Below are 125142 nucleotides of genomic sequence, written 5' to 3'. Positions count from 1 at the left end.
CTGTGGTTTGTAATATTCGAGATACCCTTGTCTTTCCAAACTGATGACTTACGCCCCTTCAACATAGCTAGGAATGAACGACTAATTGAAATGACCCAAGGCCTTCATCTACAACCTCTATGCTCTAGCAACAAGTCTTTAATTTTTCTCCTAAAAATCTAGAAAGCTTTTATTGATATCCCCAACTTTTACTTATTACACCCAACTAAAAATAAAGAAAATTAATGAATGATTGAGAATAAGTACGAGTTCAGGTGCCAATAGAAGTTCTCTCATTATTTTTTTGGGTGGAGGCTTTTTTGGACTCTCACTCCTCGAGAAGTGCAAAATTGAGTTGAGGTGCCAATAGAAGTTCTCTCATTGTTTTTTGGAGTGGAGGCTTTTTTGGACTCTCAATCCTCGAGACGTGCAAAATCTTGGATAAGCCAATTGATCTGTGATCCTCTGATTCTACTCACTGGACCATTGATCTCCCAACCTTCTCCTTGGACGTTGTCGACGAGATAACCTCTTGATTCTTTAAAGGTTTAAGGAAAAATGATGAGATCCCAATGTGGTAGCTGTCAAATGACCTTCGAAGATTAACTCAATAAAATATATGAAAAGTACAAGAAAATAATGGTGGTTGGAAATGAAAAAGATGATGCATAGTGAGTTGCAGAGTGGTTTCCTGTAAGTGCAAATATATGATTTTTCTGAACCCCCATCAATCTTTAAGAGGAGGTTTTATGGTTCCAAGTTTGGGATAGGTGTTACCACACAGTTGGTCCAGGTGTATTGTCAAATAGTATGTGAGATGGTTATGGGGTTGCTGACTCTATCTTCAGATTTCGCACCCACGCCTCATTAATGTTAATACTCAAGTGTGATTAAAATTGTATCAATACATTAATTGTTAAGTTGATTTGATTTCATTGTTTGAATGTTAGTGGGTCAAAGAATTTCATTAACAATGTTATTCTGATAAGTACCTGCGGATATCGTATTTAATGTGAAGATTTGGCACATGATCGGACCTTGGCCTACATAAATTCTTTGTCTTATTATACCCAAGTTTTCCTTCCAAGCTAATAAAATTTCATTATGAAACTCTCTTGATTGATTAGACTTACGGGCATCCTAGCTTTGCTCTTTGTTCTAGTTCCGATGTTTTGACTTATAGGCTAACTATACGTTCTTTGAGTATAATAATTGAGTCAGTTGATGCAATACTACTCGACTCACGACAACCTTTAACTTTGGCTAGTTGATGTTTTGATGTTTAAACTAGGCCCGTTGAATTAGAAAGGATGCATGCCATTTTTTCATAGAGTGACAAAAATGGTGTAGACACCCCATTTTTGCACTCACCTGATTAATCAATTCATCAACCTGATCGCCACGGTTTCTAATGATGGATGATTATTCAAATACTTTATTTGTTACTAGATGTGTTTCAGAAATCCAGATGAGGTATCTCGAACTGACAAAACTGTAAAAACCACGCTACGCTAGGAAAATATGACCCCAGAAACATAGAAATCATCATCTTGCAGAAAAAAAGAAGTTTTATGATAAAAATCACTAAAAATGATCAAATTACTAAAATACCCCTAACCTTAAAATATTCCTAGAGCCTACGTTACGCTTAGAAAAACTCATTCAAACACATAAAATAACAAATCAAAACCAAATAAATCATTTCGTCATTTTCACAGAATTTGACAAAATTACGAAAATGCCCCTCATGAAGTTCACGACCATTTCATACAAAAATTTTCATAAATGACAAGAATCAACATTCCCATTGAATTCCTTATGAAAAAATGATTCCAAAACATCCTGGAACATTGAAAAATGACTTAAAATGCAAAAAATCCTCTTCGAGGGTAAAACGGTAATTTTACAATTTTAATAATTAAAATTTTTAAAATTAATAAATAAACCATTAAATAATGTAAAGTGAAACATTAATAAAATTAATTTAAAATTAATTTATTCAAGGACCCCTCCATTTGGGGGCCCAAAGAATTAAAGATATGATAAAAGGGGTTTCTACAAAAATTAAAGTCAATCAAGTAAGACTAAAGTAAAGATATTAAAGGTCAACCAAGAAAGACTAAAGTCAAAGTTTAAAGTCAATCTCATAAGACTAAAGTCAAAACCCTAAATCAAAACTATAATCTAAATTAATCAAGTCAATCTCATAAGACTAAAGTCAAAACCCTAATTAAAACCCTAAAGACTAAGTCAATCTCATAAGACCAAAGTCAAAACCCTAATTAAAACCCTAAAAGAAACCCTAATCAAACCCTAATTCTTATAAAAACTTTATAAATAGGAGCCTCCACACCCTATTTTCGTATCAAAGGAAAAATTCTAAGAGAAGTAGGTTAAAAAGCTTCCTTAGCCTCCCACAAATCCTAATTTTGAAATCCCAACTCCTTACCTAACACCTATACTTCGATTTTAGCCTGAAAAACACCTAGAAGTCCTTCAAAAACACACCAAAGTCGATAATAAAATTCGAAGAATCTAGATCTAAGGAAGAGATACATTGCCTCGAAGATCTGAAATCAGATCTGGAGACAGAACGAAGTAAGGAGTACGGTACAAGGAGCAGTTTTACCAAATCTGAGGAAATAAAATCGTTGCGTTCGAAGGTAAAATCTCTTTTATTTTTTCTATCTAGATTTTTGTTAACAATGTAGTCCTATTTGGGATAAGTAGAAATCGGCATTGGTGGAGCGGGGTTGGTGCCTAACACTTTCCAACCCCATAACGTGATCCCCGGATTTAATTTTTCTTTAGTAAATTAGTTTATTTATCCGTTTAGAGTCAGTATTCGGTTCCTAGACCGTAATAACTAGGTGGCGACTCCCAACCTCAAAGGTCAAAAGTGGATCCGCGCACCCCGCCGATCGAGGGCGCTTTCAAATGGGCTCCAAAATTTCCCCCTTTTTGGTACCGTGGCAAGTCAAAGTGGCGAAAACCAACATCGCTAGGTCTTTTCAACCAATTATATGGATTTCGCAGTCCATGCCTTAGTTCTTCGAGATGTGTGTCCTTACGCCTATTAGTCTTCTTTTATTTTCGTCGATTGCAGTTAGTTTTTACTTATCGTTTCTTCTTTTCGTAGTATTATTCTCTATTTTTAAAATGGGCATAATAATGACTATTACACATGCCCAACCCCTATTGGCTTCGATTTTTGTGAGCCGTCTAGGATTTTTCGTATCTTGTCAAATGCTTCTTTATTTATTAGCCTTTAATGTCACCTTAAATGGCTCTGTTTAGGGCGATGATGGGAAGTATTTCATCATTTTGATTTTTCCTCTTTATTTATAAGGCTATTGCTTCGTGTTTCTTCTCCATTTTTGCCTTCTTCCTCTTCTTTTTTTAGTGGACATCCCTCTTCTGTTTTGATGGTCGAGAAGATATATATACCCTATTTTTGACCCCTAATAATGAGTTTTAGGGAAGAAAATGATATCCATGCTGGCATTGGTGTTATGTTTTGTGGGGAGCTTTCCTTGAGTCGTTGTTTTAAAGAGGATTCCACACTGGTCTTTTGAGGTCAGTTTAGGGCTAGAAAAGCGATTGAGAGTTCCTTTGAGGGAATTTTGGTTTGACTCATGAGGTCAAATTTGGTTTGACTCATGAAGTCGTCTATGTATTTGAGAGGTTTTCATCTTTTGCGGAAGCATTCACAGTCTTCACTAGCATGCTTGATAGTTGTGATGAGGATGTTTACCAGGACGGGACCATCTAGGTTGACATCTATCATTTCAATGATTTCCTCAGTTAGAAGACATTCTCGTCGACCTAGTCATTGATTTTGTCATGACAAATGCTCCTCCTACCCAGGGTATGCCTTGTGTAAAATGCAGTACGAGTTTAATAAATAAAAACTATTCTTTTTGTATCTCACTTTCTTGGTTTTTAAGTGGTCCCGAGCGTTGGAACATATTGATTTTCTTGTTTTTTTTTTTTTTGTTGCTAGTATATCCTTAGTTTTATTTTGTACAAACGGTATTCTATCAAGTCTTTGTTTGGGTGCATAGGTCCTGACTAGTTATCTTTGATACAACTTTATTCAGATTTGTATGTTTCTGATGTGTGTGAACTGAAACAATTTAGGAATGCTCAGTTCCTTTTGTTTGCATGTCTTTGAGACAAGCTTGGTATTGATGAAATAGATTTCTTACTTAGATACATGAGTGCTTTAAGAGCAAGCTTGGTATTTAATGTTACTCGTATTTTCCCTTCTAGATACGCGAGTGTCTTAGTGATGAGCTCGGTATTATTATTACTCAAATTTTCTTTCTAGATGCGCGAGTTTCTTAGTGACGAGCTTGGTATTAATGTTACTCGAGTTTTCCTTCCTAGATACAAGAGTTCTTAGTGACGAACTCGGTATTAATGTTACAATATTTCACTTGTAAACACGTTTGTCTGAGTTCAAAAATGTACTTGGTGGTGTTACCCTTAATTCTTATATCTCTCATTTTGTCAGATTTGGTACATATATTGATTTCCACAATGTCTCTTGGGGGTGTAGTACAAAAGTATCTATTACTGATTGTAGACACCCCATTTTTGCACTTGCCTGATTAATCAACTCGTCAACTTGATCGCAACGATTCCCAATGATGGATATTTATTCCAATACTTTATTTTGTTACTAGATATGTTTCGAAAATCTGAATGAGGTATCTCGAATTGACAAAACTGTAGAAACCACGCTATGCTAGGAAAGTATGACCCTAGAAACATAGAAATCATCATTTTTCAGACAAAAAGAAGCTTCACGATAAAAATCACTAAAAAATGACTAAATTACCAAAATATCCCTAAACTTAAAATATCCTTGGAGCTTACGTTACTCTTAGGAAAATCCCTTCAAACACATAAAATAATAAATCAAAACCAAATAAATCATTTCGCCAATTTTCATAAAATTTGATAAAATTACGAAAATACCCCTCATGAAGTTCACGACCATTTCACACAAAAAATTTCATAAATAACACACACCAATATTTCCTTTGAATTCCTTATGAAAAATCGATTCCAAAATATCCTAGAACATAAAAAATTGACTTAAAATACAAAAATCCTCTCCGAGGGCAAAACGGTAATTTCATAATTTTTATAATTAAAATTTTTGAAATTAATAAATAAAATATTAAATAATTAAAGTGAAACATTAATAAAATTAATTTAAAATTTTAAACTAAAAAAATCGATCAATCAGGATCTCAGGCAAAATTGTTGAGGGTTGCCAAGATATTTCTTCAAGGACCCCTCCATTTGGGGAGTCCAAATAATTAAAGATATAATAGAGGGGGGTTCTCCAAAAAATTAAAATCAATTAAGCAAGACTAAAGTCAAGGTATTAAAGTCAATCAAGTTAGACTAAAGTCAAAATTAAAATCAATTAAGTAAGACTAAAGTCAATATATTAAAAGTCAACCAAGTAAGACTAAAGTCAAAATCTTAAAGTCAATCAAATAAGACCAAAAGTCAAAATCCTAATAGAGTTCTAATTAAATAATAACTCTATTTAATAGAATTCTAACTAAAATATAACTCTACCTAAAATAATTCTAATTAAAATACAACTCTATCAAAAGCAATTCTAATTAAAATATAATTCTAACTAAAAGAATTATAATCAAACACTAATTCTATCTAAATCAACCCTTAAAAAAATTTATAAATAGGGGTCATCACACCTTGTTTTCGTATCAAATCATAAACCCTAAGAGAAGTAAGTCAAAAAGCCTCTCTAACCTCTCATAAACCCTAATTTTGAAGCCCTAACTCATTACCTAACGCCCCTACCTTAACTTTAGCTGAAAAAACACCTAGAAGCCCTTTAAAAACATCCAAAAATCTATAAACAAATCCGAAGAATCCAGATCTAAGAAAGAGAGTCCTTGCCTCGGAGCTCAGAGATCAGATCCGGAGATAAAACAAAGCAAGGAATACTAAACGAGGAGCTCTTCTATGAGAACTGAGGGGAACAAAATCGTTGCGTTCGAACAAGGTGAGTATTTTATTTTTTTATTATTATTTAGGTCTTATTAGCAATGTAGTTTTATTTGAGAATTAGTAGAAATTGACGTTTGCCAGGCGGGGTTCGTGCCTAACCGTAACGTGATCCTCGGACCTGTATTTTTCTTTCATAGATTAGTTTATTTACCTTTTAGAGTCAAAGTTCAGTTCCTAGACCGTAATAACTAACTGGCGACTCCCAAACCTCAAAGGTCAAAAGTGAATTCGCGCACCCCGCGGATCGAGGGCGCTTTCAGTGGCGACTCCACTGGGGACTTTTTGAGGATTAGACTTGAAAAACCCCAAGTATGGGAGCATTGCTAAAATTACATAGAATGTTTATTTATGTATTTTGTTGGTTTATTTATTTATTATTTTATTTGCATCTTTGTGTTCGATTCGATTATTGAGCATGTGTTTCGATTTTGAATATTCGATATCTCGGCATATTATTTTTATCGTTCAATCAAGCATTACTTTTGCGGTTCAATTGAGAGTTGTTTAGGGTGATCCTAAAAAAATGCAAAATTTCAAAGGATTGGTGTTAAAAATGGATTAATGATTGTGGAAGCAGGGGAGATCACCGATTTTTATTTTTTATTTTTAATTAGGCATGTGTTATTTTATCCATTGACCAAATAAAAAAAAAGAAGAAGAAAAGAGATTTATTTTAAGAGTACTATAAGCAAACAACGCCTACTATTGATTTTAAATCGATTTTAGGGTGGGGTGCCCCAAGTAGAAATCCGTTTTCAATAAACAAGCCCTCAATGCTTTAATGAGGTGGGTGGTGTGCTATTAGAAGTTTTATTTTTTTTTCTTTTTTCATCGTCTTCTCCAATGGAAACAACAAGAAAGAGAGAGACGTCTCTCTCTCTTTCTCTTTCTCTCTCTCTCTCTCATTGGATTCGAAGCGCTCTGGTAGTCTGGTTGGTTTTTTCTAGGCTTGGGGTTTTGTGGTGGATCCAATAAGTTTCTGAAAATCTTCGTAAGAAATGGCGGATGAAGCAATCAGAACGACGTTTATGGAGATTCAAGGTCACATGATAAAGATCACAGCAAAGTTGAAACAGGTGCAGAACCAAATGCGAAATAAATGGGCTGGGAAGAAACGGGCTTTCCTAACTTTGGAAGAGCTCCGACACATATCAGAGGATACAAATACATACGAATCTATTGGGAAAACGTTTGTTTTGGAGCCCAAATTTGTCTTGGTGGAAGAGCAGGAGAAGAAGCTTAAGGATAGTGAGACTGCCATTGCCTCATTGCAGACATCCAAAGAGTATTTAGAGAAGTAGATGACCGAGGTGGAGAATAACCTGAGAGAGCTCTTACAGCAAGACCCAAGCCTCACACGTCAGATAATGTCGATGACCGTGATGTAAACCTTTACTTTCCCTATCGATGTGATATCTCTCTTTTTTTTTCTTCTTTTTAGTTCAAAATTATGAGTTTTATCCATGATTATGTGCATTCCATCAACGAAAATTTCAAATTTTTGTTAAAACAATCCCTGTTGAAAGAGGATAATTTCCGTAATATATATAGTTAAAAATCCACCACTCTCTTTTAATCAACCATGGTATGTGGTTAATACATCATATCATCAAAGCCTTATTTATCCCAAATATTTGGGTTGATTTGATGATAAGAAATCTTGGTCGGCACTATTCATTTAGTGTGGTCTCTCGCCGTTAAGATTTATTAAAAATTGCTTATTGTCAGTGTTACTGTCCAATGGGAGGTGACATCTTGTGACCATTAGAGCTGGTCTTCTAGTCTCCACATTGTTGTCTCACCTAGACCATCCATTAATCTGACAGTTACAAATGCTTGTTGATCGCTCTAAAGTAAGTCTTCGGATTATATGATCAAATATTCCAGGAACATGAGCAGTTTTTGGTGGTATGACCGACGAGTTTATGCCACGCAACGGGCAGAAAGACCTGGTGTCTTTGTAGTATAGTAGGATAAGTTTTATTTGTTTCTTTCTAAAAGTGCTTAACATAAATATTTTACAAAAAAAAGTGGACTTGCTTTGGTAGTCAGTTTATACATTTATTGGAAGTTGATTTGAGAATCCAGTTTCAAAAAAAAAAAAGAGGATTTTTCTTGTGCCTCAATGATTAATCGATGGTTGATATTATTTTGTGTTATTTTGATTGATTGATCACCTTGGTCCTTTGTTTGCAGTATCTTGATTGATTGCTTGTATGATATGCATGCCTTAATTTTGATTTTGATTGCTTTGGATATTTATGCTTTACAATCATATTTTTTTTAATATTCATATGTTAATGGTTTGATCTATGGATCCGTTTGTTTGAAAAGGCCCCGGGCACACCCCACCCTGTTTTGCACACACCACATGCATGTTTACTGTTTTGCACGCTTGCATGTCCTAATCTAGCTAACGTGACACTAGTGCATGGTCCAGTCTCTTCGGAGATGCGACGTCATTCATGAAAACCACAACTCCAGTCATGTACCTTAGGGTATATTAAACTAGGGCATCAGTACCGTCTGATCAGGTGACTCTGAAAGGTATATCGATGCACCCTGGCTGGAGCGACCTGAGCCTTTAACCTATTGTAAGCCGCACAGTCACATGTCCCGATTGCCAACATGGTACTAGTATGTGGTCGGTCCCCTCGTGGGATGCCAAACCATTTATGAAAGCTACAACTCTTGAATCGTACCCGTAGGTATATTAAAGATAATCCAAATACATTAATTACACTTTTTGGTCAAAATCGGTGCTTAAACGAAATCCTGTCCAATTGTACCCTACTGTACCAGGGGGATAGACTACGTCTATTCTAGACAAGAGGTATTTAAGTGGGCCATTACCCAGCATCGTGCACCACCTCTCAACTGGGGATCAAACTGACTGTTTTTTACTTTAAAGAAGTGAGTTGGAGTTTTAGATTATCACTTATGCGGTATATCAAACCAAGTCACCACGTACCGTCTGATTGAGTACGCTCCAGAAGTATATAGGTACACTTAGGCAAGGGTGACCAGATAAATTGTATTACACGTAGTAAACTTAAAGTCTAGAAGCTTTCCTGTAGGTCACGACCTGAACTGACTATGGGTGTTCCCGGGTTGCTTAATTTAATCCAACCAACAGGTAAGTGGGTGAACTGATCCAGACTGTTCAAACTAAACCCACTATATCGATCCGACCCAATCGGTGAAGTGTACCGATCAATTTGAACCAATTAAACCAGTTGGCCTAATTGACAAATGGATCAAACTGATCAATACCAAATTAGTTGGACTAATTGGTTTCACTTTTAAAGATCCATACCACTTTATATAAAAAATATATTCAATCTTAGGGTGAAATTATTTTGTCTGATCAAAGGCTCAATCCCAATCAGGAGTAGACCCATTTCTAATATTTCTCACCTTCTTAGTCACTACAGACTTATAGTGTATTTGGATTTAATATTTTTCACCGAACTTGGGTTAATTTCAAAATTTTAATTATGTGGTTAAGAGTCAAACCTTCAGAATGAATGGTTAATCTTAGGGGCCCCTAAACATTCTAAACCCTCATCTGTGTCATTTTGGGTCCGTTAAAAGAGTCGTCTAGTCAAAGTACCAATGTCAAGTCCAAGTAGTTCATCCACCCAGATGGTTCTTCTCTCTTTGTAGATAATTGTCCCTGAGTTTTCTTTGAGTTTCAATATAATTTTCGTCAGTATTTAAATCTAGTTAGTTGTTTCAGTTACGTTAGTCTTTCTTCAACTTTCAAGTTTTATTCGAGCTTGTCAGTCTATGTTTTGTAATTTCAATAAAATATAAAAGCTTCTGATTATCATGCGTGTAATAATGATTTGAGCATAATATCTAATATGGGGATTGACTTAGAACTCACTAATCAAACTCGATAAATATTTGAATTAAAGAGTACACTCAAAAAATGCAAATGGGTACTACATTTTCCTTAGAAGAACATGAGAAGAATAATAAATTTACTTGAGAAATTCAACAACGTTCCTGCATGGTCTCGTGAGAATATATGAATAGATTGCACCAAAATAGATCAAATCCTAAAGTTGAGGGTGAACTTCAAAATCAAATATTATCAAGAATGATGTAGTTGAAACCATCAACAAAGGTGTTAAGATCTGCAAGAAGGGATTCATCATGTTTTTCACTTAAGAAAGAAGAGTTCTCATTCGCGAAATAACATAAGATTTTTTTTGAAGTTTGAAAAGGATTGAACGAGTCAACGTCAAATACAAAGAAGTCAATCATACTCAACTTTGTAAAAAAAAAACTGAAGATTTCTCTTTATCAGAAAAAGACTGAAGATTATTCATTCTTAGAAGAAGATTGAAGATTACTCATTCTCAAAAGAATACCTTACTCGATAAAGCAATCAAGACATCGAGTTCCTAAAACCTTGATCAAATCGAGTAGTATTTCACAAAAAGAGGCCTTCTTTGGTCGAACTATTTTCCTATCTTACCAAGAAAAAGATAACCTTCTTTAACCTCTCGCAGCCTTTAAAAAAAAATCAATAGCCTCTTTTTTCTTAATCACACCAACCAACCTCGGGAGGGAAGTCTGAGTATGAACTACGTTTTGACCTGATCCCAAAAGAAAAAGAAATATTTGGGGTACGTAGACAACCTAAGAAGTTACTTCAGGCCCGGTCACGCAAAAAAAATGTATTCTCTTAAGAAAAGTGTCATTCAAAAGGAAAATGCCCTATTGAAATGTTCAAAAGAAAAGAATGCCAAACTAAGAGCATCAGAAAAAAGAATCAAAAGAATTGATAAAAAAAAAGAATGCCAAACTAGGGGCATTTAAAAAAATCAACATAATTGACAGAAAAAAGAGAATATTAGACTAGGGGCATTTTGGAAAGTCGAACATTTTACTTTTTCTTTCTAAACTATGTCCTAAGCCCACCTATTAAGTCCTCATGAATGCTAATTGACTTGGTTAAGGTGCAGGAAACCAAGAAGTTGTCAAGTGATTATTTAAGATTATCAACAAAAAAAAAAAGTCCGCTAAGTCAAAAATTCGAAAAGGCAACTTAGGCAAAATTTAGGGCATTACCATAAAAAATAAAGCCTTCTAGGTTGAAAACTTGAAAAGACGACCTAGGCAAAAATCAAGGCATCATCAGAAAAAGAAAAAAAAAACTCGCTAGATTAAAAACCTAAAGAGACGATCTAAGCAAAAATTAGGGCATCATCAAATGGAAGGAAAGATCCCATCAAGAAGAAAAATTCAAAAGGAAGCTTGTGTAGAAACTAGAAAATACAGAACCATTCAAGTCACAATATTCATTTTTCAGCCAAGAACTCACATCCAATGAAGACAATGTTGGAGTTGAAAAAATTAGAAGTCATCTTGAACATTGTAGGATCTTCAAAAGTATATTTACTTGTTCAAGTGTTCGTTAATGGAAGATGTAGAATCATCAACCACTTTGAAGAGAAAGATCTTCTATTCTAATATTTATCAAGATTTTTTAAGTCCAGTTCAAGTATTTTTCAAAAGAAATTCGAAAGAAAATGATCAATCTCTTATTGCACATATGATAACCTTAAGAGTCTTAAATTTAAAGGAATGTCAGTTCTTCTATCTATCATACATCAAAGTCCATATTTTTCAAGCGTAATCCATTCAATCAGTCTCGTAGTCAAGTTCCAATTAAAGCCAACCTTGAAATTAGGGGCATTTTTGAAAGTCATTTAATTCTAAAGTTTTGTTCTTAATTAAATGATAAAAAGAAAAATCTTATTTAGAAATCCGATGAAGTCTAATGATAATTATGAATCCAGATGCATGATAAGCCAATAAAGGCCCAATCTTTCAAACTTTGAGCTCGATTTTGAATTATAGAATTAATTAATAGGATTGTTTAAGTTCCTATAAATCTAAGCCCAAGAAACGTGGCTTAGTAAATTCGAGTCTGAGAAACGTGACTCCAATTTTTCTTAATCATAGAATAAGTAAATTTTTTGAAGTGCCTACAAACCTAAGTTCGAGTACGAGAAACGAGACTCCAACTTGTTGAATCATAGAATGAGTAGGCTTTTTGAAGTGCCTAGGAATCTCAGTTCGAGTCCGAGAAACGAAACTCCAACTTGTTGAATCATAAAATGAGTAGGCTTTTTGAAGTGCCTAGAAACCTAAGTTCGAGTCTGAGAAACAAGACTCCAACTTTTTGAATCATAGAATGAATATACTTTTTGAAGTACCTGCAAACCTAAGTTCGAGTCCGAGAAATGAGACTCCAACTTTTTGAATCATAGAATGAATAGGCTTTTTGAAGTGCCTGCAAACCTAAGTTCGAGTCCGAGAAACGAGACTCCAACTTTTTGAATTATAGAATGAATAGGCTTTTTGAAGTGCCAATAAACCTAAGTTCGAATCCGAGAAACGAGACTCCAACTTTTTGAATCATAGAATAAATAAGCTTTTTGAAGTGCCTATAAACCTAAGTTCGAGTCCGAGAAACAAGACTCAAACTTTTTGAATCATAGAATAAGTAGAATTTTTGAAGTGCCTACAAATCTAAGTGCGAGTCCGAGAAATGAGACTCCAACTTTTTTAAATCATAGAATGAGTAGGTTTTTTGAAATGCCTACAAACTTAGGTTCGAGTCCAAGAAACGAGACTCCAACTTTTTGAATCATAGAATAAGTAGACTTTTTGAAGTGCCTACAAATCTAAGTGCGAGTCCGAGAAATGAGACTCCAACTTTTTTAAATCATAGAATGAGTAGGTTTTTTGAAATGCCTATAAACTTAGGTTCGAGTCCAAGAAACGAGACTCCAACTTTTTGAATCATAGAATGAATAGGCTTTTTGAAGTGCTTACAAACCTAAGTGCGAGTCCGAGAAACGAGACTCCAACTTTTTGAATCATAAAATGAGTAGATTTTTTGAAGTACCTACAAACCTAGGTTCGAATCCGAGAAGGGAGATTCCAACTTTTTGAATCATAAAATGAATAGGCTTTTTGAAGTGCTTATAAATCTTAGTTCGAGTTCGAGAAATGAGACTCCAATTTTAATAAGATTGTTTAAGTTCATGTAAACCTTAGTTAGAGTCCGAGAAACGAGACTCCAACTTTGTTTGAATCATTTGAATTAACAGGATTGTTTAAGTTCTTTAGCCCGAGAAGCGTGGCTACAATAGGTTCGAGTCCGATAAACGAGACTCATACTTTTTCGAACTCTAAAAAAGAATTTCAAATATGATTTAACGAAGTTCTTACATTGTTATAACTCCAATTACCTTATTGTTCAACCTTGCCATGATTGCTTTCGTTACATAAGTACATTTCAATTTTGAATCATTATTTATCAGTGAGAGAAGATCTTTAGGACCTAACACATTTTTACTTAGTTTTACACATACACACACTCACACTTGCACTTTTTTGTCAAGAAAAATTCTTTAAAATTCAAGGATCTGATATTGTTAGTGAGAGTTCTCGCTCAATGACCTGACAACCTTTTAGTTCGGGGAGAGTTTTACGCTCAAGGATCCGAACACCTTGACGAATTGCTAAATCAGGTTGCAAAATGAACTGTCACTAGCTTTGGCATTCAGATATCGCACTATCTACCAAAATATATTTGCTATCTAGTTTGCTTCAACCCTCTGCCAAATAGGGGCATTTGTAGACACCTCATTTTTGCACTCGCCTGATTAATTAACTCGCCTAATCGCAGCAATTCCCAATGATGGATGTTTATTCCAATGTTTTATTTTGTTACTAGATATGTTTCAGAAATCCGGATGAGGTATCTCAAATTGACAAAACTGTCGAAACCACGCTACGCTAGGAAAATATGACCTCAGAAACATAGAAATCATCATTTTTCAAACAAAAAAAAGTTTTACGATAAGAATCACTAAAAAATGATCAAATTACCAAAATACCCCTAATCGTAAAATATCCTTAGAGCCTACGTTACGCTTAGGAAAATCCCTTCAAACACATAAAAAAATAAATTGAAACTAAATAAATCATTTCACCAATTTTCACAAAATTTGATAAAATTACGAAAATACCCCTCATGAAGTTCACGATCATTTCACACAAAAATTTTTATAAATAACACAAACCAATATTTCCATTGAATTCCTTACAAAAAATCGATTCCAAAATATCCTAAAACATAAAAAACTGACTTAAAACGGAAAAATCCTCTCCTAGGGTAAAACGATAATTTCACAATTTTTATAATTAAAAATTTTGAAATTAATAAATAAAATATTTTAATAATTAAAGTGAAACATTAATAAAATTAATTTAAAATTTTAAACTAAAAAAATCGATCAATCAAGATCTCAAGCAAAATTGTTGAGGGCTGCCAAGATATTTCTTCAAGGACCCCTCCATTTGGGGGTCCAAAGAATTAAAGATATAATAGAAGGGGTTCTCCAAAAAATTAAAGTCAATTAAGCAAGACTAAAGTCAATGTATTAAAGTCAATCAAGTTAGACAAAAGTCAAAATTAAAGTCAATTAAGTAAGACTAAAGTCAAGATATTAAAAGTCAACCAAGTAAGACTAAAGTCAAAATCTTAAAGTCAATCAAATAAGACCAAAAGTCAAAATCCTAATAGAGTTCTAATTAAATAATAACTCTATTTAATAGAATTCTAACTAAAATATAACTCTACCTAAAATAATTCTAATTAAAATACAACTCTATCAAAAGCAATTCTAATTAAAATATAATTCTAACTAAAAGAATTATAATCAAACACTAATTCTATCTAAATCAACCATTAAAAAAATCTATAAATAGGGATCCTCGTACCTTATTTTCGTATCAAATCATAAACTCTAAGAGAAGTAAGTTAAAAAACTTCCCTAACCTCCCATAAACCCTAATTTTGAAGTCCTAACTCCTTACCTAACACCCCTACCTCAACTTTAGCTCAACAAACACTTGGAAGCCCTTAAAAAACACCCAAAAGTCCATAAACAAATCCGAAGAATCCAGATCTAAAAAAGAGACTCCTTGCCTCGGAGCTCAGAGATTAAATCCGGAGACAAAACAAAGCAAGGACTATTACACGAGGAACTATTTTATCAGAACTGGGGGAACGAAATCGTTGCGTTCAGAAAATGTGAGTTTTTTTTATTTTTTTATTATTATTTAGGTCTTGTTAGCAATGTAGTTTTATTTGGAAATTAGTAGAGACCGACATTTTCCAGGAAAGGTTGGTGCCTAACACCTTCAAACCCTGTAATGTGATCCCCGGACCCGTATTTTTCTTTCGTAGATTAGTTTATTTGCCTTTTAGAGTCAAAGTTCGGTTCCTAGACCGTAATAACTAGGTGGTGACTTCCAAACCTCAAAGGTCAAAAGCGGATCTGCGCACCCTGCAGATCGAGGGCGCTTTCACTGATAAAACTTCTTACGATGTATTACATTCCACGGTTTTAAGAGGAAATCGCCTTCTGAGGTCTTTAGATAATACACCCATGTTTTTTCGAAGTTTTCGACTATATATGGTCCCTCCCAATTGGATCCAAACTTTCCACTGTTCTGTTCTTGTAGACACCACAATTTGAACGGTCCCATACTCAAAAGAGCAAAAAATACAAATTTTTCAATAAAAATTGCTAACGGGCCTCAAAGGCCCAAATCAATCGAAATATGACATTTGAATCGAATCGAGGCCCTTGAGACCTTCTAATGGTTTGGTGGGCCCATCAAAGGGATTTGACATACCCTACACCTTCCCAACTTTCACCGCTCATCTCTTATATCTCGAAATACCCGATTTTCAATGAAATTCTCCAACGGGCCTAAAAAGCCAGATTTGCCAACACGTGGCATTTTAATCAAACCAATGATTTCAAAAATCTCAAAATAAAAAAAAAACGAGACTTGGGATGCCTACCACCTCCTATACCCTCCACATCTCCACTTCCAAATCCGAAAAAACCCTTAGCCCACCTAAGGTCCATAAACTCTCAATCCTCCAAAATCAATCTCCCACCTTTCCACCATAACCTGAACTTGATCCGACATCACCTAAAATCTAAAACCAAACTAAACCTTCATAACCATTTCTAAGACAACTCTCAACCAATTCTTAAAATCCAAAATCATTCCATAACCCAAGCCCAATACATTAAAAAGCCAACAAACTCTTATCCATATACAATTCACATACAACCCATAATCCTAACCCACAAACCATTACCCACATCAACCAATCATCATCTTGATAATCAAATATGACACATGTCATCACCCCATCTCACATCTCTCATCCAACTACCTACCCCCATCAAACCTTATCTACCCACACATCAACCCATCACCTTTTCTCTAAAAAATTACATCAACTCACACCCTCCCCTAACCTATCATCATTACTCTCTATAAACCTCCATTCTCTCAAATCAAACACATCAACCCACACCCTCCCCTAACCTACCATCATAATTTTCTAATCCATATTCTCTCAAATCAAACACATCAACCCACACACCCCTAACCTATTATCATCATACCCCCCTAATCTATCATCATTATTTCCTATAAACCCATATCTACAACCTAAACCTACACCCATCCTCTCAAGTCAAACACTCAATCTCTTCTATCAATTAAATCTAAACCCTAACCTTCACACATCTTGCCACATGTCACCATCTCCCTCACCCTCCCAACCATCCTCTTACATCATCCATTCTCTTAAATCAAACACCACTCAATCAATCAACCACCCTCTAACACCATCCATTCTCTTAAATCAAACACCACTCAATCAATTAACCACCCTCTTAAACACCCATCATCTCACCTCACCAACCACTTCACCTAAATGGTTTGGGTAAGATCCAAATCATTTGGCTGAAAATACAACCTATTTACCCTCATTACATAATTACCCCTCTTTCAACTCTTAATTTCATATCCCCCACCTTTAAAACATATGTCATTCTCTACTCTCCCACACTTCACCCTATTATACCCATAAAATACCCTCCAACATCTATAAAAATCTCCTTCTTCTTTCCAAAAAAACCCCCAACTCTCACTACCAACCATTATTCCCAACTCTCACTACAAAGAAAATACTACCAATTCTCTCCTCCAAGTCTCACAAAAAAATTACTATACTCCACTCATCTCTCTCATCATCTCTTCTCTTACTCTTTCAATCATACAAAAAGTTACATTTTTCTAAATCACTAAGAACTTAAGAGGAACTCAAATAGACTCAAAGAAGAAGAAGGAAAGAACGAAAAGAAAAGAAAATATTGAAGCATCAAGGTGGGTTCAAAGTATACTACCCCCCTCTCTTCTTCTCTACCCTCTCCTCCTCCCTCTTTTATTATCCCCCTCATTCTCTTTAATTTTATTTTAGATGAAGTTGGAATGAATGGTCCTCAAGGCATAGGTTTATAATGATCATCCTCTTTCATGGGATGATCCTATAATCAAGCCGAAAGCAAATCCCTATTTAGAGTACAAACGCACAACTAGTGGCACTTTATTTTTTGTATTTTTTTAAATCAAAATGATCGAGTTGAGTTGAGGTTCCCACTATTTAGTAGGGAGAAAATGGTGCCTAACACCGTCCCTTTTCTCCAACTGAGTCGCTTACCCCGAATCTCAAGATTCGATTAGTTCCTATCCATCGTGTGTCACTAAATGTTAAAATGTCATTTTTTCAAAAAATGTACATCGGGTGACCATTCACACCCACTTACAATATGAATGGTGGCGACTCCTAACCTTAGTAGATGTGGTTATCATAATTGAAAATCACGTATCTACAGCTTGACAACTCTACTGGGGAATAAAGGCTTTACTTTCGTGTCAACTCGATCATTTTGAAAAAAAATAATTTCAAAATATTCTTATTTGCAAGCTAACATTATTTGTTGTATTTATTTTTTGGGTGGGTTTCTTTTTCTTAATTTACTCTCTTGGGTTAAAAAAAAGGGGAAAAAATCGATTTTGTGTTCTCAAAATATTTTCTCAGTACTGGATTTCTAAATTTAAATGTCCATCTCTTGATCTTCATGTCATAAGCGTGTTTTATTTGCTGCTGATAAGTTGCAAGGTGGGTCAAAACTTCCTCCCATTTTTCTTCAAATAAGTTGAGATCATGCGTTCTTGTTGCATCATTTTCTTCGATCTCAGTTAACATCGTTCTCAAAATCGACACTCATACCTCTATAAAGATGATTGCTTCGATTTTATAGGCTAGGTTGAAAGGGGACTCACCCATTGCTCTTCTTGGCATAGTTTGATATACCCACAATACTTCTGATAGCACATCTACCACTTTTCCTTGGCCTCGCCTAGCCTCTTCTTCATGTTCATCAAGAGAGTTTTGTTTGAGGCTTCAATTTTTCCATCTCCTTGAGGATAACAAAGTGATGAGAAAAAATGTTTGATATCATACTTGTGTAGAAGTCTCGAATACTGGAGTTGTCAAATTATTTCTCATTATCTAAGACTAGGATCCGAGGTATTCCAAATCTTATGATGACAGTATTCCACAGGAAGGTCTTCACCCCAACTTCTATTATGCGAGTTGGTTGCACTATGAAAGCGCCCTCGATCCACGGGGTGCGCGGATCCGCTTTTGACCCTTGAGGTTTGGGAGTCGCCACCTAGTTATTACGGTCTATGAACCAAATTGACCCTACAATGGATAAAAAGAACTAATCTACTATAGAAATCTGAATCGGGGATCATGTTTACGGGGTTGGAAGGTGTAGGCACCAACCCCGCCCGGCCAATGCCGGTCTCTACTTATCCCAAATAAATCTACATCGCTAATGACAAACCTAGATTAAAAAATAATAATAATAAAACTTACCTTCGATCTGCAAAAGTGTTATTCCCTCAGATCTGGTGAAAACGGCTTCTTGTACCGTATTCCTTACTTCGTTCTATCTCCGGATCTGATTCCTGATCTCTGAGGTAAGGTATCTCCTTCTTGGATCTGGGTGCTTTGAATTTGTTGTGGATTTTTGGGATGTTCTTGAGAGGTTTTTGGGTGTTTTTTAGGCTAAAATCGGAGTAGGGGTGTTAGGGAAGGAGTTAGGACTCCAAAATTAGGGTTTTGGGGAGGTTGTGGAGGCTTCTTCACCTACTTTTTCTAGGGTTTTTCTTTGATCTGAAAATAGGGTGTGGAGGCTCTTATTTATAAAGTTTTTTAGAAGCATTAGGGTTTGATTAGGGTTTCTTTTAGGGTTTCAATTAGGGTTTTGACTTAGTCTTTAGGGTTTTAATTTAGGGTTTTAACTTTAGTCTTATGAGATTGATTTAATTAGTTTAGATTAGGATTTTGACTTTTAGTCTTATGAGATTGACTTGATTAGTGTTTTGATTTAGGGTTTTGACTTTAGTCTTATGATATTGACTTTAATACTTTGACTTTAGTCTTTTTTGGTTGACTTTAATGTTTTGACTTTAGCCTTACTTGACTTTAGTCTTACTTGATTGACTTTAATGTTTCTTTTTACATTTTTTAATGATTTATTTATTAATTTCAAAAATTTAATTATTAAAGTTGTAAAATTACCGTTTTGCCCTCGGAGAGGATTTTTTACGTTTTAAGTCATTTTTCAATGTTCCAGGATGTTTTGGAATCAGTTTCTCGTAAGGAATTCAATGGAAAAGTTGATTTTTATCATTTATGAAAATTTTTGTGTGAAACGATTATGAATTTTATTAGGGGTATTTTCGTAATTTTATCGAATTTTGTGAAAATTGATGAAATGATTTATTTGGTTTCGATTTGTTGTTTTATGTGTTTGAATGGATTTTTCTAAGCGTAATGTAGGCTCTAGGGTTGTTTTGATGTTAGGGGTATTTTGGTAATTTGATCATTTTTAGTGATTTTTATCGTAAAGCTTCTTTTTGGTCTGCAAGATGATGATTTCTATGTTTTTGGGATCGTATTTTCCTAGCATAATGTGGTTTTTAAAGTTTTGTTAGTTCGAGATACCTTATCTGGATTTCTGAAACATATCTGGTAACAAAATAAAGTATTAGAATAGACATCCATCATTGGGAACCTTTGCGATCGGGTTGACGACTTGATTAATCAGGCGGATGCAAAAATGGGGTGTCTACACACTACCTTAATCCATATGGTGAAATAGTTTATACCGACCAGAAGGAACCTTCTTTCACCTGAGACCACAAGCATTGGTCGTACGATATCTAGCCTCTATTTTGAAAAAGGCCAAAGGATGGTGATATAATGAAGAAGATAGGGAGGTTGGTGTATCATTGTGCAAATCTTTTACAGGGTTTACACTTTTGTATGTAGCTCTTTGTGTGTCTTTGCATGTAGGGTTAAAAATATCCTTGGAACAAGATTTTAAAAACTAAAGACCTACCCTCAAGTGATTTTGTATTTTCTGACATGAACTTCTAGCATAATTTATTATGCTTCCTCAATAATGGCACAATTTCGGAAAGGTCCCATGAAAGATCTTTTATATAGTTTTCTTCTTTGAGGGAGTATCTAACAACTTTTATTTTTAGCCTTTGTCTTTTTTTTCTATTCTCAGGCAATGTTTTTCCTGTGAAATAAGTCATGATAGGACTCATCCAATTTAAACATTTGTGACGCCCCAAAATTCGGGTCTACGACCTGACCCATAACCCGTGAGTCAGAATGTAGATATGAATATTAAACGTTAAAAAATTATAAATATTTTACTATAAAATATATGTGTGGTTTTTTGGTAAAAGTATTTCATGGTGAATACTTAAAAAAAAACTCGTTATAATAATCAATTTTAGTAATAAACCTCGACAATCTAAAATGTATGATTTTATTCAATTACTAAAACACATCGAAATAGTGCATTCACTAACTGTTAGATTCTCAATTCAATGCATTTTTCATAAAAACATAATAATCACGTGTTATAAAAGAAAATATGAGAGAAAAATTCAGAAAAAGTTAACAAATGTGTGTTGTCTCATTGTGGACAGAACATATACATTTTAAAGAAATGATCGTTGTAGATTATATGCTCAATATTTTCGCAAACAATTGGTGGGGTTGAAAAGTTAAAACATAAACCTAAAAGTTTCATATTTTGACTATTTCTAGAAAAATAATATTTCTGAGAAAAAAATGGGCTGAAATCGATCTTATTTGCAAAGACAACAAAAATTCAGATTCCCACGGTTTATTTCAAAAAAAAATATAAAATTTAATACTCATAAAATTTTGATATTTTATCCATTTAAAAAAAATATTTTCAACTTCTATCAAACCACAATGGTGGAATATTCTAAAATTAATAATTTATTAAATAAAATTCAATTTACATCTGATCTACTCCAAGTTCGAAAATAAATAGCAATCAAACATAACCTTAATCCATTATTTAAAAAAATTAATAAGATTAATATAATGTGGATATGAGATTTTTTGTTTCTGAATATTTCTCCCACTTTTAGGGGGGGGGGTTAGAGTCACCACCATTCTTTCTATAAAAGGATGTAAATGATCACTTGTGATATATTTTTTAAAAAATTCATTTTTCGGCATCTAGTTACTCTCGTACGGATAAGGTACATTGGCCCAACCTTGAATCTAGGTAAGGGGGTCCATATTAAGGAGTAGGGATGGTGTTAGGTACCATACTCCCTCCACCATTGGTGGTAACCTCGGATTCGATCATTTTGAAAATAAAATAAAAGTTGGAAAGTACGATTTGTACCTTCGAGGGACTTTGATGTTGATTTAAACCATTGAGGGCATCCTTATTAAAAAAGAGGCCCTTCGATGGTTCGAACTTTTCAGAGTGTGTGCATAAGTGTAGATAAATGGAGAAGTAGAAGAGGGAGAGTTGGAGGAGAGAGAAAGGGAAGAAGGAAAAATATTTCTCTTCTTTTTTAATTCATGTCCTGCCTTGCTCTTCTTGACTTTATTGGACTTTCAAAGTAATGTTTCCTTGACTTTTCTTGATTTATTTGAGAGAAATTAGAGAGTTGAGAGTAGAGAGGTGAGTTGAGAATTGAATGTGAGTATTGAGAGAGAGTGATTTTTTTACTCTTGGGAGTTCAAGCATTAAGTGGTGTGAATTGAAAATGATGGGGGTTTTATAGGAGCTTGGAGGTTATTTTAGAAGTAGGTTGGGGTAAAATGGTTAAAATGAGTAGAATGGTTTGGGACTTGTGAGAGGGGGTATGTAAATTGAGGGTAATAGAATGACATTTGTGTAAGGAAGTTGAAATTGATCATTTGTGACTCAAATGAATTGGATTTTTCAACCAATTTAGGTTGAATGTTAAGTGGAATGAAATGAATAGTGTTTGATTGAGAGAATATGAGTGTAAGATGGTGGTAGATTGATTGAGTGCTTGGTGAGTTGATAAGTGTGGATTTTGATTAAAAAAATGAGTTGTGTAATAGAGTAATTGATTAGATTTTGGGAAAGGTGGAAGAAGTGGTGACATGTGTCAAAAGGGGGTATAGAGATGAAGTGTTATATGAGTTGATTGAAGAGAATACATGTTTGATTGGAGAGGAAAGTTGTGGATTTGACTTGTGAGAATGAATTTGTAAGGAATGATGAGGGTATGTTAGAGGAGGGTGATGGATTGATGTGATTTTTTAGAGAAAAGGTGATGTGGTAGGTTGTTGGATGAGGAGAGTTGAGTTGAGGTGATAACATGTGTCTCACCTTAATGATCTTAGTTGATTGGTTGTGATATTAGACTTGGGTAGATTGGTTGGGCTTGAGTAAGATGATTGGGTAGTGGGTTGGATGGGTATGGTGTTGGGTTGAGAAGTCAATGGACTCGGGTTTGAGTAGAATGATTGGGCTTGGGTAAGATAGAATTGGGTTGAGTTGATTTAGATTAGGGTAAGGATGGGTTGAGAATTGGGCTTGGATTGTTGGGTTTTGAAGTTAATGGGTTTAAGTGATAGGTTGGGCTTGGGTATAGCAATAGGTAATGGGTAGTTGGTTGAATAATTATGGTGATGGGTTGAGAAGTATAGAGGTGGGGTAAGATAGGTTTGGGTCCATGAGTCACGTGGTAGGTTCTTGGGCCATTTATTGAAAGAAAATAAAGAGTTTTTGAAGGTTTGGGGCCTTAAGGCCCATCCCCATTTTTATGGACTTTTGGGCATTTTGTATCGAGGGCCCGATCAAATTTGGGTGTTTACAGTTGCCTATCTTTGTAGGAATTGCATGCAAAGAACTGCAAATAATAGACGAAATCCTGATTTGTACAGATCCGAGGATTTTACTCAAACAAGTTTTAAAAACACCGATTTAATTTGACGGATTTGATGACAAGAAATGACTATCCAAGCACAGGATTTGACAGGGTAAGTCTTTTTTATTTCCTCAACTTCCTGGCGCAGAACTCGTGTGAGGTATCGAATTTGTGATAGTTTGGTGAAAAATCTTCCTCATGTTCTTCTTTTGTTTCGTACCTTGCGTCCGATATATCTCTTCGTCTCGTCAACTCTTGGTGACTTGAGAAAGGAAAGAGTTGGGGTTAGATTCGTTTGTACTCTTGGATGTGTCAGTACCTAAGATGAGGTCGGGTAGCCCCCTGTCCTTGCTAAACTGTCATGAACTACATCTACTACTGTTGTTCCATCATTTTTTAGATGGGCTCGCAACTAGGCATTCTCACGCTGCAAACTCAACATTTGACCTCCTTACCCGTCCAAGTTTTGTTGGAGCTCCTCATTTGTATGTATAAGGTCAGAAGATAAGGCACGAGTAGATTGAGCTACATTGTTTAGCCAGTTCAGTCGAGATGTAAAGTGGTGGTCCCGAATTATGAAGTGTATTATCCATTTTGGAGTTTGATGACCACATGGTAGTAAGGTAAGAATTTTTGCCAAATCATTCCCACAGACGGCGCCAGAAGTGTGGAGAGGTTTTTAAGCTTTTCTACTCCTCAAGATGTAACTTTACGTAGATGATGTTAATAATCTAGATCAAGAAACTCTTCGACAAATCCTCCTTGATTCAAGTAGTTGAAAATGATCAGAAGAAGGATTGAAGCTCTGGTGGTATTTGCTAATGAACATCTAATAATTTTGTTAGTAATGAAACATATAGTAAGAAAAGGTAGAAAATCTAAAGAAATAAAGAAGAATAGGAATAATGGAATTGCAGATAGTTTTTCTGATACTTTTTTTTCTCTCCTCCTCTGATTTTTTTTACCCCATTTCTTTCTCTTTTTTCTTCTTCTATAAACCAACCTCCCTCGACAGGTGTCACTACATGACTAATTCAAATTAGATGGAAATTGACTGACTTTTGGGAGTCATATCAATATCTTCATTAATGTTCCTATTGAGTTTGATTTGCAGTGTTTCAGTCCCATTGATACGGAGTAGTATATATCTATAGTTTTTTTAGGGATAGGTGAATAAAAAAATATCTGATAAGTGCTCATGAAATTTTTGCATTAAACAAAAGGATTTTCATGTAGAGAAATGCAATCCGCATTCAATTATTTATCTTATTAGGGAACTATTTCTAGGTCCGAACTATGATTACATCGACCTTTATTGTGGTATTACGTTTTGTATCAAATTCCCTGATCACCTCGGCCTATCTCAACGCAGGTAACATCATCGACTTTCCTCGATGTATCAATATTGACCTATCATTCTTTCTTAGGATTGGTGGTATTCAGTGACTAAACTTGCAATTTTCGGTTATATCCTGTTTGATTGAGACTAAGGGCTCGATCGTCTTTCATCACTGGTTCTGACTTGATATTATTTTTTTCTCATCTATTTGCATCATGCAATGTGATCAAAACGGTCTATTGCCCGATGTTTTTTTTAAGTTCCTATAAAAATGTGTCACGTTGATACTGTTCATATGGACACCTTACTTCATCCTAATCATTTTTTAATATCATTATTACTATATCTTCCTTATTTTCTTAAGTTATAAATAACATCACATCTCAATCAAACCTGAATGGGAAAAAAAAATGGTCGATAAAGATGTTGCAAACTATCTTCTTAGCCTACAAGATTGCTACTCTTTCCCAAATGGGTAGTTATAAAAACATCCCATGAATTAATAATGGCAACCACACCATAGTTGAATTATTTTGTCTTATATGAGTTATAAGTTTTGGAATGGGTTAATTTTTAATGAGGATGATCTTCTCATCAATTTTTTTTTTTTGTAAACCAGTTTTGATGGGGTTTAAAGTTTCGAAATGGGCTGATTTTTTGTGAGGATGATCTACTTATTATAGAGATCACCCTCACAAAAAATCAGTTCATTCTCAAACTTTTAATCAATATAAGACAAAATAAATCGACTATGTATAGATTGCCCTTATTAATTCATGGGGTGCTTTTATAGTTACTCTTCTCAAATGGATAACCTTGGCATTTTTACGGTTCCCATGCACTTTCACGTCAAGAATTGCGATATAAGGTTACATCAATCCAGCTGAGGTCACTTGTAGGGGTGTCAATGGGTACCCATTTGACCGAAATCGAAAACCCCGATTATGGATCCTTTTTTATTGAAACCGATTAGAGCCGGGTTTAAAATGGAACTGAATCGATAGGAACTGAAATCGTTAGATTCCAAAATATATGGAATTGGAATTGAACAACGGGGTATCTGGAACCGATTTATTTTGTCATTTATTTCCATATTATAGAAGATTTAAAGTATTTTTTATTTCAAAATAAGTGCATGTCATATAGAATTCTTCAATATTTCGTATAAATTATCAATTGAAACTTAAAATGAGTTACTCCTCTGAAAAATTATTACTTTTAACAAGGAAATTTTTTTAAAATAAATTTTTAATTTTAAAAAAATTTATTAATTTGTATTTTTAGTATAACAAATTATAATTAAGTTAATAATTTTTTTGATAATGTATTAATTTTTTGAAGGAAATTTTTTGTTATAATGATTTAAAATACTTTTTTTCTCATTTGATTTTTAAAAATTGAAATCGATGGGTACCCGTGATTCTTATTGGTTATGGTTCCAATTCCATTTATTTTGGAACCAGAACCAAACTAATGTTAATGGATATGGTTTTAAGTTCTTTAGGAACCGAACCGGAACCGACCCATTGACACCCCTAGTCTCACTTGAGCATTATCCTTTATAAAACCTTACTCCAGAGTTCAGATCTGAGTGGCGCAAACCTTTCCCATCCAAATTAAAGCTTCAAAGATTAAACCCTAACTAGTTTTCCAAACAAAGATGAGATTCTTCAATTCACGAAGGAGACGCCTCTCCTTTCATGGATTCCTCCTCATCTGCGCAATTTTTACTGCTTTTGGCATCTTAATTCTCACTTTCAGACCTGTTGATCCTTCAACCGAGCTTAAATTTCCAGTCGTCATTACTACTGAAGATCATCAGATCAATCTCACAGAACTTCGAAAACTATCTGAAAGAAATCAGAGTGGTTTTAGTTCGAATGGGAATTTGGTTGAGACTGAAAGGAATCAAAATCAAAGGTCGGCTACTTGTGCAACTGTTGAAGAAATGGGGGAGGTGTTTGCAGGAGGGATTGGAGAAGAAAGTCTCAGAGTGAGAAGGATGATTCAAAATCACTTTGCGTTGCACGGTACTTTCGATTATCTCTGTGTTTTGTTCGACATTGTTCTTGATCTATAGTTTTTTTGGGCTTATAGATGTTTGATGAGGTATACACATTAACTCTTTTAGTAGGAATTTTGAAGGAACTGTTTTACTGTGATGACGAGCAAAATGCCTTCAAATAGAATTAAGTAACTGTTAAAAAAAAAAGGCTAATTGTTCGGAAATTTCTTAGAAGAAAAAAAAAATCAGAAAATTTCTAATGTGATCTAAGTATTAGAAAATTTCTAATTTCTAACTTCTAATTATTAGAAAAAAAGAAGAGGCTTAAGTTTAAAATTAAAACTTTAAGTCTGAAACTAACTTTAAAACAAGTACTGAAGTAAGCAACAAAATAAAACTAAGTAACTAATTATATAATTAAAGGCACAAATACCTCAATCTTTCTTTTGGATAAATAAAGGATTTTATGAGGACCAACCAAAAGAACAAAGAAAAAAGAAAAAAGAAAAAAGGAGCTTCCCCACGCAATCAAACTAAGATACATAGATCTCACAAACCTAATCTGATCTTCCCACAAAATCCTCAAAAAATACACCTTTAAACTCTCTAAATTGTATACACAGAAAAATAACAAACTTAAAATAGAAATGATGATGTTTTGGAGAGGGAGTGATCTATTCTCGAAAATCCACATATTGTGCTATTTCCAAATACCCCAACAAATAACAAAAGGATTCTCTTTGCCATCGAGAAATGCCCACCTAGCCAAAACCAGCCCGAAAATTAATCACTGAGGGATAAAGGAGACAGCCCACAATGTCAAACATTGATAGAAAATGCCACCACTCCAAAATCTCCATCTTGCAATGCAGAAGGAGATGGTGAATTGATTCGCCATCGCACTTTCATATTAGACAAAGATTAGCTGTAGAAGACTCCCTTCTTGATAAGAGCTTCTGAAGTCAAAATTTTCTTAAACACCATCAATCACACAAAAAACGCCACCTTAGTAGGCACTCTTGCACCCCAACTTTAGTGGATGGGAAAGGACATTGCATTTATTGTCTCATTGCATATCTAGTAAATGGCCAATTTTTCAAAAATTATTTTTGAATTTCACGGTTAAACAAGACAACATTGATTACGCCATGTTTCAGTGGGAATTTCAATTCATGCATGTTAGGAAGTCTGGATATCAGTGTATTAATCCAGTATAAACAGCTATTTTTGGCACATTTAACATAAGTATTTACATCTTTAATTTACATGTCAGGAGCTTCTAGAGTCCGAGAGCTTCCTCCGGAGCAGTTTTGCAAACAAGGTTTTGTGCTAGGGAAAGCTTCGGAAGCAGGTTTTGGCAATGAAATGTACAAGATCTTAACTGCTGCAGCATTGAGTGTTATGTTAAACCGCTCCCTGATAATCGGGCAAACGAGGCATATTGGTTCTCTCTCAAGCCTTTCTGTTTTATGTTTATAATTGGAGCTTGTTTTAAATGCTTAGTGATCCTACTGCCAATTATAAAGAACTTTATACATCACTTCTCTATTCCTTCCATTTAGGAAGAGGTGGGGACTAATGTATGAAGATCATCAACATGTTGTTTTCTAATAAACCCATGATCTTCTAAGTAGTTGTTACTTGAAAGCAAAGCCTTTTAGTTATGTGATAAATGTTACTTTTCTTATTTCAGGGGCAAATATCCTTTTGGGGAATACATTTCATATACCAACCTTTCATTTACTTTGAAAGAGGTCAAACATCTCTGGAGACAAAATAAGTGTGTGGATACGTATGGAAGACGTCTGATTATGAGAACCGATGATTTTGAGAGGCCTTCAGAAACAAATGTCCTTTGCAGCAATTGGAGACAATGGAAACAACCTATAATATGGTAAATTGAGCATTATGGAGATTTAGCCATCATTGGTTGCCTAGTAATATCAAAGTATTTCTGGACTTTATGTGGCAGGTTTCAAGGTACAACTGATGCAGTCGCTATTCAGTTTTTCTTGAAGAACATACACCCTGAGATGAGGAATGCCGCCTCTAATTTATTTGGGCACCCCGAATCTCTTCAGTCTAGGCCTAATGTATTTGGAGAGCTGATGAGAGTTATGATATCTCCTTCGGCAGATGTTGAAGAAGCTGTAAACTGGGTTGTTGGTGGTGGTGTGGATCCTGATATCACGTTGCACATGCGCATGCTTATGAATAGGTACCGCACGGTTCAAGTTTTCCTCTCATGGTTACTCTTTCTTGTTTTGGATAAGCTTCATATATGAATGGTGTTGAATAGGGATTAATGACATAAGTAGATTGAATTATCATTTAAAAACCAAAGGTGACTCATCTAAATACCATATGGATATGTCTGAATTTCATCAATAATCAGGATTCTCGTTTCTTTGCTTCCAGGCCTGTAAGAGCAATACAAGCAGCATTAAGTTGCATAAAAAAGGCGCTGCTTAGTAATCAGCATCAAGTGGCAAGACCTCTGGTGGTTTTAGTTTCAGATACACCATCTGTTATTAGAGAAATTATGCCAAATCTACTGGAATTTGCAGAGGTAAAGGACTATGAATAGCAAGTCAATTATGTCAATGAAATCTCTGAATTAGTTCAATTTTAAGATGTCAAGATCAAATCCTTGTTCATGGCTTTAATAATGTCACTATTGATTACCTCGTTCATTTTGCCATTGTCCCATTCTATCATTCTCTGCCCAGGTTCTTCATTTTGACTACAAATTGTTCAAAGGAAATATTTCTAGTGTGAAATCAAATGGGGAACACCAATTTGATTTTAGAGTGAAGGATTGGGGTCCAGCACCGAGGTGGGTTGCATTTGTGGACTTCTTTTTGGCATCACGGACAAAACATGCAGTTGTTTCAGGGGCCCATAGGCGTGTCGGAACCACATATGCTCAACTGATTGCAGCATTGGCAGCAGCAAATCAACTTGGTATGTTTACTCCTTCCCCTGCTAGATCCTATGTTACCTGGTTTGTTGGTTTGCTCTGTTCAAATTTGGGTTTGCGGTTCGTGGTTTGCCACTCTTGAATGAACTTGATTCGTAGAGGTAGTTCATGGCGGATATTTAAGTCATTTATGTTAAATCTCATAGAAGAAGACTCAGGTCAAGGGGGCATATCATTTGTTTAAAAACAAGGGGGTATCTTTAATATGACCAATTTTTTTTATTTCTAAAAGAAGGGTTATCTCTAATATTGACCAAACCATGGAGGCATCTCTAAAACTCACCAAAATAAGAGGGGTCCGTTAGGTTGTTGTTTTGATGAACCCATTACCAACCAAACGTTGAACTGGTTCGGTTTGTACCAGTTCGTGGTTTGCCACCATGTTAACGTACCTGGTAACATAGGCTAGATCAATCCTGCTGGGCATGATGGCTGAACTTTCGATCTTCCTTTTTGTAGGTGAGAATTCTTCAAGCAGTTCAAGTTTTTCATTCTTCAGCAGTTTTCATAGTAATTTGTTGTCGGAAGGCTTGGGGAATCAGGTTGGGTGGGGACATGTGTGGAACCGATTTGCGGGTCCTTTGAGTTGTCATAAGCAACCCCACCAATGTGCTCGTACACCACTTCTCCCACCCGCTTGGTGGGATGGAACCTGGCAGTCGCCCATTTCACGTGATATCCGTAGATTGGAGTCATTTGGAGTCCAACTAACTGATTTTGGAGAAGTGAACGAAAGTCATCTACTATCATTCTGTAAATACAGGAAAAAAATTGTGAAAACAATTTCAATCTTTCCCCATTAATTGTTTGTATTTAGCGTGAGCCCAATGAATGGTGATTGGGTGTCGTTTGGGATCAAATCCGATTTAATAATATATAATATATAATATATCTGAGTAAAATATGATTTATGTATTCTCACATGTTATTGAATCAGGTTGACTTAAGTGGAACCAGATGTGTGATGTACATGAATTCCAGATTTGTCCTGGAAAAGTGCAGGAAATATTCATGTTATAGAACTTGAAAGATTAAGAATTTACATGGCCTCGTCATGACTGAGGTGACAAAAGCACAATTAACCTGTGCGGAGGATTGGAGGAGAGGATAAAGAATATGGAGGTTTGGAGGTTAAGAGATTATATAATTCACGCGATTGGGCATTATGTGTTTTTTATCTAACCATCATCACATCAAAATGAGAAAATGAGAAATTGAACAAGAAAAGAGCATTTTAGTAAGAGTCTTGGTAGAGTTAACATTGAAATGTACGTTGATTCTGACATTCTAATTTAGTGGTGCACACATGACCATAGATGCTTTTAATTAGGGAAATACAGGTTGGTTCCACTAAATAAGAATTAGAACCGAGTCGAAATGCTTATGGAACTGAACCAATTCAACCAATGTAAGGTCGGTTTGATTCTATGCTCATGGAACTGAACCAATTCAAACCAATGTAAGGTCGGTTTGATTCTATGGGTTGCCAATGTCCTATAATTCTGCATGGAAACAACATACTTTTAAAGAAAATAAATATTGAATATGAAATTTTATATAATAAGTCATTAATAAATCTATAAAAAAATATCACTCATTTATCCATAAAATAAAGTCATTAATCTATGTGCTAAATAATCATTAAAAATGTATTAAATCATTATGAGTTCAATTCTCGATTTGATTCGGTTCTATACAAGTCTTGAACCAAGAATCAAATCAATTTGATCAGTTCTCTATTTTCTTAACCCAGAACTGAATCGCAACTTGTTCTGAACTGAATCAAACCAACCCAAAGTAATTGGTTTGATTTGGTTCTTGGTTTGAATTGGATCGAGTTGCAACCCTACTTTTAATCGGATAAATGTACATCGATTTTAACATTATGATGGGGTGGTGCACATATAACCATCTGTGCTTTTCACTCGTATCTCGATGAAAAAGTATCTATGATTATGTGTGCATCACTACATTAGAAAGTACAATCGATGTACATTTTAATGTTACTTCAGTATTATCCTTTTAATAATTTATGATATATTTGTCAAAGATAATTTTTGGGGTACTAGATAGAGGGGAAAACCCATTTTTCAAAGCACCAGTTCATCTCCCACCTGAGGGTTGTCTCTTTGATATATGGAGCCTCTCTTTCATTGTTATTATCTTTCTTCTTTGTCTAACAAAAGGCCATTGACTTGGTTTACCTAAATCCACGTCATCCTCATCCTTATGCTCCAACAACTAGAAGTTAGCAATCAAATTGCACATTTATGTATTGGTCCTGTGAAAATTCATCAATAAGGATAAAAGCCCAAAGATTTTCAACAATACATTAAAGGATGGGGTCAAGTTTTTTAATATGTAGGAATGCAATAAATTTGGCCTCGACCATCATGTCTGTGTCTGCGCTCTTTGCATAACTTGTTAACGGTGGAGGTCACATCAAATTGGCACCAATTGATTATACGCCTAGGCACCTACCACGATTGACGCAAGTTAACCAATATGCCTAAATCCCCGCAATAATTAGCTAATGTTACCGATGCATATAGATGGTACAAAATGCATCACTGTCCATGCACAGGGGAGTCAGGATTTTTCTCGCAAGTGGGGGCTAAGTTCTAACAAACATCGGTCCAATGTTGGATTCGTCACTGTAGCAATGTTTGGTCAATAATCTCCTTAAATTTTGTCATACTTTTTTTTTTTTTTTTTTTTCATTGGATTTTATTAAGAATGAGAAATAAAAGACCTTAATGGGAGGTTTTTTTTTAAATATTTTTTTATTAAGAACATTGATGTCAAGTGAGGCATGTCATTAGCTTCAAAATAGAACGGATATCTCAGGGTGTGCAAGGTTGGAGACCGGTAATTTGGAGACTACAAGAGACCTCACATTCCCGTTGGTTCACGTGTATGCAAGGCATCCATGGGTATTTTTGTAATTAAGGATTCCCTCAATACTTTGTGGAACAATAAGAGTGTAAGGTCTGGTGTTGGCTCCAAAATGTCAATTTTCGAAATTGCACTCCTTTAATATTCACCAAAACATGGGGGGACATGTCTAAATTATCCTTCTCTTAATGGAAAACACTTTTCTTACTAAGGAAATTTTCTGGACCACATCACCTTGATGCATTCAAAAACATGATCCGATGCTACAAAGACGTAAAGGACAAAATTCTGAGTGGGTTTTAGGTTTTGGGTTGTATGGGATTAGGGTTAGGCCATGTTAGAGCCTTAAGTAGGGCTGAGTTCATTTTAGGGTGAGGTGGAAAATGATGTTTTTAAAGGAATTGAGGGTTGGTGGACTTTAAGAGGGCTTTGGGTAATTTCAAATTCGAGAATGGAGCGGCGAGAGATGGAAAAGATGGGGAGCAAGCAAAACCTCATTGTGGTTCCATGAAACCTTTAAGGGTCTTAGGAACCTTTGGTTCGATCAAAATGTCGAGTTTCGATGATTTGAATTTTTTAGGTTTGTTGACGGATTTTATTAGAAAATAATTTTTTTTGTCCTTTCAAGTGGGGCCCATTCAAATTGAGATGTCTACACCATCAATAAGACTCAGCATACATGTATTAAGAAGATGCACAATCTTAATGATCAGGGACTTACCACTTAACCATTAACGCAAGGCTGCCCCACTTTAGGATAAGTGCATCTTTAATCAGCTCCCACTTAAGTTGGATTTTGCGAACACTAGTGGTGGTGGTTGATGCTAACATGGATGATTGGGGAAGTTCCCCTCAAAAGAGAAGCACAGAAGTTGGCGTTTGCGTTACTGATTGATGATAGCCATCTTAATTTAAGGTTTATTAACTTGATTGTTTAAGCTTGGTATTGGTCCAACTTGCATTCTGCATGAGTTTAGCTACGATGGGGATGAAACTAAGTTGAGAGAGAGAGAGCACCTTTTTTGACGATTGAGTACTTGTGAGGGGTGACGACTGCGACAACTAGGGTTTCCTTCTAAAAAATCCCAAGGGAAGAACATAAATGTGTTGGGATGGGAAAGAAGAAACAAAATTCTTGAGGCTTTTAATAAACACTGTTATATTTAATATTTAAATAAATATAATATAAATATATATATTTATTATTTAATAAAATGAATATTGGTTCGATTATAGGACACCCCTAAACCAAGAATCGAACCGAATCAATTGAATTTTCAAAATCTCAATCTAGAATCAAACTGTTTCTCCATAAAATTGAACCAAACCAATTTGAACTACCTTGGTTCGGTTCGATTCTCGATTAGGCCTGATCCAATGTGCACCCCTACAAACCATACTTAATCAACACCCATGTTAATAATATCTAATTGGCAAAAACCATAATAATAAAATGGAATAAAAAAGTTAAACAAAACAAATATATAACTAATATAAAAAATATTTGCATGTTAGTATGTATGCATCAGGTTCGGGTTGAGTCAGGTTGCTTGATCCCTCGACCCAAATTGATGTTAGGTAGAGACATTCTAATCCAAGCTCCACTCATTTTCTATATAACTCAACCATGCTCATCCATCAATGGGGTTGATTTTGGGCCAACCTGCTTAGGTTGCAGCCCTTCTCATTACTTTATCCCATTCTCCCTCTTCGGCCATCAACTTGGCTTATGTATGTAGTCAAATCTACCACATCCTTACTCTTCCCAAACACTACCTTACACGTATCGACTTCCAAATAAACAAATTTAGACACACCGCTATACATTTTGGTAAATATTTTAGATACCCTTACGTTTTCAAAGTCATGACATGCCCCTTTGACCTTGGTCTTTTCTTATAGATTAACTCTAAATGACCTGAATTTTCTCATCTTCAACATCTAGCAAAAAAAACTTGATTTTTCTACCAAAAATATGTCATATGCAAGCTCTTCAATTTATAGTAAATTCCTTTTAATTTATTCAACATTATTTCCAATCCATGGTTTTAACCTTGCCTTTACCCTATGTAAAAAATCTTATTTTTGACAGTTCTAATCGATAAGTTCAGACCAAATTTGTTTTAGTGCATTCGGTAGGTACCTACCAAATATTACTAGACAGAGTCAATAGGTACTTATTGAACAAAACTTTCTATTGAACATTACAAAATCGATTAAGAAGGTACCTACCAAACAAAATTTTTTCTTGTGAACAACTTCAATTTGATTGGAATCGTTAGGGTAAGAAAAATAAATAAGATCAAATCTTAAAACCCTCATTGAAATCTTTTTAGAGAGAGAGAGAGAGAGAGAGAGAGAGAGAGAGGAGAGAGAGAGAGAGAGAGAGAGGAAGAAGAAGAAGAAGAAAAATTGTTTGGTTCCTCTAGGTATGTGAAATAAGCAATTTAGGTTAAAGTACATTTAATAGGTATGTGTAGATAGTTATTTTGAAGTTAAGGTGGGTATCGCAAAAAAGTGGGTGTAAGTTGCAATTTTGGTAGTGTGCAAAAAGACCCACCCTTTAAAATATTTTGCCCATAAAAGAGAATTTTTGGACACCAAAGAGACGGGAACTCATTTTTCTTTGTCCCACACGTGAGGGGTTTCCCTTTCTCATCACTTTATGCCCTTCTCCCTCTTCGACCATAAACTTGGTTTGTGCATGTAGTCGAATCTGCCACATCCTTACTCTTCCTTCACAATACTACCCTATACATTTTAGTAAATATTTGAGATACCCTTGTGTTTTCAAAGTAACGACATGCCCCCTTGACCTTGATCTTTTCTTATAGATTAACGCTAAATGACCTAAATTTTTTCATCTTCAACATCTAGCAAAAAAGTTAAAAATTGCTTTTTCTCCCAAAAATATGTCATATTCAAGCTCTTCAATTTATAGTAAATTTCTTTTAACTTATTCAACATTATTTCCAATCCATCGTCTTAACCTTACCTTAATTATATGTAAAAAATCCTATATTTTTCAATCAGAACTCTTATCATTTTCTACTTCCTCAAAATTACTATATTTCCTTGAGTTGATAAAATCTTTCCTCGAGATTTGAAGGTTGAAGTTGATAAAATTTTAAAGTCAAAGATGATTGATTTTGAAGATAAAAAATTAATGGTTGATGTTTACTGTTTTTATAGAGAAAAATCAAAGGTTCCTAGCTAGAGCTAAAGATGAGGGCATTCAAGTAAATTTTTATTAGTCTATCAGAGATGACCGAGTATAAGGGGGCATGCAATCAGTTTGAAAACATAGGAGTTATCTCAAAATTCTAAATTACCCAAATAATTATAAAAAAATAAAAAGTACAAAAAGGGAATGGGAACTAAAGACCATAAAGTGTGGATTTCATGCATTATATTTGATTTATAAAATTCCTTATTTCAATGAATGAAGATAAATAATTCTTTAGGTCAACAAAAAAGGTAACTCCATGACAAAAGGAGAAAAGAAAAATAATTCTCCAAAGTATATGTTGGGCCACCCTTAGTGAACTGCACTCTAATTCCATGGGCCCATCAATCCTTATTATGCACATTTCAATCTTCCTAATCACTCAAGCTTTAACTTTTAAATGGAAAGAGTAGGTCCATCAATGTGAAATCGATTTCTTCCAATAATTTCGAGTCTCGATCAATGATTTTGATTTCAATAAGGATCCAATCCGTTATCTTATCTTACTAGATCAATTTCGGATCGACCATGTCCCAATCCGATAAAATGTTAGAAAGTATATATATAAAGCAAAGTTTATTTATAATTTGTATATCAAATCGGATTTGATCTGACTTAGACCCGATGTGATTATTATTAAATTGGGTTTGGATCCTATTATTGAGACGTGATAAAGATCCAATCCAATAAGAATCCGCATGACTGGTGTGAAAGCTAAGGAATTTGGTCAACCCTTCCTCTTAAAAATTTTCTTCTTTTATTCTTAGAATAGAAATGTGAAAGCTCCAATACACAACTATTAGTCTTTTTTTTTTTTAAATCATAGCTATTAAACAAACCCTTAGGACCCGCTTATATGTTAGACAAATCTTACAGTTTTTTTCTCTCTTTGAGCTCCACAAACAAGCCGACTTGTTTGACCTCAACTTATGTTTCGTTTTCATTTTGGTTTTTAGATCTCACTCGGTTGTCTCTATAACACACAGTTGTTAACTGCTACAACAACGCGTCGGTGAATCTAGTAAGCCATGGGTTTGAACTTTGAACAAAAAAAACAATTTCTCTTAAGGGTGGTTTTAAAACTCAGTTTCTTGTCAGATGCCGAGTCGTCTCGGATGAGTTTTCTAATACATTTGAGATGTCTCGTTCAACAATGAGAAAAATGAACATGGGGTTTTAAATCTCGTTTGAAAAATTGACTTGTCTGTTTGTCCGTTTTGTCCATACCTAATATTGAGACGACTCGGACGATACGTCTCAAACGAGTTTTGAAACCATGCTCTTAAGAGATGTAAAAAGAACAATGGACTTGATTAATATAGGTCAATCACTGAAGTTGGTCCACGCCTAAACATGCATGTCTTGGTTTGATCCAAATGTTGTCTTGTTCAACATTTTAAATTTGAAATAATCAAAATTATTTTTAGCAAAAATCGGATTCAAACATGTAGTATCAAAATGGGTGTCAACAAGTGTCAACTAGCTTAGTTGCTAAAGTCTTCGGCAATGGTTCAATTTTGCAAAACATTGAATTACTGATCTTTTTAAAAATACACTTACTTGACGCAATAGTAAAAATTTTAATCGATTAAAAAAATAAAAATACGGATATGAAATTAGATCTTATGATAGATTAGTACATCTTATGAGGCATTGATTGACACGTATATTTAGAATAATCCAATGTAGATGACAAGGCCTTGATTAGCATTTTCCCAAAAAATGTGTCTCAAGGAGCATTTTTCTCTTACAAAAAATTTACCCAATTTTTTTTGTTTGTAATGAATTATATTCAATCATTTAATTTTGTTGAAAGTTATGTCTTATGTTATTACAAGTATGTTTATGTACGCTTTCGTGATTAATTAGGCCCTATACCTATGGGTCAGGTTTTCCCACTTTGTAAATGGTTTCGGGATGATTTTGATATTAAAAGTGAAAACTCGATTCAATTTTGGGACAGAGATATACATGTCCGGTCCCAAAATATTACACCCCAATTAAAAATTAAAACACACCATTGAAACATTTCAAAGGTTAGGCTCAAATTATTATCTTAACATTCTAAAAGATTATAACACCCATTCAAACAATTTTAGTAGTTGTTTATAATCTTGATTAGACTTGGATGAAATCTTAAACCCCGAAAATAAAAATCTAACAAAAAAAAATGAGAGAGGGTTTCTATTGACACCCGAACTTTTACTTGTTAACAAGTTGCTCTTTTGAAAGTGCGGAGCGGGTTTTAGAAAAATTATTAGAGAGGGGATTTATCTAAAAAATCAGACTCGAGTTAGGATCAAAACCTATTTAGGGTGAATAGTGGTAATCGGGGCCAGGGCCAAGTTTAACTAATCCCGCCCAGACATCAAAAGTTAACTTGATCATTTAATTGTAATCATCTAAATTATTGTTAGAGTAAAATGGCTCCATTTGATTAGAGTCATCTAAATGACAACTCTACCATTTAGCTTTGATTTTTCATCAATTATTTTGATTGTGAGACCATTCCTAGTTGATTTAAATCCAAGTCTTAATAAAGAATAAATGAGAGAAGTCATTGCAATTGGATCTAGAAGTCTTTGACGGAAAAGAGTCAATTGGAAATCTCCCCATCAAGACTCATTAGAATTCGTGTGCGTGTCCGTTGAGAATTTTATTGGTGTCACGTTATCTGTTATGACGTGGCAAATTTTAGACCCTCCAAAGTTAAGAAAAGTGTAGGCATAGAATGATCTAGTGACCCACTTAAGGATCTTCCTACAATTTTTGTATGGCGAAAGAAAATACCTTATTCATCTGTCAAATCAGCTTTGTTATTGTAAGTAGTAACCTACATTTTTAACTAAGAGAACTTCTATTTTTACTTATAACATAGTAAAATTTAAATACTAAAACTATACGTTATGAACGAAAAAAGAATAAAGACTAAAGAGATCAAATTTATTTTTTAAGCTAGAAGAAGGTGGCATGTGTAAATACACATGTATCTAAATGATTTATTTATAATTTAAAATATTATTTAAAGGGTAGTTTTGAAGATTACATAGTAAAAAATATATTTTTGTAATTTTAAAAATTACTCGATGTGATTTTATGGAGGTGCAAATGCAATTTTCTTGGTTTTTAACCAAAAATGTCCTTAATTATACTAAATTTAAATGTAAGTTGAGGGTATAATAATATAGATAAGAATAAAAATAAATCCAATTTTTTAAATAATGATATGGGAAATGCTATTGTCCAAGACCTTATGGGGACGTTAGTATCCTTTTAACACTTTATTTTTCCAATAATACCTCTATTCATTTTGTCTTTCAGTGAAAACAAATGGGAGTATAATGGTTTTCTACACAATAAATAATTGTTTGTATTGATTGTCAAATCATTTACTGCAACAAGACATTTAATTCTAAAGATTAAATACCCTTAGTATTTATTATGAAAGAGACACATATTAATTAAATAAATAAGTATTTATTATGTAAAAAAAATTAATATACCCTAGTCTTTTTCACTAAATGATAAAATATGTAAGGGTATTATTGAAAACAAAAGAGTTGGATGTTAGCATGCTCTAATACCTTTTTTTTTTTTTTTTCAATTATAGTAAAAAAGATAATGGTATATTAGTCTTTTATACAATAAATACATTTATTATGACATTAATAAATGCATTTATTATGTTGGCATTGATTGTCAAATCATTTACTGCAACAAGACATTTAATTCTAAAGATTAAATACCCTTAGTATTTATTATGAAAGAGACACGTATTAATTAAATAAATAAGTATTTATTATGTAAAAAAAAATTAATATACCCTAGTCTTTTTCATTAAATGACAAAATATGTAAGGGTATTATTGAAAACAAAAGAGTTGGATGTTAGCATGCTTTAACACCTTTTTTTTTTCAATTATAGTAAAAAGGATAATGATATATTAATCTTTTATACAATAAATACATTTATTATGACATTAATAAATGCATTTATTATGTCGGCATTGATTGCCAAATCATTTACTACAACAAAGATTTTTAATTCAAAATACTTAAATGTCTCTAACATGTATTATGTAAACAAATATTTATTGTGTAAAAAACTAACATAACCTTACTTTTTACTAAAAGGCAAAATGACGATGAGTATTATTAGAAAAAAGTGTTGGATAATGCTAACATTCTCATGAAGTATTTGACATTAGCATTCCCCATATATATCTATTACGATGGTGGACCCCACTCAATTACAACTTTGTGAAGTATAGAATTTGACACAATGGACTAGTGACCACATAACCTCACTTCATTGCCCTTCATCTTTCTCTCCATTCAACTTTATCGTCTTTTCACTCCTACCTCCATTTTTCAATGATATCTCTCTAATTTTACTATATTTTCTTTTTTATCTTTTTAACTTCAAAGAAGATGGTAATGAAATAAAACACAACAGTTCTTTTTCTAATGTTTAGTAAGTAGGGGTTGGGACTTAATCTTCCCACAAATCTTGATGATAACTTATTTACTTTATTGTCATTTTTCTTCTCCATTTCAAAGAATACCTTTTCAACTTTATTATCTTTTCTCTTTTATACATTTCTAATAATACATCTCTAACTTTATTCTATTTTTTATTGTAGTCCCGTTTCTAATAATATCTCACAAAAAGTGGTTAGGATTTAATCTTGTCACGAATCTTAAAGATAGTCTTTTATTTTATTATATTTTCTCTTCTCCCTCTTTCCAAGAATACCTCTCCAACTTTATTCCTTTCCTATTCTACCATTTCTTTAAAAAAAATACTTATATAGCTTTTTTATCTTTTCTCTTTTATCCCTTTAAATCCAAAAAATATGCTTGTGCCAACAAACACATGCAAATATTGTATATACACACATATCGAATGATTCATAGAACACACTTAAAATGTAATACAACATATAAAAAAATTCATTATGTTAAAGCTTTCTTGAGGTGGTGATCGTAGAAAATCTATAAGTTGAATATTAAAATAATAGAGGGTCTGAATGTACTTGAATTAATCTAATAAAACAACAATACTTGAACTAACATAAGAGATAACTTGAAACAATCGAATGGAGGGACAAAATTCCTTCAACAGACTCAAAATTGTAAATGATTACTCAGTTAGATCTAGTATATGTAACAATCAAACCTATTGGATAATCTAAACTATCCATCGTCTAATTGTAAAAAATTATTAGAAAAATCGTCAAACAATCACAAAAGGGATTTATTGATTGGGAGTTTTGTTAGACTATTAGAATGAAGCATTGTAACAAGGTATATCATGATTCACTGAATCATATTTGAGGATTAGGTCAAATAATTATAATTAGGATTAGATTTGATTAAAGATGATTCTAGCTATGATAAGATTCTTCTGTTTTCTACATAAATCCTATTAAGATTCTTGTAATAGTATCAAAGAAAATCAATCTAATCTCAAATTTTCTTTAAATTTGTAACTACACCATTGGTGTAATTTTAATTCCAAAATAACTGTTATGAGGGACAATTAATGATGATGATGATGATGATGATATGTGATTTTAGGGCTGTGGACCATCATTTATTGAAAGCTTTTAATGGTAGATACTTGTATTGTAAAATCTACCTTGGTATATATTTTATAAAATGGTAAAACAATTAGTCAATTGTAATTCAATAATTAAAGGTTTAAAATTGTAATCGTACTAAAATTTGTACAATAGAGTTAATATCACCCGAGTTTTAGGTAGTCCTTACACATGTGATTTGCATGTTGTGCAGAACACATTTATTTTAGGGGGAGTTAGGATTTTGCCTACATGGGGTAGCTAAGTGTGGACATTTTTTTGTAGGGGCAACCAAGTGCAATTTTCTTTTTATTTTTTAATTTTTTATTTTTTTTGGGGGGGGGGGGGGGGGTAATTAATAACAACGGATTTTTTCATCTACTACTATTATTTATTTGCAATAATTCATACATTCTTATAGGTTTTGAAAATTCTTGTGGGGTCTTATCGCCCTCACTGTAAATTCTCCTTGCATTTAATCATTAAGTGTTCATATGTACATATAGTAAGTCTAATTCTCTATGGCTACTTGAAACAACCTTAGTTAATAATAATACAATATTGTGAGACTTATGTCACTGACCTAGACATTCATCACTTAGCGTTTGTGCAATAATCAAGTTAATCCTCCCAATGTAGTTTAAGTTAATCTTACTCCAATGTGTTTTAATGAGTTATCCCACTTAGAAACTTACGCACAAGATAATACTTTATACACTTAGGTGCTGTTTGTTAAACTGAAAAAAATAAGTGCTGAATAGCATTAAGCGCTGAAACTTATAAGCGCTGAATTTAAGTGCTAAAAAATTGTTTGTTTAGATGCTGAATCATGTTTGTACACATTGCTGAAACTGATAAATTGTCTTTGTTACCCTTACAATCATATTATACATTGTTTGCATGTTTTAAATGCTTATTTATTATCAAACACAATAAAATATATTATTTCTTATAAAATTAAAATACAATTTATTTTTAAATAATAAATAATACTCAAATCTTCAATTTATAAATAATAATTTCTATTTATAAAAGCCCACAAATTTCAAATTAAAAATAATAATGTCATATAAGTCACCAAAATTTGAAATCAACTTTAAAAAGAACTTAATTTTTTATGAACAATTTTCGATGGAAATGAAGGATGTGTAATTATAAAAGCACCCTATGAATTAATAAGGGCAACCCACACTATAGCCATTTTTTGTTTTGTTTTATATGGATTAAAATTTTTGGAATGACCAAATTTTTAGTGAGGATAATTTATATGGTCTAGAGATCATCCTCACCAAAAATCAGTTTATTTTGAAACTTCTAACTCGTTAAAAATAGTTTTCAAAAAAAAAAAAAAAAATGGACAATTTACGGTTCTTGAACTTGTTTTGATAGGGTTAAAAGTTTCAAGATGTGCTGATTTTTTGTGAGAATGATCTCCTCATTGTAGAGATCATCCTCACCAAAAATTAACTCATTCCAAAATTTTTAACCCATATAAGACAAAATAATTTAGCTATGGTGTGGGTTTATTAATTTGTGGGGTGTCTATATACTTATCCATGGGATATAAGAGGTAATATCCTTTTAAGAATAAGGGCATAGTGTCCATGCTCAAAAAAAACAAAGGGCCATACTTGTCCGTGTTGAAAAAGCGAAGTGCTTACCGCTTCAGCACTTTTTTTCAGCATCAAAATAGTGCTGAATTTTTTTCACTTATTTTCAGCAATAAGTACGAGTAAACAAACACGCTATTTTGACAAAAGTGCTGAATTTAATTTTTTTCAGCAATAAGCACTGAAAAATAGCGCAAACAAACACCACCTTAGTGCTTAAATTCTTGAAAGCAACAAAGTTTGTGTAAGAAATTTTTTTAAACTTCAAATGTTGTGTGCTATCTCTTGAGTGTATGTGGTTAAATGGGTTGGAGCAACTCATAGAACACTTTGGGAAAAAGTCTTATTTGAGCTAGATTGCGAGAATTAGTTTGAGTGCCATTCAAACCATATGTAACAAGAGATTAGATTTTTGACAATTTGTAATAATATTATGGGGGACTTGGTGACTTAGGTTATGGAATATGAGGGTGTAGGCACCCCATTTTGCGATCGTTTGATTCGACAATTCATCACCCGATTGCTGTGAATTCCTAATGACGAGCTTATAATACATGTGAATAGTTGAAAGTTTGTGATAGGTTATTTCTTATATCCTTTCCTACTCCTCAGAATTCTTGTTGTTTTCTACCTTATTCTATTTCTTTTCTGCATGCTCAATTTAGAAATAACGCACACTTAGGATCGTCGTTGGTTCGACCAAGCAAGAATAAGAAAGAAAGAAAAATGTTTGAATTTATGTGAGACTCTTGGTCATTGAGTTCCCATATCTAAATCACGTTGAACTCTCACATAAAATGGCGTTAAAGAGAACTCTACCTCTTTTAGAAGTTTTTGCAAAAGGGATTCTACACATTGGTTCGGCCTAGAACAAGTCTAAGCAGAAGAGAGAGAGAGAGAGAGAGAGAGAGGGGCTCAAATTCTTTACTCTATAAAAAATACCAAATCCCGTTTTTGGCATTGAAATCTTAGAGAATTTTTTTTAGAGGGATCAAAGTCTTGTTCTAGAAAAGTTGTTTTCTAAAATCTGGAATCTGAAGTCTAGTTTCTGTTTTTTGAAATCTGAAGTCTAGTTTTTGTTTTTTGAAATTTGGAATCTGAAGTCTTATTTCTGGAAAAGATGTTTGTTTATCATTTTTAAAAGCTTCTGGTTACAAACATAATTTTAAAACACAATGGTTATTTTGATAATATTACCCTTTTGTAATTCTAATAAATTGTTAATCGAAAAAGATAACAAGTTATGCATAATGAAACCATTCACACATTTAATTTCGATTTCTAATAAATCAAACACTCAAAAAGTATTGTTTTAAATTGAATTCATACTTGATAAATTATATTCCAACAAGGTAATACTTAAATAATAAACAATCATGAAGGATGTTTTTTGGGTTTCTATACATAGAATTTAAATCAATAAAAGAAACACTCTACATTATCTTTTAAATGTTAGTTTTATAGTAGAATTGAAATATAAACACTACAAAGAGAATTCCATTAGAATAGAGAGAACTACAAGTAGACATCATAGAGGATAGAAATCTGAAGCATCAGCACACATTAACAGATTCTAATTTAAAAAAAATTACAAATTTAACAAACAGAATCAAAAGGAAAAATAGATTGAGATGTGAATGACTTAGTGGAGAGACATTGACAGCATAGTTGTAGAGGAAGAAGAGGTAGAAGATAAATGAGAGGTAAAAAAAGTTAAAAGTAAGGATTTTAGGTTTGTATAAAGAAGGTATAAGTCATAGAAATTAGTGTTTTGAAAAGGGTATTTTAGAAAAAAATAATAATTTAGAATTCAGTAGTTTCATCTAGCGTCTTCTCATCGCTAAATTAAAAGTTCTAAATTTTAGTTCTTAAGGCTGAAATATGAAATGAAATAAGTGACAATAAAACTTTTGAAGTCTGAATTTTAAAGGTAGACCACCTCCATTTAGACTTTAGAAGTGTTACCAAATACACACTAAGAAAAAAAAAAGAGGGAAAGAGAAGAAAAAAAAACACAACACTTACCTCTTCACACCAGTTACCATTTTCCTTAGACCATCACAACAACACTTCCATTTTTCATATTCCTCAGTCACACGCTCCACAACCCTTCTACTTTATCGTCTTCTTTTCTCCCCATAACACACTTCTCAGTCCTCATCTTCATCGGCTCCCCCATTAACGTCATCTTTATCTCATTCCTTCTATTTTTTTTTACTTTGTCATAATAGTTCTACTACCATCTTCCTTCTTATCCATTAACGCACCAACCATCTCTATCAACACATTCGTCTTCGTCATAGCACTCCATTAACACCCCTTTTTTCTTAGATTTTACATCCTCATTAACTCTCCTCTTCACTTCCCTACAACAGCGTTTATGCCCTCTAACTCGCGATTTTAATACTCTAATAGCATACCTTCAAACCCCGGCTTCGATTATCTCATCATTGATCACACTCTTGCTCATATTCTTGGCTTCTTGCTCTGGTTTTCAATATCTTTGAAGGCACCACAACAGCCACCCACACGATTAAAAGGTGAGATTTTTTTCGTGTGTTTACAACGGATTTCACAAATGGTTTGGATAAACTCGCTCTAGTATGTATCGAATTAATCATTTTTTTCTTTTTGATTAATGGCTTGATCTGTTAAAATTCTAAAAAAAAATTAAATCAAATTGAGAATTCTACATTGATACCAGTTGAGTCAACTTGCCATTTTTAAGCGACTCAAATTAGACATTTTCAATAAGAAAAAATAAAGTAGGACGACTTATTGATTTTTGGGAATGTTGGATCAGTAATTCTTTTGCGATATGTGTGTCAACTCAATGATTTTGCACATAAGTATTTTAAACGATCCTTTTCTTGCAAAATGTAGCCGAGTTGAGTCAATGGACATGATAGGTTGAAGAGGATTTCAATTTTTTTAGTTTATTATTTTGAGATTGCAAATCTTTGTAAGATATGGGAATAAATTAGTTTGGTTTTAGTTTCATTAAATCTAGTAAGTTGACTCACTGATTCTATTGGTTAATATGTTAAATCAATTTGATTTCGATTTCGATTTCACAAGGCTAGTTGGGTTGCCTCACTGGTTTTCTCTAGCACATGATTAAAATCAATTTTCGTTGCTTTAACTTTGGGAGAGTTCTCTTTCACTTAAAATTTGCACCAAATTATTTTCTTCTTTTGGGTATCTTGAGATACATTCCAAAACCTTTTTTATTGGGATATAAATTAATTTGTAAATTGGTTTCTTGGTGCATTCCATGTGGGTTTAACCAAATTAATTGGAAATTATGGTTGTAGGGCTCGATTGGTTAATTTTATATAAATTGATGAAGACGGTATAGGACCTTGACTGTAGTCTTTTCTAGCTGACCATACATTAATTTTGACCCCAGACATTTTATTTGACTTTAGTCTTCACCCATAGTCTTGGATTATTGTAGAGACTGATCATCTTGGTCGGGCATGCTCAGTGCCTAACACCTCCCGAAACTCGTAACTCGGCCACTTACTTGTTTCTCTTGATCATACACCAATTCAGACCCGTTTTTGAGTTATTACATGGTTCCTAGACCTAAACTAGGTGGCGATTCCTATTTTCAGAAAATCCCCCAATAACATCTTTCTTATTTGAAAAAGCTGCCTAATGGATATTTGGCAATTAGTTTGAATAGACAAACATTTTGTTCTTCATTGAAAATAACTAGAGCACAACTTCAAATTTGATATGCTGTTAAAATTACTATGGATGACATTGGTTTTTAGTTTTTATTTTCAAGAAGAGGACTTCCCAGGAGGTCACCCATCTTGCTACTAGTCTGGCTTGTTGTTAATCGATTTTAAACAAGTTTGTAACGACAGTTTGGCTAACTGCCACCTAACCATGCATGGCTTGAATCATGACAACCCTTCAAAATTGCCCAATGTTTTCTGTTTGTTAGGTTAAGTTTGGGTTTAACACGTGACTTCTAATACCATCCCATTAAAGCAAGCAGACGAAACCCTTCAAACTATAAAATTTAACCACAATTTAGAAAGAAAAATCCATATGTAACTATTAAGGACGACGCATATATAACAACCCCACCGACACCCTTTGACAAGTGTTTGACATTGGCTACACATCAAAAAGGAAAATGCAGATGCAGCTGCTAAGGACTACACGTATATAACAAACTCACTGACACCTTCGATAAGTGTCTAACACTGGCTACACATGGCTTGGCATGAATTGCCACGAACACGAACAATACATTAGGTGTAACAAATGAGAAAGTAAGTAAAGATGTTATTAGTACTTACTAAAATTTCACTAAAAACAACAACAAAGCCCACTTTACTTACTAGAGAAAGAGCGAGAATGAGATGTGAGGAGATAATGCAGATTGCCTGCAAAGGAAACAGAATCTCATGTGCTTCTCAATATATAAATGTTACAAACACTCACAACTTCTCCTTCAAGTATGTCCTTTGGTGACCTAACTTAGACTATATAATGTCAACTAACCAAAACCAACAAACCTTATCTTTCATGAGTGCGTGACTTCCTTAAGATTCTCAATTTTCATCTAGAAACCAAATATGAAACTTCTTTTCATGTTCTTAGACTCTCTCACCTGATCTCATCTTTTTTCCTCACATCTCATTAAACATTTTCTACAATCCCTATGACCTCAACATTAATATAATTCAAACATGTCAGACACATGTCAACAAGCTATCAAAGTCTAACCACTAAAAGCCACTAACCTCCCAAATAAAGATCTGTCTAGAATCTGACCCACCACCGTCATTTGACACCTTTCGCCCGTCCCCACCGGATTCCGGTCATCACGAAGTTAATTCTTTTTTTTTTCTTTTCTTTTGTTAAATAAAAATAAATAAAAGTAAAATTTAAGAGAGAGAGAGAGAGAGTTGATTCTTATATAAAGAGAACATGTACATGGAGACTAAAACTAGGCCGGCTCTGTTCTTGTAATCGTTTCTCAAGGAATAAAAAACGATAGCTTTTATTTTATTTTTTTTTTCCTTTTTATTTCTTCGATTCTTTCTTTAGTTCTTCTCAAACTGGGATTTTACTGTTCTGTCTTGTTCGATTTCAAACGGATCTGATACAGTGAGAAAAAACTTGGGAGAATTTTGGTGATTTTTTATGGGATTTTAGTGAAAAAGGAGTTGAAGACCATGGGAGATTAGATTCAGAGATTTGATATTTCTGCGATTTAAGGAAGATTTTATTTATTAGAAAAATGGGTTGTTTTCCATGCTTCGATTCGAGGGAGGAGGAAGGGTTGAATCCTAGAAAGGCTAGAGATGATTCGAAGGAACCCCAACAAATGGTGAACTCCAATATTTCTAAATTGTCTTCAGGTCAGTTCTTTTCTACTGTCTGATTGCTTAATCTGATCTGGGTTTATAAGGATTTGTTGTTTTAAAGTTTGGGTGGCTGTTCGTTTTGGAGATTTTTTGAAATTTTTGATTGATTCCTTTGATTGGAAGATATGGGTGTTCAGTTTTCGTTCAATTTTGTCTGAATATTAATTAAATTTATCGATTTTATTTTTAGACATATTTCTTTTTTCTTTAATAATGGAATTTCAATGTAGTTTTGTTTGTTTTGCTCGCTTTGATTAGTAATTAATTGATCGTAATCGCTGTAAGAAATCTGTAGATGATCTTGACCTCAATTGGGTTGATGTGTATCTCATGAAATATGCATTGGTAGTGATCTTTGGCTTTATAGATAAATTAGTATTTCCATCTAAGTGTGAATTTAATTGCGTTTATTTCTTTTTTGGATCCAAAATGATAGAAATTATGGATCCTTTGGTTTACTGAATTAAAGCATTTGAATTATTACTTGAAATGGCGTGAATCGGTTCTTTGTGGTATTTATGTATCTGGGTTCTTGCTTGTTTCCACGAATTTGTAGGAGGAGACAGACTCAGATCAAGAAACCCTGTAGGGGTATCCAGAAGGGAATCCACAGGTCTGAAGGATGGGTCTGATGTTCATATCGCTGCTCACACATTCACCTTCCGAGAGCTTGCGGTCGCAACCAAGAACTTTAGACCTGAATCCCTATTAGGTGAAGGTGGATTTGGACATGTTTACAAAGGGCGTCTAGAGAGCACGGGTCAGGTAAAATTCTCTATAATTCGCATGCACATTAATTCCACTGCATCTGATTTCTGTGGGAAACTCACAAACATGCTTTAAAATATCATATCGATTTAATGTTTCGGTAAATTAAAAATCCGATAGGTATTGGCCGATACATACCTGATGAATGTTTCGGGGTCAATGTTTTGTATCGGTCTTGGCTGATACCGATACATATTGACCAATACATTCCAATATTTTAAACCATGCTTGCAAATACTGAATTTTCTAACAAGTTTGGGACTGCCCACATCTGTTTTCTTCTCTCAAGAGTTACCATTGTTTCTTATTTCTTGTTTGATTTGAAGATAGAGGGAACATGGTTTAGGTAGTTCTTGGGCATTCAATGTTTTGTATCGGTCTTGGCTGATACCAATATGTATCGACCAATACATTCCGATATTTTAAACCATGCTCGCAAATTCTTAATTTGCTAGCAAGTTTGGGACTGCCCACATTTGTTTTCTCCCAAGAGTTACCGTAGTTTCTTATTTCTTGTTTGACTGGAAGATAGAGGGAACATTGTTTATGCAATTATTGAGCATTTCCATGTTTGGGCTGATAAATGTATTGTTAGCAGGTTGTGGCTGTAAAACAGTTGGATAGAGATGGGCTCCAAGGGAACAGAGAATTTCTTGTGGAGGTTCTCATGCTCAGCCTTTTACATCACCCTAATCTTGTAAATTTGATAGGTTATTGTGCCGATGGTGATCAGCGTCTTCTTGTCTATGAATTCATGCCCATGGGATCATTGGAAGATCATCTACATGGTAAAATTGCAATGTCCCCATCTCTGTATTCGGTTTCTTGAGGGTTTAGGATTAGAGCCTTTTTTTTATTGGTCTTTTGACTGATTTTGTTGGAGATTTGTTTCTTTTTCATGCTTATTTGTTTCTCTTGCCTTCTCTTCTGTAATTCTATAGATGCCATGATTCTGAAAAAAATTACATAGTTCATATTGTAAAAAAAAATAAAAAATAAAAAATAAAAAAAAGGATAGTATGTGTTGGTACTCCTACATGGAGTTATTTTAAAATATAGGGTTCCATTATCGTTAGAGATAAATATTTCTGAAATTTCAAAAAAATATGAAAATTAACATATAATGCATATATTGGGGTGCTAGAGTTATTTTTTCTTCTTGAAGAGATATTTCTTGGCATAATCCGGACTAAAGAAGTGGCGAGTTCTTTGAAAAAGTCCCATCCTGTCACGTCCCAAGATTTGGAATTTAAATTATTCCAAAATCCTTAGGGTGAACTATCATCAACTCCTTAATTATACTGTGCATTTATTAGAAATTTGGTGGTCTTCTTTGTACATTTATACTTAGGAAAACTTTACCGGCGATATAAAAACCTCTGCAAACTCCATATATCATCTAAGATCAAAAGAAGTAACTTACATACATGATCATATTGCAAAATGAGGTCCGGACTAAAGAAGTGATCAGTTCTTTGTTTCTTTTTTAATCATTAGGTCTTCTTTTCTGTCCAACTGCCCACATATTTTACATCTGTAGACAAGTTCATGGAAAAAAGAAAAAAATGTTGCTATTATACGTGAACTTGCTGATGCAGTGATGCCTAAGATTTCTTAGTGCTCAACTCTATTGCCATTTTTCAGGGTAAAAACTTAAGTATTAATGAAAGAACTTGAAGGTCAAGCCTTATGGTTTGTGGCTTCATTCGTATTCTGTACTTGGTTTAAGGTTTTGACAGATAATTGAAATTGTAACATTCCTTTGTTTCCTAGACAGCAAAACAAAGTGTTTCAGGAAACTCAATGTTGAGGCTGCCAGCCATGCACTTCCATTGAACATGCCTATTGTCTAGAAGTCTGTTACTGGCCTACTACATATAATTTCTAAGAAAATTTAAATCTTGAGCATTCTACTTCTCTCTTCTTTGTCTTTTCCTTCTTGCGTAGTTCTATGTTGGGGTTTGGTTTCGGTTTGGGTTTGGGGGACCAAAATGAGGGATACATGTTATGGTTGAGATTGGACCAAGCCTAGTTCATGAAAGCTACACAGGCAAACATGCTTAGACAGACACAAACCTCCTCCACTTCCCATACTGACATGGACTACAGTTCTTTTTTGTCTGTGATCCATTTTAGTCACTGCATGTACATGCCAAGCTGAGTTGCATCATGTATATGTCACATGTAGACAATTTGCTTCTTGCATGTGACACAGAGGCACACTAGCCACTACCAATTAGTTATAAGTATCCTCAAAAGTGGGATTGAACACATGATCTCCCTCACTAGAGGAGCCTTCCATGCATCATCTACTAAGCCACTCAACATACTCTCTTCCTGTTCTATCCAAATGGCAGATATGCAATAGGGTTGCAACCCATCAATAGATCCCACAAAGAAGTAAACTGACCCAGTTGCGGTGATCATTGATCTGCATACTTCTTTCCGCACGATTTATTATGTTTAATGGGACCATAGTAATGGCTGCAATAGAATGAATGGGTCAGAAACATCCAATCAAGCTTATCTTAGGCCGATATATATGTATGTGTGTGTTTGTTGGGGTGGAGGTGGGGTTTTGTACTCGGAAAAGGACTATGAATGATGTTTTTAAAGTCCAAACCACCTTAAAAGAGTTTCCCATGCAACAACTTCTTCATCACCTTCCATCCTGGTGCATAAATTCTTTTCTTGTATTACTGATGGTGAATAAGTTTTATATTTATTTTTCGTAATATTCCAAGAAGATATGCTTTATGGATTTCCTCTCTCAATGTAATAGCTTGTCTTCCATCATTATATTTAGGAAGTCTGATCAACGAAAGGAAAAAAGAATGATCTAGCATCAAATTCACTAAGATCCCCAAGTTGATATTTATTCTCTTGATGCTTCACCATGTCCAAACTTAGGAACCATACATTGTATTTATGGAATATTGCAAGTATGTCTCTGCAGTTATATTAGTCAGTTACAATACGCTAATAAACTATGCATCATAAGATATGCTAAATTCCGTCATGTCATAATTAATGAGCAAATGTTATTTGTGTAGATCTTCCACCTGATAAGGAACCACTGGATTGGAATACAAGGATGAAGATAGCTGCTGGCGCAGCCAAAGGGTTGGAATACCTTCACGACAAAGCGAATCCCCCAGTTATCTATAGAGACTTCAAATCATCTAACATATTATTGGATGAAGGGTACCACCCTAAGTTGTCTGATTTCGGGCTAGCAAAGCTTGGTCCAGTTGGAGATAAGTCCCACGTCTCTACTAGGGTCATGGGAACATACGGTTATTGTGCTCCAGAGTATGCCATGACTGGACAATTGACTGTGAAATCTGACGTCTATAGTTTTGGGGTAGTCTTCTTGGAGCTGATTACTGGACGTAAGGCCATTGACAGCACCCGAGCTCATGGAGAACAGAACCTTGTTGCTTGGGTAATCCTACCCTCTTCTACTTTTAGTGTATATTCCAACTTTTCTGTCTTTTATCTTGTTATGAAGGGATAATCTAATGTTTGGTGGATCTTGATACACATTACACACATATAGGTGGTAGGGCCCACCATTCAATAAGCTCACCTAAGAGATCTACACACTAGTCCAATTAGGAAAACATGGTTGACAATCCAGGAAGAAAAGTCTGTAGATTGGTTGGTTGAGAATATGTGACTGGTTTGGTTTTTTACCTTGAAGATCTCCTAGGTGACCCATTTTATCATTAATAATGGAATGCATATCTCAGCTGCTGTTTATAAGATGTGATTATGAGCCACACTTTTTGGAGTTTGCATTTAAGATAATCCCAAGTCTCAATTCCCTTTGCTCTTAGAATGATCAACTAGGGCTTAGACCCATAGCTAAGTTGGTTTGACACATTTCAAAACAACTTTGGGGTCGTGGGTTCAAGTCCAGTTACCCATAAAAAATAGAATGATTAACTAAGGTTTTTTGTAAGCTATTTTCTTGGGAATCATAAGATTGTTCTTGAGGAGATTGATTCTCTTTCCAAGGTGTTAGATTTAGAGGATATGATTTCTTCATTTTATCCATAATGGGAATGAAAAGAATTTCTCCTCACATATGGATAGATTTATGTTAGGTTGTTGCTTTAATGGTGACTAAGAAAATTTATTTTTGTGTTAGATTCATAGGTAACTGTAAAACAAATTCTACTTTATTGGTTCTCATATGTGTGAAATTCCTCAAGTGACTTTATTGTGACTACTGGCAGAGTGATTCAAGTGACTTGCCCCAAATTTATAGTTTTCTTACGTAGTTACAAGAAGACTGTCAGTTCTATCTAAGGTGTCATTTTTCTTCAGAAAACTTCCTATCTATCCCGTCTGAATATATATGTGATGCCACCAGTTTTCATATTGTACACTCTTTAGTTTTCTGGGTTCTCTCAGTTACAAAATCTTGGGTTGCATAACACAATTGGTACTAGACCAGGAGTCAGCTTCAAAGCTTCAGGTGACGTCATGGTATCAAACCCCATATTTGAGGCTAAAACAGGATTTTATGAGTGGGAGCTTCAGGTGATGTTGCACCAATTCAATTAAGGTATATCAACTCAAAGTTGCCACTTGGCTGAGTTGGTAAAGCTTGATGATAGTTGATCCCATGGTCTAGGCTCAAATCCCTTTGATCCCACCATCACCTCCATTAAACACTAATCACTTGCTTGCCTTGCAAAAAAAAAAAAATGTATAACTTATCTAAATGCATTCTTTCTATGTCATACAGAATTACAAATAACAGGAATTAAAGTATTTTATGAAAATATCCCCCCCATTGATCAAACCATACATATCTATCATTGTCTACCTTTTGGGGTTTAGTTTATCTGACACTCATTTCATTGTTGGACACCAACAACCCTTGTCCACGTCTGTGTCTTTGGTACATAATCTTACATTTTTTTTCCTTCTAAGCACTTAGTCTTGCATGTAATTAAATTACTACAGAAATCCTTGGCATACATTAAGTAGACCATGTGGACATTTTATCTATTGGGGTACACATGGTGCATCTTTTGAGTGTTAAGACTATTAGGGCCACACTTCTAATGATTCCCTCCCTGAACATCTCTCATGCCAAAAGCATCCATTCTACTGCATGCTTGTGTACCTTTAGATTAAATTTAATACTGAAAAACTTAAACAACAGATGATTACAGACATCTGTGGAGATTATATGAACATTTGAAATAGTGCACATCATTGCTCCAGCTTGACCGGCGCCTCCAAGGGTATTTTCGTAATTTCGTTGATAGCCCTAGTTAGGCTTTCCTGGCGGAATATATATGTACTTTTGGTGAGAGGATGTAATCTGTAACTGCGAATTTTCTTTTCATTGTGGAGTTGGTGTGATCTGTGGACGTGCCTCAATCTTGAGGGAACCATGTAAAAATCTGTGTGTGATTGCATCTTTCTTTATTTTTCTTGGATCAATTTCTCTACACTACCAAGTCTGAGTGACAGGTTTCTTATCTTTGCAGGCACGTCCCATGTTCAATGATCGCCGAAAATTTCCAAAATTGGCAGACCCACGACTGCAAGGTCGATATCCAATGCGTGGGCTCTACCAGGCTCTTGCAGTGGCATCCATGTGTATCCAAGAACAAGCCGCAACTCGCCCTCTCATTGGAGATGTGGTGACAGCCTTGTCCTACTTGGCATCCCATGCGTACGACCCCCATGCCGCTCCCAGTCAAAGTTACAGAAGCCTTGGAAGTAAGGATGAGAGGAGGATCAGAGGTGGTGGGACAGATGAGAACGGTGGAAGGTTTGGGAAGAACGAGGAAGGCGGAGGATCCGGTCTCAAGTGGGACTTGGAGAGTTCCGAGAAGGAAGACTCCCCGAGGGAGACTGTGAGGATGTTAAACAGGGATTTGGATCGAGAGCGAGCTGTTGCTGAGGCTAAAATGTGGGGAGAGAATTGGCGGGAGAAGAGACGACAAAATACACAAGGCAGTTTTGATGGCACAAATGGGTAATTACCGACAATGCATTCCCGTGTGGTTATAGAAACTTGTTGAAAGGTGAAGAAAAGCAACTTTTTCAAAAAATGCCTTTTTCTAAGCAGTTAGTCTCATATTACTGGGAGTTGGCAAAGATGTTTTTCGTTTTGGCCATTTTTTGCATGAAAGGTGAAGAAAAGCATAGTTGAAAAGAGTGTATATTTTGTCTGGCAGAAAATAGAAAGAAAAAAAAATAATCTAGAGGGTTGTAATCTTTGGGTCTTGTAGTATAACAGCAAGTCCTAATGTCTGTGTTGTGAAAGTTTTTAAGAAATTTTGAGAATTTAACATGTCAGGATCACATTGGACACTCATTCGACATAATCTACATCGTCATCTTTATCATTATCAGCATTATCAAATCCTTCTACCATTTATTTGGTGTCGGCTGAATGAGTCCGTCTGTTTTCTCTTTTCAAATGACATTGTAGTTTATGAAAAAACACAGATATGCCTTTAAATGATTATATGAAGCTCAATGACTTGTAGAACATGCTTAATGCAACAGGGTATACAGAACATGGCATTGCATAGTGCAACCACATTTGGTACTGATTTCTTTTTGTAGATTCGATAAAATAATTTGGTTTGCAGAATACATTAAAATTTGGTTTTGATTTATCTTTTATTATCCTTACTCTTATGATGCAATAACCAATCAAATTAAAGAATTTTTTTTCTGCAATGTTTTGATGGAGTTGAATGTTGGGTGGTCAAGAAGCATCTTGTTAATAAATTGAGCGTGTTGAGATAGATGAGTGGAAAGACCAAGAATGATAAACTGAGAGAAAACTGGTTGAGATGGGTTGGGCACATTCAATGAAAGTCAATTGGTCCCCCATTAGAAGTCAAGGTAGTGAAAGTGAATGTAACACACTTACAATAACAACAAAAGACGTGACTTTAGACACAATTGAATGGATGAACAAGATTCGTTTAGTTGACTCTAAATCTTAGGGATAAGGCTCCAATGATGCTGTTGCCATGTAAATGACTTTTTAATCTTGAAATAAATGAACATTATATAGATAAATATTTGAGATTCATATTGAATTAATTTAGATTTATATTTTGGTAGTTGGGTTACAAATCAACTTGCATTCCATTCTGACATATGATTTATTCTTGTAAACTCACTCTAACCTCCCTAGCCCATGTCCAAATAACCAACTCATCTCATTAAGACATGTAAGTGTTGTGGCTAGATCCCAAGCCATACACGAAAATCCAATTATTGAAATTAATCCCTTTTAACACCAAAGCAATCAATTCCAATAATCAAATCCTAAGAATATGTTGCAAAACAAATACAAGTAATAGTAAAGAAAGTAGAGAAAAGAACACAATCATAACACAAGACATATATGATTCACCCACAATGGGGTTACATCCACGGGTAAATTGATAAGTAGAAATTCACTACTTAAGGAAGAAATTATAAGAATGGAGGTTTATACTTACCTCCAACTCTCTCTAGTGGAATCCACTAAATCACTATACCAAATTCTAGTAAGAACCCAAACAAAAAATAGACTCCACACCCGTGTCACAAACTCGCGACAACAATGTGTAGATTACTCTCAAGTATTTTGAACTTCTAAGTTTTACTGGAGAAGAACAAACTCACATAGAGATTCAATATTTTCTCACACCCTCTAACAATAAAGAAACCCATTTTAAAGGAACCCTATGAACTATAACTATCATTTAAGGAACCCTTTTGTTTCTCATAAGCTAATGAAAGGATCATACCCAAAATACCCCCACATAAGTGAAAAAGCCCATCACCTCAAGAAACAAAAGAATGTGGTGATTTTATATCACCAAACCCAACAGTACCCAACCCAACCCAACCCATGTTCTATCCTTGTCCTATGTAACTAACCAATGTAAACCCTCTCATGTAAAAGAGTTATTTATACCTGTAAACAGAAAGTATGTAAAATTATTCTATAAAAACATGATCCTCTCATGAAGAATTCATGTGAAGAGAACATATTTTCTATTTGCCATAGCACATCTTGGAATAATTCTAACCAAACGATCTGCATTTGTTGGTCTTTTCATACATTTTCTTTTCGTCAAGCACTATCAATGTCTCCTCTCTTCTACACATAATGAAACGCTGGAATTACCATTCATCTCTTTACTAATCTCCTCTCCTTACAAACTCATTGAGAAAATTCTCTATTATGGCCTACTCAGATCATTCCATTTCTATCCACCAATGATCTTTCTTGGTTATGTTGCCATAAAAATAAAAAATAAAAAATAAAAAATAAAAATCATTTTTGTAATAGATTTTCATTTAATAGATAGAATTTGTTAAAATAAGATATTGTAAGATGCTCAAGTTATATACTGTAGGTTGATTAAGTGAATGACTTCAGGCTGGCATGGGAAGTTTAGTAAACTAGTTGGGAAAATTACTTAAAGGACCCTTGCAAAAGGGTTTCTTTCTACATAATCCCCAAGTTTTGCACCTTAGCTTGACAGGACATTTGGTAAACATTTTCTTTCTTAATGGTCCCTATTACCGTCGAGTTCCTAATTTTTACTTTCGAATTTGACATTTTTTTGTTCACATTTTTTACTATTGTACTCACTACTATTTACTGTCGAGTTCACCACTTTTTATTTACTGTTAAACTCGGCACTTTTTTAATTACTATCGAGTTCACCATTTTTTTAATAAAAATGTGGTGAACTCGATGCTGGTACAACCCACCCATTTTCAATTTTCGAATTTTTTCGACTAAAATTCATGAAAAGATCAACTAAAAACTTGAGATAACGACTTGCTTAAATAATTTCAATACAAAAGAATCATTATTAATTAATTTTCATCCAAAAACTAAGAAAAAAAAAAGTGAAACACTATTTGAAAATGACTTCTTCTTTCTTAAATCTTTTCTGACGGAATGAAGTCTCCGAAACTCGTTTGAAATGTCAAAAATCCAATTTTTGAATAAAAATGATGAGTTTGAATGGTTAGAGTATTCAATCGTGAGAAATGTGGCAGATAAGGTCCAAGGTCCATTTAGAAAGAAAAAGTTTACTAAATGTCCTGCCGAGCAATCATTGAAAACTTAGGGACTATTTAAAAAGAAGTCCCTCTGTAAGGGTCTTTTAAGTACTTTTTCCAAATTAGTTCCATGTGTAACCCACTTGCTATACTAAAGTAGTTAAGATTTCATAACTGTGGGAGGCAATAGCATGTGAAATTAATGCATTATTCTTACACTAGAGCATGGACCCAAGTCCCCACCCAATCCTAAGTAGAATGTGTGGTGGGTTGCTATTAGATTTACAAGATTGATCAAAGAATAGATGGGTCAATCAATTGTGGTTCTCTATAGGTGACTCATACTCCAAATGGAAATTCAAAATGCAATTACACAGGGTTCTTACTGTAGTACAGCAATACATATGGTTTTATTGTAGGGTTTTGTGGTCTTGAACGGCTGGCTGCGTTATGTTTACTATTAGGCACTTCGATCCCTTTTCATATGCATCATTGATGATTAATTTCTTATGATTCTAATCTAGTTTATTGTAGAGAAGTCACGCCAAGAACAATAAAGAAAGAAAAATAAATAAAACAAGATGCAATTATGTATAAACACAGATTTTTACGAGATTCCCTCAAGATTGAGGTATGTTCATGGATCATACCGATTCCACTACGAAGAGAAAAATCACAGTTATAAATCACACCCTTTCACTAAAACTAGTGATTTATACTTCAGAAAAAATCATCAAGGATTTTACATAATCCTAATGAAATTACAAAAATACCCGTGAGAAAATTTATTTTAGGGGAGGATCCCCTAAATCCCCATCTTCTAGGTAAGGGTGCTACTAGCCCCCCTCCAACCTTCTAGCTAGCTCAATGCCGAGCTTGAGTGCTGGATCAACGTCTCCACTACGTTAGATGATGAACAATACTCCTTCCAGACCAGTATCATCAGGCTCTACAAACCATAACATTGATGACATTGTTGAGACAAGGAATTGAATGGCTAGTAGTGATTAATCAACTCTTAGCTGATCTCAATTATGTTTTTGCCATGAAAGATTCAGGGAATCTACACTTCTACACTTTTTCTTTCGTAGAGAGAAACTTTAAGTTAGAACGAATATATTGGTGACAAGCCTAATCAAGACTAAAATTAATGGTTAATTCGTCAGTAGTAAAGTGATTGAATTGCTGACACAAAGCATGGTTGGAGCCCTCCTAAATCCAAATACTTAACTCTGAAGAGACCTAACATTGCATATGCACTCAATCAAATCTATTAATTTATACATGTTCCATGCACCAAAAATTGAATTGTTGTTATAAATGTATTTTACTGTTCTTGAAAGGAGCCATGACACATGGACTATATTTTTAACAAGAATCAATTACACTCATGGCCTTCTTTAACAATGATTCGGCACGAAGCCCTCATATTCAAAGGTCTACAAATGGATTTTGATAAAAAAAAAAAAAAAAAAAATTACGAAAACATCATTTGTATTTTTGCGAAATTATCTCCATTTTTAATGAAATTTTTAGAAGGAGCATTCTACTTGCACCCACGTTTGTGCTCTATACACCCACTTAAAAGAGCCAAATAAAAAAATTTGTGAAATGATCAAATTGACCCTAAATAAAAAATATCTCCATGCCCACCTAAACGTAAAAATAGATTAACTTTTTGCAGGGGCGGAGCCAGGATTTTGCCCATGTGAGGGCAGCCAAGAATAAATTTTTTTTTTTTGTGACAATTAAGAGTGAAAAAAATAGTTGTGGGGGCAATTAAGAGTGAATTCTTTTTTTGTGGGGTTAATAATGGCAGATTTTTTTTATCCACCACTAAAATCTGTTGCAATAACTCACTAATTCACGAACTATGAAAATTCTCGTGGGGGCAAGTGCTCCCATTGTAAATCTACCACTAACCTTTTGTTCGATAGAAAATCATCAAAAAAAATTATTATGACTCAGTAGGATCTTACGAAATCTACTTTAAAGGATTTTGTAAGAATCTATCGATTGGGACATTTGTAAGAATCTATCAAGTCCTTTCAAATAGATTTTGTAGAATCGTATTGAATTTATTTTGATGATTTTGATATTTAAGAAGAGCCAAACTACTTACACGCCATTTAGTCTCTCCCCACATACTTACTATTTGTACTCCCTAAAATCCCTCCAATCTAAACACACCCACCTTTTTTTTTACTAATTACTTCGATCTTCCTATCGGGTTCTCTTCACACATTCTTTGTTTTTTTTGTCCTTCTTCTTATTTGCACCTACAAGCATTTCAACTCGACTTTTGTAATACAAATAGTTATACCTTTAGAACTTGCAAAGTAGGATAGAGATAACCATGGAAATCTCGGCTCTTGATTTAGAGATGATGTCTCAATGATCGAAAAAAAAAGAAAAAAAGTGAAGTGAAACTTCAATTAGTAGTTCAGTATCAAAATTGCCAAATAAGATTTAATAGGATCCTATCGAATTTACTTGAACGGATTCAATAAGTTCGGTAGGTCACTTTCCCTTTATCTGAACTAACCAAGTTGACTGCTGTCGAATTATCATCGAACTTTGTTTTTATGGCTCATAATCAAAGGGCTGATCATAATATAAAGAAAAAGTTCAATGGGGTCTCATTAATTCAATAAATTATCCAGGGGTTGTGCTAAAATGCAAGAAATTTTTTATTGTTTTTGAAATCTGAATAGTGGCTAGCTGCTCTTCGTTTCCTGAGTTGGGTCTCGGTGTGTTCTTTGTTTCCTGCAACATGGATTACAAAACCCTAGAAATCATTCAAAAAAACCCAAATTCCCCCGTTTTCCACTTTATCTCAACAACCCCTCTCTTCGAAATGCCCTCTCTCATGATTTCTATCTCGAATTCCCAAAAGCCATCTCTACTCTCCATACAAACCCTAATGTCAGTGTAATCATCCTCTCTGGACATGGAGATCATTTCTGATCCGGAATCGACATTAAAACCATAAATTCAGCGTCAAACTCTCAATCCAACGATCGTGGGAGAATCGAAGAACATTTTCGAAGATAAATCAAGGGCTTTCAGACTGCGATCTCTGCTCTGGAACAATGCAGGAAACCTGTTATCGCTGCGATCCATGGAGGTTGTATTGGAGGTGAAATCGATCTCGTAATCGCTTGCGATATTAGGTATTGTACGGAGGATTCGTTTTTTGAAAGAGGTTGATTTGGGAATCATAGCTGATTTGGGGACGCAGAAGATTGTTGGATATGGAAATGCGATTGAATTGGTTTTGACAGGGAGGAGGTTTTCGAGATTGGAGGCGAAAGGTTTGAGTTTGATTTCTAGGGTTTTTGTTTCCAAGGAATCCATGTATGAGGGCGTAAGAGCTGTTGCTGAGGGTATGTTGGTCTTTTCCTTCTTTTTTTTTTCCTTTGTTTTGGTTTTTAAGCTTGACCTGTTTGGTAGTTTGCTTAGCAAAGAGTCCGACTAACCTTACAAAGTTAGTAAGGATTTGGTGAAATCCTTACCAAGGGTCATTGGGCTCACCTTAAAAACATTATCTGATGCTTCATGAATTGATTATAGAGGATAAAATGATATAAACTTTGAAAAAAAGTTACCTTTCACCTTTGAATTTGAATTTTAAGTTTGGGAGTTTGGTGGAAGTCCGGTAATTGTCCATTTTCAAAACCTTGTATCAAGCTCAAAAGAAATTGTTTTTTGAAAAAAAAATTATTTGGACCTGAGTTTTTCGATAAAATTTAGAGGGGTGTGGTGTTGGATTGCTTATGTGATAATTCATTTGACCAAAACGAACCTTAGTAAGGCTTAAAATCTTACTTTGTTAGTAAGGAAAGAGTTTCCTTAATTTTTTTTTTTTTTAACTTAATTCTTCTCTTATAGATAAAAAGAAAATGACCTAAATACCCTTATCTTTAATCACAAGTTAAAACCCTTTTTTCTTTTTTCCCAAAATCAGTCCTTCGAACCTCAATGGTGCGTTAATTTTTTTTTTAATATATACATTCAACTTCATTTTCACATTCATGTTTTCAACCTCACCTTGATGGCTTGAACCTCCCCTTCACCTTGTCGTATACTTCTCTGGAAATCCTATCTGGTTCTTGTGACTTGAAGTTTGAGAAATAGATAAATTCTGAAGCTTGAAGATTAGTGGTGTTCCTATCGGGTTCTCTTCACACATTCTTGTTTTTTTTTTTTTTGTCCTTCTTCTTATTTGCACTTACAAGCATTTCAACTGGACTTTTGTAATACAAACAGTAATACCTTTGGAACTTGCAAAGTAGGATAGAGATAACCATGGAAATCTCGGCTCTTGACTTAGAGATGATATCTTAATGATCGAAAAAAAAAAAAAAAAGTGAAGCGAAACTTTAATTAGTAGTTCAGTATAAAAATTGCCAAATAAGATTTAATAGGATCCTATCGAATTTACTTGAAAGGATTCGATAAGTTTGGTAGGTCACTTTCCCTTTATCTAAACTAACCAAGTTGACTGTTGCCGAATTATTGCCGAACCTTGTTTTTATGGCTCATAATCAAAGGGCTGATCATAATATAAAGAAAAAGTTCAACGGGGTCTCATTAATTCAATAAATTATCCAGGGATTGTGCTAAAATGCAAGAAATTTTTTATTGTTTCTGAAATCTGAATAGTGGCTATCTGCTCTTCGTTTCATGAGTTGGGTCTCGGTGAGTTCTTTGTTTCCTACAACATGGATTACAAAACCCTAGAAATCATTCAAAAAAATCCAAATTCCCCCATTTTCCACTTATATCTCAATAACCCCTCTCTCGTGATTTCTTTCTCGAATTTTCAAAAGCCATCTCTACTCTCGATACAAACCCTAATGTCAGTGTAATCATCCTCTCTGGACATGGAGATCATTTCTGCTCCGGAATCGACATTAAAACCCTAAATTCAGCATCAACTCTCAATCCAACGATCGTGGGAGAATCGGAGAACATCTTCGAAGAGAAATCAAGGGCTTTCAGACTGCGATCTCTGCTCTGGAACAGTGCAGGAAACCTATGATCGCTGCGATCCATGGAGGTTGTATTGGAGGTGGAATCGATCTCATGACCGCTTGCGATATTAGGTATTATACGGAGGATTCGTTTTTCAGTGTGAAAGAAGTTGATTTGGGGATCACAGCTGATTTGGGGACGCTTCAAAGGTTGCCGAAGATCGTTGGATATGGAAATGCGATTGAATTGGCTTTGATAGGGAGGAGCTTTTTTGGGATTAGAGGTGAAAGGTTTGGGTTTGATTTCTAGGATTTTTGTTTCCAAGGAATCCATGTATGAGGGCGTAAGAGCTGTTGCTGAGGGTATGTTGGTCTTTTCCTTTTTTTTCCTTTGTTTCGATTTTTAAGCTTGACCTGTTTGGTAGTTTGCTTAGCTAAGAGTTCGACTAGCCTTACTATGTTAGTAAGGATTTGGTGAAATCCTTACCAAGGGTCATTGGGCTCATCTTAAAAACATTATCCGATGCTTCATGAATTGTTTATAGAGGAAAAAATAATATAAACTTTGAAAAAAAGTTACCTTTCACCTTTGAATTTGAATTATAAGTTTGGGAGTTTGATGGAAGTCCGGTAATTGTCCATTTTCAAAATCTTGTATCAAGCTCAAAAGAAATTGTTTTTTGAAAAAAAAATTATTTGGACCTGAGTTTTTCGATAAAATTTAGAGGGCTGTGGTGTTGGATTGCTTATGTGATAATTCATTTGACCAAAACGAACCTTAGTAAGGCTTAAAATCTTACTTTGTTAGTAAGGAAAGAGTTACCTTAATTTTTTTTTTAAACATAGTTATTCTCTTATAGATAAAATGAAAATGACCTAAATACCCTTATCTTTAATCACATGTTAAAACCCTTTTTTCTTTTTTCCCAAAATCAGTCCTTTGAACCTCTATGGTGCGTCATTTTTTTTAAAATATATGCATTCAACTTCATCTTCCGATTCATGTTTTCAACCTCACCTTGACGGCTTGAATCACCCCACCACCTTGTCGTATACTTCTCCAGAAATCCTATCTGGTTCTTGTGACATGAAGTTTGAGATAGATAAATTCTGAAGCTTGAAGATTAGTGGTGTTCTTATCGGGTTCTCTTCATACATTCTTTGTTTTTTTTTTTTTTTTGTCCTTCTTCTTATTTGCACCTACAAGCATTTCAACTGGACTTTTGTAATACAAACAGTAATACCTTTTGAACTTGCAAAGTAGGATAGAGATAACCATGGAAATCTCGGTTCTTGATTTAGAGATGATATCTCAATGATTGAAAAAAAAAAGAAAAAAAGTGAAGCGAAACTTCAATTTGTAGTTCAGTATCAAAATTGCCAAATAAGATTTAATAGGATCCTATCGAATTTACTTGAAAGGATTCGATAAGTTCGGTAGGTCACTTTCCCTTTATCTGAACTAACCAAGTTGACTGCTGCCGAATTATCGCCGAACCTTGTTTTTATGGCTCATAATCAAAGGGCTGATCATAATATAAAGAAAAAGTTCAACGGGGTCTCATTAATTCAATAACTTATCCAAGGATTGTGCTAAAATGCAAGAAATTTTTTATTGTTCCTGAAATCTGAATAGTGGCTATCAGCTCTTCGTTTCGTGAGTTGGGTCTTGGTGTGTTCTTTGTTTCCTGCAACATGGATTACAAAATCTAGAAATCATTCAAAAAAATCCAAATTCCCCCGTTTTCTACTTATATCTCAATAACCCCTCTTCGAAATGCCTTCTCTCGTGATATCTTTCTCGAATTCCCAAAAGGCATCTCTACTCTCGATACAAACCCTAATGTCACTGTAATCATCCTCTTTGGACATGGAGATAATTTCTGTTCCGGAATCGACATTAAAACCATAAATTCAACGTCAAACTCTCAATCCAACGATCGTGGGAGAATCAGAGAACATCTTCGAAGAGAAATCAAGGGATTTCAGACTGCGATCTCTGCTCTGGAGCAGTGCAGGAAACTTGTGATCGTTGCGATCCATGGAGGTTATATTGGAGGTGGAATCGATCTCGTGACCGCTTGCGATATTAGGTATTGTACGGAGGATTCGTTTTTCAGTGTGAAAGAGGTTGATTTGGGGATCACAGCTGATTTGGGGACGCTTCAAAGGTTGCCGAAGATCGTTGGATATGGAAATGCGATTGAATTGGCTTTGACAGGGGGGTGGTTTTCGGGATTAGAGGCGAAAGGTTTGGGTTTGATTTCTAGGGTTTTGTTTCCAAGGAATCCATGTATGAGGGCGTAAGAGCTGTTGCTGAGGGTATGTTGGTCTTTTCCTTTTTTCAATTTTTAAGCTTGACCTGTTTGGTAGTTTTCTTAGCTAAGAGTTCGACTAGCCTTACTAAGTTAGTAAGGATTTGGTGAAATCCTTACCAAGGGTCATTGGGCTCACCTTAAAAACATTATCTGATGCTTCATGAATTGATTATAGAGGATAAAATAATATAAACTTTGAAAAAAAGTTACCTTTCACCCTTGAATTTGAATTTTAAGTTTGGGAGTTTGGTGGAAGTTCGGTAATTGTCCATTTTCAAAACCTTGTATCAAGCTCAAAAGAAATTGTTTTTTGAAAAAAAAATTATTTGCACCTGAGTTTTTCGATAAAATTTAGAGGGCTGTGGTGTTGGATTGCTTATGTGATAAATCATTTGACCAAAACGAACCTTAGTAAGGCTTAAAATCTTACTTTTTTAGTAAGGAAAGAGTTTCCTTATTTTTTTTTTTTTTTAAACTTAGCTATTCTCTTATAGATAAAAATAAAATGACCTAAATACCCTTATCTTTAATCACAAGTTAAAACCCTTTTTACTTTTTTCCAAAATCAGTCATTTGAACCTCTATGGTGCGTTATTTTTTTTTTTAATATATACATTCAACTTCATCTTCCGATTCATGTTTTCAACCTCACCTTGACGGCTTGAACCTCCCCTTCACCTTGTCGTATACTTCTCTGGAAATCCTATCTGGTTCTGGGACATGAAGTTTGAGATAGATAAATTCTGAAGCTTGAAGATTAGTGGTGTTCCTATCGGGTTCTCTTCATACATTCTTTGTTTTTTTTTGTCCTTCTTCTTATTTGCACCTACAAGCATTTCAACTGGACTTTTGTAATACGAACAGTAATACCTTTAGAACTTGCAAAGTAGGATAGAGATAACCATGGAAATCTCGGCTCTTGATTTAGAGATGATATCTCGATGATCGAAAAAAAAAGAAAAAAAGTGAAGCGAAACTTCAATTTGTAGTTTAGTATAAAAATTGCCAAATAAGATTTAATAGGATCCTATCGAATTTACCTGAAAGGATTCGATAAGTTCGGTAGGTCACTTTCCCTTTATCTGAACTAACCAAGTTGACTGCTGTCGAATTATTGCCGAACCTTGTTTTTATGGCTCATAATCAAAGGGCTGATCATAATATAAAGAAAAAGTTCAACGGGGTCTCATTAATTCAATAAATTATCCAGGATTGTGCTAAAATGCAAGAAATTTTTTATTGTTTCTGAAATCTGAATAGTGGCTATCAACTCTTCGTTTCGTGAGTTGGGTCTCGGTGTGTTCTTTGTTTCCTGCAACATGGATTACAAAACCCTAGAAATCATTCAAAAAAACCCAAATTCCCCCGTTTTCCACTTATATCTCAATAACCCCTCTCTTCGAAATGCCCTCTCTCGTGATTTCTTTCTCGAATTCCCAAAAGCCATCTCTACTCTCGATACAAACCCTAATGTCAGTGTAATCATCCTCTCTGGACATGGAGATCATTTTTGCTCCGGAATCGACATTAAAATCCTAAATTCAGCGTCAAACTCTCAATCCAACGATCGTGGGAGAATCGGAGAACATCTTCGAAGAGAAATCAAGGGCTTTCAGACTGCGATATCTGCTCTGGAACAGTGCAGGAAACGGTTGATCGCCGCGATCCATGGAGGTTGTATTGGAGGTGGAATCGATTCGTGACCGCTTGCGATATTAGGTATTGTACGGAGGATTCATTTTTCAGTGTCAAAGAGGTTGATTTGGGGATTACAGCTGATTTGGGGACGCTTCAAAGGTTGCCGAAGATCGTTGGATATGGAAATGCGATTGAATTGGTTTTGATAGGGAGGAGGTTTTCAGGATTGGAGGCGAAAGGTTTGGGTTTGATTTCTAAGGATTTTTTTTCCAAGGCATCCATGATGAGGGCGTAAGAGTTGTTGCTGAGGGTATGTTGGTGTTTTCCTTTTTTTTTTCCTTTGTTTCGATTTTTTAGCTTGACCTGTTTGGTAGTTTGCTTAGCTAAGAGTCCGACTAGCCTTACTAAGTTAGTAAGGATTTGGTGAAATCCTTACCAAGGGTCATTGGGCTCACCTTAAAAACATTATCTGATGCTTCATGAATTGATTATAGAGGATAAAATAATATAAACTTTGAAAAAAAGTTACCTTTCACCTTTGAATTTGAATTTTAAGTTTGGTGGAAGTCCGGTAATTGTCCATTTTCAAAACCTTGTATCAAGCTCAAAAGAAATTGTTTTTTGAAAAAAATATTATTTGGAATTGAGTTTTTCGATAAAATTTAGAGGGCTGTGGTGTTGGATTGCTTATGTGATAAATCATTTGACCAAAACGAACCTTAGTAAGGCTTAAAATCTTACTTTGTTAGTAAGGAAAGGGTTTCCTTAATTTTTATTTTTTTAAAACTTAGTTATTCTCTTATAGATAAAAAAGAAAATGACCTAAATACCCTTATCTTTAATCACAAGTTAAAACCCTTTTTTTTTTCGTCCCAAAATCAGTCATTTGAACCTTTATGGTGCGTTATTTTTTTTTTTAATATATACATTCAACATCATCTTCCGATTCATGTTTTCAACCTCACCTTGACGGCTTGAACCTCCCCTTCACCTTGTCGTATACTTCTCCGGAAATCCTATCTGGTTCTTGTGACATGAAGTTTGAGATAGATAAATTCTGAAGCTTGAAGATTAATGGTGTTCCTATCGGGTTCTCTTCACACATTCTTTGTTTTTTTTTTTGTTTTTGTTTTTTTTTTTTTTGTCCTTCCTCTTATTTGCACCTACAAGCATTTAATCTGGACTTTTGTAATACAAATAGTAATACCTTTAGAACTTGCAAAGTAGGATAGAGATAACCATGGAAATCTCGGTTCTTGATTTAGAAATGATATCTCAATGATCGAAAAAAAAAGAAAAAAAGTGAAGCGAAACTTCAATTAGTAGTTCAGTTTCAAAATTGCCAAATAAGATTTAATAGGATCCTATCGAATTTACTTGAAAGGATTCGATAAGTTCGGTAGGTCACTTTCCCTTTATCTGAACTAACCAAGTTGACTGCTGCCGAATTATCGCCGAACCTTGTTCTTATGGCTCATAATCAAAGGGCTGATCATAATATAAAGAAAAAGTTCAATGGGGTCTCATTAATTCAATAAATTATCCAGGGATTGTGCTAAAATGCAAGAAAGTTTTTATTGTTTCTGAAATCTGAATAGTGGCTATCTGCTCTTCGTTTCGTGAATTGGGTCTCGGTGTGTTCTTTGTTTCCTGCAACATGGATTACAAAACCCTAGAAATCATTCAGAAAAACTCAAATTCCCCCGTTTTCCACTTATATCTCAATAACCCCTCTTTTCGAAATGCCCTCTCTCGTGATTTCTTTCTCGAATTCCCAAAAGCCAACAAACGCTAATGTCAGTGTAATCATCCTCTCTGGACATGGAGATCATTTCTACTCCGGAATCGACATTAAAATCCTAAATTCAGCGTCAAACTCTCAATCCAACGATCGTGGGAGAATCAGAGAACATCTTCGAAGAGAAATCAAGGGCTTTCAGACTGCGATCTCTGCTCTGGAACAGTGTAGGAAACCTGTGATCGCTGCGATCCTTGGAGGTTGTATTGGAGGTGGAATCGATCTCGTGACCGCTTGCGATATTAGGTATTGTACGAAGGATTCATTTTTCAGTGTGAAAGAGGTTGATTTGGGGATCACAGCTGATTTGGGGACGCTTCAAAGGTTGCCGAAGATCGTTGGATATGGAAATGCGATTGAATTGACTTTGACAAGTAGGAGGTTTTCGAGATTGCAGGCGAAAGGTTTGGGTTTGATTTCTAGGGTTTTTGTTTCCAAGGAATCCATGTATGAGGGTGTAAGAGTTGTTGCTGAGGGTATGGTGGTCTTTTCCTTTTTTTTTTTTTTCCTTTGTTTCGATTTTTAAGTTTGACCTGTTTGGTAGTTTGCTTAGCTAAGATTACTTGGACCTAAGTTTTTCGATAAAATTTAGAGGGCTGTGGTGTTGGATTGCTTATGTGATAATTCATTTGACCAAAACGAACCTTAGTAAGGCTTAAAATCTTACTTTGTTAGTAAGGAAAGGGTTTCCTTAATATATTTTTTTTTTTAAAACTTAGTTCTTCTCTTATAGATAAAAAGAAAATGACCTAAATACCCTTATCTTTAATCACAAGTCAGAACCCTTTTTTCTTTCTTCCCAAAATCAGTCCTTTGAACCTTTATGGTGCGTTATTTTTTTTTTAATATATACATTCAACTTCATCTTCCGATTCATGTTTTCAACCTCACCTTGACGGCTTGAACCTCCCCTTCACCTTGTCGTATACTTCTCTGGAAATCCTATCTGGTTCTTGTGACTTGAAGTTTGAGATAGATAAATTCTGAAGTTTAAAGATTAGTGGTGTTGGGAAGAAGAATGAAGGGGTTTTGGCTAATGGTCGACGATGAGGGCATTTAGGTCATTTTTGTCAGTCTATTATATAACACCGAGGTCAAGGTGGATGTCATCAGTTTGAAAACATTGGGGGCAATCTCTAATATTCACTGACATGTGGAGGGGTATGTTTAAAGCACCCATTTTAATATTTGGCTGTGATATTGGTAGTCCAATTCCAACATACTATGATTTGACTATACTCCATCCTAAAAGAAGACCTCCCTCTTTTTTTTCAAGTTTTTATGAGAACATAAAAATTAAAAACACTAATGAGCCACCAGAGCCTTAAAAAATGTTGTTATATAACATTTAAAAATAATAATTTCACTAGTGTTTGTGGTGTGAGTTTATAGGATTTTGTATTTGAAATGTAATAAATACACTTTGGTAATTGGATTTTGTACCAAAAATGCCCTTAAAAGAATTTTTTTTTACTAAAATACCCTCAGATTCCAATTTCCAAAGTGTATTTTAACACGTTAACAAGACCCGAATTTATAATAGAGTGATGTGTAGTCATTTTGTTGTAAACTTGGCATATATTGTGGTAATATTACAGCCTCTCTTAACAGTCTTGTGTGTTAATCACAAATTTGTTTCTCTTTCGTATTGGGATTCTTGCTATTCTAATTTTAATTAAGACGGTATTTGTTTGCGCTATTTTTCAACGCTTATTGCTGAAAAAAATTAAATTCAGCACTTTTGTCAAAATAGCGCGTTTGTTTACTTTATATTTTCAGCGTTTATTGCTGAAAATAAGTAAAAAAAATTCAGCACTATTTTGATGCTAAAAAAAAGTGCTGAAGCGATAAGCACTTCGCTTTTTTCAACACGGACAAGTATGCCCTTTATTTTTTTGAGCATGGACAAGTATGCCCTTATTCTTAAAAGGATATTACCTCTTATATCCTATGGATAAGTATATAAACACCCCACAAATTAATAAACCCACACCATAGCTAAATTATTTTTGTCTTATATGAGTTAAAAGTTTTGGAATGAATTGATTTTTGGTGAGGATGATCTCTATAATGAGGAGATCATCCTCACAAAAAATCATCACATCTTGAAACTTCTAGCCCTATCAAAACAAGTTCAAGAACCGTAAATTACCCCTTTTTAAAATAAAAAAAAAACTATTTTTGACTAAATAGAAGTTTCAAAATAGACTGATTTTTTGTGAGGATGATCTCTAGACCATATAGACCATCCTCACTAAAAATTTGCTCATTCCAAAAACTTTAACTCATATAAAACAAAACAAAAAATGGCTATAGTGTGGGTTGCCCTTATTAATTCATAGGGTGCTTTTATAATTACACATCCTTCATTTCCATCGAAAATTATTCATCCAAAATTAAGTTGATTTCAAATTTTGGTGACTTGTATGGCATTATTATTTTTAATTTGAAATTTGTGGGCTTTTATAAATAGAAATTATTATTTATAAATTGAAGATTTGAGTATTATTTATTATTTAAAAATAAATTGTATTTTAATTTTATAAGAAATAATATATTTTATTGTGTTTGATAATAAATAAGCATTTGAAACATGCAAACAATGTATAATATGATTGTAAGAGTAACAAAGACAATTTACCAGTTTCAGCAATGTGTAACAAACATGATTCAGCATCTAAACAAACAACTTTTTCAGCACTTAAATTCAGCGCTTAATGCTATTCAGCACTTATTTTTTTTAGTTTAACAAACAGCACCTAAGTTTGTCTTTAATTTTGCTATTCTATTTGGGTCTTTATTTGTTTTTCTTATTTGGCCATTTTATTTTTTTATTTTTTTTGGAACTATTCCAACTTTTACTATGGGCTTATATTATACACGCATTGTCACCTTGGGGTCTTTGACAATATCAATTATTTCGCTTTTCTCTCTAATATCTTAGTAACATTTGTACGATAGTACAATGGTCTGCTAAGAGAGGTATCTACATTCACTGTGTACCTATATCTTTGGATGTCATGGGATATCAAACTGGTCCAGTTAGTTTCTCTGGTACTAAACTAGTAAGAGAATTGTGGACAAATATGGCAGGAATTGCAGGTAAGTCGATCTCCTCTCGCTGTCATTGGAACGAAGGAGGTGTTACTAAGAAGTAGGGACATGAGTGTGGATCAAGGATTGGATTATGTGGCTACGTGGAATTCTGCTATGCTTCTATCCGATGATCTAACGGAGGCAATCGCTGCCCAAATCCAGAAGAGAAAACCTGTATTTGCCAAGCTCTGATGATTGTGGAGAATGTTGTTAATAAGCCATTGTTCAGTAGCACTCAGTGGCAGATTGGTAGAGAAGGCACATTTTCCCAATCTTGTAATAATAAGATTAATGGACACAAGAATATCAGCAATGAAAATTTTACTTTGGCAGATTCATGGTCTTATTAGGCATTTTTTTGTGTTAGAGCCCATTGGGTTACACACGGAAAAGTAAATTTTTTTTTTTTTAACTTTTGAAAGTTAAAATGTTCATTTGGATTTACTTTAGAAAATTATTTTTTAGAAGTAAAAGTTTAAACTTTTCAAATATCAAAAGGAAATTATTTTTTATTTTCTAAAAATTTCTTTTTCTCAAAGTTATTTTCTTCCTAATTAATTTGTATTTTCTATTCAAACGGGTTTCAACACTTTCTAACCTTAAACTTGTGATATTAATCGTCCTTTTATAAAAAATTATTGGCTTGGGTGTATGACTCCTAGCATCAGTGGCGGAGCCAGGATTTTGTATTCGTGGGGGCAAATTACAAATAGAAAAATTTTCTGATTTTCTATGGCGGCAAAGTAGTAGAATGTTAAAATTTTGTGGGGGCAAATTACAAATAAAAAAATTTTCAAAACTTTTGTGGGGGCAAAGCAGTAGAATGTTAAAAAAAAATTTAAATTTATTAATACCTCCCTATGGATTTTAGAAATTCTTGTGGGGGCAATTGCCCCCACTGCCCCCATTGTAAATCCGCCCCTGCCTAGCATTGTGTTTGGATGAGAGAAAAAGAGAGAAGAGAAAATAAATGAGGCTCTTTCTGTTACTCTTGTTTGGATTGTTATGTGGAGGAGAAAAAGTTGAGTTTTCTTTCTCTCCAAAAGTGGAGAGAAATGGAGATAAATTCTTTTAAAATATTTTATAATTCTAACCCTGCCCCAAGATCTCTTTTAAGATATTTAAAAGTTTTAAAACTATCCTAATTTCTCTCCAATCAATCCAAACACGGTGGAGAGAATTAAGTTTCTCTTCTCTTAGGAGCTTCTATTGTCACACCAACTTTTACTAACACCATCTCAAGATGTGTGCAAATTCTTTGGTGATTTACATAAATTGGGGTGGCGTTGGCAAAAGTTGGTGCAGTGATCATGATTGGTTGTTGGTTGGTCATGTTTTGGGATGATGTTGTATTTGGATATATGGAATGATTTAAAATGGCGCCTACAGTTCATAATCATATGAGAGCTCATTACTATACACGTATGGTACATTTGTAGTCTAGAGCAGGGCTATTAACAGGTGGGTTTGGTCTTGGCTTGGTTGAGTCCTGACCCAATCCTAAAGAGTTGGGCTGCACTTTTTAAAATAATCAGGAGCCATTCATATTGCCTTTCATCGAAATAGGGGTTCAATCATCCTAATTAAAATGAAAAAAAAAAAAAAAAAAAGTTAGAAATCAAAGTAAACTTTCTATTTTATTCTATGTTTTCAGTTTTTATTCTTGGTTATAAAATGGTACATCTAAATATGCAAAATATACATATATATGACCCCTGTTTTTTAGTTATTTAAAGAAAAAAAAATGAAATCTGTAGAAATGATTCTAGGGTTACCTCTATCTACTCTGAAGTTCTGTCGGATGCTCCCTCCACCGTTTGATGGCATGGCACTAGTGTGGTGCCTACCAAGAATCCTTTGACCCCCAATTTAGATTGAGAAGAAAAGATAGGTAGAATCTATTGTTTTTCCCAAAAAGAAGAAGAACAAATCTTCCTTCGATCTCTCCCTTTCTTATAGGGTTTCCCCCTAAAATAGGAATCCTATCTTAGATCCCTTAAAATTCGGGATTTGATCGTGAGGAATTTCTTATCTAAAAAGATACTCAACCTAATTAAGATTCCTTTGCATTGTGCTCTTGGATTCTTGGGATTTATCCTTTAAATAGATTGAGATTTGCGCACATTTGTCAATTTTGGTCTGCCTTGCTGTCAGAGTAGACATTTGTCTTTACTATGTCTTGCAATCGAGCAGGACTGAGTTACTGATCTGATCTGGGTATCACTTGCTCTTGCCAGATTTCCTTCTCACGTAGCCTGATTCACGTCTGAATCAAAACACGTGTTGGGTCTTGATTAACTACCATTTTTACTCTATGCAAAATCTAATCGTTGAAACAAAAGATGTGCGTCTATGATAGGATAAATCTCAACCGTTGGATTTTATATTTTAGCAATGATGCCTAGCTTCAAACATTGGGTGGAGATAGAGGGAAAAATACCTAGAGATGGTTGTTAGATTTTTGTTAAACCGTCTTATTAAGTTGCCATCCAACTTATGATCCCTAGTAACTAATCTTTTAACCAGGTAAGATTAAAATGATTGGCCCAAGTTTTGGTGAATCCACCAACCAAATTAGCTAAAAAGGTTTATAGTCATTTTGACCAAAATACTTTGGAAAATTTTCAAAGATGAAGATAAAAGACCACTGTTCTTTCAAAATGCTTGTATTTTAAAATCATTAATCAGGCTGTTGGGTTGGGTAGGTCCACCAATCCATGGATCAAAATTTTTTTTTTTTTTTTTTTTCACCTTGTCTGTAATGAATAATGGTATTGATACCAAATGAGGAAATATCTCGACATTGTGTTAGGTTAAATAAATTATTGTACCTGTACGAGTGTGAGTAATGATTAAAGTAAATATTTCTTTTGAATTCTAAACCAACAAATATGATAAAAGCCAATTTTACATTTTAAATATATTTACATTCACAAATACAAATGATTATTTTCGTAAATATTTAATAACAGTCTATTATGACATTACTAGAATTAACTAATGTTGGAAAATAATTAATGTAAAGATTAATTTTGTGATAAATCGATCTCGATCACAATCCCATCATTAAATTAATAAAATAACAAAAAAAATAAAATAAAATAGTAAAGATAAAGAACACATAGATTTTTTACGAAATTTGCCAAACGTGCCTACGTCGGAGAACCGATTCACTATAAATCTCCTTGTTACATGATTTCTCCCCTCTCCTTTCATCTCCTCCCCTTTCCTTCTTCCCTTCTACAATGGCCTTAGTCCCCTTTAAATAAAAAAATCATAATCCTAATTCAAATTAAATTGAAAATATCATTTTTACACCTATCAAATAAAATAATTATCTAAAAGGGAAGAATCCTTTTAAATTGAGATTCATTCCTGATTACATAAAATTCTCTCAAATGATATTGTGTGTCTACCTCGAGATATGCGTTGATAGTGCAAATGAATGGTCCAAATGGGAAAGGATTTTATCCCTCCACAATAACTCTCTTTCAAAGGTGGAAATTGATGTACCAAGATTCGCCTTCGAAAAGTTCGTATATTTTTCAATCCTTTCTGAATGAGCATCATCCCTGATTTTTAAACTAGTATGATTATTGATCCTCCAAACTTATTTTCTAACTTGTTTTGCGCAAATATGATATTTCACTTGGTCGAACTCCCATAATAAGTAGATGCTTCAATAATAAAATTATTTATCCTAAAATCGAGCTTGACTCTATGAATGAGCCAAGATTTTGATAAATGATAAAAGTGCCTATCAAAATCTTAAATCGAGCTTGGATCTTAAAACGATGTAAGACTTAGATAAATATTAATAAAAAAATCGATTGAAATTTCAAATTGAGCTTGGATCCTAAAACGATCCAGACTTAGATAAATATTAGAAGAACTGATCGAAGGTTTAAATCAGACTTAGATCTTAAAATAATCCAATACTTTGATAAATAATAGAAGACTCCATCAAACTGGTACGTAAGGTCTGATTTGTTGAACCAATCTTACCCTAATTTTGCTTTATCGATTCGTTGAATCGGAGAGAAAGGTCTAGTTCATTAAATTGACGTTACCCTACCTTGCCTTGTCAATTCGTTAAATTGAAGAGTATGATCTAGTTCGTTGAACCAACCTTACCCTAATCTTTTGTCATTTTCGATTCGTTGAATCGACCTAAAAAACTTGAACAAGCATAAGTTACAAAATTCGTAGAATATAATATTTTTAATAATACAAATTCACATAACAATATCTTTTCTTTATAAAATTTGAAAAGAAATCAAGTACATTCTTTATACCTTAATAAAGACTTCAAAGAAAACAATCATTATTAAAATCTTAGTGAATGTACATTTTTATGTAATCCCGAATGCGAGTATTTGACTTTACTTAAATCGAGACCCCAAGTAGAAATTAACAATTATACCCCACGGTCCGGGCTAAAACTGAGCCCACATAATTTAAGAACTTTATCTTATAAATTAGGTTTAAATTAAGCCCCCTCAATGGAATCCTCAGACTTAGTTGAGTTGGGTAAGGAATGAGTTCCCAACCTTATCTGTCAAGCCAACCCTACTAATAAAATTTGGCTCCCCCAAATAATTTATTGGCTCAACAAGGTCCACTATTTGATCATTTCTCTATTTAGCTTGCCAAGTTGGGCTTTGTTAAGGCCCTCAGTAATGAAATTGTACGGCATAACTTGGTGAATATAGGGGGGTCCTAAGAATCAATTTTGGTTTATATAATTTTTCTACTCCACATACATAAGAAGTGGGATTCAATTGATATCAAATTTGATGTCTATGGATACATCCCACTTTTTGTCCTTGTAAATTTCAATGACTCAACACCGGGACTATTTGATTTGGATGAACCAACTCAATGAAGATAAAATCCAATTAGAATTTGAAAAAGGTATAAAACTTTATCCATGTGATTTAGAGGCAAAGCAGTGGTGATGGTTGCAACGTGTACACATGTGCCTTGAGGAATATTTGAAGTTCAATGCTTCCCTTACGTGTTGAAAACCATAACAATGTCTTTTGATGGACACATGCCTATAATGGACATTTAACCCTCAATGCTTATGATGAGATGGTTCTATCAATGTTGCTTCACTGCTACAAGGAATGCATGGCATATAAACCTTGCCATATCATTATTAGACCTGGCAATGTAAATACCCTTTTTTTTTTTTTTTACTTCTCACCCTTGAACACCATACATGTTCCTTGTTTACAATAGGACCCTATCAGATCCATAACATACATCACACTGGGGGTGCAACTTGGTTCGGGTTGGTTTGGATTAGAGCAAAATCAGAATCAAATCGATCAAGATCGGTTCCATCACATGAGAATCAGAACTGAACCGAATTATTCTAAAATCGAACCAACCCAAACCGATCTTTATTCGGTTTGGTTTGGTTCGGTTCCATGGGTTGCCAAGAGATTTACATTTTGATCGTAAATCGCAGCTGCAGATTGATCAGTTGGTGGCAGAGACGAGCTACCGTTGGCAGCAGGTTGCAGAGAGAGAGAGAGATTGATCGGCCGGTGGCAACCGCTGGCGGCGGGTCGCACTTCGCAGAGACGAGCGAGAGAGACGAGAGAGAAGGAGAAAAGAGAGAGATGAGGGTTAGGTTGGTTTTTATAAAAATTAAAAACTAAATATAAATTAAATATTTTATTTTAAATTAATAATAATTCGATTTTCGATTTGGTTCGATTTTTTATATTACCTGAACCGAGAACCGAACCGAATTGATTGGTTTTTTATTTTCTAAACCCAAAACCGAACCAAATCAATCCAAATTTCACGGTTTGGTTCGGTTCTTGGTTTGAGCCGAATTAAGTTGCACCCTTACATTACACCATACCATGCCTGCAGTTGTAGCCTTTGAAAATACCAACCTTCTTTACAATGCGGCGCCTACTATGTACATATGTTGGTTTGAACGTTAAATAGACCTAATAACCCAACATACCCTTCACCCTTATGGATCCCTTGACCACCCTTTCTTGTGGTTTAAAACCACTTTCCACATTAGCACATTGTAATCGTGCATCCATTGTAAACCTAACCACTACCAACCCCAATAATACCACTTTAGTCATTATGGCTCCCAAGACTAGCTGATTTTAACTTTTGCCTTGGTGCCGAGCTGCTATCACTAATACCATCCTTCTTCGTAGATCTAAGTATTGACAAATCACCATTATAGATGTAATCTCTAGGTTTGTGCACATAAAGTTGGTTACTGACTACGTTTCTTGATCAGTACTTCATCGTGGAAGAAACAGTCATGGTGCTCGAAGAAGAATCGAACATGTATGCTCTTCAAATTAGAAGAAATGGGAACAAATCAAATAGATCTGGATCGTTCCATTAAAGATCTGCTCTAATTGATAAAGAATGCACCTGTCCAAAGTCAAATCGTAAAACCCTAGATTAATCGTGGTTTTCGTGATTTTCCAATCGTTCCCACAAACGGCACCCATTGTAGAGGTCGGTTTTGTGATAGACCAATCTCGATCATGACCCCATTATTAAATTAATAAAATAACAAAAAAAATTATTAAAGATAAAGAACACATATTTTTTTATGTGATTTGACAAACATGCATACGTACACGGACTCGGAAAGCCTATCCACTATAAATATCTTTGTTACATGATTTATTCCATTTCCTCCCCTTTTACAATGACTTTAGCTCCTTTGAAAAGAAAAGAAAAAAAAAACCTAATCCTAATTCTAATTTTAATTAAATTAAAAATATTATTTTTACCCCCATCAAATAAAATAATTATCTAAAAGGAAATAATCCTTTCAAATTAGAATTCCTCCCTAATTACATAAAATCCTCTCAAACATTGTCACATGTCTACTTCGAGATATGTGTTGGTACTGCAATGAATGATTCAAATGGGAGAGGATTTTATTCCTTCACAATTAATATTAAGAAATGCATCTTTAAATATAAAAATGTGCACAAATGTTTAATAGAAAAAACTAATTTTGTCAAAAATGTTAGTATTGGGTAATTGTTTATTATGTGTTCATTTTCATGCCATATCAATTTTACCAAAAAGGATCATAGCCCCAATGTTTAACTAATAACACCCTTTTATGAGTCTTGTGATAATCTCACTCTCCCACCTGGCTTACTCAAAATACTCTCTTGATGTGGCATGTGCTAAAACCATAGATTTTATGTCTCGGGATACATACCTACACATCCCCATAAATACACGTGAGTCAGAAAATCATTTCTCTTCTTTTAGATATGAATTGTGATAATTTGACTACCCCACGTGACACACTCGATCGACTCTCCTGTGACAAGTTCAGGAATGTAGATCTAAATGCCTTGGGATACAAAAATGAACTTCCCCATAAAAATGTGTATCCCAAGGTGCCCACACCTTCCACACATGGTTTTTAAGTTTGAAAGGTAGGAGCAACAAAATTACCTTTAAAATGAAAAAACTAAAAAAAATAAAAAAATAAATAAGAATAAGAAACTATCAAAATGTTATTTTGAGTGATCTATATAAAGAAAAAGTTCAACGAGGTCTCATTAATTCAAAGTATACATATAATTTTTTTTTTTTTATATTTTATAACGAAGGGTATACGGGTCAACTTGCGCGCACCAGACCAGTCGTCGCGCCCCGCACTCAGGCTTTACCCACTACGTGCGACAGTCGTGACCATCTGCTTGAATTAATGAGTAGTGGGATTCAATAAATTATCCAGGGACTGTGCTAAAATTAGGGGTGTCAATGGATAACTGAAATCTGAATTCGAATTCGAAAAATCGGATATTATCTGAAATTTTCAGATTTGGATATCATTTTAACATTCAAATGAGTTTCAGATACGAATTCGGATATTGCGATATCCGATTCAATAATATCCACTCCGATAATAAGACATCTATTATGCATTTATGTTTTACAACAAAACTTTATATATGCAAATATATGGTGTTATATCTTCGTGTCATACAACAAAACCTATTTTCATATCTTTATCTTCTCAAACCCACCTTCAACACTAAAAAAACAGAGAACGTTAATGGTGGGTTTCCGTTTTGATCGAACTCCGTGACTACGGTTTTCTCCGGCCGGCGAGCATCAGGTATTCTCTCTCTCTCTCTCTCTCTTTCTCTCTCTCTCTCTCTCCGATCTCTCTCTCCGATCTAATCAATCGGATTGATTTTTTGAAGGAAATATATGGGTTTCAACTATGCGAACTCCGACATGTCTACTCCGGCCGGCGAGCATCCAGGTATATATTCTCTCTCTCTCTCTCTACGATCTGAAACCGCCGGAGTTTTCAGATGAAATCTGTGGATTTCGACTGTGCAAACTCCGATCCGATCGGATATCCGATATATTTTTCGAATTCTAATTCGAATGTTTGTTAGGGATATTCGATCGGATTCGAATTCGAATTCGGATAGTATTTTTCTTTTGGATTCGAATTCGGATATAGTTGTATCCGATCCGATACCTATCCGTTGACAGCCCTAGCTAAAATGCAAGAATTTTTTTTTATTGTTTCTGAAATCTGGATAGTGGCTACGCTATCTGCTCTTCGTTTCCTGAGTTGGGTCTCGGTGTGTTCTTTGTTTCCTGCAACATGGATTACAAAACCCTAGAAATCATTCAAAAAAATCCAAATTCCCCCGTTTTCCACTTATTTCTCAATAACCGCTCTCTTCGTAATGCTCTCTCTCGTGATTTCTTTATCGAATTCCCAAAAGCCATCTCTACTCTCGATACAAATCCTAATGTCAGTGTAATCATCCTCTCTGGACATGGAGATCATTTCTGTTCCGGAATCGACATTAAAACCCTAAATTCAGTGTCAAACTCTCAATCCAACGATCGTGGGAGAATCGGAGAACATCTTCGAAGAGAAATCAAGGGCTTTCAGACTGCGATCTCTGCTCTGGAACAGTGCAGGAAACCTGTGATCGCTGCGATCCATGGAGGTTGTATTGGAGGTGGAATCGATCTCGTGACCGCTTGCGATATTAGGTATTGTACGGAGGATTCGTTTTTCAGTGTGAAAGAGGTTGATTTGGGGATCACAGCTGATTTGGGGACACTTCAAAGGTTGCCGAAGATCGTTGGATATGGAAATGCGATTGAATTGGCTTTGACAGGGAGGAGGTTTTCGGGATTGGAGGCGAAAGGTTTGGGTTTGATTTCTAGGGTTTTTGTTTCCAAGGAATCCATGTATGAGGGCGTAAGAATTGTTGCTGAGGGTATGTTGGTCTTTTCCTTTTTAAGCTTGACCTGTTTGGTAGTTTGCTTAGGTAAGAGTCCGACTAGCCTTACTAAGTTAGTAAGGATTTCACCTTTACTAAAATCCTTACCAAGGGTCCTTCGTCCTTGGGCTCACCTTAAAAACATTATCCGATGCTTCATGAATTGATTGTAGAGGATAAAATAATATAAACTTTGAAAAAAAGTTACCTTTCACCTTTGAATCTGAATTTGAATTTTAAGTTTGGGAATTTGGTGGAAGTCCGGTAGTTGTCCTTTTTCAAAACATTGGATAAAGCTCAAAAGAAATTATTTTTTTAAAAGAAAAATTATTTGGATATGAGTTTTTCGATAAAATTTAGAGGGCTGTGGTGTTGGATTGATCATGTGATAATTCATTTGACCAAAACGAACCTTAGCAAGGCTTAAAATCTTACTTTGTTAGTAAAGAAAGGGTTTCGATATATATTTTTTATTTTTAACTTAGATCTTCTCTTATAGGTGAAAAGAAAATGACTTAAATACCCTCATCTTTAATCACAAGTTAAAACCCTTTTTCTTTCTTCCCAAAATCAGTCCTTTGAACCTCTATGGTGCGTTTATTTTTATATATCTATATATATATACATTCAACTTCATCTTATGATCCATGTTTTCAACGTCACCTTGATAGCTTGAACCTCCCCTTCACCTTGTCGTATTCTTCTCCGGAAATCCTATCTGGTTTTCATGACTTTGAAGTTTAAAATGCACTAAATACACTTTGGAAATTGGATTTTGTAGCGAAAATGCCCTCAAAAGATTTTTTTTACTAAAATACCATCAGATTCCGATTTCCAAAGTGTATTTAGTGCATTTTAACGCTTTAACAAGACCCGAATTTATAATAGAATGATGTGTAGCCATTATGTTGTAAACTTGGCATATATTGTGGTAATATTGCAGCCTCTCTTGACAGTCTTGTGTGTTAATCACAAATTTGTTTCTCTTTCGTATTGGGATTCTTGCTATTCTAAGTTTAATTACGTTTGTCTTTAGTTTTGCTATTCTATTTGGGTCTTTATTTGTCTTTCTTATTTGGCCATTTTATTTTTTTATTTTTTTATTTTTTTTGGAACGATTCCAACTTTTACTATGGGCTTATAAGAAACATGCATTGTCACCTTGGGGTCTTTGACAGTATCAATTATTTCGCTTTTTCTCTCTAATATCTTAGTAACATTTGTACGACAGTACAATGGTCTGCTAAGAGAGGTATCTACATTTACTGTGTACCTATATCTTTGGATGTCATGGGATATCAAACTGGTCCAGTTAGTTTCTCTGGTACTAAACTAGTAAGAGAATTGTGGACAAATATGGCAGGAATTGCAGGTAAGTCTCCTCTCGCTGTCATTGGAACGAAGGAGGTGTTACTAAGAAGTAGGGACATGAGTGTGGATCAAGGATTGGATTATGTGGCTACGTGGAATTCTGCTATGCTTCTATCCGATGATCTAACGGAGGCAATCGCTGCCCAAATCCAGAAGAGAAAACCTGTATTTGCCAAGCTCTGATGATTGTGGAGAATGTTGTTAATAAGCCATTGTTCAGTAGCACTCAGTGGCAGATTGGTAGAGAAGACACATTTTCCCAATCTTGTAATAATAAGATTAATGGACACAAGAATATCAGCAATGGAAATTTTATTTTGGCAGATTCATGGTCTTATGAGGCAACTTTTTGTGTTAGAGCCCATTTGGTTACACACGATAAAGTAACTTTTTTAACTTTTGTAAGTTAAAATGTTCATTTGGATTTACTTTAGAAAAATTACTTTTAGAAAGTAAAAATTTAAACTTTTCAAATATCAAAAGAAAACTATTTTCTACTTCTAATTCATATGTAAATGAATTATCGAATATCCGATATTATCCGATTCGAATTTAATCTGTGATATCCGATATTATTCGATTCGAATCCGATTGCAAATCAAATTCGAAAATTATCCGAAATTTATTTGCTATTCGAAACACTTTGTAAAAAAAGCTCACATTTAAACTATCCTTTCACTCAGAGGTATCAATCATCGTGCATGTTCACATGAACAACTGATTTTTTGGTACTGAGTGTTATTGCCTACTCATAAATCCAAGAAAAAAAAATGTTATCTTACAAACAAAAAAAAAAAGTACATTTGAATTTTAATCCCAAATACGCCAAAAAGAGTACATCATGCATACAAGATCCCTTTATGTATTTTTGTCCGTAGCTTTTGTAATTGAAGTCAAGCTCAACCTGCAAACATATACATACGAAAACCCAACCAGTCATAGATGATTAATTTATTTTGAAAAAAAAAAAAAAGAGTGCAATTGATTTAGAGAAATTCTACTGTCACACCAACTTTTTCTAACATCACCCCAATTCGTATGTAAATCACTAAAGAATTAGCACAAATTTAGGGTGGCATTAGCAGAAGTTGGTGAGGCAATAGAAGCTCTCTTGATTTATTACCTGATAAGCGACTTCCTCTGAGTTGTCCTTGTAGCATGAGGGAACCTATTAGAGAATGGGGCCATCGGTTCAATAGGCTTAGCTTAAAAAAAAACAAAAAAAACAAAAATAGAGGATGTCGGTGAAAATAAAATTCTACTAAATCACACCACTACCTGTAGGGCATGGTGGGTCTCAAACAATGACAAGCAAATACAAAAAAATATTACATTATCAAGAGTCCCGATCTAATAGACAAGAGTATAAATGTAATATTGTCGAAGCCTTATCCCAATGATATGAGTAATTTGCCATTTAGAATAATGCATACAACATAGCATAATAGCCAATGGCACATCGATACCTCAGACTGCTCATTTAAGATAGCATATGACCGGATTACATAATAATTTATATCAAGACACCTCTATTAACTTGATGCACAAAAATTGGTACTACATGCAACTGGTTGAGTCAAGGGTCAACTAGACCCTGGAGGGCAGCCCCAAGGAATTCATTGTTTCAAACACTTGACCTACCCTTCCTGAGGAGCTTATCAAGGTTCGACTTGCCACTAGACCAACCGCTTGGGGCTCATATATAAATCATATATGAATGAAAAAGGTTTGTTTGAAAAAGGTTCGCGGCATGTGTCTTATACAAACATGAACACATCTTACAAAATTCTTAGAAAATGGTTTCCTTGTAATATAGAATAAAAACTTAAACCTAACATCACTAAGCAGATTGTTGTATAAAAATTCTAGTAAATGAAATTTGGTATGCAGAGAGAAATATTTCAAGGTGTAATAGTAGTGCCATATTCATTGAGATGTGTCACATTTGTCAAGATGTCCTCTACAGTATCTTCAACTCGTTAATAAAATGTATCCATAATAGCCATGTTGGAATGCTCACAGTATCATGTGTTAGAAAATTCATATAAGTCTACTCGTTAAAAACGATTTTTTTTTACACAAATGGTGAAACAAATGGGTATAATTTTACATTATAGAACCACGGTGAATTTGTCATTTATAGAGATGGCATTACTTCCATCCTATCCAAAATTTCCTCTCATATAAGCAAGTATTAGATCATTTAAGCTATTACAGGCCTTGCCAATAACTTATCAGAAAAATAATCACAGAAATATCTTGTTCTACTGTATGTTGTGACAGATTAGTTGTTGCTATCATCACTCCAGCAGCAAAGGAATCAAGTTCAAGGCTTAACTCCAACTTATCACTACACTGAAACGATATAGAACATCCATTTTAGATGTTTGTGTCACATTACTAACAGACCAAAATCTGAGAACTATCACTTGACATGCTATCTAAAACGACTTACAAATAGGTACTTCAAAATTCCACAAATGACATGCTTCAAAATTTTGAGTCATTTCGGAATTTTTTGGTGGAACATTCCTGTCATGGCTGAAACTAGCATGAAACATGGGTTCTGAAACATTAAATGTTTCAAGATGTTTCAGATTGTGCTGAAATTGTAGACTTGAATCCTAAGATGTCCATGGCTTGATTCAAGATGAAAACTAAGAACTATCACAAAAGGTTTGGTGAATATGTGAGATACCCCTCTGTTTTCAAACTGATGATATACCCTTGATCTCATGCAAAAAACCTTAAAACTTTTCTATAGCAAAAATTCCATGGTTACAATTTTCACACAAAAACAAATCTATAATTTAGATTTTGAAGGTTGAAGGAGAGAACAATCCAAAACTTCTGAAAATCCCCAAAACAAAGAATTTGCTCAAATATATTTTATCAAAACAGAGGCAAATATAGATCTATAAAATCAGATTTATCAACAAAAAAAAAGTTTCTTTCAAGTACACCAGCACAAGATTAAAAGCCATGAAACAAATCGAGAAAAGAAAAAAACTGATCAAATGCCATGAAATGTCACTACCCACAAAATGAAGAAACAATAGTAAGACTTTTAAGCTAATTGTGGTTACATAGATCTACACCTAAGATATTTACACCTAAAATATCAAAGAAAAAAAATATTCATGTTAAGTTACCACATACCTCAAGTGAGCCAGGAGCAATTCCAATAAAAACCAACCACTTCTCAGAAGGATCACAGCGGTAGTTAATTATCTGATTATTTTTCGAATTAGCCGTTCTCTCAAACATCTTCACAGGTGGCGAGTCACTTGCATAAAAATTAGGAAACTAAGTACGTCAACAATAGATGGCTAACATAAAATAAAAAATAAAAAAAATTGAAGAGAAAACTACCTCATTTTCATTTATTGTTGAAACATTCATAGAATTTGGAGAGGATGACCTGTTTAAGCTCATTAGTATCAAAATCTAAAACAAGATCAAACACAATAATGAATAGCAAACATTTCTTTAATGATACAGAAAAGTAAACAACAAATTAATAATTAGCACATAGCATAAGACAAAAATATCATAATCAACACTTGAATGATCTTTTCTTCACCAACCAATTCGTCAATTACCATCAAAAGTATGTTGTTTAAAGGTTACAACCATAGTGAAATATCCTTAAATTAAAAAACATATAATGTTCAAACTTTAAAAATACTAAAACCGAAAGTTCATATGGATCCATATCGACATAAACTCAATCAACCAAATTGATAGCATCTGCAATATATATATGAGTCCCGTTCGGAGGCCCTAAAGAGGGCCAGGCTTTGCACCAAGTTTTTTGAGCCGATAGATTTGACGAGATCTGACGATCGAGATTTAAGAATCTAGTTGTAAACTAGTTTTGCATACAGACCTTTTAAAATTAAAAACAAGCCCCTAAAAATTTAAAAAAAAAATCCTCTCAAATGTTTTTCCTCTCTCGTACTCCCTTGCATTCACTTTAGCTTACTTTATATGCAAACTAAGAGAGTCAAAACCCTCTCACGTTCATCTTTTACAAACAACTCTTCCCTCTTTGTCTCTTGATCACTCCTCTTCTCTCTCGCATTCACTTGTCTTCTTTGCACGAAGAAGCTGAAACTCGTTGTGATTTCTCACTCAAAGGCGTCGACTGACAGCATTCGCAAAAGATTTCTCTTTACGATTTGTATCTCTCTCTCTCTCTAATTCTTTTTTTTATCGTCTATTGAATTCTTTTTAAACAAAACTTTTTATAGGTTTTGAGTTTCTTTCATTATGGGTTGATGATGTTTATGATTCTTTGAATGGGGAGTTTTAATGGGTAGAATCTTGAATCAGAATAGCTTGATGCAATCTTCCTTTTTCTTCCTAGACCATTGTAGGCCCAACACCGTTATCTAACCTTCGTTGAATATTTTTTATGCATGCTATCTATTTTCGAGAGAGATTTGTCTATTTTATTATGTATAATCTATTTATTAGAATTTTAGATGTACAATCAAATAATGCATGCTAGTTGTTTGATCAATTGCCAAGTAGATCTTCTAATAAAGATTTTGAATATCAATTTCTTGATTTTTTTCCCCACTAAAATTATCTCATGAAAAGGCTTTGAATAGTTTTTTTTCTTCATAAAAGCATAAATTTTTAGAAGGGAATAACTATCCATAACAATTATTGCCAAAACACATGGGTACAAAACGCCTACTTTTTAATAAAGATTTGAATTGTGTTTAGAATATGATCCCATAATTATTTATATAAAAAAAAAAAAAAAAACATCGCGACATACTAACATCCCCTGATTTTTTTTTTTTATACTTGAAACATCATCTAGAGGAGGTTTCTTCTTGTAATGTGTTTGTTGTGAATGAATACTAGATATTGACTCTACTGTTATTTGCTTATTCATGAGTAGACAGTCTATTTAAATGACTAAGAAAAAGAAAAAGAAATGAATGTCTGTTTTGTGAGCTTTGAAACTATAGATAGTCATCTCTTCATTTAATCCGAGTTGCTTAGTTTTATCTAAATGCATTTTACATACTTGCAGGCACTTTTTATTTTTATTAATGATATCTCGATGAAAAACATCTATGGTGGAGACACATCCATGTCAGAAATGTCCTCCACGGTGTCCCCCACAATGTTACTCCATCACGACTCTACCTAATGGCTTGTAACTTATAAGAAATGAGTGATATGTAAAATGAGTGAATTTTATGTGCCTGATTGATCTAGCATGTATCAAGTTTTGTTATATGCATGACATCATTGTTCATTGTTTTACATGTTGCCTTAGAAACATAAGACTAATTGTGGACCCATTGCAAGGCTCCCCTTTCATATCTATTTTTTTTTTTCCAGTTTTCAACATTTCTAATTTTGGAAAAGTAGGCAAAGGGAAAATGGATTTATTAGTTTCCAATGTTTTCCCATTGTGCACACATTGACTACAATTATCTCTTTTGCAAATTGGCATTGAGAGTGAACACCTTCGTAGTGTGGTCTTTTTGTTTGTTTTCTTTTTTGTCTAATTGCTTTCAATGACTTAATCCACAACAAAAATTGATGAATAATATTGTCGTAACCTGGAATGGTGATATCATCGTTGTCGTATCCAATACATGCCTCTTGAGATTATATTGTATTATGTGTAGACACGTGATTTCGCCATTACGATGACCACATCTACAATGGTTTGGAGTCGCCACCATTCATAGTATAAGTGGGTGTGAATGGTCACCCGATGTGCATTTTTTGAAAAAGTGACATTTTTGACGTTTTGGTGACTCTCGATGGATAGGAACTAATCAAATAATGAGATTCGAGGTAAGTGGCTCGATTGGAGAAAAGGGAAGGTGTTAGGCACCATTTTCTCCCCACTAGATAGTGGTAACCTCAACTCACTCGATCATTTTGATTAAAAAAAATACGAAAAACGATGTGCCACGTGTTGTGCATTTGTACTCTAAATAGGGTTCATTTTCGGCTTGATCATAGGGTCATTCCATTGATGGAAATGACCCTTATAGACATTTAGCCTTGGTGGGGTCCATTCATCCTAAAAAATTAAAATGAAGGGGGGAGGGTGATAGAAGAGGGAGGAGGAGAGGGGTGTAGAAGAGAGAGGGGGAGGATTGCCTTGAACCCACCTTGTATCTTCTTTTCTTCTTCTTGAGTCCTTAGTATTTTATGAAAATACAATTCTTGTATGGTTGAAGGAGTAGAGAAGAGATGATGAGAGAGATGAGTGGAGTATAATATTTTTTTTTATATGAGACTTGAGGAGGATTGGTGATGGTTGTTAGTAATGAGAGTTGGAGGTAATTTGGTAGTGAAAGTTAGGGGCCATTTTTGGGAAGAGGAGGAGGGTATTTATAGATGTTGAGGAGTTATTTTAGGGATATAATGGGGTGAAGTGAAGAAAAAAGGTAGAATGGTTATGAGTTTGAGAGAGAAATGGGTGTAATTTAGAGGAGATTGGAGGGTTTTTAAGGAAGGGGGGTTAAATGGGTGAGTTTTGACCCAAATGGTTTGGATCCTACTCAACCCATTTGGGTGGAGTGTTTGGTGAGGTGAGTTTAAGATGGTGGTTGAGATTAAATGGTATTTGGTTTAAGAGAAGGAGGATTTAAAGAGGTGGTTGATGATATTTTGGGAGGGTGAGGGAGATGATGCCATGTGTTAAAGTGGGTGGAAATGAAGTGTTGAGATAGGTTGATGGGAGAGGTTGAGTGTTTGACTTGAGAGGATGGTGTAGGTTTAGGTTGTAGATGTGGGTTTTGTAGGGAATGATGATGGTAGATTAGGGGAGGTTATATGTTAGGGTTGTGGGTATATGTGTTTGATTTGAGAGAAAAGGTGATTGGTTGATGTGTGGGTAGATGGGATTTAAAACAAATTATGGGGTAGATAGTTGGGTGAGGGAGGTGAGATGGGGTGATGACATGTGTCATCTTTGATTATCAAGATGGTGATTGGTTGATGTGGGTAGTGGTTGATGGGTTAGAGTTGTGGGTTGGATAATGAATTGGATATGGTTAATGATTTGTGGGCTTTGTAGTGTTGGCTTGGGTTTTAACAATGGTTTTGGGTTTTAGGGATTGGTTGATGGTTGTTTGGAATGGATTTTGAGGGTATAGGTTGGTTTTAGATTTTAGGTGATGTGATTGATTTTAGGCTAGGGGTAAGATGAGAAATCGATTTAGGAAAGTGTTGAGGGCTTGTGGGCCTATGGTTTTTGCGGTTCGGAGGCGGAGTGGTGGTAGTAGCGAGGAGGGGTAGGCATCCCAAGTCTCACCTTTTTAATTTTTTAATTTTTTTAGATTTTTGCAATCATTAGTTTGATAAAAAATGTCACGTGTTCGCGAATAGGGCTTTTTAGGCCCGTTGGTGATCTTTATCGAAAATTTGACGTTTTTGATTTTTGGAAGCGGAGCGTAAGATAGGCCGAGTCCTTTTGGTGGGCCTCCTAAACCATTGAGAGGTCTTAGGGGCTTCGGTTTGGTAAAAATGTCACTTTTCAATGACTTGGGCCCTTAAGGCCCGTTGGCCAATTTATTTGGAAAATCGATATTTTTGGGTCCTTTCGAGAAGTGGCCCGTTCAAATTGAGGTGTCTACATTATGCATAAAATTGGAGCTAGGGCATATCATTATCCTGGCAAGTATTGGTCGTATTATAGTGACATCCTATCTTCTAAGTACAATGGTACAAAAAGGTTTAAAATTTGAACTGTAAATGGTATGCTTTGGACCCATTGGTTTATCTTGGTCTTACTTTATTGTAAGAGACTAGGTTCCAAACTTCATTTTTTAAGATGGAAATCTTGGGAAAATGGTACAAAATAATTTTTCTTAATGGACTCAAAAGTTTGAAATCTTGTTTACAGATTTTTAAAATACTCACAAGCTTAGCTGCATTGAGCAAAAATTCTGTGAATCTAGAGATTGTTTCCTACTACAAACTTTCAGAAACACTCTTTTAAAATAATAGTAAACATGAAGATGTATCACCTTTGAGAATCAAAGAGATGACAAACAAAAATAAACTAGCTTCATCGATTCAATTGCCATTAGGAGATGCTCAATCTTATATAAATCAGATTTGACATTTTACAAAAGAACACCATTCACAAAAAATAGGCTAAAAAAGGTTCTCCAGTAATTGTTAGTGGCTTAAGGTAAAACTTATGTGCAATTGCATTAACAAACCAAATAAAAATAAATCTTCTATTTTAAAAGAATTCATGCCACTACAGGCTACTTGTCTTCATTTTAGTCAAGATCCAGAGCTTGTAGTAGTTTTGACCAGGTTTTCGGCATGTCACCAAGTGTATCAAATTCCAACAATCTCCCTCTACCTTGGTAGAAATCCTCCACATGTTGGCTTTGCAAGACCAACACAATTTTTGAGATAAAAATAGTCATCTTAATGAGCGCGAACTTTCTAATAAAAGATAACTGCAACCCAAACTACCCCAATAAGTAATCTAAGTTAAGAATTTATTATTATTTCAACTTGAGGTTTTCCAACCAGACACTATTATCTTGGACTTAGTAGAGAAAAAAATACCTTAGTCATTTACTCTTTGTTTTTCCGTGGATCAAGACTGAGGTTAAGTGGATCTAACCAACAATGTTTATGTAACAATTTTTTACCCATAATGCAGTTCTTCCTATGGAGAAAATCTGATTTAAACATGTAAATGATGGTGTACATATAGTCTTCTGATTAAGTGCACATCCATCAGACGTCATTTTCTTATCTACTAAAATCATTTGTCTTTTGAAAGTTTCTAATGTAATAAACATCCATTAAAAAGCTAACCGATTTCAAATAATAAACTAGCTAGAAAGAGAACTAAATAAATATGGAGTGATTGTTGATTTGAAACCCCTCAGAGGATTGACAAATAGTAATAGAAACTAGAAAGATAACTAAATAAATATGAAACGACTTATAGTCTTGTGTTGTTATCTCCATAAAGATTTGGGATTACCTATAATAAGATGAACAATACAATAAAATTGGCTTGTTTTACATAATTTTAAAAATGTGTCAAGTTCTTATTAGATTTGAAGGAAATGATACCCTGCCAACCAGTTTCAATGTTATTAAGATCTTCACCAAATCGTCAAATCAAAGAAGTTTGAATCATTTATACATTTTGTTGCCAATGTGATGTGTTAATGATTTATAATAGTTTAATGATTTGATAGATAAAAAATGTGGTCTCCTATCTATATATCTGTTTAGACTTATTTTGGGATACCATTTCCTATATATATGGACCCCATATCTTGAGTGTTTCGATCCAATTACCCTCATCTACATGTTTTCCATAATGACGATGAATCTTAGGAAGCACACATTATCATCAAATACTACCATTGAAGGATATAATTCGGAATTTAATTAATTAAAAGTGGGGAGGTTTTTAATGTTATTGGTTTGATATGAACATGAAATTTGGGGCACATGATTTTCTTTATCATCTTAGCAGTTCGAAGGGGAATATCAGTTTATTTGGAAAACTTGATTTTTTTTTGTTTTCTAGTTGCAGCAGAATTCATGGAAGAACATTAATTTACAACAAGATGATTCAGGAAAAAAAACCAGAATAAATAATTTTCAAATAACTTGGATTTAGTAAGTACCATTTTCGATATTAAAAAAAAAAAAAAGATGTTCACTGTAATTATTCAATTGTAGAATGAAATTCAAAATAAAGAGGGAGAGAGAGAGAGAGAGAGCTAGGGTTAGGGTTAGGGTTTAAAGAGAGTACGAACATGTAAAAAGAGTAAGAGAGAGATTTGAAGCTTTTGCCACCTGTCAACAATTCGAGAAAGACAAAGCCTTTGTCGGAGGAAGGATCTTCGCATGATAACTTTTTATGTTCCGTGCAGGGATCTTTGCATGAGAGAAAAAACGAGAGATCGAGGGTATGATCTTCGTGTGACCTATATTTGCTTGAAAGTTTCGAGAGAGAGAGAGAAATGAAACATTGAGGGTTGTATATCACATAAGAGACAATGTTTGGAGATCTAGCAAATCGTGGGGAGGTAAAATAGAGAGAGGGAGTTATTGGTAATTTATAGGGACTTGATTTAATTCCAAACTTCTTTTTTATTAAAAGTGATTGACAGTTGTAAAATAGAATCAAGTCTGTCAGATCTGTCTAGATCTAATAGTCTATAAAACTTGGTGCAAAACTTGATTTACTTTAGGGCCTCCAAACGCTACCTTATATATATATTAGTAGGAAGGATATGCACAATAAAATGTAAGAATTGTACTATTTGCCCTTAAGGAATGGCACCCAATCTTTTACGCAAATCAAGGTATCCACAACTTCGGGACTCAATGATTATTCTACCCCCACTACTAAATGTTGATTCCGATGCTACCGTACATACTGGACCACTAAGATGTCATGAGTCATCCTTGCAAATATGGGAAACTTTGGACCATTACTTTTCCACCAAAATAATATATCAAATTTTTTTTCATCTTCACCCAGTAGAAATAAGCATTCATCTAAGTATTTATTTAACTCTATTTTTTGAACTTGCCCTAAATTTTGAGAACATTTTTGGATAAATTTTTTGATTTTTTCTTACATCTTTGAGTTTCCAATATTAGAACTTCCATCACCAATTGTACCCAAACCACTTCCAATCGAACCACTAACTAAATCAGTAGAAGAATCATCTAAAATGACATATTTGGAGTATAATTCATCCATTAATTTCTTAACTTTGTTGATGTATGTGTTAGCATCTTCCCCATAAATCATAGAAAATACAAACTCAATGAACTCCATTTTATAACATGGATCAAAGACCACACCAATGCTCATCAAAAAGTTTTTATTACTCCAATATTTTTCATAATTTTTGATCATTTTGAAAATCATTTGACGCACATAATCATGGTCAGAGACAAGCCACTGAATGATGTTATCATAAACATCACATACACCTTTAAAATATAAGTTAGCTGTTTGATATTTGACTCCTGAAAAGTAAAGAGTAGTGTCAAAAAATACTCTCAAACAGTCACAAATAACTCTCCCTACTTCCCATTCCTCTGAATATGGTAAACATTTATAATCGAGAGTCAATTCCACTAATCGTTCATATGTGGAACTTATGGCCAAAACATTATTAAGCATCAAATAGGTAGAATTTCATCTGTTTGACACATTCCTCGACACCTCTTTTCTAATCAATCTAGTATGGGCCAATGCACATGCAAATTTTTAATCTTTAGATGGGGAAGATTTTATAAACTTTACACTTTCTTGAATCTTATTCAAAATTCTGTTGAATATTAAATCATTTAGAACAATTAAGTTTAGAATGTTAGCACTACATCTTATATGAAATAAGTCATCATTAAGTGCTAACATCCTTTTGGAGCATAACCAATTTTTGAGGTCTTTTGCCATTACATCATTATTAGATGCATTATCGACTGTGATTAAAAATATATTTTTATCAATATTTCAATCTAATACTTTTAATTTGATAAATTCACTCAAAGTTTCCCTAGAATGTGAACCTTAAATTAATTCAAAAGATATGATTTTCTTATTCAATCTCCAATTATTGTCTATATAATGGTAAGTCAAGCAAAAATAATTGAGCTCTTGATGACCAGATGTTCATAAATTTGTTGTGAGACTACATCGAGAAGACAGTTGATCAAGCAAGTCTTATAACCTAATTTTCATCTCGTTATAAATTTTCATTAAATCAGCCCGTCTTATGTTTCTGAAATAGAACTTGACCATAGGATTAACACCATTGATGAATAACTGAAAATACTCGTGCTCACCCATATTGAAGTAGTAATCATGCTTTGCAAAATCTATTCTACTTTTTTCAGGATCATATTTCTAATTTGTCAATTTTGTTGGTTCTTTACTAAATTTTGTAATATACAACAATTATTGTTTGACATCTTTATTTGATATCCTCATATATGTCTTTGTATGATTCATCAAATGTGTAGTTTCTTTTGAACTAGAACTGTCAGATGTCCTCTTACAATGTACACAAATTGCTTAAATGCTCTCATCTCCTAATTTCTTTTCATCAAATTCTAACCATACTTTTAACCTCCTTTTTCTACTTTTAGTTTCTAAGAATGTTGTTTCATCTATAGTATCGGTTAATGGAACCATATTATTATATGTTCATCGTTATTACAATCATCACTAATCACAGGAGAAAATATAGATGCAACACTAGAAGTTGTATTAGCTAATAAATGAAATATTTTCTTTATAACCTATAAAATACCAACATGTATATCTTACTTAGTTATTTGGATTACTAATTGAATTATCGAACAAAAGATAATATTATTCAACAAAGTAGATAAAGCTCAAAAATAAAATACCCTCACCCAAAATTATAATTTACTTGATCTTGGCATATTATCAGACACCCTCTTAAAATTATAACCCCAACATGAATACTTCAAATCATCCATAACTACTCAATTAAAATAGAGTTTAAAAAATTATAAAATTATGAAAACATAACAAATTTGTAGATGTAAGGGTTGAAGAACAAGTCGATATGCTCTCCAAGTTAAGTCCGTTGGGTTGAGACTTAAGATGTTCTCCAAGTTAAGTATGTTGGGTGACAAAATGTAAATATATTAGATACAAAAACATATCCATTATACAAACTTTTAGAAAATCCCAAAACTAAGAACATTCTAATCCGAAACTTAGAATGTTTCGATGCAATTGAAGAAAAAATCCTAACTCAAAAAATTATAGAGATCGAAAGAAAATATTTGAGATTATAAAGGGTAAAAAGATATTTGATCCCATCCACATGAATTTCACATACAAAACAACACAAAAATTCGAGTTCTTATATTAATAAAATAGTCTCCAAAATTGATTTTTATATCATCAAAATAATCTCAAAAATTCAAGTATATCCCCATCAAAATAGTCATAAAAATTTGATTTTTATAGTATGAAAAACCAGCCCCCAAAGATCTATTTTTTATATTATTAGAATAGCCCCAAAAATTAGTTTTTATAACATCAAATCAATCCCTAAAACCAACTTTTTAGCACTAAATGCAATCACAAAAAAAAAAAAAAAAAAATTGTCTCAAAAAATCAGAATTTTTTACATCATCATAGTAGCTCCAAAAATTTATTTTTTTAGCATAAAACCAGTCCCAAATCCAATTTTTTCTTATACCAAAACAAGTCATAAAATCCATTTTTCTTTTAGCATCCAAGACTAGTCTGAAAAGATTATTTAAAAGTGTAAAAGCAAGTATCAAAGATGAAGATTTACACCTCTAACCAGTCCTCAAATCTTGGGTTTTAAAAATCAAAACAATCCTACCAAAATCCTAACTCAAAAAATTGTAGAGATCGAAAGAAAAGATTTGAGATTAGGTTGGTGTGTCCTTACCTGTAGATTCTAATGCCGATGTCGAGGGTGAGGCCATGATCGTGAGGGGCTGAGGTCGTGAGGTGATGAGGGGCTGAGGTCGATAAGGTCTTGAAGGCTGAGGTCTTTGTCTCTCAAAGACTGAAATGGGAAAATGTAAGTTCTATTGTTCTAACTTCTAACCCTAAAGAAAAAAGATACATTTATTTTAAAATAAAAATAAAAATAATATTTATTTATTTTCGATTTCTAATCGAATATTATCGAATCAAATTCATTGATATCCGAATTCGTATCCGAAACTTTAACGAATATATAAAATTATCTGAATCTGAATTCGATATTCAAAAATTTCGGATAATATCTGATTTTTTGGATTCGAATTCGGATTTCAACTATCCAATTAACCCATCAAGGCCCAGACAATTATTTTTCAAGTGGGTTGACGAGTCAAGAAGCCCAATTGACATTCCTAGCCTAGAAATCTCAGGCCAGTCCATACTTCAAATTATTTAGACCAAAAACTATAGAACTTTTCTAAGGGTCGAGATTGATTCATAAAAAAACATGAAATCTGTTGAAGTGATTCGGGGTTACCTCTATCTACTCTGAAGCTTTGTCGGATGCTCCCTTTGCTGTCTGATGGCATTGGCATAGTGCCTGTCAAAAATCTTCTGACCCCCAAGTTAGATTGAGAAGAAAAGATAGATAGAATCTTTTGTTTTTCCCGAAAGAAGAAGAATATCTCTTCCTCCGATCTCTCCCCTTCTTATAAGGTTTCCCTTAGAGTAGGAATCCCATCTTAGATCCCTTAAAAGTCAGGATTTGATCGTGGGGAATCTCTTATCTAAAAAGATACTCAACCAAATTAATATTACTTCACGTTGTGCTCTTGGATTCTTAGGACTTATTCTTTAAATTAGGAAGCCCAAAGATATATTGAGATTTGTGCACGTTTAACAATTTTGCTCTGCCTTGCTGTCAAAATAGACATTTCCCTTTACTCAAGATTGAGTTACTGATTTGATATGGGTTTCACTTGCTATTGCCAGATGCCCTTTTCACCTATCTTGATTCACGTTCGAATGAAGACACATGTAGGGTCTTGATTACTACCATTTTTTACTCTCTGCAAAATCTAATGGTTGAAACAAAAGATGTGCTTCAAGGACATGATAAATCTCGACTGTTGGATTTTATATTTTTGCAGTAATGCCTAGGTTCAAACATTCGGTGGAGATAGGAGGAAAAATACCTAGGGATAGTGCATGTTCCTAAGGATTCATCCTTTTTAGGAATCCCTATGAAAGGGCAATTAAACATTAGTTGTTAGATTTTTGTTGAACCATCTTATTAAGTTGTCATCCAACTTATGGTTCCTAGCAACTGATCTTTTAACCAGGTAAGATTAAAATGATTAGCTCAAGTTTTGGTGGATCCACCTGTAATGAATTCAACCCGAAACTCCCAACCTGTGAGAAACAAAAATAGAGAAAAACACATGTCGAAAAAAGAAAGTAATCACACGCACAAGACAGTATTTACGTGGTTCGATAATTTACCTACATCCACGGAGTTGCAGGGATTTCACTATTATCAAGAAGAATTACAAAGTGCAGCTCAAGTCCCAAAAACGACAACCAAGACTTTAAAAAACCCTAATCACCAAAAACGACTTCTATATACTAGGCATAGGATTCACAATGGGTTACAAAACAGGCCCAAACCTCTACTCCATGGACTAAGGATCAGAAAATTTCCCATCAAAACACCACGCAACATTATTCGGGTCGGGTCGGGTCGTCAACCAGATCAAACATAACTAGGCTCCACAAAGCCCAACAAATCTCCCACTTGGAAACTAGTTCAACCACCAACATTAGCTGTAATCTTTCAAAAAACAATCCCTCATCCCTGCAAATCATCCTCATGTCCTCAAGCTAGAAGACCAATTGAAGTTGCACATAGCTTCAGCTTCTCAATAATGACACCTTTAGTCAACATGTCTGTCGAGTTCTTAGATCCACAAAACTTCTCGAGTATTAACAGCTTATCTTCAACAAGGTACCGGATAAAGTGGTATTTTGTTTGTATATGTTTCAACTTTGAATGAAAAGTCAAATTTTTAGCAAGAAAAATTGCACTCTGACTGTTACTGTGTAAAATGCCCATCTCTTGTTTCTGACCCAATTCATCTAAGAAACCATGTAGCCAAATCATATCCTTCTCAGTTTTAGTTGCTGCAACATACTTAGCTTCTATAGTAGACAAAGTAACAATCTTTTGTAAATTTGAGGCTCAGGATATAGTTGTACCACCCAGAGTAAATTCAAACCTTGTAGTACTCTTTCTACTATCAACATCACCAGCAAAATCAGCATCTACATAACCCTGCAGTTTTAAACTTGCACCTATGAAGCAAAGACATGTATCTGATGAACCCCTCGGGTATCTCAGAATCCACTTGATTGCCTCTCAATGCTGTTTTCCATGCCTACTCATGAATCTGCTTACAACTCCCACTGCATGTGCGATATCTAACCTTGTACACACCATAGCATACATCAAACTACCAATAGTTGAGGCATAGGTCACCTTGCTCATATGGCCCCTTTCTTCTTTTATCTTCGGTGATTGTTCTTTGTTTAGTTTGAAATAACTACCCAAAGGTGTGCTCACTGGTTTAGCTTCATTCATGTTGAACCTGCTGAGAATTTTCTTCACATACTCTGACTGTGAAAGCTTCAATGTACCATTAGCCTTGTCTCTAATGAATCTCATACCAAGGATTTACTTTACAGTTCCCAAATCCTTCATTGCAAACTGTTTTGACAATTGCTTCTTCAGATGATTAATCTTTTTAATGCTAGACCCTACAATAAGCATATTATCCACATACAATATTAAAATTATGTAAGAATTGTCAAAAGACTTAACATAGCAACAGTGATCAGCTTCACATCTCTTGAACCCAATTTTATGCATAAAGCTGTCAAATTTCATGTACCACTGTCTAGGAGCTTGTTTTAGGCCATACAAGTTCTTTCTCAGTTTGCAGACTAGATTATCTTGTCTTTGAATAATAAACCCTTCTAGTTGAATCATGTAAATGTCTTCCTCCAAGTCACCATGAATGAATGCCATCTTCACATCTAACTGCTCAAGATGTAAGTTTTCTGCAGCCACCATTCCCAGCACCAGTCTAATTGTTAACATCTTCACAACTGGAGAAAATATTTTTGTGTAGTCAATGCCATTTTTCTGTTGGAACCCTTTAACAACTAATCTGGCCTTATAATGTTTGCTACCGTCATGCTCATTCTTTATTCTGTATACCCACTTGTTGTGCAAAGCCTTCTTTCCTATTGGTAATTTAGTCAGTTCCCAATTCTGATTCCCCAACAAGGAATCTATTTCATCCTTCATGACTATCTCCCATTTACTTGAATTCTCATCTTGCAAAGCTTCATCATAACATTCTAGCTCACTACCATCAGTTAGTAGGAGATAATTTAGAGCGGGTGAATAACATTGTGAAGGTCTAATGGTTTTGGAAGATCTACGAACTTCAGCTACAGGTGTACTCTAATCTACCTATGAATCTACATTCTCCTTATCTTCTCCACCCATTTTTCGAACAGTACTTTCAATCAATTCATCTAAGTTGACAAACTTAGATTTATTTTGATCTATCTCTGTAACATCTAGCACTACAGTTGACTTGTCCTTTTACATAACCTGTTCATTAAATATCACATTTCTACTTCTGATGATTTTTCCTGTTTTGTTCATCCTAAAACCTATAACCAAATTTCTCATCACCATAGCCAATGAAAAAACATATTTTTGATTTTGCATCAAGTTTACTACGAGCATTAGAATCAATATGAATATAAGAAACACAACCAAAAATTTTTAAATGGGAAAACTTTACCTCTTTACTGCTCCAAACCTCCTCAGGAAGTTTGAACTCCATGGGAACTGATGGTCCTCAATTTATCAGATAAGTTGCAGTGCTAACAGCATCAGCCCAAAAAGTTTTTGGTAGTCCAGCATGCAACCTCATACTCTTAACATGCTCTTTGAGAGTTATGTTCATGCGCTTAGCCACACTATTCTATTGTGGTGTCCTAGGAATGGTCTTTTCCATCCTAATTCCCTGTGCAGCACAATACTCATTGAACCCTCCATCTATGTACTCTCCTCCATTATCTGATTTCAAACATTTTAGTTTCAAGCCTATTTCTGTCTCAACCATGGCCTTCCACTTCTTAAAAAATTTAAATACATTAGATTTATTTTTCAAAAAATAAACCCATACATTTCTGTTTGAGTCATCAATGAAGGTGATATAGTACCTTGAACCTCCAAGGGATGCAACCGGAGAAGGTCCCCCACAAATCAGTATGCACTAACTCTAATTTTTAAGCCTTCGGTATTCTGCCAATTTTCAAGAAACTCACCATTTTCTACTTTCCTAAAATGCAGCTTTCACACATATCAAAATCAATGGACTTCAATTATAGTAGCTTTCCTCTTGACAACAACATTTTCATCCCTTTCTCACTTATGTGACCAAGCCTGCGATGCCACAAGTTTGTATCAGTACTTGCTTCAACAATTATAACCGTATTTCTTGGACTTGAGGTCATAAATAGAGTGCCAGTCTTCTTTCCACAAGCTAATACTCTAGCTCCCTTTGTAACCTTCCAAGTGCCACCAACAAATAGTATTGCATGCCCTTCATCATCAAGTTATCCAACAGAAATCAGATTCCTCCTCAAGTCAGGAATATGCCGAACCTTCTCCAGTACCCAAACAGACCCATTGGACAACAATATTCGGACGTCTCCCATATCCACAACATCGAAGGCTGAACCATCAGCCAAATACACCTTACCAAAATCACCTGCATCATAATTCTGTATGATTTCTCAGTGTGGAGTGATATGAAACGAAGCTTTTGAGTCCAAAACCCAATCATCAAGTGGACTGTCTATTGCAAGAAGTAGTGCACCCTGTACCTCTTCTGTTACAACATTAACAAAATCATCTTCATTCTTCTTCTTAGGACTTTTGCATTGCCTCTTAAAGTGACTTGTTTTCCTACAGTTCCAGCATTGTACTTGTTGACCTGATTTAGATTTACTTCTGTTCCGATTAGAATTTCTGGATTGTGATCTACCTCGATTTGAATTTCTGTCATTACCTCTGCCTCTTATCTCAAGGTTTAGGACAGAACCAGATCCTGATGTTTCGCTTGCATCTCTTCTACGAATCTCTTCAGTCAAAATTAAATCTCGTATGTCATTGTACTTCAAGTTTTCTTTATCTATAAAATTACTCACTACCATTCTCATTGCCTCCCAACTATTTGCTAAAGAGGCCAAAATGATCAGTGCATGGATTTCATCATCAAAATCAATTTCTACAGACGACAATTGATTTGTAATAGTGTTAAATTTATTAAGATGTTGTGCTACTGATGCGTTCTCTACCATCTTTAGATTGAAACGTTTCTTCATCAAATGCACTTTGCTATTTGTTGACGGCTTTTCATACATACCAGACAAAGCCTTTATCAGATCTGTTATGGTCTTCTCCTTTACAACATTGTGTCCAACAGACCTAAACAAAGTTAACCTGATAACTCCCAATACTTGTCTGTCAAGAAAAGCCCATTCCTCAGCCTTCATAGTCTCAGGTTTTTCCCCCAAAAGAAGCAGATGCAATTTCTTCCCATAGAGATAATCTTTTTTATTCCAGACGCCTTTCCTACTTCCTCTACCATTATTCCCACTCAAACCTAACCTTAGGCTCTGATACCAATTGTAATGAATTCAACCCGAAATTCCCAATCTGTGAGAAACAAAAATAAAGAAAAACACACGTCAAAAAAAGTAATCACACGCATACGATAATATTTACGTAATTCGACAACTTGCTTACATCCATGGAGTAGCAAGGATTTCATTATTATCGAGAAGAATTACAAAGTGCGGCTCAAGTCCCAAAAATGACAACCAAGACCTTAAAAACCCTAATCACTAAAAACGACTTCTATATACTACACACAAGATTCACAATGGGTTACAAGACGGACCCAAACCTCCACTCTATGAACTAAGGCTCAGAAAATTTTCCATCAAAATATCACGCAATATTATTCGGGTCAGGTCGGGTCGTCAACTGGATTAAACATAACTAGGCTCCACAGAGCCCAACACCACCAACCAAATCAGCTAAAAAGGTTTATAGTCATTTTGACCAAAATAATTTGAAAAATTTTCAAAAGTGAAGATTAAATACCACCATTTTTTCAAAATGCTTGTATTTTAAAATCCTTAATCAGGATGTTGGGTTGGGTAGGTCCACCAATCCATGGATCATTTTTGAATTTTTTTTGTTGAATTTCTTTTTGGTTTTTCACCTTGTCAATAGTTAATAATGGCATCTGTACCAAATGAGGAAATATCTTGACATTGTGTTAGGTTAAATAAATTATTGTACATCTACGAGTATAAGCAATGATTAAAGAAAATATTTCTTTTTAATTCCAAACCAACAATATGATAAAAGCCAATTTACATTTTAAATATATTTACATCAACAAATACAAATGATTATTTTCATAAATATTTAATAGCAACCAATTAGGACATTATTATAATTAACTAATTTTGAAAAATAATTAATGTAACAATTGATTTTGTGATAAACCAGCCTCAATCATGATCCCATCATTAAATTAATAAAATAACAAAAAAAAAAAATAGCAAAGGTAAAGAACACACAGATTTTTATGTGATTTGACAAACGTGCCTATGTCCACAGGCTTGGCGAGCCAATCCACTATAAATCTCCTTGTTACATGATTTCTCCCCTCTCCTTTCATCTCCTCCTCTTTCCGTCCTCCCTTTTACAATGGCCTTAGCCCTTTTAAATAGAAAAATCCTAACCTTAATTTTAATTAAATTGAAATGTCATTTTTACACCTATCAAATAAAATAATTATCTAAAAGGGAAGAATCCTTTCAAATTGAGATTCCTTACTAATTACATAAAATTCTCTCAAATGATGTCACATGTCTACCTCGAGATATGTGTTGATAGTGCGAATGAATGGTCTAAATGGAAAAGGATTTTATCTCTCCACAATAACCCTCCCTCAAAGGTGGAGATTGATGTACCAAGATTCACCTTTGAGAATTTCGTAGATTTGACAATCATTTTTGAGTGAGCATCATCCCTGATTTTTGAACTAGTATGATTATTGGTCCCCCAAGTTTATTCTCTAACTTATTTTGCGCAAATCTGATATTTCACTTGGTCGAGCCCCCCACAATAAGTAGATGCTTCAATAATAGAATTATTTATCCTACAAATCAAGCTTGACTCCATGAGAGAGCCAAGATTTTAATAAATGATAGAAGAGCCTACCGAGATCCTAGATTGGGCTTGGATCTCAAAATGATCTAAAACTTAGATAAATAATAATAAAAACCGATTGAAATTTCAAATCAAGCTTGAATCCTAAAACGATGTAGACATAGATAAATATTATAAGAATCGACCAAAATTCCAGATCAGACTTAGATCCCAAAATGATCCATGATTTTGATAAATAATAGAAAACCCCATCAAACTGGTGCATAAAGTCTGATTTGTTGAACCAACCTTTCCCTAACTTTGTTTTGTCAAATCGTTGAACTAAGAGTAAAGTCTGGTTCATTAAATCGACCTTACCCTACCTTACCTTGTTGATTCGTTGAATCGAAGAGTAAGATCTAGTTCGTTGAACCAACCTTACCCCAACCTTGCCTTGTTGATTCGTTGAATCAAAAAGTAAGGTCTGGTTCGTTAAATCAACCTTATCTTACATTGCCTTGTCGATTCATTGAATTGAAGAGTAAGATCTAGTTCGTTGTACTGACCTTACCCTAATTTTTTGCCTTTTTCGATTCGTTGAATCAACTTAAAAACTTGAACAAGCATAAATCACAAAATTCGTAGAATATAATCCTTTTAATAATACAAATTCATAAAAATAATATTTCTTTTTTATTAAATTTGAAAAGAAATCAAGTACATTCTTTCTACCTTATTGAAGACTTCAAAGAAAACAATTATTATTAAAATCTTACTAAAAATACATTTTTAGGTAATCCCGAATTCGAGTATCTGACTTTACTTAAATTGAGACCCTAAGTAGAAATTAACAATTCTACCCCATAGTCTGGGTTTAAACTGGGCCTATATATTTTAAGAACTTTACCTTATAAATTGGATTTATATATATATATATATATATATATATATATATATATGGGAGGCGTTCGGAGCTATCTGTTTTAACAAAAGAAGCTCTATCGTTGGATTTAGAGGAATTGGACGATCGATATTGAATTAATCGGCATATACGTTTAAATTATACATTTATGCTATTTTTACCGCGCCATCTCTCATTTTTGGGATTATTAGTGCCACCTCCCTGGCACAATTACAACCTGAGAGTAAAAAGAACAGAGAGTTCTCGTCTGAAACCTCTCTCTTTCTCTCTCTCGTTCCGTTGAAACCCTCGAACCTCCTCACTCTCACTCTCTCTCGTTGAAACCCTCGAGCACGAACGACTGCTATAAACTCACTCTCTCTTGCTGCAACTCCATCGACGAAGCACGAACGGCTCCTACTAAATTACACTCTCTCTCGCTCTCTATTTGTTAGGATTTGGGGGTTTAAGTCCGTTTTCGTTAACAATGGTCGGATTTGGAGGAATCGTGGGGGATGAACGAGTTAATGAGAGTAAGATTAGAGTTCCTGATGTGGTTCTAGTCTAAGCTAATCATTTTAACCAAAATAAAATGAGATTTGTTTTCAGATTTTAGGATTCCTGATTCCTAATTTGGATTCCATCGTCAAACAAATTGTAGAAGAGAAGATAGAGTTTGAGTTTGAACCATGGCCTGAAATCTCAGAAAAGGCCGAAGTTGATATGGACAAGAATCAGGGAAACTTTTCAAAAGAATTTAATCCAAAACAGCTTTCAGATCGATATACTAATGATGCCGAGCGATTATTTGTTGAAAGGTTGGCAAGTATTCCTGTTAACAAAGTGCATGTTACTTGGATTTGACTATGTTTTATTTGTTAAAGATTTGGGTCCTCATGTAAGATGGAGAAGGAGACGAGAGAGAGAGAGAAAGAGAGAGAGAGAGAGAGAGAGAGAGAGAGAGAGGGTCGAGCAGTGAGATGGAGAAGGAGACAAGAAAACTCTGTTCTTGTTATTTGGTTTGTAAGTTAAAGGTAGGTAGCACTAAATCCTTAAACGTTTAAGGTTGGCGCTGTAAATAACATATAATTCATAAGTTCGGTTAACTTTTAATCTCAGTCGTCTGTTCACATTTAATCCAACGATTTCAATACATTTGGTAAAACGTCTGCTAAATTAAAAGGCGCCGAACGGGACCTTATATATATATACAATGCTGGGTTGGAAATTGAGTAATAAATTGAATTTCTTAACTCAATGGAATCCTTAGACTTAGTTGAGTTGGGCACAGAATGAGCTCCCAACCTTATCTGTCAAGCTGACCCTACTAATAAAATTTTGCTCCACCAAACAATTTATTGGCTTAGCAAGGTCCACCATTTGATCATTTTCCTATTTAGCTTGGCAAGTTGGACTTTGTTAAGGTCCCGAGCAATTAAATTGTTCAGCATAACTTGGGGAGAATAGGGGAACCCCCACTTTTTGCCTTTGTAAATTTCAATGACTCAACACCAGGACTATTTGATTTGGATGAGCCAACCCAATGAAGATAGAATCCATTAGAATGTGAAAAAGTTATAAAACTTTATCCATGTGATTTAGAGCCAAAGTATTGGTCCTGATTGCAACGTGTACACATGTGCCTTGATGAATATTTGTAGTTGAATGCTTCTCTTACGTGTTGAAAACCATAACAATGTCTTTTGATGGACACATGCCTTTAATGGACATTTAACCCTCAATGCTTATGATGAGATGATTCAAACTTGGATGTATATTTTTATATCAATGTTGCTTCACAACTAAAAGTAATGCATGGCATAAAAGCCTTGCCATATCATTATTAGACCTGGCAATGTAAATACTCTTTTTTTTTTTTTTTTTCGCTTCTCACCCTTCAACACCGTACATGTTTCCTGTTTACAATAAGACCATATCAGATCCATAACATACATTACACCATACCATGCCTGCATTTGTAGCTTTTGAAAATACCAACCTTTTTTACAATGCGGGCCCCTACTATGTACATATGTTGGTTTAAACGTTAAATAGACCTAATAACCCAACATACCCTTCACCCTTATGGATCCCTTGACCACCCTTTCTTGTGGTTTAAAACCACTTTTCACGTTAGCACACTCCAATCGTGCAGCCCTTGTAGACCTAACCACTACCAACCCCAATAATACCACTAACTGATTTTAACTCTTGCCTTGGTGCCGAGTTGCTACCACTAATACCATCCTTTTGCGTAGATCTAAGTATTGACAAATCATATTATAGATGTAATCTCTAGGTTTGTGCACATAAAGTTGGTTACAGATTACGCCTCTTGATCAGTACTTCATCATGGAAGAAACAGTCATGGTGCTCGAAGAAGAATCGAACATGTATGCTCTTTAAATTAGAAGAACATGGGAACAAATCAAATAGATCTAGATCATTCCATTAAAGATCTGCTCTAATTGATAAAGAATGTTTCGTCCAAAGTTAGATCGTAAAACCTTAGATTAATCGTGATTTTCGTGGTTGTCCAATCGTTCCCATAGACGGCGCCAATTGTAGAGCTCGGTTTTGTTATAAACCAACCTCGATCACGATCCTATCATTAAATTAATAATATATAAAAAAAAAACAGTAAAGGTAAAGAACACATAGATTTTTTTTACGTGATTTAACAAGCGTGCAAACGTCCACGAGCTCGGGGAGCTGATCCAATATATAAATCTCCTTGTTACATGATTTTTCCCATCTCCTCCCCTTTTACAATGACCTTAGCCTCGTTGAATAGAAAAACCCTAACCCTAAACCTAATTTTAATTAAATTGAAAATATCATTTTTACCCTTATCAAATAAAATAATTAACTAAAAGGAAAGAATCCTTTCAAATTGGAATTCTTCCCTAATTACATAAAATCTCCTCAAACATTGTCACGTGTCTACCTCAAGATATGTGTTGGTGGTGCAAATGAGTAGTGCGAATGGGGGATTTTATTCTTCCACAATTAATATTAATAAATGCATATTTAAATATAAAAATGTGCACAAATGTTTAATAGAAAAAACTAATTTTGTCAAAAATGTTAGTATTGGGTAAGTGTTTATTATGTGTTCATTTTCATGCCATATCAATTTTACCAAAAAGGATCATAGCCTCAATGTTTAACTAATAACACCCTGATTAAGGTAATTACATGTACCACACAAAGTAAGTGAGTTCTTAAAAAATTATTTTATGAGTCTTGTGATAATCTCACTCCCCCACCTGGCATACTCAAAATACTCTCTTGATGTGACATGTGTTAAAACCATATATTTTATGCCCCGGGATACATACTTGCGCATCCCCATAAATACATGTGGGAGTCAGAAAATCATTACTCTTCTTTTAGATATGAATTGTTATAATCTAACAACCCCACGTGACACACTCAAGCAACTCTCCTCGTGTGACAAGTTTGGGAATGTAGATTTGAATGCCTTGGGATACAAAATTGCACTTCCCCGTAAAAATGTGTATCCCAAGGTGTACAGGTCTACGGTTCTCAAACTTTTCACATCAGGAGAGGTGATTGAGTGTGCCACATGGGGTAATCAAATTATCAAGACTCTTTAGATATATAAAGAGTACCTAAAGAACATGAAAGAGGGAGAAAAAAGGAAGAAAAAAAAAGGGAGAACATAAAAATAAAAATAAAAAAAGGAGAAGAAGAGGGAACAAGAAAAAGAAAGCTAGTGAGTTCGTGAGACAAAAGGGGTGCTACAATCCCAAAGAGATATAGGCTTAACTTTTCAAACTACTTACACCTAAATGTTTTGGTGTATTAGTTGAGTTCTTGCCACAAGGCTACCTATATGCCCCAAAAGAAGGGTACATAGTGAAAATAGTCAAAAAAGTTACTATGGACATTGGTCAATGGGGCAACCTAAGGGTTCGAAAATAAGGGTTTCAGAGTGAAAGCTACCACATAATAGATTGTCGTGGACATGGAAAGTAGAATGTGATGGTAAATTTTACAATCCCAAAAAGATAAAGGCTTAACTTTCTGCATTACTAACACCTAAGTATTTTTTGTGTACATTGATTATATTTATCTAAGGGGAAAGGAAAACGATATTTCAAGGGAGAAATGGGAGACAAAGACATCCTAAAATCATGAAGTGAAAACTAATGGCAGCGATATTATCAATGTAACATCTTTGTCGATGTTGGTGGTGTAATGTATTTTAGAGGCACCAATATATAGTTTTGAGGTTTGAGGCCATGTCTTCTAGGTTGATTATTGTAGTTTGATATGTAATATGTTGTTATGCTTTGGTCTACTTATTCATTTGGTTGAAACCTTTAGAGAGAAAGAGGAAAAAAAAGGGGAGGTGAGGGAATCAAATTGTAACAATTTAAAAAAAAAAAAAAAATCAACATTGAAACTGTGTTTAAATATGAAATGTTGATTTTCCAACTAAGCTTTTTGGAGAAGGATTCAGGATTCAATTATAGTCTTTTAAACAAAAAAGTTGAGGAAATTGGTTGCAACCATAGAAACATAGATGCCTTCTATTTTTGACATATTAGTTCATTTTGAAGATTGATTTATTATAAGTGAAATTTAAAGGATTTTAGGTTTACCCCTATGTGTTATAAGAAAAAAAAATGCTTATTCAACGGGTGGTTTCAAATCTTTTTTCTTGTTACGCTCTCTAATACTTGAAAGAGAACACATACTCAATAGTTGTTCAAGATCTGCATACATTCCGCACATGGTTTTTAAGTTTGAAAAGTAGGAGCAACAAAATTACCTTTAAAATGAAAAAACTTAAAAAAAAAAAAGAAAAAAAAAAAAGAATAAGAATAAGAAACTATCAAAATGTTATTTTGAGTGATCTAGGTTGGATGAAAAATTCAATTCTATCTTTGTTTATACGTGAGGTTTAAAATGACTTTGACCTCATCTACGTGGGTTTAGGAGTCGTCATCATTCAAGGTTTAAGGTGTGAATGGACACCATAAAAATGAGTTTTAAAATTCTATTTTTTTATTTACAATGACTCACAATCAATGGATGAGGGGTTATGTCTATTTAAGAACTAGGTAAGGAGATTCAATTGTGGAATAAGAAATACCTTAGACACCTTGTCTCACCCATCAAGTGATGTTTACTAAACTATGGTCACAAAGGAAGTAGAAAAATGATTTTTTTTAGTATTTTTGAAGTTTGAGAGGATATAAGAAGTCAAGAATCAAATGAATTATAGTTTAGTTTGTAAAACCATTAGAAACAATGATCAAGTTAAATATGAAATAAGGTGTTTGTTGGATTTTTTTTATGGGCTTGGGACTTAAGTAAAAATCCACATGGATTTCACTCTTTTGGGTCCCTAAGCACTTTCACATATTTATGTATTCTTTTAGGAGTTATTTTTTGTTGATTTAATCCTTAGGTGGTATCCATGAGTTGAACACAACCATGGTGGAAATAGAAACTTTTATGCATTAAAATGTGTCCTCATGGAACTTTTTTGTCAATTTAGGGAGTTAGATATAGATTTAGAGAAACTAACATCTTAACTCATAATCTTTTAAAAATAAGAAAAGTGTCATGTGCTCAAAGTGTGTGCTTGAATGTTCCTTAAGAAACTTATTAATAGACTTATAAATGGGAGATCACCTCACCGAAGTCAGGGATTACTCTCTACATCCTTATGCCATTAGAAAGAAAGAAAAATTATAAATTTAAATTGCATAGAATTAAAAGGACTTGAAGCAATTAGCTAAAAATTGAAGGTTTGCAAGGACTTATAGTAGTAAGGATCCTCTTGTGAGGGATTAACTCTCAACCAAACATGCCATGAAACCATTTATTACTATTTTAAAGTAGAATACAAATTGGACTTATAGGTGGTAAGGATCCTCTCACTAGGGGACTAACTCTTAACCCAACATTACCAATAAAAAGAAAATAACAAAATGAAATTAAAGTACACTGTTTAAAATTAAATATACATGAAAAAATAGAAAAAGGGAGATGATATAAGAGGGGAATTAAGGGGGGTTTAACTATAAAACATAAATATAAGTATTATACCCCACCTTGGTGTTCTCTTCTTCTTCTTCTTCTTCTTCTTTTTTTCTTGTTTTTAGCTTCTAAGAAGGGTAGAGAATCAAATGGACAAAATTTTGGGATATTGGAAGATTTTAAAAAGTAAAATTGACAGAGTTTTGGGATGTTAGAAGTCTCCTAAATACCTTGAATAAGGGTTCTATTTATAGGCTCTAGGGAGACCCTTTGGGATAAACTTGTCAAATTTCCTTAAATTCCCAAGAAAAACACAAACAATGACCTCAATTGCCTTCCATCAAATTGTCATTAATTGTCTTTCATTTTTTTCGTGAGTTTTAGCAATCATGATGATTAAGAGGTAGGATTGTAAAAGCCTACAAGGTTCTAGATAATTCTAAGGGAGGGTTAAAGTTGTTCAAGACCCTTGACCTTGGGTTAATCTCTAGAGAACTAAACTAGATGGCATGTAATTTGGTGTTTGGTTTTTGATCTTTTATGTCATTCTCCTTAATTAGGTCTCCAATAAACTAAGGATAAAAGTGTAAAAAGTCTAGGGATTCTAAAGAGTTCTAAGAGATGAGCAAAAGGGTCATGGTCATTGGAACATGGTAAATTTACAAAGAATTTCATGAAAACATTTTTGAATTGTGAGCAAAGTTAGGGGGCACAAGAGTAAATCACCTTAATTGAGTATTAACAAGATAAGCTTAGGGAGGTAATTCAACTCATGTGGGGACCAAAACTTGACTTGGGGTCAAAATGAAAGAAAAGAAGAAAGACTAAAAAGTTTGTGGAAAAAACCATGAAAGATTTAATGCAAGGGTATTGAAGGGAAATAATGAGATTTTCTTGAAGAATAAGTCATTAAGAGGGGTTCAAGAGGTCTTTTCCCTTTAGCAAATCTTGAGAGCACATGTATTCTAACAACCTCAACTGAATGAGCCTTGGGTAGGTGTGTTGAAGTGAAAATTTGACTATAATGATGACTTGCCCAAGGTTTTGATGCAAAATACATAAGTCATGAGCAACCCACGACCTTGAAGGAAAATCCTTTAGGCCGTGGGTTACCCATGACTTGATCTAATTTGGCTTTGAAATTGATTTGAGGAGAGTTGAGCTCCACCAAAATGGGTTTCACTTGATTGAATTGAAGACTTTGAGGTGGACTTCCCTTTTTTGGACTTCAAGAGCTTTTGAGACCAGTCTAGACAAATTGGGGTGATCTCAAATGAATATATTATTGGAAAAAAGAATGACTAACCATAAACAAAATAATGGCTAAGAGAAATTTATTTGTTTTGGCACATGACAAAGGCAGAGGCAGAGTTGAGGACAAATGATATTTCTCCCACTTTTCAAACTTAAAAGTCATGTGTAGAGGACATGTTGCCAAAACATGAACAACTATTGAGTGATTGTTCTCCCCCCAGTATAGAAAAGTGTTACACGAAAAATAGCATTTAGAGGGACATTTTTTAATAGGGAGAAGAGAAATGCAAAGGATTAAAGCATACATTTAAAAATAAATAAATTATACTATCATTGAAAAATGCATATTGAACACATGTATTTCATTCGAAAAACATTTGTGGAACAAACATATTGCACTTAGGGCTTGTTTGATTGCAAATCAAATATTTACTTGGCAAATTATTTGCCCGACAAATAATTCACAGGTAAATCCTTTTCCGTTGTTTGAGTATATCATGGAAAATTACACGGAAAATCCTATTGTACTATTTCATTTAAATTGGGCGTATAAATTTTTTGTCTACGTTTCTTTTTCTCTTTTGAGTAAGTCTAACCTTACTAATTTAGTAAGATTTGGGATCATATTATGGGCCGTTGAGCACAACTTGTAGGATCCAAAAACAAAATCCAATGCCACATAGATGTAGAGAACAAAATTATGTGAACTTTAAGGAAAGTAAATACTTCAAAAAGATAATTTTTCACTGTTAAATTATAATTTTAAATTTGAGATTTTAATAGTTGTCCATTATCAAAACCTTGGATCAAGTCCAAATTTTTTTCCCTGTAGGAGTTGAGTTTTTCCATCAAATCTAAAGGGCTGTGGTGTTGGATTGTCAATTTGATAATCCAATTGAGCCCAACAACCTTAGTAAGATTGAAACCTTACTAAGTTAGTAAAAAAATGATTCTCTTTTAAAAAAAAAATAAAATTAAAAGAGTAGTTAGAATGTGGAGTCACACATGTATGAAACTACCAAAGGGGTTTATTTGTAATTTAAAATAACGATTAAAGAATTTTTTAAGATTATAATATAAAAGCAAGGAAAACTTTTGTAATTTTGAAATCTAATTACCATGATGACATGCTGTGTGTTGTGATTTAATTGTGTTTAGACCAAAAAGACCTTAATTATGTTAACTTCCAACGCTTAAAATGAAGACATACATGAGATCCAAATTCTAATGTCATGGTAAATCATTTTCTTGGGGGGAAGGGTGAGAAAAGCTTGGCGGCAAATCTTGTGTGTGGACAAATCGATTTTCCTACTTTTTCAATTTTTTTGACACTCAAACACCGACAAATTTCCATGGCAAACTATTTTGCTTAAGAGTTTGTCATGCAATCAAATATGCCATTAATTCATAATTTGGAATAGGAGTCTTATGAAAACCATTGTTTAACATCCATTTTGGTGAGAACATAAAATGGGTTGATCCGTAACGGATCTAAGTATATCAATATTCAAATCCGATTTTTTTTATAGTGATTTTGACATACCCCCCCCCCCCCTTACTTTTTGATGAATATTAGAGATACACATTTTCCAATTGATGACTTAGATCCTTTGATTGCTGTCCTCAACGAGTGACTAACAACAGATCACGCTTTGAGAGAATAAGTACTTGTCAAAAGGCTTAAATACTCTCATGCTAAATTCATCCGTCAAGCAATGCCTCTTAAATTTATTGAAATACCCTCATTGAAAAAATGTCAATTATAGTAAATAAGAACTCTAAAAGAAACTGAATAAGTGAAACATCACCTAGTGCATCTAAAAGAATTTGAAACATAAAAATGAAATAATAGTTATTTTCAACTAGGATACTTATAAAAGCACCCCACGAATTAATAAGGGCAACTAACATCATAGTCATTTTTTTATTATTATTATTACTTTTTTGTCTTATATGGGTTAAAAGTTTCGAAATGACTAATTTTTTGTGAGGATGATCTCTATGGTATGGAGATCATCCTCACCAAAAATCAATTTACTCTGAACTTTTAATTCATATAAGACAAAACAATTCGGTTATGGTGTGAATTGCTCTTATTAATTTGTGGATGCTTTTTATAATTGTCCTTTCAACTTAGCTAGTTGACATACAACCATCCTATGTCAGACAACCACAATAACATTTTTTTTAGCATAAAGTAAGTTTATATTTGAATAGAAACACATTTAAAACACATAAATGGTAGTGTAGGCTAATGTGACTACCTAGTAAGATTTCAAATCTTACCAAGGGTTGTCAAGCCCATGTGAATTGCCACATTGACATTCCAACACCACAACACTTTAGATTTCATGGAAAAGCTTTGATTAAAAGAAAACCTAGTTAAAAAATTGATCTTTTTAGGTTGATCAATGGTGTTGAAAATAGATTGATGCCGACCTTCCAAATTTAAAATTAAAATTTATGTTGAAAAATAAGTTTTTTTTTTTTTTTTTTTTGAAAATTGTCTTTTCAAAGTTCTTAGAATTATTTTGGATATCAAAAGATGATGGGGTTTGGAAATTTCTTTATTACCTTAGTAAGGAAGTGTTTTTCATAACACATTCATCTTCTCTAATCTCTTTTTTTAAAATTAACGTCTTTTGCAGGTCACAATTTTTTTGCATCAGATTTAATAAATAATTTAAAAAAGGAATGGGTAATGAACTTCCAAATTTTAAATTAAACTCTCGGGTGAAAAATAAATTTTTGTTTTTCAAAAAAGATACAAAAACTTAAGATTTACAACCATGATCATGATTTTGAGATTATCTTTGGTTAGAATGAGATAGTGAAGCAATCTTACCTCTTCTATATTGTGTGATTTATGCAAAGAATGGATGGATGGCGATCGATTTTATCTAGGATTTTAGTATTTATCAAAATGAGAGGTTGAAGATGATAACAAACTTTTTTTTTTTTATAAAAAAAATTCTATTTTTAAAAAGTAGAAATCTAGGGAAAAAAAAAAGAGTGATCCTCTATGAGCACCCCAACTTTTATTAATTCTCAACCATTTAGTTATGAGTGAATCTTCATTTCGTGCGTTAAATATGATGAAATTCCTAGTTCAGTAAACTATTCATTTTAATTCCCAAAACATGCATTCAACATTTTAATAACCTACTCATGAGTTTGTCATTTTTAATATCTACAAATTCGTAGATTTATGTTCAAGGAATTAAAATGAATAATATCTCGAAATTGGAATTTAGACATACATTGAAAAATCTCTTCACTTATTTCTTTATATTTAATTGGAGTGTAATAAATAAAAGTTAGGGTGCCAATGACATTTCTCAATTTTTAAGAAAAGAAAAATATAAACTCATATTCATAAATTTAGAAAAAGTCAAGGGCTATCTAAAAGTAGTTGAGGAAGTCCAACTATTCAACCACCATACTCAAAACCGCCACTGTCATTTTCATTGACAAAGCCTGACAAAAGATAAAAATACTCTGCTATTGCGCTCTGCACCTCCTACATTTATTGCCAATCAAAACTTGCCACGTCACTCCATTTTTTTCCTGTAAAGCTTTTTCTCTTTGTTATTTTTCTCTTTTTTTTTCAGAGAGAGAGAGACAGAAGACCACGTTCTCTCCTCATGTTCTTGTCGGAGAAGAAGAACAGTAGCGGTTGGATCACAACCGTCAAATCAGCACTAAAACCCTAATCTCTCATATCTCCATAATCGTTGGCAACCTTTTTTATAGGGTTACAGGTTGCCGGAAACTGAACCCTGAGCGTTGACCAACGTTTAATGGTTGATGAGTCAAAACCCTAAAAAAGGAGCAACCTTTCTTTGATTTTTCACCCTTTTTAGTTTTAATTTGGGGATTGAGGGTTCTGGTTTTCTAGAGAGAGAGAGAGAGAGAGGAGAGAGAAATGTACGTGGTGCCTCCTCCTCATGGTTCTGATCATGGCGGCGCTGCGGGAGCTAACGATGGGTCGCTGGCGCCAATGGTTTACCAGACCTGGAAGGGGAGCAATGTAAGTGGAGATTTCATTTCTAGGGTTTTGTTCCGTTCATTCATGTCGGGTCTTTTCATGTTGAGAATTAGGGTTTTTATGAGTGAAATTATTATTTTTAATTGTTTGGTGTGTATGAGATAAGGAATCAAGAGGGAATTTAGGATTTTCCCGTATCGTTCTTTGTGAAAAGGACGATACGGGATCTTTGGCTCTAAGATCTGATTCTTAGGGTAACCCTATCTGTTGGATTTTGTGTTTATTATTTGTATAGTATAGCAGAACAAGAGACCAATTTTTTTTTTTTTCTTTTTTGCTAACTTAATTTGTGCTCTTGGCGGTGTTGAAAGGGCTGAAAAAGATTCCATTTTGTTGTTACAAACCCGTTTATTTTTTTTTTTTTTAATTTATTTATTATTAATAAGAATTCCTTGTTATTGGGCTTAGACCCATAACTCAGTTGGTTTGACACATTGCAAAGCAACTTTAGGTCGTAGGTTCAAGTCCAGCTTACCCATCCCAAAACAAAAGGAAAAAAAGAATTCCGTGTTATTAGTTCATGATCAAAAGTTTGAATTTTTTTTATTTTGTATATTTAGCGTCCATTTTTTTTTTTTTTTTTTGAAGTACAGTTACTAGAAATCAATCCATGTAGAATGCAAGCTGTCATCTTGATCGTTGCAGATTAGCAGTAATCCATCGATTTGGCAAACAATTGACTTTTTTTTTTTTTTTCCTGATTGAATTATCATTTTTTACTTGAAATCTTCTGCTTTAGTTTGTTCTCACTTCAAAATTGTGCATCTTATAGGTGCTCCAGAGATTTCCCATGAGTTTGGTATATTTTTGCTTTTGGTTTTTTTTTTTTTTTCTTCTTTTTTACCAGTTATTGCAGCAAGTAACTGAAGCACTTTAGTGTTTTCTCTTAGTAGTGCTTTTACTCCTTTTTGAAGTTCTTGAATGTGTGATTAAAATGCCATTCACTTAATTTCAGTTCGTATACTGTTGGGAGTCTAGCTTTGTGCCTCTTGCCCCCATCACAACCTGCCTAGAATTTGATTCAGCCAAACCAGGAATGACTAATAGATTTAGGCGTAGTTCTTCTTTTAAGAATAAAAGTAGCAGTTTACTTGAATATTTTCTTTGGCAATGTCACGAAGTGTCTACTGATTTTGTTCCAACGATTCATCATTGAGATTACTTTTTTGTGTTATGCAGATATTTTTTCTTCAAGGGAGGTTTATATTTGGACCAGATGTAAGATCACTGGTGCTGACTATATTCCTTATTGCTGCACCTGTCACAGTTTTCTGTGTGTTTGTTGCCAGAAAATTGATGGATGACTTTCATCACCACCTGGGAATATCAATAATGGTGGTTGCTGTGGCGTTCACAATATATGTGAGTATTGTATATTTCTGAATCTCGTTGAATATATTTTTATCCAATCTACCACATGCTTGCAACTTTGTTTTTGACATAAATTTGTTTACCTTAATATCACAACAAATTACACTTTGCATGGAGTAGTTGATTTTTTATAACAAAGCTTCGATACGTCCAAAAAAAAAAAAAAAACAAAGCTTCCAAACAAAAAATGTCTAATTTGATATTGCTTTCCCCCCTTTGAAAACATGTTCTTCTATTTCATTTCTTTGGTAGAAGTTTGTCTGCTGGATATCTGAGTGGCATTGGTGATAATCCTAACGTTCTACTAAGTCATTATATTCCATCCTTTTGAGAGTGTCATTGATAAACCTTATGAGTCACATGCTTTTATACTTCTTTAGTTAGCCAAAGGGCGCTTTGGGGAAGATCCACCCCGTAGCAAGCCCCGAGGCTTACAGTATAGTCTTGTTGATGCTTCATGTTCTGGTGTACATTGTCTGACATTAACATGTGTATCTATCCAAATTACTCAGATGTGTATAATAAGGAATGTACTGTTGTACTGGATGCTATTGATCTTGCATTTGTTATCCCAGATGGTTGTTCACTGTAAATGTGTTTTCATGCATCTTTTAACATATCTTGAAAAATCACTTCTGTTATGTTGGATAATTTCTTGAACTTCCTTTCACTAAATTTTACAAAAATTGTCCAAACTTCGATTTTTTTTCCCTTGTCGTCTTGAAAATGTTAGAACCTTAATTAATGGGGGCATGTCTTTAAATATAATTGAATTGACTAGAAGAAAAAAACAATGAGAGAAGGATTCTTCAGCTGATCCAAGATATTTGGATTACAGCTGTGAGAATAATGATGGCGATGAAAGGTACTATTAGTGATTATTTCCTCTCGTTCTTTCCGGAAATGTCATAAGTGTATACTTATTGCTCATCTTTTCAGTGGTGCTGCACTTAATGGGAGGTAGGTGATCATCCTCGTCATTGGAGCCTTGTCCCCCGAAGAGTTTGTGGGGGGTGGGGTGTGCCATAAATTTGGTCTTAGTTTTACATACTCTAAAGCCCTTGATCTCCAACACATCTCTCTACCATTTCAGTTTTGTATCGACTCCTTCTCTAGTCTCGTCAACTAATAACTACATCAGTTGCAAATAACATACACAAAGGTAGTTTCTGTTGAATTTGGGCAGTTATTTCATATATAATTAGAGCAAGAAATACGGACTCAAAATCGATCCCCGATGCAAATCAATTGAAACAAGGAACTTGGTTGCTTCATTTCCATTTGCTTACACTAGACACAACCCTCTCCATCATGTCCTTAATTATTTCAATGTGTCCATTTTGGACTCCAAGTATGATCAGGTTTTGTGTTTGGGAGTAGAATTTTTACACTGGCTTCAAGCCTGACATAACTCTCCTTTATCTGGAATTTGTACCAACAATGTGATGTAAAGGAAACACTACACAAATCATCCATGTTTTTATTAGGTCACCCACATGACTCTGGACAAGATTGAGTGGAGAAACAAGATTCATTCAGCCAAGCTCAAATCATGAGATAAGGCTTCCATGATGATTTTTTATTATAACTGAGTTTATTGTAATTTTTAGCATTATTACATCAGGATTCAATATGTATTTCTTTATGATAAAGTTTGTTCTTTAAATGAGCCGATGGGGATTCAATATTTCCTTCATGGCCTTGCAATTCTGATTTGAGGTGTCTTGTCCAAGTTTATATCATTGATTATTGACCTATTTCTGTTGCTTGGAACCACTGTTATTTTTAAATCCATAGCAATCGTTTTCTATTATATTTAACACTGACTTTGGTCAAGAATCCATCTAGCAGTATTATTCATTGAGTATTTGTTGTGTCCTTAAACCATTAGCTGGGGACTAGCTATGTGCCCGGACCATTGCTTAGTTTAGGGCTGTCAACGGATAGATATCCGATCGGATAGTGCTATATCCGAATTCGAATCCGATCGGATATCACTAACCAAGATTCAAATTCGAATTCGAAAAATATATCGGATATCCGATAACATACGATTCGATAAAAACCCTACAAAAATTAGATTCATCTGTACCATCATCTTCAATCTGTAAAAATCAAATCGATTTTTCTAATTTTTTCAAAATCTCAACCTATTTCAGTCTTAAAATCAAATAAAATTTGATTTTTTGAAAAAAAATGGTCTTAAAATCAAATAAACTTTAATTTTTGAAAAAAAATGATGAAAAATTCGAATAAAACATCAAATATTTTTTACATCAACTTGAAGAAATTGATTTTCAAAAACTAAATCAAGATTACTTTGATTGAGATTGAAGTCGATGGATTTTGAAGGAAAAAAAAAGGGTTTTACTCTGTGTGTGTGTGAGAGAAAGAGAGAGAGAGAGAGAGAGGGGAAGTACCTACCTTGATGATCGTCGGCCGGAGAAGAGTCTGGCTACGGAGCTCGCAGTCGCTCAGTCGAAACGACGAAACCCACGCTGGTTCTTGCGTTTCTGTTGAGACTTAAGAGAGAAGATAAACATTGTTAAATTTAATTGTGTAACATGAATACACAAAAATATATATATATATATATAATAATTTTTGTTGTGTTACATGAATACGTAACACACATATTTAAATCGGAGCGGATATTATCGAATCGGATTTCGTAACATCCGAATTCGTATCTGAATCCGAAAATTTCGGATAATATCCGATTTTTCGAATTCGAATTCGGATTTTGGCTATCCATTGACAACCCTAGCTTAGTTGGTGGACTTACTGCAATGCAACTATGAGAGTTAAGGGATCAAGTCTTGCTTAGCCAACAACCAAAAAAAAAAAAACACCAGAGAAACTACTCATTCATGCATTTGTAGTTGTGGCATCATCATAAACATCTCAACTTAATTTGGTAAACGTTATCTTTTCGATGGTGCTAGTTTATCACAATAATTTGTGCTTTAGATCTGATTTTGAAGTTAGAACTTGATCGGTGTGTTTGATTTACAGGTTTTAGGTCTTCTTCTACTTACCTCTGGAAGAGATCCTGGCATAATACCTCGTAATGCACACCCTCCAGAACCAGAAAGCTATGAAGGGAGTGCCGATGTTGGGAGCGGTCAAACTCCACAGTTACATTTGGCTCGCATGAAAGATGTTGTCGTCAATGGGATCACTGTGAAGATCAAGTACTGTGATACCTGCATGCTATATAGACCTCCTCGCTGCTCGCACTGTTCAATCTGCAATAACTGCGTTCAAAGATTTGATCACCACTGCCCTTGGGTTGGACAGTGTATTGGGTTGGTAAGGGGCGACCTTTTTCTTAAAGCATATGATGTATTTCCTATATGTTTATCATAACTAATGCCCTCTGAGGGCAAAGTTAATTGCAAATCAGAAACAAGCGGAATATTTTTAGCATTAAGTTTTTAAAAACCGACAGTGGTGATTGTATTTCCTTGATTTTATGAATATATGCTGATTGTATATCTCTAATCAGTACTATGTTATGATTCTGGCTGCAGAGAAATTACCGGTTCTTCTTCATGTTTGTCTTCTCTACAACTCTTCTTTGCATATATGTATTTGGGTTCTGCTGGGTGTACATAAAGAGAATCATGGATGCTGAGCAGACATCAGTCTGGAAGGCAATGACCAAGACTCCTGCGTCCATTGTGCTGATAATTTACACTTTCATATCTGTCTGGTTCGTCGGTGGCCTCACAGTATTCCATTTGTATCTCATCAGTACAAACCAGGTAACAGTCTTCACAAGTAAGGATTCTCTAGATGACTTAATCGTTGTTTTGATTCCTGGATTTTTTGACCTTTTTGTGTGTTCTGGCAGACTACTTATGAGAACTTTAGATACCGATACAATCGGATAGCGAACCCATATAACAAAGGAGTGGTAGAGAACTTTAAGGAGATATTCTTCACCAGCATTCCTTCTTCCAAGAATGAATTCAGGGCAAGAGTGCCACAGGAGCCTGTGTTACCACCTCGCATAGTTGGTGGGGGTTTCATTAGTCCAAACATGGGAAAAACCGTGGGAAACATAGAAATGGGTAGGAAGCCGGTTTGGGGAGGAGAGGCTGGGGTATGTGATTTGGAAGGCCGGCTGAGCAATGATGACGGCCTGGACAAGGATGGTGGGTTTGACAATGTGTCTCCAAATTTAGGCCGGACCATCCCTATCGAGGGCACAGATGGGCATGGTGGAATACACCCCAGACGCTCTAGTTGGGGCAGGAAAAGTGGGAGCTGGGAAATATCGCCTGACGTTCTTGCTCTGGCTTCTGGAGTTGGGGAATCGAATCGGCTTGGCAGTGGTGGCACAACAGATGGGAATCAATAATCTAGGCTGTACAAAGAACAAAAATGAGAAAGTAAAAAAAACAAAAAGATGTGATGGGAGTGGGGTACACTTTGGGATCTTAGATCTTCGGTCATCTTCCACGTTATTACTCCAAGGTACTGTTGTGCTAGGTGGTGGCTTGCAAGGGAGAGGAGGTGTTTGGGTCACATTGTATTTTCTAGGAAGGATTGGTGTGCCATTTATGATATGTTTCTTTACTTAAGTGTTGTTTTTTGTATTGTATTTTATGGAAATGTGGTTTAATGATTTGGTTTTGGGCTTCCTTTATCCTTTCTAGGGTTTGTGTATACAGGATTGGTTGGTTAGGAACTATGTTTCTTCTGGTAGTCAGTGAACACTTTTTACTGAGTAATACATGGGGCTCTCCATATTTAAAATAAAATTTGGGTCAATTTTAGCTATTCCTTGACTAGTTATGTGCCTTTGTATCATGATTTATGCATGTGGTATAGTGGTAATCTACCAGTATCATCTCCTTCAGATGCCGCTAAGGGTGGTGTCCATCTAGGGGGGGTTGGGAAGCTAAGGTCCCGTTTGATTCAGCTGCCTGAATCTGTTGTCAGCTTCTGTTGTTAGAATCTGTTGTCAGAAGTTGAAATACTGAAAAGTTTGTTTGTTACAACTTCGTAAAAGTGCTGTGCTGTTGACTAGAATCCGGTAATTATTGTTTGATACAGCTTCTAGAATCTGCTGTTTAGGGTAAAATGACCAGAATACCCTTAAGGTTGATAGAACACTTAAAATGCATAAAAATTATCAAAATACCCTTATAAATATATAATTACATTAAATATATATAAATATAATAAAATTATATAAAATTTTTTAAAAATAATTGTATTAATTTTAAAATATTTATAATTCAAAAAAAAATTATAGAAAAATTTATAATTCTATAGAAATTTCGGCAGCATCTCCTCTTAAAAATGGACATATGAAATTTTCTTGATAAACAAAATACCTGCATAATATGTAATTCAACATTCACATTACATCATATATACATAACATATCCACATCACATCATATATACATAACACATCCACATAACTTCTAATTTACATTCTGACATCATTTAAACATAATAATCATAGTTAATATAATAAGTAAAATTGAAATAAATAAAAACATGAAAAATATACATCCAACAAATGCATACAAAATATATTTTTCATTCTTCTTATTTGACTCCGTTGCTTTGCACAATGTATAATCAAATAGAGAAATCAGGAGGCAATGTCAGGCTATTCTATAGATAGCCGGAAAAACGCACAGTTCTCAGTCCCACGATGAGGGATCCCTATGTTCTCAATCTTTGACTGTACAGAGTACAATAATTGATGTGTGTGTGTGCGTGTGTAAGATAAAGAAAAATATTCATGATTCAAATATTCAAACTTTAAAACTTAATTAGTGGCGATTCAGTTCAAACTTAAAAAAAAACCATCATAATTCTACAACATCCAACAAACATGATTCAAATATTCAAACTTTAAAACTTGGTGAGACTGCCACTAAGGACTCTTTTGCTCAAAGCTAAAATCCAATCCTTATTCGAGCAAACCTTACATTATGAATCATGTTACCATTATAAATTCAGCCCTTATTGGAATTTCAGAAACTCTTGAAGCTAACCATTGTAATGCATGACTATTTAATTCAACCATGAATATGTAAATAATAAACACACCCACATAATAAACCCTTAAGAAACCCAAACCCTACTAAGTGATAAACACACCCATATGAAATTTCCATTGATAATAAATACACCCATATGTAAATAATGCTATCATTAATAATAAACACACCCATATGAAATTTCCATGTTTATAGGGTTAGAAAAATCAAACCAAATTAAATAAAATTGATAAAAAAAAATTCTGAAATTTGCACAAAACTATAATCAATTAGACCATAAAATTGATAAAAATAAAATTCTGAAATTTCCATGTTTAGATGGTTAGAAAAATCGAACCAAATTGATAAAAAAAAAATTCTGAAATTTGCTTAAATAACAAAACTATAATCACGTAGACCCTAAAATTGATAAAAATTTTTTTTTGAAATTTCCATGTTATAGGGTTAGAAAAATCAAATCAAATTAAATAAAATTGATAAAAAAAAATTCTGAAATTTGCACAAAACTATAATCAATTATACCCTAAAATTGATATAAAAAAAATTCTGATCTATGTTTAGATGGTTAGAAAAATCGAATCAAATTGAATAAAATTGATAAAAAAAAATTATGAAATTTGTTTAAATAACAAAATTATAATCAACTAGACCCTAAAATTGGTAAAAAAATTTCAGAAATTTCCATGTTTATAGGGTTATAAAAATGGAACAAAAAATCTCGTTTGATGCAACTGTTTGTCGAGAGAAAAGAGATGAAATTTGCACAAAATAATAATCACAACTATAATCAAAGTAACCCCTAAAATTTAAAAAAAAAAAAATCAGAAACTTCCATGTTTATAGGGTTAGAAAAATCGAACCACAAGTCCAGTTTGATTCCGCTGTTTGTCGAGAGAGAAGAGACAAAGTGGAACTCCGGCTACACGTAGATCTGTGCGTGGCTCGACAGAGAGAGAGAGAATGCTTCGCGACGGAGAGATCTGTGCAAGATCGAGGCCGAACAGCTGTGTGAGAGACCATGAGATAGAGAGAGAGAGGTGTGATAGAGAGAGAGACCGTGAGATAAAGAGAGAAGTGTGATAGAGAGAGTGAGAGAGAGAAAGGTGAGATCTGTCGAAGGTTATGTCGAAGAGAATAGAGTAAAGGGGCAGTGGTAAAATCGTCTTTTCACTTCAATCGTTTATTCGGTGTTTTATTCCCCGGCAAACGCGATTACAAAAACGTCTCAATCGAGCTTCTCCAATTTGTGTTTCCAAACACAATTACAAAACGCAGATTTTAAATGCCGTTTCTAACAAATGGTAATTACGAGTGGAATCGTAACTTTTCACGGCAAACGCAGTGAAAGCCGCGTTTTGAAGGGGTAACAAACAGCCGCTAAAATTCTTGGTGTTGGAGAATTTTGGTTGACCATGGTTGGATCTGATCACTGCAAAAAATTTGAACTTTTTGACTATTGGAAAAACATAAAAAAAAATAGTATGTATGCAAGGGTACTTTTGGTATTTCGTTCAGTCCAATGAGATGATGCCTTTTGTCTTCTAAAAATAATAGGTAAAGAAGAAAGGGTGGACTGGAATCCGAGGTCCCCACAGATGACCATTGATTTGTATATAATAGAATCTAATCAATCATGTTTCATTGGCATTTAAATCTACACAGTTAACCACCCCAAATAACCCCCAGGCTCTTTTGAATTGGTTTTCGTTCATGAAATGCAAGAAAATACCAGAAGTAATATCAAAAGCCTTCCAATGCAATAAATTCCCTCATTAATGGACACAGTTGATTAGAAACCTTTACTCAAGTTTTTCAACTCTCTCTCTCTCTCTCTCATGCTTGTTTCCTGAGACAGATGAGTTCATCCAAGCTTAAATGAAGAAGTCTGGTGGAGTAGGTGTTTTTCTTGATTCTTTCTCAGTTTTAAGGAGTTTGCTTATTCATTTTCTTCAGGTTTTTGTTGCTGGGTTTCTTATCTTGCATAATATATCTCTGTTTTTGCTGTACTTAGGAGATGGGTTTATCTGGGTTTTAGTATTTGACACATTTCTCATAATTTTTTTTTTCCTGCTTTGGGTAATGGGTTTGTGTAGATTTATGTGATCTTGAAAGGGTTTGGTTTATATT

General features: G+C 34.2%; 6 protein-coding genes, 1 long non-coding RNA gene and 6 pseudogenes across 16 annotated transcripts in view; 12 read left to right on the top strand and 1 right to left on the bottom strand.

Moving 5' to 3' along the window:
* Positions 1-6930: 6930 nt before the first annotated feature.
* Positions 6931-7510, top strand: LOC147398432 (prefoldin subunit 1 pseudogene; annotated as a pseudogene).
* Positions 7511-26180: 18670 nt separating this feature from the next.
* On the top strand, positions 26181-30490 carry LOC147398431 (uncharacterized). The gene is made up of 7 exons (XM_086447622.1): positions 26181-26634; positions 27883-28045; positions 28303-28503; positions 28582-28827; positions 29028-29178; positions 29339-29573; positions 30049-30490. Exons 1-7 carry the CDS (start codon positions 26265-26267, stop codon positions 30390-30392), a joined length of 1710 nt encoding a protein of 569 aa, XP_086303748.1. The 5' UTR covers positions 26181-26264; the 3' UTR covers positions 30393-30490.
* Positions 30491-47370: 16880 nt separating this feature from the next.
* LOC147398430 (serine/threonine-protein kinase PBS1-like) lies at positions 47371-55439 on the top strand. Its single transcript, XM_086447621.1, has 5 exons — positions 47371-48285; positions 48848-49056; positions 49658-49847; positions 52113-52504; positions 54570-55439. The coding sequence occupies exons 1-5, from the start codon at positions 48165-48167 to the stop codon at positions 55065-55067; spliced, it is 1410 nt and encodes a 469-aa protein (XP_086303747.1). The 5' UTR covers positions 47371-48164; the 3' UTR covers positions 55068-55439.
* Positions 55440-60828: 5389 nt separating this feature from the next.
* LOC147398429 (delta(3,5)-Delta(2,4)-dienoyl-CoA isomerase, peroxisomal pseudogene) lies at positions 60829-61594 on the top strand (annotated as a pseudogene).
* A 1246-nt stretch (positions 61595-62840) lies between these two features.
* On the top strand, positions 62841-63619 carry LOC147398428 (delta(3,5)-Delta(2,4)-dienoyl-CoA isomerase, peroxisomal pseudogene; annotated as a pseudogene).
* A 449-nt stretch (positions 63620-64068) lies between these two features.
* Positions 64069-66300, top strand: LOC147398427 (delta(3,5)-Delta(2,4)-dienoyl-CoA isomerase, peroxisomal pseudogene; annotated as a pseudogene).
* Positions 66301-66653: 353 nt separating this feature from the next.
* LOC147398426 (delta(3,5)-Delta(2,4)-dienoyl-CoA isomerase, peroxisomal pseudogene) lies at positions 66654-67358 on the top strand (annotated as a pseudogene).
* Positions 67359-68644: 1286 nt separating this feature from the next.
* LOC147398425 (delta(3,5)-Delta(2,4)-dienoyl-CoA isomerase, peroxisomal-like) lies at positions 68645-72274 on the top strand (annotated as a pseudogene).
* Positions 72275-80342: 8068 nt separating this feature from the next.
* On the top strand, positions 80343-82917 carry LOC147398424 (delta(3,5)-Delta(2,4)-dienoyl-CoA isomerase, peroxisomal-like). Its single transcript, XM_086447610.1, has 2 exons — positions 80343-81220; positions 82587-82917. The coding sequence occupies exons 1-2, from the start codon at positions 80590-80592 to the stop codon at positions 82775-82777; spliced, it is 822 nt and encodes a 273-aa protein (XP_086303736.1). The 5' UTR covers positions 80343-80589; the 3' UTR covers positions 82778-82917.
* Positions 82918-83358: 441 nt separating this feature from the next.
* Positions 83359-92648, bottom strand: LOC147398422 (clathrin heavy chain 1-like). Of its 9 annotated transcripts, none has more exons than XM_086447614.1 (5): positions 92386-92648; positions 85967-86041; positions 85754-85900; positions 83718-83799; positions 83359-83498 (listed from the first exon to the last, which is right to left on the bottom strand). In XM_086447614.1, the coding sequence occupies exons 1-5, from the start codon at positions 92476-92478 to the stop codon at positions 83494-83496; spliced, it is 402 nt and encodes a 133-aa protein (XP_086303740.1). In that variant the 5' UTR covers positions 92479-92648; the 3' UTR covers positions 83359-83493. The 9 variants fall into 9 exon arrangements, 8 of the variants coding, with proteins under 8 accessions (XP_086303740.1, XP_086303737.1, XP_086303744.1 ...); XM_086447611.1 differs by having other exon boundaries at positions 83718-83762; XM_086447618.1 differs by having other exon boundaries at positions 83718-83762; positions 85754-85880.
* On the top strand, positions 86050-87872 carry LOC147398423 (uncharacterized). Its single transcript, XR_015179857.1, has 2 exons — positions 86050-86777; positions 87645-87872. It is a non-coding gene; the product is annotated as an uncharacterized LOC147398423 (long non-coding RNA).
* Positions 92649-115166: 22518 nt separating the features above from the next.
* Positions 115167-121636, top strand: LOC147398421 (DHHC-type zinc finger family protein). Of its 2 annotated transcripts, XM_086447609.1 has the most exons (6): positions 115520-115598; positions 116796-116834; positions 116906-116978; positions 120003-120299; positions 120521-120754; positions 120844-121636. In XM_086447609.1, the coding sequence occupies exons 1-6, from the start codon at positions 115528-115530 to the stop codon at positions 121351-121353; spliced, it is 1224 nt and encodes a 407-aa protein (XP_086303735.1). In that variant the 5' UTR covers positions 115520-115527; the 3' UTR covers positions 121354-121636. The 2 variants fall into 2 exon arrangements, with proteins under 2 accessions (XP_086303734.1, XP_086303735.1); XM_086447608.1 differs by having other exon boundaries at positions 115167-115598; positions 116796-116978.
* Positions 121637-124553: 2917 nt separating this feature from the next.
* LOC147398420 (double-stranded RNA-binding protein 3-like) overlaps positions 124554-125142 on the top strand; it is a 2242-nt gene continuing 1653 nt past the window's right edge. The window contains 1 exon segment of the mRNA XM_086448977.1: positions 124554-125142. This exon segment is cut by the window's right edge and continues 263 nt beyond it. The gene's annotated coding sequence lies outside the window, so the exon portion shown is untranslated.

The sequence above is a fragment of the Akebia trifoliata genome, chromosome 7 (genome assembly GCF_017979445.1).
Source record: "Akebia trifoliata isolate Shusen 1 chromosome 7, ASM1797944v1, whole genome shotgun sequence".
NCBI classification, from domain to species: Eukaryota; Viridiplantae; Streptophyta; class Magnoliopsida; order Ranunculales; family Lardizabalaceae; genus Akebia; species Akebia trifoliata.
The sequence above is the reverse complement of the archived record's forward strand: the minus strand, read 5'-3'. Positions and strand labels throughout refer to the sequence as shown.

Bases quoted from the DNA above. Each gene is read 5' to 3' on its own strand.
- LOC147398430 (XM_086447621.1), top strand. From the start codon at position 48,165: ATGGGTTGTTTTCCATGCTTCGATTCGAGGGAGGAGGAAGGGTTGAAT. The intron at 49,057-49,657 runs GTAAAATTCTCT...TATTGTTAGCAG, and splicing joins GTCTAGAGAGCACGGGTCAG to GTTGTGGCTGTAAAACAGTT. The intron at 49,848-52,112 runs GTAAAATTGCAA...TTATTTGTGTAG, and splicing joins ATTGGAAGATCATCTACATG to ATCTTCCACCTGATAAGGAA.
- LOC147398422 (XM_086447611.1), bottom strand. From the start codon at position 92,478: ATGCGAAGATCCTTCCTCCGACAAAGGCTTTGTCTTTCTCGAATTGTT. The intron at 86,042-92,385 runs GTTCGTACTCTC...ATCTTGTTTTAG, and splicing joins CTCTCTTACTCTTTTTACAT to ATTTTGATACTAATGAGCTT. The intron at 83,763-85,753 runs GTATGTGGTAAC...ATTCTCTAATAG, and splicing joins TTGCTCCTGGCTCACTTGAG to GTTCCCTCATGCTACAAGGA.
- LOC147398421 (XM_086447608.1), top strand. From the start codon at position 115,494: ATGTACGTGGTGCCTCCTCCTCATGGTTCTGATCATGGCGGCGCTGCG. The intron at 116,979-120,002 runs GTGAGTATTGTA...TTTGATTTACAG, and splicing joins CTGTGGCGTTCACAATATAT to GTTTTAGGTCTTCTTCTACT. The intron at 120,755-120,843 runs GTAACAGTCTTC...GTGTTCTGGCAG, and splicing joins ATCTCATCAGTACAAACCAG to ACTACTTATGAGAACTTTAG.
- LOC147398431 (XM_086447622.1), top strand. From the start codon at position 26,265: ATGAGATTCTTCAATTCACGAAGGAGACGCCTCTCCTTTCATGGATTC. The intron at 26,635-27,882 runs GTACTTTCGATT...TTTACATGTCAG, and splicing joins AAATCACTTTGCGTTGCACG to GAGCTTCTAGAGTCCGAGAG. The intron at 29,574-30,048 runs GTATGTTTACTC...TCCTTTTTGTAG, and splicing joins GGCAGCAGCAAATCAACTTG to GTGAGAATTCTTCAAGCAGT.
- LOC147398424 (XM_086447610.1), top strand. From the start codon at position 80,590: ATGGATTACAAAACCCTAGAAATCATTCAAAAAAATCCAAATTCCCCC. The intron at 81,221-82,586 runs GTATGTTGGTCT...CAAATATGGCAG, and splicing joins CGTAAGAATTGTTGCTGAGG to GAATTGCAGGTAAGTCTCCT.